Below are 144,179 nucleotides of genomic sequence, written 5' to 3'. Positions count from 1 at the left end.
GTTCAGTGGGGCAGGACAGCCGGGCTCCACTCCCAGCTCCTGAATTCACTGGTTGTGTGTTCCTACGCCAGCTCCTTAACCCCATGTGCCTCTGTTTCCTCTTCTATAAGGTCAGACCAGCGACAGCAGCACCCAAAATGGTTGGAAGGAGCGCAAGAAAACATTCATTAAATCCCTTACCACTACAGCCAGAACCCCCAAAGCAGCGAGAGAATTCAGTTGTCGTTTCCGTGCTGTACCTTTTTCAGATACACTGTGTGGTCTGTTGTGCATCAGACAGTTTCTAACACATTGCTTTGGGTTTACGCTGCTGAGGAGAAACGCCTGCAATGCATACACTAGGATCGAGACGGGGTCTCCGGTACCAAACCTGAACATGGGCTTCACTCTACATCAGTCAAAACCCCCAGAACTCCCACACAACTGAGAACTGCGTTCCTGCTCGACCAGGGCGGGTGTCAGAAGAGGAAACGGAGAGTTGCTCCGGTCCGCACGTGCTTCTCCCTACCCAGCTCCCTCTGCTTCAGTTTCTCCCCCCACTGAGTTTCCACCTCCTGATTTCTGACCTCGCTTCTAAAGGTTGCTTGCAGGATGTTGATCTTTAATGTGGCACAAGCCTTGGCCACCTCTGTCCTCATCTACGAGATGGGTCCAGCAAGGCTTGCTCTGCGGGACCCCTGTGAGATGGTGAAAAGCGTGCATAAACACCTTTCACGCAGTAAGCTGTCCTGAAGCCTCAGGCTCTTCCCCACTAGCTAAATTAGGACGGCTCCTTTCTGTGCCCCCTCCCTCTCTGCCTCAGGCATGCTATTTTATCCCCCCCACACACACACACACCCTTTTCCTGTTTAGTTTGTTTTTTTTTTTTCTCTCCTCTCCACAGAGACTGCCTTCAGGCATATGGCCAGTCCACTATGCCCTGCCCTGAGCGACTTCTGCAGCATCGGAAAAGATTACCGCCACCTGCGCACCGCTGCCAGCAGCAACAGTAGCTGCCAGCCTCTGTGTGGCACTTCATAATCATAACTAGCTTCACACAGCATTATTTTTAATCCTGATCATAACTCTATGGATATATCCTTTCTCATTTCCTGAGTAACTGAGCCAAGGAGGAACATGTGCTCAGGGGCCCAGTGAGCACGTACTTTGTCAGTGTTATGCAACTACCGTTAGCTCCGTCTCAGCTAATAATGCAGGGTGAACCGGGCCTGGTGGCTCACAGCCAGCACTCAGGAGGATGTGGTGGGAGCAGCCACCAGCAAGCCAGCTTGGGCTACCACAGTGAGACCCTAGGCTCAGAAAAGCAAACAAACATTGGTGGACTAGTGAGATGGCCTGGTCAAAACGTGCTTGCTGCTCAGGCGTGGGGATGTGATAGGGATTCCCGGAACCCACCTAAACAGCTGCATTGGCAGGAAGGGCAGGACACTGACAGAAGTACCCCTGGGGCTCACAGACAGCCGAACCTAGCCCAATAATGAGTTCCAGGTTCAGTGAGAGACCTGCCTCAGAAACTAAGGTGTAAGAAATGGGAAAAGGTATTCACTATCAAACTCTGGCCTCCACGTGTGAGCCCCATACGAACACGTGTGTATACCAAGAAGAAAAATTGTAATCATCTGTATACAAATAAAAAATACAGTGTAGGATGACACATGACTCTTTTCAAACTTGATGTGAGAGATTTGAGAAGGGTTTCCTCGTAACTCAATGCTTAATTTTTACTGTTGGTTAAAATAACCAACAGTAAAATGTGCTCGCTGCCCCGCCTTAGGAAACTCTCCTGATTTACACCGATCTGGCCATGTTAAACACTTTCTCAAAGGACATTTTAAAGGTAGCTATTGTTGGAGGAACTCAGAGATCCTGCTTCCATCTGTGGAAAGCCTGCTAGGTTTCCCTTCCTTGGGGGTACGCCTGAGGCCACCTACCATCCTCAGGAATGATGATCATGTAGCCCACACTTTCATAGTGAAATCTTGGGCTGCCCTCTCCGTTTAGCCTGTAGTGAGAGGTGAGAGCACCCTGGCTACATTATAATGAGGCAGGCGAGCATAGGGAATAGCTTAGCAGCCTGGGACTCCTCTTGGCTTGGGCAGTAATCCCAGTGATGCCCTTAGCAGCTTGAGAGTCATACCCTCTCATACTTAGACATTGCACTACTCACACTGAACGATGGACCTAGCAACTTGGGCCCAAGTGGATTTTCTTTATAACTCAATCTAGAACTAAACTCCTCAAGCCTCGAGTGAATAGCTTCCAAGGGTGAATAGCATGACTCGGTAACATGACTGAAGACCTTGCCTCCTACACTGCCTATCCTCACAATGCTACCACACAAGGTACCTTCCTTCCAACACATGGACCGTTGGGGATAACCCTCAGACCACAGCGCCTTTCACAGGAATGGAAGTTAGGGACGCAAGTAGATTTTGTGCATGCTAACCGCTTTGTCCCATGGAAGAGGAAAGAGGGAATGAGAACTGCCAAAAGCAAATGAGATCCTACCATTGGACATTGGTAAGGCATTGCTGAGCATCTGCCTTCCCTGAGGACGGTGCCATTGAGAAGGGCTCCCCCCAGAACTGGACAGCAACAGCATTCTCACGACATTTCCTTGCAGGTGTCAATTAAACCCAGGTGGGTATCTTGGTGTAGTAACAGCTAAATGGTGCTTTTTTTTTTTTTTTTTTTTTTTTTGGTTTTTTGAGACAAGGTTTCTCTCTGGCTTTGAAGCCTGTCCTGGAACTAGCTCTTGTAGACCAGGCTGGTCTCGAACTCACAGAGATCCGCCTGCCTCTGCCTCCGGAGTGCTGGGAGTTGTAGACCAGGCTGATCTTGAACTCACAGAGATCCGCCTGCCTCTGCCTCCAGAGTGCTGGGAGTAAAGGCGTGTACCACTACTGCCTGGCATAAATGATACTTTTTAATCACCTCAAAGATTTATGGCCAGCCAGCATCATTTCTTGCGTTACAAGCCCATGAAAAGCAGCCAATCAGGGTGTGTACTCGCTGTCACAGGCTCTCTAATGTTTCGCTGTCACAGCTATCCTTAGAGGAACTGCTTAAATTGCATAAAACCCTAAAATTATACCTTCCCTAGTTTCACTTTTCTGAGCAGTCCCCAGTGGGAAACTTTGAATATAACTTATTGCTGAAATTGTCCAAATATTTATATGACAAACATTTATCAACTACTAAATTCAACTGTTTTTTTAAATCCTTTTCCCAAATACAAGGTAGTTTGAGCATTACAAATGATGATAGAAAATTATGCTGTTTGTATAGCAAAAAAAGACTTCTGGTGCCATAGTTTTAAAATATATTGAAACAGATTGAGAAAAAAATACACAGAGGGGAAGGAAGTAATTCAACCTTTGGTTAGAAGGGAGTAGCTGAGGGAGGGGGTCGGAAGAGGTAGTGAGATCCTGAAGGAAAGCAAATACCATTTTCATTACTGTTTAATAAGTGTGATTTGTCAGAGATACCGAAGCCCTCCATAAGCTATTGGATCTGACAAAATTCCTGCCTGGAAAAATAAATCAGAGAGCTGGGGGTGCTAACGGGGAGTGATGACTAAGCCACATGAGTGTATCAGAAACCAGCATCTCTGTTTCCCCTTCCCCACAGCAGGAACCCTGCACATTCCTGAGGCCAGGAATACCCTCATCCCCATCAGAACAACCAGTTCACCACCAATGGTCTAGAAACACTTAAAAATTGAACAGATTTGTTAATGAATTGATATATGTTATATACACAATGCATGACTATATGTTATGTAATCAGAAAGAACGCTGAAATAACTCAAGAGAAGAAATACTGAAGCAGTCCTAAATGCCACTTAGATGAGCATTGTCAGTCTTGCTGGTCAGCAAGGGGGGGGGGGCTGGCGGCAGACTCCACCTCCAGCACGTAAGAAGTAAGAGCACCCACACAAAGTTAGTCTGACAGTTCTTTCTGGTTCCTTCTTCTCAAGCTCTGTGGTTTTCATTTGCTTCAGAGATATCTCAAACCAGTGTCAGGTAGACCAGAAGGACCGAGGCTGCTTTACCCAGTCTTGAGCACCTGCTCCCTCCTCACAGTGTCAGGCCCAGAGCAGGCTACTGGGAGACATTTAAAGAGCAGTGGCCAGATGCTTGCACTGCTACAGGTCAGGCAAAGGCATAAAATGGTTGAGAATCAACCGGCGAACTTGGGTCTTTGGACTGTACTGTTCATTCAGTGGAAGAGAGGAGCCATTTCCCCCTCAAGCAACAAAGACTCGGGAAAGCCAGACTGACAGAGACATGTGCTGTCAAGTCCATTCACTGGTGATTTTACAGGGACAGCTTTTCCTAAGGAACCCTTTGAGGTGTTTGGTTCTCTGGAGGTGAGAAAAGATGAGTCAATCCTCCTCGCACCAATCATGGAAGAGAAATACAAGTGTGTCACTTTTCTTTTTTATTTAAGTTAGAAACAAGCTTATTTCATATACCAATCCCAGCTCCCTCTCCCTCCCCTTCTCCCCCGCCCTCCCCAACAGGTCCCGCAGTCCCCCACCAAATCTCTACTCCAATCCCCAGGGAGGATGAGGCCCTCCATGGTGGACCTCCAATGATTGTCATTTTATCTAGGGCAGGGCCTAGTCCCTCCCCCAAGAGTCCAGGCTGAGAGAGCATCCCATATTGAGGCATGGGCACTCAAAGTCTATTTGTACACCAGGGATAAATACTACACAAGGCCCCATAGATTACCTAGGCCTCCTCACTGACACCCACCTTCAGGGGGTCTGGGTCAGTCCCATGCTTTCCACACAGCCATCAGTCTGGGATCCAAGAGCTCCCCCTTGTTAGGTCAACTGTTTCTGTGGGTCAAACCAGCCCAGACCTAACTCCTTTCTCATCAGTTCTCAAGTGTGTCACTTTTCAGAAGTCACACTTAAAGGAATCTTCTTACCTTCGTAGTTTACCTAAGATAAGGGTCCTGGTTGTATAGGAAACTCCTCAGATCTTTGGAAGTATTCCTTGATTAATAACAACTCAGACGTAAGCCATTAAGAAGGCAGTGTCTCATTGTGTGGCAGTTCAAAGCCTGAACTGAGAAGTCGAGTAACTTGTTTTAAACTAGACAACGTGAGTAAAAACTCCATACTTTCACTATGATGCGCACAGCAGTTTAATCTCCATGACAGGAGGTTGGAAATTCCTGGGTTTTTTTTAATCAATATTCAAACTCTCCAGCAAAATGCATGCTTTTGGTGTAAGACCCTTATTTTCAAGTAGAAATTTCTCCAAAAAGTACTTTTATTTAAAAAAAAAAAGACTTTTCAGATAGATGCCTACACTGATGTTTTAGGAAATTATACAAAGCTGCACAAATACTCGATCTGTGTGGATGTCAGGGATACCAGCCTTGGTGGAAGGCCATTCCTAGAGCACCTTGGGGTGACATTCAGGGACCAGTTTTAGCCCTCACCCTGGTAAAGCTTCAAGTCTCTAAACTGAGTCTACTTTTCTCTGTACTGAACAGGGAATAAAATGTTTGACATAGACAAGCATTAAACATTTGGTATTACAGTTGGAGTAGATGTCATCCTCGGGTTTTTATCAAGAAGTAGCAGTTAAATGAATGTTCTAGTTTCATTTCTGCTGCTATGATAAGACACTTTGACAAAAAGCAACTTAGGGAAGAAAGGGGTTTTGCTTCAGCTCGAAATTTCAGGTTATAATCCATCACTGTGGGGGGGGGAGGTCAAGGCAGGAACTTCAAACAGCTGGCCACGTCACGTTCACCACCAAGAGCAGAGGGAAATGCATGCACACTTGCCTGTGTTCACCTTGAACTTTCCCGTCAGACAGTTCGGGAGACCCCGTCTAGGGAATGGTGCCTTGCACAGTGGGCTGGGCATCCCCACATCAATAAACTTAAATAAAGTAATTCCCCACAGGCACACCCACAAGCCAGCCCAATGCAGACAATCCCCCACTGAGATTTTCTTCTCGTGTAACTCTTAGGCTGAGTCAAATTGACAGCTAAAGTCAACTGTCTTAGTCACTGTTCTATTGCTGTAAAGACATACCACGACACTTACAGCAGAAACGCGTTCAATTGGTAGCTGCTTACAGTTTTGGAGGTTTGGTCCATTATCATCATGGTGGCAGGGGGCCGGGGGAGATACTGGGTGTGGCTTGGGTTTTTTGAAATCTCAAAGTCCACTCCCAGGGGTTCCCTTGGATGGGTTATTGAGACCCCAGACCCTTCCTCTTCCTCTTTCATTTGCCTCCTGGCCATGAGTGAGACGGTCTTGTTCTGCCACTTGCTCCTCACTGTCATATAGCCCTGTAGCAGCAGCCCCAAAGCTCTGAAGCTCTGAGCCAGTGCAAACCTTGTTGCTTGCCAGGGCTGATTGTCTTAGGGTCATCCCGTGACGGGAACTGGTGAACACACCGTTGTCTTCAGTGGCATGTCTTTTCTGAATCTAATCCTCCTGGATCCCTCTTACAGACTTCTGTGGTTGCACTGAGTCTGCTCACACAATCCACAATCTTAAAACTTTTCATGATGCCTGCAAACTCTCTTTTCTATGCAATATAACACAGGTGCCAGTGATTAGAATATGGGTGTCTCCGGGAGCTGTTACCCAGTCAGACTACAGCAGTCCATGCTCACCAAGTGATGATTGTGGCAGCAACCAGTTAGAACCGAATATGTGCTAAGCCCGAGCTGGGAAATTCACGAAACGTACTGAGTGAAACCCTGGTGCCAGCATTTTGAGGATGGCAATGTCCCCATTAATGGACGAGAGGACTCTTGGTGTCTTCGTAAAGGATCAGCCTCAATCTGAGTCCTGCTCTAACTGCATCCTTCCCTGTGACCACCATGCCTGGTTCCACATGGAGAAGAGCATGGAAACCATCGGGTGCAATATGCAGATGCCCAGCGTTAAATTCCTTCCCGCATAGACCTGTCAATGGCAAACACAGGTCTGGACCCTAGCCTCTAAGTTCCCCTCTGCATTTCCCAGGGGAAGCGGGACACTCATCCAGTGCATGTCCAATGCTCAGTGAGTCATGCCACCCTCATTTGCTCCCTGCCTCTGCCTTTGGGTGATCAGAGTGAAGATCTCATAATGGACATTTTAAAAATATTTCTGGCAATAATGATCAGGCTTATTGTCTCATTTCTTTTCCTTTTAAAGCTCCAGGGTAGTCTGCAGTCATGTTTAAATAATTACACTGTAACTTTTCTCCCCAGGAAGAATTTCCCTAGTGATTTCAAGATACAGAATAAAAAGCTTTAAAACTAAAATCAGTCTGGATTTTCCCCCTCATTTTTTTCAGGCAGGGTGTCACGGAGTCCAGGCTGACCTCAAACTTCTGACCCCTCTACTTCCACTTCCCAAGTACTGGGGTTATAGTCACACGCCAGGCAGCACACGTGGTTATGGAGTGCTGTGGATCAGCACAGGGCTCTGTGAATGCTAGGCAGGTAGTCCACCTGGTGAGTTACATCCCCAGGCCCCATGGGGAAAACCGACTCTTAAATGTGATTGCTTTTATAAAAATGAGAAGGTTGGCACATGCAATTGAAAGACCCCTACCCAGGGCCCCCTAGGAAAAGAAAAACAAGGCCAGGCTGTTGCCTAATGAAAAAACCCAGACCAGGTGCCTCGCCCAGCTGGCGCTTCAAATAGGATGCCAAACAGGATGTCTATGGTCACCAGAGCAGTCATGGGACCCGGATAATAATTGCTGAAGCGTGCCGAGGTCGTTCATGAGGTAATACCAGGAAACCTAGTCCGTGAGAACTACCCCTGCCCCCAAGATGAGCCAATGAAATGCCTGTTGCTATGCTGATACTTATGTAACCATTAAAACTCTATAAATATTGTGCTCCCTGCAAGCCCGGTATGCTCTGCCCCTGAGTTGCAGTAGCATCCGCAGGCGCCTGTGTACTCAATAAATCACCTCTTGCATTTGCATCCAGTGGTCTGGCCCCAGTTCTTGGGCAGAGGATTCGGTTCAGTGCCCGGCGCTTTGATGCCGAGGTCTTTCAAAATGAACTTACATAATAATGAATAGCTCTGTGAACATGTTAGGGAATAAAGATGTTCTAGAACAAACAGCACCCATTTGTCAAGAAAAAAAATGGAAGGTGATAAAGAAATAGTCTTTGGTTGTCATATAAATAAACTTCTGAAAAGATGTTAGAGTCAACAAAAGATGCTGAGCAGTAGCTTGGCATGCTACAGTGGGCAATACTTTTTTCGGGATAGCCTGCATACACAGTATATGTCATTCTGCCTTGGCCACCTTCCACAGTTTACTCCAGCTCATTCTCTTTTGTCCCTCTTCCTTTATGGTGGAACGTGACAACCAGGGATGTGTTTCCAAGAGAACAAGGAGAGGTGTATAGGAGGGAAGGGGGAAATCGCGTGATTATATTATTGTCTCACAAAATAAAAGAAATATTTTTATTTCCGAGGCTCAAACCTCAAAAGTTTGAGGTTTCAAACTTTATTTCAAAAGTTCTGTGACTAAGATTGACATTTTGTTCTCTACTTCCCATTCATATTTAAAGGTTAAGGAAGAAATATAATGAAGTGTTTCATCTAGATGACTTCAGAAACCAGTACAGGTCAATAACCAGTAGAAGGCCTCCGTTCACGGAATTAAAGGCTATTTGGGAGGGTTACTGTGTAATGTGTAAGCTAGAATAGAGTACCAGAAGAGCAAACAGAGGGGAAGGACCACCTAGAGCCTTGTTCGCAAATGTTAGGACATCAGTGCCGCAACCTTACACCCCATGGCTCCTTGCACATGTGGTGTGAGGGTGCATGTGAGGAGCAGCTGAGTGTGTGTATTGGTCTACTTGTCTGTGTCGAAAGGAAGCAAGTTCAGCACATTGTCAGAGGCTCAGACAGCCCTTCAGTTAAAATATATCCTGGGGCGGGGAAATGCTTGGAGGACTAAGTACTTACTATACCTGAATAAGGACCTGAGTTCCAAACCCCAGCACTCACAGAAAACCTGGTGTCGTGGGGGAAAAGGAGCAGAGACAGGCAGATTCTAGAGAACCACTGGCAGGTCCACGGAGCCAAGGCAGCAAGCTCAAGATTCAGTGAAAACCGTCCAAAACACAATTGAGGAAGATATGTGATGTCAACTTCTGGCCCCTACATGTCCATGCAAGGGTAAGTGTGTATGCGCTCTAACACACACCTGCTTGCACACACATACACACATGTGCACACACACACACACGCATCCTGCACAAATGCATCGGTATGGTACAGGCTCAACAATCTAGTGCCCTTTTCAATGCCCACCTAGCCATGTCCTTCAGTGTCCCTGCAGTTACACCCCAGGACCTAGCTAACACAGGTGCGTGAGTGTGTGGCATCTCCATGGTGTGAGCCTTCTCTGCAGATAGCTGTCAACCACTCAATTCCAGATGTGCACTCACTCACTGCTGCTGGGATTTGGAAGTGAGACCTGAACTAACAATTTCTAGGGAGCTCCGGGTCTTATACCCTCACATAAAAGCCAAGATGTGAGCTGCTCTCTGGCTTCCCCTTTAAAAATGTTGGTGAAGGGCGATATTGTGGCTCTGGGGTGGAGCACTGACTTGGTACACATGAGGTCCTGGGTTCAATCCCAATATTGCAAAAAAATGGATGGGGACTTATTAGTCACTTTTTTTGTTGCTGTGATAAAGTATCATGACAGACAGCAGCTCATCGAAAGGCGAGTTTATTTTGGCTTATGGCTCCAGAAGTCGAGTCCATAATTGTGTGGGAGGGAAGGCAGCTGGTGGCTGGAACAGGGAGTTGATAGATCACGTCTTCCATGAAAAACATGAAGCAGAAAGAACAAATTGGAAATGGGGAAAGGCTACAGACTCCCAAGGCCCATCCTCATCAAGGCTCCACATCCTACAGGTACCACAACCTTCCCGGACAACCCTGCCAACTGGGGACCAAGGGAGTCATTTCTCATTCAGACCTCCTTGGAGGTATTGATGGATTGGATGAATAGGCTTCTTCCAGCCAGAACTGCACTCAATATTGGGCAGGAACTTCTGGGTAGTTTTTTCTAGGGCTCTTGAGAATCTCAGAAGGTTCTTATTAAAATGAACACCAAGTGACAAACTTAACGGCCTCCAGAGGTACGTCATGCCAAAGAATACTATGTTAAAAATGCTGATTAAATAAGAATAAACTCCTCATAAATCATTTATGGCAAAGAATAATTTTGAATTGCTCAGAAAAGAAATATGAAAGCCATGATAAATTACAGCTCTTGCTGAACTAAGCCTCGTGTTTCCAGTACCAAAGAAACAGATAAATTAATGTCCTTAATTAGCAGCTGATGAGGCAAAGTTGTGCGTAGCTTTAGAAGAATCCTCTAATGTCTGTGGTGTTTCCAAGATGGTTGACTAAAATAAGCCTTCCCTTTCATGGATTTTTTAAAACTTTTTTTCTAGACTTCCTTGCAAACTGTCAAACCCAATAGATGGTGCAGGATGGGGCGATGGCCCCTGTCAGGGAGCTGTTACCTGACAGGGCCTCTCCTAACTGTAAACGATGATTGCATCTGTCAAGCAGGCTGTCAGAGCCACATAGCAAAGTCTAGCAAATTGGATGCTTGGGTACCCAGCATGCACTTCCCTCGTACTAGACAGATGCATTGTTCCTGTCAGCGGATAACAGAACCAAACACAACAGAGTCCATCTCCTGCAGCGTGCACATGTGCCGTCCATGCCGTGTAGACGCTGGAACTGCAGTATCTGGGTTTGCTGTTTGTCTCCTCTAACTGTCAAAACCTGGAAAGGTTTAATCACCCTGGTGTGGAAGCCTCAGCGTTTCTATGGTGATGTCAAGAAGGCAATTGGCAAAGATGGGCCAGAAGAGGCCAAGGCTGTTCATGCAACAGAGCTTGTTACGGGCAATGGTTGGGCAGAAGCAAACCAATTTCATGACTTCTCTTGATGTCTGTGGTCAGTGTCAAGCTGTAGCTTGTGGAAGAGAATGGAGGGGAAGGGAGCCGGGGGAAGGGCTCAGAACAGGGCCGGCTGCAAGTTCAGAGTGGGCAGATGGGTTTTAGGGCCTCCCAAATCTTGTACTGAAAAATCAAGACCCTGGGAGAGATGGGCAGGAGGGGGTGGAGGAGCGCCTTGACTGATCTCCCTTTGAGACACAGTTTTCAAGCATGGGCGAGACAGACAGGCAATCCGCCAAGACTCCGAGCATCACGCATTTTCCCAGATATTCCAGTTATCTGTCATTCCGTTTGCTTTAGAGTTATAGTGTTTAGAAATTATGAACTTCAAAAAGTTCCTCCTCTGTGGGCTACTCAGCGCTCAGGGCCCCTTCAGGCACAAAGTGTTACTGGATACAACAGTCTCCTTCTTTGTCCACTTCTGTTGGATCCAACACATAGCAAAGATGCCCCTCCCTCTCTCTCTCCCATTTACCATTTCTAATGAATGAAGGGGATGGTAATGAGGGACAAGGCTACTAAGAGAACCCTGTCTACAACAGAGCCTGGTTGATACCGGGCAGGCACCTGAGGAACCAGGGTCTGGGTGTGCCATGGGAGGAGCTGCCCAAGTGCCAATCACATGCAGGATATATTCAAACAGAGCCAGGTCAGAGATTAAGCAGGGAGGGAGCAGGGTCTGTCAACATTCAACACTGAGAATACTAGAGGCAACACCAGGGATATTCATCTGTCAGCATATTTGTAGTAAACATCTAATACAGGGTAAGGAGAGAGCCCAGGGGTGGCACGCTTGTATAGAATACACAAGGCCCAGGGTCAGTCATCAGTAGTTTGACTGAGAGGCACCTATAGTGTGCCTGGCCCTCTATTTGAGTGGGGGCTACCTCTAAAGCATGCGTCACCAGAGGACCTTGCATTCAATGAGGAAGAGAGCGGTGGTTAAGCCCTACTGTCAGGAGCATCTTCCCTAGGCCAGCAGGGGAGACGACTTCCTGGAAATAAGGCCATGAACTTGACTTGGAGACAGATGGGCAAAGAGTACAAGAGAAGCAGAGGCTGGGGGTTATTCCCTGGTAGTCAATGAGCAAGAGAGGCCCGCTGTGAGCTAAAGACAAGATCCTTCATGTTCCATACGGCAGGTTAACATTCATCTGGGTACCGACGAATATTAGTTAGGAATGCAGGCAGAGGAGGAAAATGATTGTGTTGGGCGCCATGGTGAAATACCTAACAAGAAGCAAATGAAGGGAGGATGGGGGAATCTTGCTTGCGGCTTACAGTTCAAAGGGAGACAGTCCATCATGGCTGGGTGTATGGCATGTTGGCACTGATGGACCACATTGCATCTGTAGTTGGGAGAGAAATGGAGGTGTTGATACTCGCCTCGCTGTCTCCTTTTCCCCTTTTTATTTGAACAGAAACTCCAGCTCAAGGAATGGCGCCATCCACATACAGGATAGGTCTTCCCGCCTCAGTTACCCACATCGAAAGGAAAGAAAAGAAAAGATGCCCCTTGTAAATATGACCAGAGATCTGTCTCAAGGGTAATTCTAGAGATTATAAAAACCCACTAAGATGAACCTTTGCCATGATCTGTATCACGGCCTTGGGGAGAAAGGATGAGTTTGGGAGGAAACGTAGCTCAAGGTATCACATGATGCTGCTTGTATAAGGCAGGCAAGTGAAATCGGCGTTGTGGACTAGGGAAGTGACGTTGGAGCTGGAGGGAGAAGCCGACAAGAGCCCCCCACCCCAAGTGAAATCGGCATTGTGGACTAGGGAAGTGACGTTGGAGCTGGAGGGAGAAGCCGACAAGAGCCCCTCCCACCCCAAGTGAAATCGGCATTGTGGACTAGGGAAGTGACGTTGGAGCTGGAGGGAGAAGCCAACAAGAGCCCCCCCCCAAGTGAAATCGGCATTGTGGACTAGGGAAGTGACGTTGGAGCTGGAGGGAGAAGCCGACAAGAGCCCCCCCCCAGGAAGCCAGCCTGACCTGTCATGGGGGCTGACTACATCAGAGACTGCAGAGAGGTCAGGACAGAGAAAGGGGGTATTTAAAGAGGATGTGGGCACTCCATATCACAATATCCCCCAGATCTACTGTCCACAGGGTGCCGGGTCCATGAGGTTTAGAGAGCGACTCTAGTTCTGGGCAGGACGGTAGATGTGTGTTATCGCATGGGGCTTGCTTTCAAGCCGTCCCGTTCAAGCTCCATCAGCAGATGACAATGACAGGTGCCTCAGTTCATGCTTGGGCCCAGCCTCCTCCTGCCATTAATTCCATCTTTTAACTGATACTTTAGTCAATTCCTCCCTCTCCCTCCCTCCCTCTTTCTCTCCTCTCTCTCTCCTCTCTCTCTCTCTCTCTCTCTCTCTCTCTCTCTCTCTCTCTCTCTCTGGCTATGTGTTAATGCCCCCAGTCCCCACATGACTCATCAAATAATACACTCCTCATTTAAAAATTTTATAATGTGAATGCCAGTGAGCTTCAGACAGATTCTGGCATGATGGAACTTGAGCAACCATTGCTCAGGTCAAATGGAGACATCCATGCACTAGACAGTGGAGAAGACCCTAATTTGGGGTCGAGGGCATGTTTGTGTTTTCTTGCAAGAAAAGAATAAAGCTTTGGCAGCTGTCAGACCATTTGGTGAGATGCATGGAGCAGAGAAAAACTGGACCTGAGACCATGGGAGCCTACCTAAGCCAGTTTGAGTGAGATCTCCTAAATCAGTGTTCCTAACCCTTGATGTCATCGAATCTAGAGCCCAAGAAAGAAAGAAAAGTCGGTTCGAGATTTCCAGTTTCTCAACAGACCTGCTGCATCAACCTTCCGGACCCATGAGTTTTCATCGTGAAGCCAACAGAGAAAAAAGGACCCATTTAAAGCATTTGGACATTGGTATGGACTATGAGTGGCAAAAGCCTCTTTTCAGTATTTGAACAGGACATGGTCACTTGAAATATCAGACTTGATGGTTCCTGTTTCTGGAATCACAAGTAGGCCAGTGTATTTTTCTAAAGAAATGCAACTTGTCCTAATGCGACAACTATTGTTCATATTTTTCATAATGCTACATGTGTAACATCAATGATTGTGCCCAATGTATCTGTGCAAGTGCACTTTCTAAATGCTTTCCTGAGCAGATCTTGAAACAATTGTAAACTTTATCAAATTGTAAATGTAAATCACATGCATGTTACCCTTGTAACAGATGAAGGCTGGTAGAATGTTATGGCCCAGATCTGGTGATGGGTATGGTGATGGAGAGGCGCTATGTCAATGGGGGTCCTGGAAATGGTGGCAGTGGCAGTAAGCATTCTGGCTTTATGCCGAGCTCAAACGTGCCTTGTTCCAGAGGCAAGAGATCCGTAACCAAGTATTGCTTAGCTTAGCCCATGGCAATCCCGATAGCCATGAAGGTTGGTTACAGATGATTTAAGGTTGGGGTGTCTCCGACAACGGGCAACCTGTGGGGAAGACCCCTCCCACCTAAGACAGGGGTTCAAGGTCCCCCAAAGACGGGAAAGGGAGGGTGACCCTACTTGACCTAAGCCAGGAGTGCCTCATTTGAAAATAAAAAGGGGTGAATTGTGGGAACACCAGACCTTGAGCAGAGACCCACTTCCCCTTCTGCCTGGGAGTAGGCAGCTGTAAGACAATGTTTAGTAAAAACATGTTTACTAAAAACGATACAATAAGTTCCTGGGAAAGGCCTTCCCACAGAAACCGCCCTGACCTTGACCTTGTCCAAAGACTAACCGCACCTTCAAAAACCCACACACATCCACCTCTGGTGTCAGAGCAGAACCAGCCAGGGGAGAGGAGAGAGCAGAAGCTTCTCTGGTGGGAGCTTTTCTTAGGAGGTTTTCTTGAACCTTTTTGGAGCATGTTTAAAGTTTTCTTTATATCGTTGAACGAGTCTCTGTGTTGTCAATCCCCGACACCCTCCGCACGTTCTCGAACACAGGCTGCACAGCAGACGTGACAATGTGTATGTAAGGAATGTAAAAAACATTGTCAAACTGTTAAAAATGGGTTTCTTTCCTCAGCCCTAGTCCAGCAATAAATGGAGCAAATAATGGTAAAAAGTCATGAAAGAATGCTCTCACACATAACCACCTGAATCTGCACAATGACCATAGCAGCCTTAGACAAAGACGTCTGCCCAGCAACTGTTCAAATCCAGACTCTTGGCACTCTTGTTATTAATCACTCTGTCCCAAGACAGCTATTTCAGAGTATCTGCTGGAACCCTTCTAGTGTCCATCTTTAAAGTCTCCATGCCCCTCAACTTGGTTAAATGTGCCCATGGCATACCATGACACACGTGCCCGTCACAGCTCTCTGCTATTCACTTTCAATGCCCTGGTCCTCCCAGACAGAGTCCCTCCGATGTCTTTTATGTGGAACACATATATATCACTCTAGCTTTCTACTAACTGACCTGCTGTTCCTGCAACTCCACCCTGGAAGGATCCTGGACTGCAGACATCTGTCTGACACTGATTCAGTGTTCTGGGTGTACACTCAGCAAAGAGACTGCCAGATCTTGAGACAGTCATAGCTTCAGTTTCTTTTTTTTTTCTTTTCTTTTTTTTTTTTTTTTTTTTTGTTTTTTTTTGTTTTACGAGACAGGGTTTCTCTGTATTGTTTTGGAGGCTGTCGGTCCAGCCTGGCCATGAACTCACAGAGATCCGCCTGCCTCTGCCTCCCGAGTGCTGGGATTAAACGCATGTGCCACCACCACCCAGCATAGCTTCAGTTTCTTATGAGCCTCTCTACTTATTTCCATAGCTTACCAATTTACAACCCCGTAACCAAACACGTGCAAAGATTTTGTTTTCACTCTCTGCCCAACCTTCGTGATTACAGAGTTTAAGATGCTGGCTTTAAAAGGTTAGTGGCATTACCTAGAAGTCCTTACCAGGAGAAGGTAATAAGGGGGCTAGAGAGCTGACTCTGCAGTTAAGAGCACCGGCTGCTCTTCCAGAGGACCCAGGTTCAGTCCCCAGCACCCACATGGCAGCTCACAATTGTCTGGAACTCTAAGTCGAGGGGATCTGATACTTCTGTACTCTGCAAGCACCTGGACTCATGTGCACATATATACTCACACATGCGTGTGTGGGTGCACACACACACACACCAAATTTAAAATAAAAACTAATCTTTAAAATTTTAAAACTAAAGGAGATAACTATTTAAAACTAAAAACGATAACTATATGAGATGACGTGATGGATACACTAGTAACTTGGTCTCAGTATCATTGTGATAACATGTATAAAGAGCAAACACGATGATGCAAGCCTTAAATGGACATGACTCCATAGTCCAGCTACAGCTCAGTAAAGCTGGGGAGAGGAAAGCATGTCAGTTAAGGTCCACAGAGAGCCTGCACCCCTGCTGCCTCCCTGGAGAGTCATTCCTGCCTCCCTGCTCGTTAAATTGTTGCCAACATGGGATCTGAGAACTCCGTCCTTTCTAGTTTTATGTTAGAAGCTAGAAAATGTCCAATTTTCACAGTATTAACCAAAAAGAGCTAGCGAAGGACCACAGCTAAGGCGTCACACAGCTTGGCGAGATGACAAGAGCTTCAGGAAAAGCAAGCTCCTCCTGGCCTTTTGTTCCTTCGTAGGCCAACCCCACTCTAAAGCACTGACTCACTTAACAAATATTGTGCAAACTCCTCGGAGCGCTCTGGGCCGTGTCAGACCCAGCTGCGGACAAGAAGTTACCTGTCTTCATAGTGTGTGCATTCTTGAAGGGAAAACAATAAATAAACAAGCTCGGACTCTAGCGAGTGCTGCAGGGAGGAGGGAGGAGGAGCAGACCTTCGAATGGTGCGGACAGAGGCCTGCCGCTGGATGGAACCAGCTACAGGTACGACCCCGGGGAGAAGCAGAAGTGAGGTGTGGCCAAAGCCTGTGTGTGTTGAGCAGCAGTGCCTGGGAAAGCCGTGACCACGTGGGCAAACACCATTTCACTCCTCTGAGCTGTGCCCCTGCAGGAGGATTGCTGGGTAGACAGCATTGTAGTTACGAGCTCTTTTACGAACCATCGTGCTGTTCTCTGTAACGGCTCGCCAATAATCTACAATCCCAACGGTGTTCAGCATCTTCTACCCTGCCCAGCGCTTCAGCACTGGCTTCATGACATCAGCCATCCTGATGGATGTCGCTTGAAGGATTTCGATGCACACAAATGAAGATGTAGCAACACGACCTGATCGACCCTTGGGAGCTGGGTGTTCGGAGAAGTGGACATCAGACAATAGCTCTTTGAGTCGAGTCCACATAAGCTACAATGTCTATTAGGGTGGCTACGATCAAAACCCCAAACAGCTTCTGGAAAGACATGGGGGAAGGTCACTCTGTACACCGCTGGTGGGAAGGTGGATGGAGCTCTAACAGGTCTGTCATAAAAACCCGGAGTCAGATATAAAGGAAATTACTGGGAGATCAGAGAGAAGGAGGAGCAAGCCGCAGCCACACCTTACCTCCTTAGCGTCTCAGCAGACAAGAGAGAGAGTTCCTGTTTCTGCCCACTTATAGCCTCTCTCCGCCCAGCCATCTCGCTTCCTGTCTGTCTATCCAGACCTCTATGGTCAGCTAGCGGCAAGCTCCATCCTCTGACCCTCAGACAGGCTTTATTTGCACTCACAGGTGGGTCGGTGAGTGAAGCCACTGTGGAAAACACAAGGAAGTGCCTGGGACTTACAGACTGCCATTGCTCCGATGATGTCACTCCTTAAGCCCAAAGGGAAGGAGAGCAGTGGGTCCGAAAGCTATACACATACACATGTTCTCTATAGCACCGTCCACTGGCCTTCGAGGCTGGGGTTCAGGGGCCAAGACGCGGAAGCGTCCTGTGTCCATTAACGTGAGAAGGAATAAAGAAAGTATCCTGGGTATATACAATGGAATGTTGTCCAGCCACTTAGAAGAGCAGGATAGTGTCACTAGTGGTAACACTGGTAAGCCCATAGGACATACTGTGTTAAAAGAGCAACATGGCAGACACTGATAGCACTATATGAGAGGAAGGAAACAGAATGCTGACCCTCAGACCACAGACTGAATCCTCTGACTCCACAAAAACTGTAAGTCACAAGAAACTGAGGAAGGTCTTTGCCAGAAGAACTCTTAGAAAGAAATGACGCTATGACATTTCTTCCTTCCTTTAGGGCCTCCTGTCCCCTTCCATGTCCTGCCTGGGCAGGCAGGATCCCAACAACCAATCCTATAACCTGGAGGGTTGAGACAGAAATGCAGACACCATGTTCCTGACTGCACATGGCAGCTCCTGAAAAGAGGAGTCAAGTCTCAGTTTCCCTCATAGGCAAGGGCTGAGGGAGGAGGTGGAGCTTGGGGGTTGTGGCAGGCGGGAATCCTGTCAGCTGAGCAGACGCATGAAAACCACACCTCCCGGGTCTGTGACTGTGCCATGCATGGCTGCCGTACCACTCACTACCTTCCGAGTCATGATTGTGCATACTAGCTGCTTCAACACAGGAACCCGTATTCTTACAGCCCTAGAAGGTACACAGCTTTACTGGAAAAAAATAATAATGATAATAATTAAAGCTTGACACAGAGGTCCATGTCTATCAAGAGGCTGAGATGGGAGGATCACTGAGCCCAGGAGTTCAAGGCAAGCCTGGTCAACCTAAGACACCCCCACCATCTCAAAGAATAAGCAATTAATTAAGAATAAAACTCCAAAGTGTAGTTCAGTGGTAAAGTATGTACTTAGGCTGTGTCAGCTCCTGGGTTCAATACACAGCACTGAAAGTATAGTCACTAATTAATCAGTTAATCCTTCAAAAGATTTTAATTAGCAGTACCAGTCTTTGTTAATCAAATAATGTATTTTCCACTGGTTGAGAAAGCTGCAGGTTTGAAGTCACCGTCTCTAAGCAGGCGGGGAGGCCCCTGAGATGCAGGGCTGAGTGTTTCTCTGTTAGCTCCAGGGCTGTTTTCTCGGCAGACAGAGCCTTCCTTCCCCCTCACATTCAGCGTGAGCAGAGCTTTGTGCTGATGTCAAAAGCATGTCAGGGCAGTCTTTGCTCTGTCTGGAAACATCTCCCTTGGTTCGATTTGCTCACAACTAGGGACGACAGAGAAGACAGAAGCATGGCAGTGTCTGGAGTGCCCTGGATCAATCAAGCATAATTCGAATGGACTCCAGAGAACTGCCCTGTGTGGATCTCAGACCTGAGAGCTCTATACCAGGCTTCCTCTTTTTGCCCACCAACCAACTCCCAAATCATGAGAGACTTAGTAATAGTTGAGAATCTTTGGCCTAGCTTAGGCTCATTTCTGGCTAGCTTGTTTTTTGTTTGTTTTGAGTGTTTTTTCAATTTAAATTAACTGTTTCTCTTTATGTACCTTTTGCCTTGGGCCATTTTACCTTCTGTCCCTCTGTCTATCTTACTTTCACTGCTTCTCATGTCTGGTGGGTCATCAGCTGCCCGAGCCTAGATTTCTCCCCCCATTTATTCTCTCTGCCTGCCAGCCCCGCCTATCCCTCTCCTGCCTAGCTGTTGGCCCTTCAGCTTTTTATTAAACCAATCAGGTGCTTAGTCAGGCAAGGTGAAACAGCAACATATCTTTACATAAATAAATGCAGCACAAACAAATGTAACACAGCTTTACACAGTTAAAGTAATATTCCACAGCAGAGCTCAGAATCTCTTACTACATGAATCATTTTCTATTTGAGTTTCAGAGGGGCTGAGGGACCAGTCCAAAGTCTGTGAGAAGTTACAGGGTGAATCAGAGGATGAAATGTTATAGTTTGATTCCTAACCAGTCACTCTCATGAACAATAATACAACAATTATCAGCTACCATATTTTCCAGACATCTACCCATTAACTGAGATGACACCCAGAGAGATTATCAAATTAACACATACTTTTTTTAATGTGTGTTACTTGTGTATGCGTGTATGTGTTTGCATGTGCCTGTGTGTCTGTCTGTGGGTATATACAGGTAAGTATCATGCCTATGGGGGCCAGAAGTAGGCATTTGAATCCCAGGAGCTGGAGAAACAGCCCTTATGAGCTACCTGATGCTGGTGAGGGGAGCTGAACTCAGATCCTCTGCAAGAGCAGAATCAGCAACTGCTGAGTCATCTCTCCAGTTCAGAATCAGCAACTGCTGAGTCATCTCTTCAGCCCAGAATCGGTAACTGCTGAGTCATCTCTTCAGTCCAGAATCCATAACTGTTGAGTCATCTCTCCAGTCCAGAATCCATAACTGTTGAGTCATCTCTCCAGTCCAAAATCAACAACTGCTGAGTCATGTCTCCAGTCCAGAATCAACAACTGCTGAGTCATCTCTCCAGTCCAGAATCAACAACTGCTGAGTCATCTCTCCAGTCCAGAATCAACAACTGCTGAGTCATCTCTCCAGTCCAGAATCCACAACTGCTGAGTCATGTCTCCAGTCCAGAATCAGCAACTGCTGAGTCATCTCTCCAGTCCAGAATCAGCAACTGCTGAGTCATCTATCCAGTCCAGAATCAACAACTGCTGAGTCATCTCTCCAGTCCAGAATCAACAACTACTGAGTCATCTCTCTAGTCCAGAATTAGTAACTGCTGAGTCATCTCTCCAGTCCAGAATCCATAACTGCTGAGTCATCTCTCCAGTCCAGAATCCATAACTGCTGAGTCATCTCTCTAGTCCAGAATTGGTAACTGCTGAGTCATCTCTCCAGTCCAGAATCAACAACTGCTGAGTCATCTCTCCTGACCAGAATCCATAACTGCTGAGTCATCTCTCCAGTCTGTACTAAGTTTTGTTGTGAGTCTCAGAATGTTCTGTGTAGAAGGGAGGTTACAGTGAGCAATGTCCTCATAAATGGAGAGTGTGTGGGGAGACAATAAACAAGGCCACATCTTAGCAGGTTGGCAACTTCTGAAGCTTCCATGTCCTTCTGGAACTTGAGCCCCACACTGTTTGGAAAGAGCATCTTTGCAGATGATTATAACCAAGTTACGAGCCCTCATGCTGTGTGAGGGTGAGCGTTCAACCCAACGCTGCTAAGTGTCATCAGAATGAAAGCATCTGGAGAGAAAGAGACAGAGAAACGAGGGGAAAATGCTGTGACAGTGGAGGCAGACTGGAGTGACAGAGCCTGAAATGAGAGAGAGCTTCAGGCTGCTGTAGCCACTGGAAGGCAGGGGTGCAGCTGGGTGGATGCTGTCTCAGAGCCTGCAGAAGAAACCGACCCTGTGGGAACCTTCAGTTTTATCTTCTGGCTTCCTGAACTGTGAGGGCTGATTTCAGTCTCCCCAATTTATGGTACATTTTTATGGCAGCATGATGAAATGAAATAGCACCGTTTATGGGCGGTGGTAAGTGCTAAGGAGAAAGACTGGGTGGAGAAGGCTGCCATGGTGGGTTAGGGAGGAAAACACTCCATGGCAACAAAGCCGGAAGGCCAAAGACTGAAGGAAGGGCTGCGGAGACAGCGCAGTGGGGAAGCTGCTTGTTATACAAGCATGGAGACCTGAGTTCAAATGCCCAGAACCCACATAAAATCTGGATACATATCATAGGCATCACTAATTCCAGGGCTCTCTGGAGGGAGAGACAGCAGCATCTCCAGCAGCATCAGCCAGCCCAGAACTCGAAGTTGGAAAAACAGCAGAGGGATTCTGCCTCGAGTGAGGCAGAAGGCAAGAGCCAATGCCCAAAGTTGTCTTCCGACTCCTAAACACACACACATAGCGTGTGCATACCTGCAATCATGCATGCGAACGTGCACTCCTGAACTCATGCATGCAAATAGCACACCTGCACTCATGCATGCAAAGTGCACACATATCCTACAGTGGGGAATAAATAAGGTACAATGGTATAGGATACCACCCCCTAGAAAAAGAGTTCCAGGCATAAGAAAAAGCCTTGCCATGACTCTAAGTTGGGGGCCTCATATTCAGGTCTATCAAGGAAGCTGGCGTGGTTAGAGTGGAAGTGCATAGAAGAAAATGGACGAGCCCCAAGAGGTCATGGGAAACCAACTCATGGAGTAATGTGACATGTGCCATCACTCTCAGAAAGGAAGGAGGAAGGCTCTTGGAGAGTTGGAGCAGAGGAGTGAAGCACATGAGTGACAGGTTCTAGCTACATTTTAATCGGGTCTCCAGTTATTGAGAATGGTCTGACAAGGGCAGGGCAGAAGCAGGGTACCAGGTGGTGCCTCCGAGCACCGCAGCTGCTCAAGGGTCTTGACGGTCAGACTGACTCGGGTGGTTTTGTAGACACAGACACTGAAGCTGTGGGTCAGATGCGGAGCATGAATGGAAAGGGGAAGCAAGTGTGGCTCCTAGGCGCTTCGCCAGAGGACTTGGAAGGACAGACTGTACCGAGATGGTGCGCAGAGGCCCATCGGGAATCCTTTGGGCTGGGAACCATTCACCTACCATTCATGTGGATACCTAAGTGAGGCCATTTATTCACTAAGTCGTGGGGCACTGTGAGGGTCAACCTTGACTGTTGATTTGATGCGTTTATAATCACCACTGAAACAAATCTCAGGGTGTGCCCCTGTGAGGGATTGTCTAGATTGGGGTAATTGAGGTGGGGGTATCTGTTCTAAATTGAGTGGTGCCATACTCGTGGGCTGGGATCTGAGACTCCATGAAAAGCAGAAAGACAGTTCCAGAACGAGCCTCCATTGATTTGCTTCCTGACTGCAGATACAGTGTGACTGGCCACCTCCTGCTCCTTCGGCCATGCTTTCCCCACCAGCATGGACTGCGTCCCCTTAAACTGTAAGCCAAACCTCAAGTCGCTCTTGTTGAGTACTGTGTTGCGCCAATGAGAAAACCAGCTAACACAGACACAAGATGGAGTTGGCAGGTATCCCAGAAGAAGATCCTCATTTAGAACTTACAGGAATACAGATGGCAGTCCATTTCCACTCATTCACAACATCCCTGCACGGTGACTCTGAGCTCCCTGGAGAAGGGATAGGCAGTCTGACAATGCAGTGAGGTGACCCCTACCTGTGACATGTCTACACTCTTCCCACGGGAAGAATAACAGAGTCAGCTTGTGTCAGCTCCGTGTTTGCAACTGGATTTGTTACTTATAAGCTTTCTGGGAAAAAAATGTGTTGGGTAGTAAATAATGTTCAAACACAAAAAGCAGGAAAGTATTTTAAAAGGTAGAATGTGCCTGTTATGATCTTCATAATCTGCAGAAATATGAAAATAGCATATATGATATCAGCCTCTGTGGGAAGCTTCCAAACGATATATTCTTTCTAAAACTTTTTTTATATTTCCTTTTTATGTGCATTTTTCGTCACACGTGAGTGAGGAGGTCAGAGGACAACTTGTAAGAGTCATTCTTCTTCCATGTGGTTCCAGGACTTGAACTCAAGTTGTCAGGCTTGACAGCAAGCCCCTCTAGTCAGTAAGCTCCAGGACTTGAACTCAAGTCGTCAGGCTTGACAGCAAGCCCCTCTAGTCAGTAAGCCATCTCACAGGCCCTAAATCTCATTTTCATCATTACCTCCCTCTTAGAAAACTCCGAAGTGCATGGTGTCGAATCACTAAATGAAAAGGTTTGTGCTGACTGATGAATTGGACTGGAGGCTGGGTGGCCTGGGTGTCTAAGGGAAGTTGTGTCCCTCCTCCACAGTGGCAAGCAGAGACCTACAGCCTTCTGTCTGCAGGTGAGGGGTGAGTCAGAACGGTGAGAATCCCACGCTCTTTGTAACCGTCAGTCTCGGTTGGTCCTTAGCAAAGCGCGTTGATGTTAGAACCAGGCAGGCATGTGCGCTGCCGTTGGCCCTTTGAAACCCACACACTTTTGGGTTTTCGGTCTTGTCTCTGGGGCATTCTCTTTGGACTTGGTACGTGAAGAGGGGTGACAGAACCCGGGCATCAAGCCTGACCCTGCCCTTCTCCAGTCTCATCGTCCCGTCTTGCATGCCATACGACTCTGTGACACGACACGGCATCTTTGCTCAGGAGGGTCCCGGTGTTCAGCCTTTCCAGAACTAAGTCAGAAATACACGGCTGGCATGATTTCGGTTCTAACCTTTGATGGTTTCCGGGGCAAGTGAGGAAATGAAGACAGCAGACGGAAAGAATCTCTCCACAGCTGCGTGCTGAGGGGGTCCAGCTGATGACGTGCTCACAAGCCCTGGGACGAGATCTGCCTCGAGCAACTTTTCCTGAGGAGACGGGAATGGAGGTGTGCCTGCCCAAGATAGGGCAGCAGTGGCAGATCAAAGGGACAATACCACCCAAGTCTGACTCGGTGCACCAATGTGTCCATCGGGGTTTCCTACAGGAACATGGGTGACGGGTTCCTTGTGGCTTTATACAAGAGCATGGACGGCTCTGGGACTACACCACAAAAAAAAATGCCCACCCCAGGTGAGGGATAGGCTCCTAAAAGCTGCACCCAGGGAACCAACGAGCTGGCTGAAACCCTCACACACAGGGCCTCCTCCTCACCAGCAGCTATTCAGGGCTCACCCCAGGGGCCATGGCTTGCAGTCTTGTAACTTTCTTGTGTTTCAGGAGCCTCCTCCTTCCTCCACTAGGGCATGTTTCAGTCTAGGGAAAACTGCTGTCTAACTGCAGCCCCAAGAGGCTTCCGTCTCCCAGAGTCAGAGTCGGAGGCTCATTGAATACTTTAAATATTTCAAGAATAGCTTGCATGCATTCAAGCTGTACATAAAAGATGCATGAATTTCCTCAGGAAAAAACGGTGTCGCTGAGGAAACAGAAGCACAAAGCCATACACGTATCGGCAGAAAAAGGCCACTGACTGAGTAGATACAAGGAAGGCAGAACACAGACAAGACACAGACATTCTGAGGAAAGTGTATCTGTCACAGTCAAGGCTAGTAGTGGTAGGGTAGGCTGGCGGCCCCTGTCCACATGTGCATAGTCTAATTCCAAGAATATGAGGATGGGTCACCTTTGGGGCAATGGCAACTTTTGGGGGGTGTTTTTGAGAAGAACAGAATTCTGATCTCATAGAACAAGGGTGCTGGAGAAGTTGCTCAGTGGTTAGCAGCTCTGCAGAAGACCCAAGTTCTATTCCCAGCACCCACGACAGGCAGCTCACAACCACCCGTGATTCCAGTTCCAGGGGACCCAGAGCCCTCTCCTGGCCTCAGCACACTCGTCCGTGTGCACATACATGTAGAAACACATGTATAATTAAACATAAATATTTTTGAAAGGCAGAAGAAAGAGTCCATCGGGGAGGTGGGAAGAAAAGTCGGGAGACTTTCGGAACGTGCGATTCACTTTAAGCTGTTATTACTGGTATTGAAGATGGAAGAAGATGCCATTAGCCAAGGAATATAAAACAACCCTGGCAGTCTGGAATAGCCCTCGATGACAGCTATCAAGAAAATGACCCTTCTGTCTTAAAATTGCAAAGAACCAACATTTCCAAGATCCTGAATGATCCTGGAAACAAAATTGCCTTCAGGCCTCCTGGAAAGAACACAGCCCTACTGGCATCTACCTCTCAGCCCAGTAAACCCCATGCAAGGCTTTTGACCCACAAAACTGTGTGATAGCAGACTCATATCATTGAATTTGAACTAATGCATTATAACAGAGTAGAAACCATCTACGTGGGCACGGTTCCCAAGGTTTGCCTGGGGAACCTCGGTTAACACACCCATTGCTTTACCATACTTACCTCTGCAGCCCACTGAGGACACAATGAAGCCTGGCCATCTTTAGCCACGCCCCTCTGGAAAGCCCATAAATGGTGATCACAACCCATTTCCAAAGGCTTCCTCCCTGTAGGTCTTCATGAACCAAACAGTGCCGCTCTACTGTCTTGAATAAATACCAGCAAACAAGGGAAAGACCTGACCTCATCCAGCCAAAACAACTCAACAAACACCTAGGAAGTGACCCAGGAGCCACACTCCATGGCAGTGGACAAAGCAATTGGATCCTCTGTTTGACACCAAGGGTCAACAGATGCATGGCTGCCGGGAGAAAGAGACATGCAGAGTAAAAGGCTTTTAAAAAACAAAAGCCACTGAGAAGCTACCAGAAAACGTGCGTCCCGCCCACGAGTTAAGATAAACTCTGATGTTTTTAAAGGGGGGGAGAGAGAGGTGGAGCACAGGCAGATGGGCCATGATCAGAGCACCCGCCATTGTAATACAGAGGGGACAACTCTTCCCCCGTGCTGGGGGGAGGACAGGAGCTTGTTGCGCACCGAGCACGCCCTGCTGGGCGGGGCAAACGGCTAGGCTCCACAAAGCCTTCTGGGAAGTTCCCCATTGCTTAGCTCCCATTCCCCGTATCCCCATAGCAAGCTTTTCCTTCCCTGCCTGAGGTGATGTCTCTTTCATATCTGAGGAGCTGAAGCAGCTCACAGGTCCCCAGCACCCTGCCCAGGGTGGCTGACCAGCGGTGCTGAATTAAAGATGTTTGGTATCTTTTGCCCTGAGGAGGGCTGGGCTCCTGTGGGGTTCACTGCTTCTAGTCCGTTAGGTTATTTATTGGTGGCGCACGCCTTTAATCCCAGCACTCGGGAGGCAGAGGCAGGCGGATCACTGTGAGTTCGAGACCAGCCTGGTCTACAGAGCGAGTTCCAGGACAGCCTCCAAAAGCCACAGGGAAACCCTGTCTCGAAAAACCAAAAAAAAAAAAAAAAGAAGTCATCTGTGATTCCCCAGAAACCACTCTGCTAACCAGTCACTACCAATGTCACTCACACAGAAAACATTAGATTTAGGGAAGAGGAAAGAGAAAGTTCCTTAATCCGATCAGACGTATCCATCAACTAACATGAGTCATAACTATATTCTGGAACTACTTTCAATCATTTCATGGTGTCAGTCCTTTGTCGTTTTCTAAATTATAAATGTCAGGACTAGAAAGATGGCTCAGTGGTTAAGAGCAATAGCTATTCTTGCAGAGGACCCGTGTTCTAATCCCAGCACTGACATCACATACAACTGTCCTTAACTCCACATCTAGGGATCCAACATCTGGTTTTCTCCGGTACTGCATACATGTGGTGCATAGATACACATACAGGCAAAACACCCACACACATAAAATCAAAATAAATCAGTCTTTGTAAAGACTAAACTATCAATTTAGGTAGATAGAACTTTATATTTATATATAGCTATTTTCATAATAGGTATGCTTTGGTCCGCTGCTTTGAGAATTTATGGCAAAATGATGTTTCTGAAAAGAATGATCAGATCCATGGTAACTTGATCAAAGACCATCTTGCTTCCCTTCATCCATGAAATTCTATCTACCTTGGTGACCATTCAAGACAGAACCTGCTGTGGAATGATTTAATAGTAAGAATAACCTCCTACTCCAAGTAAACACCTGGAAACACCATCCTCAGACAAAAAGGATGGAGGGGTTCATAAAGACAGGAGGATGATAAAAACAGCTCTGTTGAACAGTCACGTCCCAACAACTGTGCATGCCTGACAGTCGACCCCCACAAAAACAACCCTGAAAGACAGAAGCTGACTGTGCCACTCCGTACATAGGGAGCTAGAGCTCAGAGGGATTGGAACTCTTAGTGGTTCTCAACCTGATGCTGCGGGCGACCACGTCACACAGTTCCTCATGGCATGGTGACCCCAACCATAAAATTATTTTGTTGCTATTTCATAGCTATACTCTTGCCACTGTTAAGAATAGCAACGTAAATACCTGCTTTGCAGGATAACTGATATGCATCCCCTGTGAAAGGGTGATTCAGGCCCTAAGGGGGTCATGACCCTAGGCTGAGAGCCGCTGACGTAGCCAGAAGTTACTTCTACAGGTCTTCATGCCCGCCCTTACTTTTCATTTTTTCTTTCAAGTGTGAAACCAAGCTGGCCTGAATATCTCAGTGAGCAGGATCCCAGAGCCTTCTCTAATCTGCCTAATTTAATAAGCAATCTAGGACGTCAGTAGCTTAGGCCATAGCTCCAAGGAGAAAGTGTTTGCTTTAGGACCTGGTGCCACCTGTTGGTCGATCCATGAAACTGGTGACATTTCTTATGTCATTCCCAACCACTGCCACCCTCCCCCCATCAGTGAGGAGTCTATACAAGAATTCTTTTTAAAAACAGAAGCCACATCAAGAGCTTTCCCTTTATCCCATTTCCTGTCCCTGGCCTGTTGGTGCCAATAAAAATGACCGAATTCCAAGGTCAGTCTCAGGTCTTAGGCCACTGTAGTGGGGAGGGGTTCCCTGAGCTTGAGTTTATCACCCAGAATGCCCAGTGTGTTATGATGCCTGCATGAGTTGCTAGGGACCATACGGGAGTGCTCAAACTCCAGAGTAAATGCGCCAAATCCCTTCCAGTCTTCCTGCCTGTATACAAACATGATTTCTTCCTACATGTGTTGCTGTGTGAAAACAATACTGGAAAGTTCTGTAATGATGGCTAAGAGAAATAGCAGCAGACCAGTTCAGACATCCTGCTCTTCACCCATGAAGTGGGTTTTAAATAAAATATTTCTGGGATGCGATTTCCATATCTTAAGGTAGAGGGCTACCTGAGGCGATGTGCTCAGAGCACTTGGGTGGCCATCTGAGCCGTGACAGCTATGGGCACCAAGACAGTTGGTGCTTATGAGAAACTTCAAATCACAAAGCGGATTTGGAGGGCCGGCCTTTCCACTCCCTGGAGCCTCACGGAAGGACAGCTGGAAAGGTGTGCACGGCACACGGATGCCCTGGATGTTTATTAAATCAGGCTGGGTGCCTCGTTAAACAAGCTCAGCCCATCAAACAAGCAACAGGGCACTCGAGGAGTATTTCTTTCACCTGACCTTGGTGTAGCCCGAGAAACAGCCTCACTGTCTTCTGCTTACCTGCTCACCCCTCTCCATTTTAAATATAGATGAAGAATAAAAGACACAAAGTCTCCCCAAGAAGCTCATCCATTTTTCATGTATGTATGTGTGTGTGTGTGTGTGTGTGTGTGGCATTCACGCACCTTCACTGGCTCGTTTGAGTTTTATTTATGACTCCCCACCATCTGCAAGTGAGGTTCCAACTAGAAGGAAATATTGATATACACCGAGCATCATACATAATTTAGTGCTGAGGGAGGAAGGACGTGTTTGCATGCATCAGGATACCCCTCACAAGGACATAGATCTGAGCAGGGGTTGGAGACCAAACAACTTCCTTCTCAAGAGACTGACAGCCACACGTTGTAAACGAGAGAAGATTTAACTTGTGACTATTCCCATTCTGTAACCTAAAGAACCAAAGATGGCTGCCCTAAGCCCCTGAACCAAGGCACGCGGCTGAAACCTTTTCACACTAACATGGCAGTACTGTGTGGTCAGCAGTTACGGAAACGCCCATCAAGGGAATAGGCCGCTGTATGCTAGCCACAGGATAAGCTTAGCAATGTTCGGGCAATGACCTCTGGCCTCCGAAGAGTCGGCATTAGGGACATCCATGGGCACACGGTCTGAGGCACTTTCCCTCTGATCCTTTCATGTTTACCTCGGTACTTGAATGTTACCTGAGAATCTGACAGCTGTCCTAGTTCTTGTCGGCCTGACACAAACCTAGACACACCTTGGAAGAGGAGATCTCAGCTGAGGAACTTCCTCCGTCAGACTGGCTGCTGTACCCTTTTCTTGGTTGGTAATGGGTATAGGGAGCTCAGGCCCCTGTGGGTGGCGCCATCTCTATGCAGGTGGTCCTGGGCTGTTTAAGAAAAGCAGTCTGCCCACTCCTTCCTGGTCTCTGCTTCAGCTCCTGTCTCAAGTGCCTGCCCTGGTGAAGCTGCGAAGGAGGGGTGAGGCTGAACTCAGTCAGAAAGAGCCCCATCCACCTGGGTGGGTAGGAGGGGTGTAGTTGAGTAGGAGGGGTGAAGCTAGGCTCAGATGGACCTCCATCCACCCAGGCCCTGAGTGGGCAGGATGGTCCACTCTGGATACTATGGACAAGGACTAAACTCACCTCCACCTTTAGCTGTTGAGATTTCAAGGGCATTTTTTTTTTACTGTACTGTAAGACTGTTCAGACAGACACAAAACTAAGTACCCAAAGGGGTCAGTGGAGGAAGAAAGGGAGAAAGAAAAAGAGGGAGGAAGAGAGAAGGGGAAGGAAGAGGCTGGGATTCAGCAGAACCCACAGCTTTTATACAGGTAGCATTAAAAACACGTTTTGTAAACTATCCAGCTGGTCAAGAGACAAGCCAGCAGCATGATGCGCCACCACCCAGAAGACTAGAGAGAGCTGCAGGCGTGGAGTCGCTAATCGCTGATGCTGTGGAATCAAGTATGTGGAAAGCCTGAGGGATCTGAACTCCCCCAAAGCCCTGCACCTCCCCTGCTTCAGAAACTAAGAAGACAAGAGAGAAGGCAAAAGTGGGAGTTGTGTCACGCAGTCATATTGCAAACCACACCACGTTCACACAGTAACAGGCGACATTCCCATTCCGTCTCCAGCACATTGTTCACAGCTGCTAAAGATGGTCTCTCCTCTTCCACTTTTGCTCATTTGTTTGTTCTGTTTTGAGACGGATCTCCTGTAGCCCAGGCTGGCCTTAAACTAAAATGCCCCAAGGTGATTGCCACTGTCCCAAGCAGACTCTGCCCCAAGGTCAGGGGCGTGAGAAGTGACAGCATCGGCGGGACTGGGAATCGGTTCTCCTGCAGATGTTCACTGGTTCCCCAGGCAGAGGGCATCAGTCAAAGCCAGGCAAAAGAAACTGTGTTTTGTTCTTTAAAAGTAAAAAATGGTAGGATTTGTTTGTGTCTAACTTTTTAAATCAGTTGTTGTATCATTAACTTAAGGAATGTATAAGGTCTGTCATATACCTTTACTATTTTGAGAGAAAATGGCACTTTACAAATGATGCTTCTACTCAGACAAGAGTGACAGATCCCTCAATTCAAATTTACAACTGAGTTAGAAAACCCAAAGATGTTTTGAAAATCAAGTTCTTACTTAAATGAGATATACTACTGTCTATACTAAAGAAGTTCATCTGGTCTCAGAAAAAAAAAGAAAATGGAAAGGGGGAAAATAGATACTTTAATGAGATGAATGAAAGAAATATGGAGGAAGGGAGAGAGAGAGAAGAGATGGGGGAGAGGAGAGGAGAGGAGACGGGAGGGGAGGGGGAGGGAAACTGAAAAGGAGAGAGAAAAGGGAAACAGAGAAAGAGAGAGAGGGAGAGTTGGAAGAACCAAAGTCATGGAAAGCCAAAGGGAATCTTTGAGACCAGCAACTACCAATGGACTTTAAGCCAAAATCTCAGTACTATTATTTGGGTCTTCACTTTTATTTAGAACATAAAACACTGAGTCAAAATATCTCAGATCAGGCACTGCCTGCACTATACCTGCAATCCAAGAGGTTGAGGCGTTGAGGCAAAGGAATTGCCACGAGTTCACAGCCAGCTTGACTTATATAATGCCTCCAAGTAAATAAATAACAGAGAAAGAAGTGTAGTGTGCACGGCACCCTGGGTTTGATCCCCAACACTAATGTCACTTACCTGAAGTGGAGGAGGAGAAGATCGAAAGTTCAAAGCCATCCTCGGCCACATCATCAACTAAAGACACAGCTACTTGAAGTCCCGTCTCAAAACAATAATAATAAATCCAATCAAATATAATACCTTTTCAAGGAAAACCTTCCTTAGTCTGGAAAAATTATTTTAGCAGAATCCATTGGAGTCCTACACAGCTTGGCAATGCTTTCAAATGGTCATTGTCTTGTATCTCTGCAGTCACCATTCCATCAGTAGACCTAGGTTGGATAGTTATGTGTGGGATTCATTTAGAATTATCAACCTTGCCCTAGAGGATGCTAAAAGATGAAACTAAAACCCTTCATGTTGTATCCCCAACATATGTGCTACAGGCAGACAAACACATGCACAAGTTCATGTGTGTATATACATCCCAGTTATCTCTGCCAGTCATAAAACCAGACCTGGATTCACACACACACACACACACACACACACACACACCAACAAAAAAGATCAAACCCAAGAATAAAGAATTACAGAATTTTGCTTCTTTATGTTGGCAAAACTAGAGAATGTAAGGATGCATTTTGAGGTGTTCAGCCAAAAAGAAAGAAAGGAAGGAGGGAGGGAGGGAGGGAGGGAAGGAGGGAGAGAGGGAGGGAGGGAGGGAGGGATGGAGACAGCAAGCAACCTTAGATTAGATCCACATTGATCATAGCAGGCATGCTTCACAAGTATTCTGTACTGCTGTCCTTCTCAAATAGTGGGGCATAGGTCTTCACAGAAATCTCAGCTCAATGGTGGTTCACACTAAGCAGAAACGAAATGTCAGAAATTCTAAGGCATGGTGCCCACAGCCAACCTGCTATCTACAATTCCTCAATTGAAGCTCCCTGCTCAGCTAATTCTAAGTTGTGGCAAGTTGACATTTAAAACTAACCATCAGGGATGGAGAGATGGTTCAGTAGTTAGGAGGGCTTCCTGCTCTTGTAGAGGATGTGGGTTCTGTCCCCAGAACCTACATAATGGCCCACAATTGCCTGTAGCTCCAGTTTCAGAGGATCCAATTCATTTCTGGGCTCCTGTGCATGTGGTGAGTGAGAGAATGCACTCGTGTATGTACACACACACACACACACACACACACACACACGGTGCACATGTACTCACTCAGACTCACACACACGCAAAGAAATAAAACCATGAACCCTCAGGAACTGATGGCCCCCTCCCCTGACTCACCTGCTCGCAAAGATGACATAGACGAAAGAGTCAACTTAGAAGTCTCCTCCATTCTCTTTCCCAAAACAGGACATTCAAAACTGGACTGGGGGTGTAAACTAAGAAGTTGACACTGTTAATGTCCCCATCAGGTATAAAAGATGCAGGATGGAAACCGTCTCCCTCTCCCTTGGGCTCTTCCACACTGACCCGTGTAAAAGCTATCCATCTCCTAGAAGCAGAGGGTCAAACTTGAGACACTACACCATGTGCTGATAATTAAAATCACTTGCTCAGAAGAAGTTCGTATTACAGAATCAAAGCTGTTTGATTCTGGCACCTGGAACACACCTGGCTCTCCATTTGACAACTATCTCTGTCATATCAGGATAAATAATGCCGAAGTTAATTTCTATCATCTGGGGCCAGACAGCGGTACACCTTAGCGTCCCTGCCCCAAAGTTAGAGAAGTAGGTCACCTCTGTGCTCCACATCACAGCTGAGTATGCACGGGACATGTGACTACCCTACCATCCTGCTGGTCACTGCTTTGATGACATCATCTCCTCGCAGCCCGACCTGAGGAGCAGGACATGAGGGAAAGCTCCTTCAGGTGCCTCGGAGATGAACCTGTATGCCAGAGAGCTGGGGGAAGTCCTCTGGGAATAAGGGCCGATCGCTCAGTCAGAGAGGCAGATCTACTGGTTTCAGCTGTGCGGGATATATTCCCAGATACAACATAAAGAAATAGCGCACCACACACTCGGGGTTTCTTGGAATAGAAGAGGTGATTTGGGGCAATGCTCTGACGTACTCATCAAACGACACCAGCAGTCTTAGGTGAGGCCAGCAGTGAGCTAATGCTCTCTGGCCGGAGAGACAGTGGAGGCAGAAGCTCTGTGTCTGTTTCTGGCCCAGAGGGCCTCAGATAAACCAGAATGTCACATGGGAGCTGGAAGAAGCGCTTCCAGGAGAACATAAGGACCCCCTTGGCTCCAAAGGCTACACTCAATGGTCCGCTAAGACCCATCTCTAGTGCCAGCGCCTTGGAGCCCCTCCTTCCTTTGCGGACTTCTGAGTACTTCATGTTTCTTGCCTTGGCCACCATGCTGGGCACAGTAACTGCACATGGATGTGTCTGCCTTCTTGTTTTAGAATACAAGAAATCTTGATGTGTTTTTTGTGGGTCTTGGAACATCTGCTAGGTACCCTCAAAATGCTATCGTAGCAGATGCTATGTTTCTTGGATGAAGAAAAAACAACCCAAGCCCGCTGTGGCCAAGGTGTTTGCTATTAGAGAGGCCTTTTGACCGATGTAATAATGTATTTCACCAGGCACAGCCTGGAAGCCATGAAGCAGACACATGCCCCGTTCCATCTGGGGCAACGAGGACTGTGACCTCCCCCGGGAGAGTGTGAACTGTGTGGAGCTCCTCTCCGCTGCCCTCCCCTCAATGACAGCAGTGCTCTAGGCCATTCCAATCTCCCCCTCTTCCTTTCAGCTCATTTTTATGACATCTGCCTTGCACTGGTACATTTTGTCTGCTAGCTATCACTTTGTGTTTCCTAGAAGAGACACGAACCAGTCGTTACAAAGAACCATTACATGTTTTCATGGAATCCGTAATGAAGATTCTGATTACTTTTTTTTTCTTATTTGTGACTTGTCACATTACAGCGTTTTATTTAGACAAGAAAGCCCGATTGCATCTTTAATTATGTGTTTCCGAGGGGGTAAACTTTCAAAATAATTAAATTTCTATAAGTTCAATTTTTTTCCATGAAGCTTGTAGAATTGGGATCAGTATTAATGACTGACTGGCTTAATTAGCTGCATTGCCAGCTCCCAGGTTCTCTACATTTCCCTCCCATCAATAATAGTACTCAGAAGTCTTCATTATGCCCATGCCCCTGCTTCTTAAAATTTGTAGTGAGGGCTGGGGAGGTGGCTCCATTCACCCAGTGCCTGCTGGACAAGCATGAAGAACCGGGTATAGATTCCCAGATCCACATTAAAAGGCAGGCATGGTGTGTGCCCATAGCCCCAGCCTTGCGGGGTAGAGGGAGCTAGGTGGATCCCTGAAGGTCACTGTGCAGCTGACCTAGTCAAGTCCATTTGCTTCAGGATCAGCGAGAAATCCTGGCTCAACGGGGCTTCTACACACACATGCACACAATATACCACATGCTAATATCACATCACACGTGACACCATACATGCACAGATCTACACACATGCATACCATGCAACACACACTACACACATATATTCCACAATACCACCACACACACATAACTCCACGTACATATACAACTACACACACACCACGTACATATACAGCACTATCATACACACATGCTACACACAACACAATAAATATATACCTGACTCCACACATATCCCAGCACCCATACACACAACACTACACACATAAACAGCTCTGCACATGCACACATCTCCACAACACAAACACACACAACATTAAGGTACTATTGTGCTCGTGTGTGCGCGCGCGAACACACACACACACACACACACACACACGACACCACATGGAAAGAAATAGCTTAATAGCTTAGCAGCGAATATATAGAAAATACCCTTTCCATCAAGCCGCTGCTGCCTGGCCTAACTCTGACGATGTGTCAGCAAGATGTGTCTCATCTGTGTCTCAGAACAGCCAACCATCCCTTGGCAGTTCCGTCTGCATGCTGAGGGGTTGTTTTAATCCATGGCGGTTCACTATGAGGGATAAAGTCCTTTAACACCCTTCAGGCTCCAGTGGATACATTGCTGCAACATACCTGTAGAACAGAGATGTCAACCCTCAAGCCTACAGGCACGTTTCAAAGAAATGAGTGGGGAAATTACATGCCACCCACCCAGCCAACTAGGCTACGTTTAAATTTTCTCTTAAGAAAAAAAAACTGTCTGGAAAGAGATCAGACCCATCCCTGAGAAAATAAAAAAAACACAAATTGTTTACAATGTTTTTTTTTTTTTTTAGTAGAAACAGCCTAAGTATCCGGCAGTGAAGGACCACAACACAGAACAAACAGTTCTTAGTACTGAAAAACATCACCGTGTATTACCGGTTAAAGGAAATCGGATCACCCAGAGCCCTTGAGATGGGCTGTTCGAGGAGTCACCTGACCACACCGGTACCAACTTAAGTGCCAGCCATTTCCTCACTTTAGCCCTTCCAGGGGGTGCATGTCCTCCTTCAACCAAAGGAGAACAAGTTCAGTTTGTGGGTGTCCCCGAGAGAGGCCACCCTCTCTACATTGGTCTCGAACGGTTGGTGCAAAGGCCAGCTCTACCTCCACGCCCACCAATCCCAGGCGATTCACCCTAAGACCCTCACGTTGGATCTGGGCCTGTTCTTGTTCCCACTTTGTGCCTCAGAGGGACGCTTTGACCCTAGCTTCATGGGCACATCCTTGTCCTCAGACCAGAGAGTTTCTGTCGGGGCAGGGCTTTGCTGCCTGGCCGGAAATAGCCATTTGGCCTGCTGTCTGCAGCAGAAGACGCTGTAGCTGATGCAATCCCCATAAGGAAAACCAAGGTAAACAGAGGCCTCCTCTCAGTTCTTTTTTTTTTTTTTTTTTTTTTTTTGGTTTTTACGAGACAGGGTTTCTCTGTATTGTTTTGGAGGCTGTCGCTCCAGCCCGGCCTCGAACTCACAGAGATCCACCTGCCTCTGCCTCCCGAGTGCTGGGACTAAAGGCGTGCGCCACCAAAGCCCGGCCTCCTCTCAGTTCTTAAGATATACTTTGAGCCAAGCATGCTTGCATGCCTGCAATCCCAGCACCGAGGATCCTGAGGCAGAGGAGTTATGAGTTTAAGACTTTTTTGGAATATACAATGAGATTGTTTCAAAAGTTCAAAATATGGGACTTCAAAGACAGCTCAGGGGTTAAGCGCACTTTGTGGCTCCTGAGGAGGACCCAGTTTTGGGTCCCGCACCCATGGCAGCTCACAGCCACCTGTAACTCCCGATTCCAGGGCACCTGATGCTTTCTTCTGGCCTCTGCAGGTGCCTGCGCACACACAATGTGTATACATACCTACAAGCAAAGGCTCAGACACATAAAATGCAAATAAGAAATAAGGGCTGGAGAGGTGGCTTAGCAGTTAAGAGCATTGGCTGCTCTTCCAGAGGTCCTGAGTTCAATTCCCAGCAACCACATGGTGGATCACAACCATCTGTGATGAGATTTGGTGCCCCCTTCTGGTCTGCAGTCAGACCAGAACACTGCATACATAATAAATAAATAAATCTTTAAAGAAAAATTAAAATATATAATCATATTTAAGGATAATGATGTAAGTGAAAGAAATATCATCTTAATTCACTTCCATTCTTTTTTATATAAAATAGTAGACAAAATCATCGGCTTCCTGTAGTTCTCTTTTGTCTTAATAATAAAAGTTTGGAGCCAGCTATCAGTGGGTTAAAGCTGAAGACCAGAGAAGCAGAGCAGCCAACCACTAGAGAGTTCTCACCTCAACCAATGCTCAGACCAAAGGGGCGATTCTGTCCTCAGACTGCATCCTCAGACTGCAATGAGCCCCTGTCTCCTCCTGCTTTCCAGTCCTCTCTCCATCCTGTCATATCCCTTCCTGTCTCCTCTTCCTTAGTGCTGGGATTAAAGACATGTGACTCCCGAGTACCAGGATTGAAGGTGTGAGCCACCACCTATTGACTCTGTTTCTCTTTTAGACTGGATCAGCTTTGTGTAGCCCAGGGTGGCCTTGAACCAACAGAGATCTGTCTGCCTCTTTCTCCCAAGTGCTGGGATTGAAGGTGTGTGCCACCACTGCCTGGCCTCTCTGGCTACCTCTGCACTCTGATCTTCAGGCAAGCTTTATTCATTAGATCATAAACAAAATATCACCACAGCTCTCAAAGAGTTCAAGTCCAGTCTAGGAGGATAGTGAGCTCTAAGCCAGCCTCTGAAACATAGTGAGACCTTGCCTCAACAAACAAATAAATAAATAGTAGAAAAAGAGCTAAACAATGACTTGTTATGTACCTGGTTTAAGAGTGTGTGAAGCTTTTCTTGATCCTTAAAGGATTTGTCATTTCAACTTTTTCTTTCTCATCCCATTTGTTTATTACCTTCATCCTCAATTTTTTATATATTTCATTATCTTTTCAGTAGGTAAGTGTTACAGAATATTAGTTTAAGGTATGCTACATTGGTATGCTACATTTATGCTGTGGAACATTTGTTTATTGATGCAAAGAAGTGTTGCGTTCTTTCATGTCTCATTTGTTTAACTCTGTGTAGCTGGGTTACTTTGCCTGCCTAAAACACCTGGTTGTGAAAGACCTGAAGTAATCAGGCTGAATACCCCGTGACGTCCCAAGCTCAATAACCAGACAGTTGGATGCAAACTGCAAGAGGTTTATTGTTCACACAGGCATCTGCGGGTGTTTCAGCAGCCTTAGCTAGCTGAGCGCGCTGGGCTTTAGGACAGTTTTCTTTTTATATACATAATCTTGGCAAGCAAAGCAATAGGAGTATTGTAAGAAATGGAGCCACTGCAGGTGCAGATCTGGGCAAGCAATAGGGTATTGTAAAAACGCAGGCATAACTTAGCCTTCCTGGAGAAACCACAAGGTCAAAATTAAGCTTATCTTAACAGCCTGCCGTTTTCCTACGTCAGCACTCTGGACCAGATGTTCTTTTCAATCTGACCTTGTTCCCTGCCTAGGGGACCTTGGGGAATTTTCCACTGAGGCAACCTTCTGAGTCTCAAGGGGGGTGTATTGAGGTCTTTCAGTTGGTCTCATAAGGAGCTGGATGGCCAATAGCTGGGCAGGAGAAAGGATGGGTGGGGCTAGCAGGCAGAGAGAATGAATACATAGGAGGAGGAATCTGGGAAGAGTAGGTGGAGGAGGAGTGAAGGGAGGGGGAGAAGACTAGGGCCAGCCACCCAGCTTCACAGCAAGCCACAGAGCAACAAGGAAGGAAAGGTATACAGAAAGACAAAAGCCCAGAGGCAAAACATAGACAGGGTAATTTAAGCTGAGAAAAGCTGGCTAGTAACAGCCACGCTAAAGAAAGAATAACATTCCCAGTGGTTTATTTGGGAGCTGGGTGGCAGCCCCCTGGCAAGGAGTAAAGAGTGTAGAAAGACCAGCTACCGTAGAAGACAACCACTGACATCACAAATCAGGAAGAAAAAGGAGGGGCCTGGAGTCCTGCAGTCACTTTGGGTGCGTGCACCCAGTAGCCTGGGGACCAACACTTTAGCACGCTGGCCTCCAGGGCATTTGAGAGGCACAGTCTAGCACTAGCCTGAACACAGGTTAGCAGAAAAAAAGAAACCAAGAAGGTTGGTTTGGTTATAGCAAGCCTCTCAAGAGTGGAGATTTTAACCAAATGTCTCTACAGTGACAAATACACATGGATGTTTGTTAACCCAAGCTTTTTCTCAGGATCACTTTCTCCTTTGTTCAGACCCCAAATCTTTTAATTTCTTAATCACCAGACAATGTCAATAATTAAGCCAGAATACATATGTGTGCCCGTTTGGATTCAGACAGGCTAATAATACAGTTATCTGATGGGCTCTAGCCAGGCCAAACCTGAACAGCAAAAGAGAATTACTCTTTATGTGGTCATCAAGGGCTGTATTAAATCTATTTCAAGATATTAGGACATTTCCTGGTAGAAAGAGAACATTTGCTTTCTCATTATCTCTCATTCTCAGTCAAGAGTTTCAGGAGATAACTAATAATTTCCAGAGAAATATTCAGGGCTCTGTGATCCAGAAAACAGAGATTTTTATATATGTTTGTCTCCATCTGACTTGTGTCTCTGGGTGCTGACTTAAGCCTACCTACCTAGTATGGGGGGATCTTCACTGGCAGGGCTTTTTTTTTTAACTCACCAGAATAGAATGTATATGTGATGTAAGAAAATGAAAATACGAATGTTTAAAATTAGAAATCAGGCTATGCAAATGAGCAATACAACCTAGGAGAGTCTTTTGTTTCTAAACAAGGGGAAACCACTCCATGAAACAGCTCAGAGAGCACAGGCTTGGCATGGAGGGAGCTTAGAATTCCTTTTTAAATGTTTTTGCTGTATTCGTTTGTTTACTTTGTGGGCTGTGTGCATGCTATAGCATATGCAGGCACGTGTGTGTGTGTATGTGTGTGTATGTGTGTGTGTGTGTGTGTGTTCCTCCTTGGTTTCTGCTTCAAGTTCCTAGCTTCTCTTAGCATCAGGATAGGACACGGAAGCAGACAAACCCCAAAAGCTTCCCAGCCAGCCAGCCTGGTGGACATAACAGCACCCAGGAGACACTGTCTCCACAGTGTCAAAAATGAGCACCACAACCAAAGTTGTCTTCTGACTGCCACATGTACACAATGACATGAAATGAATGTGACCACACACTCACATACATGAACATGCACACACAGGAGGGGGGCTGAACTATAGGAAAAACTCTTAAGAGAGCAGGCCATCCCATCGTCTCAGATAAACATGGGGAGAGTTCAGCTGGAGCATGTGAGCATAACCCAGATGGCTTCTAAAGTCATCAGCTAAATCACCCCAAAAGCCTCATCATAGTAATAGTGCCTGTTTACTTAGGGTAGCAATAACCGGTAGGCAGTCTTTTAGTATGTCAACAAATATTCACAGCCATAACACAGTGAAGAGCCAAGCCATTCCTCAGATTCACCAAAAACCTGAGACTGGTAACTGGCCTTCGAATTGAAACATAATGTAATCACTAATGAATAGGAGTTTTGTCATTTCCTCTCTCCTACAAGGCATCAAAAAGAAAAGCTTCCGGCTATGTGGAAGGATAATCCATTCTAATGTATTTACACCTACTTCCCCTACAATGTTCTTCTAGCCTCAAACTCCTGTGCATAGAACAGAAATAAGTTTTCTGTCTCTCTCCAGTAGACCAATTAAAACATGCACACTTGTGGGAGACGGTGGTTTGAGCCTTGGGGGTTAAAGAGACAAGGTGAAAACAAAACAATTTGTCTCCCTTTGCTTATTTATTATGTTAGCCTCTGGCTGGTGAATCACTCATTATTTCAGTGACTGTCACATTCACCAAGTGCAGCCACCAGGAATACCTTCCTAAAACGTTTGCCATAAATCTGTCTGAAGCTCCTCTTCTAGAGAACGCATGCTTGTCTAGAATGAATTATTTATGCTGTGCTTTAGCACAAAACTACAGACCAACCATCCCAGACTATCACCAACACTTGCACTCAATTCCACAGAATGGATGGGGAAAAATCATAATTTGTTTGTGGCACTAATTTTCCCATTGCTGAGATAAAACATCCGGTGAAGAGCAACTAAAGAAGGCTCACGGTTTGTGAGGATAGCCCACGGCAGCAAGGAGGCCTGACAGAAAGAGAGTGAGGCGGCCTGCACGCTGCAGCACAGGCTGGAACCGGAAAGACGGAGACGCACGTAGAGGCTCTTCTCGTTTCCTCCACACGGAGTGCTTCCCGCAGAGTGAATCTTCTAAGTTACATCTCTCTGGAAACACCCTTCCTGGCACATTAGAGTGACTCGTTCATTAGGAAACAATGGGTGCAAGATGTCACAGTTTCCTTTCCTGTTGCTGTGATGAAATGCGCTGACAGGACAAGGGACAGAGGGTTTATTTCAGTTCGTAGTTCCAGATTACAATCCCATCACTGCGGGGAAGTCGTAGCAGCAGGAACTTCAGGAAGCTGCTGGCATCACATCCATAGTCAGGCACACAGAGCAATGAGTGAATGCATGCTTGTACTTAGCTCACTTTTTTCACTCCTAAACTGTTCACCATCCCCTTCCTAGGGAATGGTGCCGCCCACTACGGGCATGCCTTCCTACCTTAACCATCGAAATCAAGACAATCCCCCAGAGACATGCCCAGAGGCCAGCCTGATCTAGACAGTCCTACACTGAGACTCCCTTCCGAGGTAACTCTAGATTGTGTCACACTGACGATAAGAACCAGCTATAACACAAGAGTCTTAAGGCAGAAAGCTACATAGGTATTCAGAAGTCTTCCAAGAACATAACCAAGTATCTTCTGTTAGTTCTGTGACTTCTCAAGAGGAATGATGCTTTCCTTATCTGACAATGAAGCTTCAGATTGCGAACCCCCCAGTAATAATGAATTTGTATTTGCCACATAGTTCAACCACACCATTTATCCTGGCCATCTTTATTCTTTGCTTTGCATGCCTGTGACCGCACACCTTACAGTAGCATGACCGTTCACAATTTCAAAGAGTTCAGTCCATGGTCACCTGGCCCCACAGGCTTCAGCAACCTTGACAATGACAGCATGTGGTGAAGGTTCGTCATCTCACAGTAGAAAGGAATCACAAACACAAACAGGAAGTGGCCAGGGACAAGATAGCCACAAGCACCTGACCCCAGTGACTTGCTTCTCGAGGTATGCTCCATCTCTGTAGGCTTCCAGTGTCCCCCAAACTAGGCCCTCAGTACATGAGCCTGCGGGGAACACTTCATATTCAAACATGCATTATCCTAAGTGCTAACTGTTTCTACAGTCCTGTGGGGTGGTGGTGTTTCATTTTAAAATGAGGGAATTGGGTTGAGGCAGGTAATTCCCTTGGTCTATGTTGTGATGTTGGTACTTGCCCAGGAAACTCTGACTGTGATTCATGCTGACTGGAAGAATGCTAGTTTGATGGAATGCCAAACTGTTGGATGCTTAGAGTCTCACTTATAAACACAGCAAAGGGGCACATAATTAATTGCTCTGAAATTTATTCTTCTCTTGCATAATAGTGGAGAGCTTCAGGCCTCCAATTATTCCTGCTCTGAAACTGTGTGATGCAAAACCAATGTATGGAAAAGAAATGTCTTACACACACATGAACATAACTGTTAATATAAATAAAACATACATTCTACAACAACTCAAGCAATGGATGTCAGAGGAACTCCCAGGGATGAGACAAGCTTCTTGAAACTGGAGATGGAAAGCCAAGAGACTCCAGACTGACTCCAGCAATCCCCTTAGTGCCTCTGTTGGCTTTGGTCAGAGAACGGCTTCTGCACTGGGTGACCGTTCCCTCAGACACATGTGACTCATCTAAGGGCTGAGAATGAAGCAGGTGAGTGCTCAGACCTAAGTGGGACATCTTTTATTTTCTATATTTCCCCTCCAAGTCTCATGGGATCTCATACAGAGAGAATGGAAGCCCCAGAGGAAGGGGTGGAATGTCTTAGAACTGTCTTCCGGATATAAGATTGCACACTTGAGCCCACAGAGCTGTAACTCCTGCACGAGACTGGACCCATCAACCTCCATCACAGAGTGGGGAGAGCCCACCCCTCCGTGAAGACCTAGAGAGCCAATGGCTGCAGGGGTGGGGGTATTTCCCTCAGTGGTATAGCCACTAGTAAGCTACCTGAAAATGACCCCTCACCCATACTCCAGTAAGCAACTCTAGCTAAATCCATTGGTCCATTTTTTTAAATGCCGTAGACTGATTTCCTTTCCCTCCCTTCTCACCTACACGGACAACTGTTCCCATAAATCATGTCCCAAACAGTGAGTTTTCAACCTACACTACCCTCCGTCTAACACTTGCCTAGTACTCCACTTGGTTCGAATTGTCAACAACCAGCTTCGACCTGCTGAACCACAGGGATGTCACTGCTGAAACGATCCCAGCACTAGAGGAGACCACTAGTCTGTGTATATTTTTCTACTTGACACGTGACAGTCGAGGAAATAAGAAGTGATGTAAGCATTCAAAATCTAATAGCAGAAAGCCATTGACTTTATTCTGTACCCAGAAATGTCTCCCGAGAGCCCCGGGGGAAATGGATCACAGTGTAAGTAAACTTGTTTATGAGGAGTGACCGGACATAGACAAGTAAGCCTGGAAAAAGGAGCTGTTTGCCAAAATGTCACCTAGAGACAGTGTAGGACGAGACCCAGAGCTGGGACTGTACTTTCAAGCATCCATATCTATGAAAACCAGGAAGGACAGGCACCATAATCCATCCCAAGAACCTGTTGCTGGGGAAAACTGAGGTTCCCTTTTGGGGTTCTGAGTCTCATTAGTGAAAGAACTTTAAAACAGACTCAGAAAGAACCCCAAAGACAATGTTATTAGACTTTTGAGAGAAAAACAACAGAGCAAAGAAGCTGCAAACCTTGGCAGCTGCCCAAAGAAGGGACATTGAGAAGAGGAAGACAGGAGACAGGCATCTGGCCATGGAAGTCAACGAGCAACTGTATGATGGGTCGGGGGACGAGAGAGAGAGAGAGAGAGAGAGAGAGAGAGAGAGAGAGAGAGAGAGAGAGAGAGAGACAGAGACAGAGACAGAGACAGAGAGACAGAGAGACAGAGACAGAGAGAGACACAAAGAGAGACACAGAGAGAGACAGAAAGAGACACAGAGACAGAGACAGAGAGACAGAAAGACAGAGAGAGAGAAAGAGAGAGACAGAGAGACAGAGAGAGAGAGAGAGACACAGAGAGAGACAGAAAGAGACACAGAGAGACAGGGAGACAGAGACACAGAGACAGAGAGACAGAAAGACAGAAAGACAGAGAGAGAGAGAGAGAGAGAGAGAGAGAGAGAGAGAGAGAGAGAGAGAGAGAGAGAGAGAGAGAGAGAGAATGCAAGTCTGGGAAAGCATGCTTAAACTTTGGGCCAGTGTCAGAAAGAAATGGATGGATATAAAGAGAAAGGGAAAGTTAGACTCTTTCAGTTAGAGCTCAGAAAGGTAGGCAGGCTCCACAGAGTTGCCTCAAGAAGGCCCTGCAGGGGCTGGACTACTCAAGTGGCTCCTGGGAAGAAAAGCAAATTCCCTCATTAAGGGTGTAATTTGCAACCATGTCTCCTTAGAGTGTCATCAGGTCAATTGGATTTCCTGGGGGCAGAGGGGCTCCTGGCCCCAGGATTGACAAGCCCAGGGGGTTACCTCTGAAAGGGAAGAGACAGCAGTTATCTAATGTTTTGAGTAGCTTAGAATGTCACATCCCCATCCAAGACCAGAGATAGAACTTAGATTCTATGATTTCAGTCAGGAAGAAACAGCTTTCCCTTGATAGACCTCAACAAAGCCCAAAACATCCACCTTTTCATATGGCAATTTTACTGCAGAGAGGGACTTCTCTTTGTAGTGTTACCAAGGAAACAGGAGGTGGAGGTCCTAAATCAGCCTTTCTGGTGGAGTCCATCCTCCATGACCTCTGAGATTATCATTCACTATCACATCTGCAGCCAATACTTCCATGCCCCCCACCACAAGAAAGATGCATCAGGGAAAGGCATGTATTTTCAGTGTTTGTAAAAGTCCTGGCTGTTAAAAAGATTTTTATTCCAAAGAGTAAATCTCCTGCAACTCTAGAAGAGCTACTCAGTGGTCTTTCTAACTAACAAGTGTCAAATATTTCCCCTACTGGTCATTTCTACTTCCTGTGTGGGTTATGTGGGCTACATATTTTTCAGGGTCTTTACAATTCATATCCCCCATCATCTGAACATACTCTGGTAATAATTATCTTGGTCAGTGAGATGGCAGAGACAGAGTTAGCGGCCTTCCTACCTCTACAAAAGCATAGCAATTAGTCAGCTGCTCACGCGGGCAAATTAGAGACAGGAGGGTTCTGGAAGTCAATTTAGAAACTAGGGCAGGGTTCATAGTGTCCCACTCCTCCCTGAAGATCTGTACGTAGCTAATGGCTACTAGGGAGAAGGAAGAGACATTCTCTTCAGTGATGTGGTCAGTCGGTAAGGTCCGTGCTCCTGTAAGCAACCCTAACGAAATTCAGTGGGTCACCAAAAATAAAGGGGCAATGAGGTGTGAATATCATAAAAATACATTATACACATGCACAGCATTGTCATTGGAAGTCATCATCATGTATAATTAATATATGCTAATTATTTTTTCTAAAAGTAAGAATTGGGAAATAATCACACAGAAAGGATGGCTGGAAGCTTGGTGTGTGGCTGAAACATTAGAGCCAGGCAGGAGCTACTAGAAACAAATAATCTTGGTCCCACCCGAAGGAACACACAAAGTGAAAGTCACTCGGCAAGGCGATTCTTTCCGTAAAAGGGGTGTGTCACAACCCAAGCCAGGCTAGCATGCACACCGGACCAAAGTGGCTTCTGTCTTTTATCCCTGATGTAGGTTGTGACTGTGTCTCATCCCATGGAAGGGAGGCTGGCTTCAAGGCCTGACATGATGATCGTTGTCTTTTAAAACCTTAGCCTAAATAAAGGAACGAAGTCCAAAGTTTATAGATCAATACAGAAATCAGCTTGCAATATTGGAAAATACGAGGATGTGAAGCAAAATAGTCAGAAATCAGAGAAGTTTGCAGGACCTACGGAAGCTCAGCGAAGCAAAACACTGTCCCAGGGCAGCACAGCTATCAATCACCTGAGCCAGGACCCGGCCCACAGGGTCATGGGACTTGTTCTCATATCCTGACATTAAAGACTTGTTCTCTTACCCTCACATTAAATACAGTTTCCAAATTTTACCTGGTAGAGAAAATGAAAGTGTGTGCAGAACAATTAGCTATTTTTGGTAAAATACCATTCTCTTCATGAAACATCTCAACAGGGTCTTCCTGGCTTTGAATCCTTCCTGTGAGGCCCTCCTCCAGGTTCCCGCTGGCCAAGCACACCCCTAGGTCGCCACTCATATTTATTACTGTGACTACTTGGACCACAGCAGGTCTCTTTCCTCCTGGCTCCCGAGGTATTTCTACCTGATTGTCAATGACAACGTTCTAGAACATCCTGTCTGTCCCGGTTTTCACTTAGCCCACATGAAAAAGATCTCCTTTCTCTAAGTCTTTTCAGCACTCCCGACTGACGTCTTAATTATAAACTTACCTATACCATCTCCTAATTTGTATGTCACGCTGACTTAAAGTATTTTACTAAGATTGACATACATGGGACTCGTGTCATCTTTCTTCTGTGTTATTTGTGCCCCCTGGGCACAGATTGCCTTTACTATTCTTCCTCTTCTTCTCCGGACGTTCCCAGGGGTGAGCAGCAGCAGCAGCTGACAAGGGGCCATCTCCCATGTCCTCCCCTGGGAAAAGATTAGAATGGGACATGAAACCAGGAAGGGTCTGTAAATTTCCAAGTCTTTTAACCTTTCACGATGATCTCCCTGGCTGTGAAAGCAGAGAACACATACAGCTATGGTAATGAAATCTTTTTTCCCCCTCTGCTCTTTCTGTTTCCATCTGAAAAACAGAGATGTGAATTACGGGTTCTAAAATCAGAACCATTTCAACCCTCCGCTTCGGAAAAATCAGCATCTTAAAATGCAATGTTTACTTGAGAGTCCTTCCCGGGTGTCATCCAAGGTTTTAAATCCAGAAGAGTCACAAGTCTGTCATTATGTTTAATTCAGAGCTATTCAGAGGTCAGCTGAAGCAGAATGGATACTGATGACTATGTAGATCGTGTCCTTGTGACTTATGCTGCTCCCCGCGGGAGCAGTCTCTTAGTCAGCCTGCAATGGGGTAATTTGATAGGTGGGGAATTAGAATTTAAAACATTTGATCAGGAAAATGTTAACTGGAGTGTTCATTGTGAGTATTCTTTTTTTACTTATTTGCATATGGGAGGGGCTCGTGTATGTATGATACAGGTGTCCACCGAGTCCAGGGGACATCATCAGAAATCCTACAGCTGGAGATACAGGTGACTGTGAGCCACCTGGCATGGGTACTCTGTAAGATCAGTGCATGCTCTTAACCATGGAGCAATCTTTTCAGCCCCATTGTGGATACGCTTGAAAAATGGTGTGTGAGGCACCTGTTTTCTCTTCTAGTAACCTGTGCGCATGTGCAGAGTGAGATGACGTGAGAAGGCGGGGTCACGATGCTAACAGGCTCTTCCCTAAAACAAGTCCACTTAAGACTGATGTTCAACATTATCTTAGTGTGCCCCAATTCTCCTTTTCGTTCCCAGGAGCTCACTCAGAGAAGGTAGAGCCTTTCAGAGGCGGGGTGGTCTCTGAGTCATCGGTGACATGTCCTCAACGGCTCCAAGGGGCCTCTGCCTCTTCTCTCTCAAAACAGCAAGGGCAACCTATCACACACTAAAAACTATGAGCCAAACATAAACCTTTTGTCTTTATTAATCAGCTGTCTTGGGCATTTGTTATAATGAAAGAAAGTTGATATAATAACCAAAAGGCAGAAAGAACCCAATATTCAAGGACAGATGGATGGATATACCATCTGGAATGTCATGTGAAGGAATAATATCAAAAAAAAGCAATAGTCTTGCTATGTGCTAAAGGGTAGACAAATCTGCAATACATTATGTTAAGAAGCAAGAGAGTCAATGGAGTATGTGTTTCACTCACCCATTTGCCTGAAATATCTAAAGTAGGTAAATCAACAGACAAAAATACAGAGTGGCTGTGTATTAGTCAGGGTTCTCTAGAGTAACGGAGCTTATAGAATCAATCTTTCAATATAAATAGAAAGGGTATCGGGCGTTGGTGGCGCATGCTTTAATCCTAGTACTCGGGAGGCAGAGGCAGGTGGTTCTCTGTGAGTTCGAGGCCAGCCTAGTCTACAGCGTGAGTTCCAGGACAACATCCAAAACAATACAGAGAAACCCTGCCTTGAAAAATCCAAAAAAAAAAAATAGAAAGGGCATTTATTAGAACGATTTGCAGGCTATGGGTCAGGCAATCCAACAATGGCTACCTATGAACAGAAGGCCCAGGAATCCAGTAGTTCTGCGGCCCACAAGACTGGATGTCTCAGCTGGTCTCTAGCATACCCTGGAATCCCAAAGAAGTATGTGCTCATGCCACTGCAGGAATGGACTTGCTAGTGAGAGCAAGAGCAAGCAGGCAGAGAGCAAAAGCGTCCTTCTTGCATGTCCTTACCTAGGCTTCCCACAGAGGGCATGATGGTTGGTCTCCCCACCTCAAAGATCCAGATTAGAAGTGAATCTTCCCCCTTCCAATTAAGCAAAAATCCCTCACGGGTGTACCCTCCATTTGGGGGCCTTTACTTAATTGCAGGTGTAGTCAAGTTGACCGCTGAGCGGAGCTATCACAGGCGGAGCTATCACAGGCAGCGCTATCACAGGCGGAGCTATCACAGGCGGCTCAGGAGCTTTTAGCACCTAGCAGTTCTGTGTGTGTTTAAGAATGCTCTGCAGCTGCGCGGCGACTGGCTGACAATGTTGTGCTTGCTAACTGCCCACTTTCAAATAGTCAACACCGCATTGTGCGAACCTCATCCGAGGAATTACTCAAAACCCTTATTAGCGAAACAGTGGATGCCGTTTGCAACCAAGTTTTAGGTGTAAATTAACAATTAACCGAGTCTAATCAAGCCTTGTCGTAGCCCACACACACAAATTTGTTTTCTCTAGGAAGCTTGATGGGAGGACTTTCCAAGACTGGACTCACTGTAAATTGCAGCCATCGGTGCTGAATTAGTAACACAGAAAGAATTCCTAACGTGTTGGTGATTGACACAAAAAGCACACACTGACGGGAGAATGGGGGTGAGGTGGCTACCAAGCTACATTTGGCAGATAAGCCTTGGGGCGCCCTTAGGAGTGGGGCGTTTCCCATCGTTTAAGCTCTGAAGACAGGCATTATCGGGACTTACGTGACGAATTAGAGCTGTCTAGAAAAATACATCTAAATGTGCCTGGACCTGGTTATCTTTTTGATGCCAACAGCTCATGAAGTCAGCTTTCCCAACTCATAATTATATCCCAACTGTGTAGACGTATCTAAATCAGGTGCCGGAAAAGCTGGGACAGGTGATGGTCTAGAGCTTGCTTTTCACTGAGGGAAAAATCAAAATGAAATGGAAACACCACATTTCTTGGTTTCTCTGTGGCTTTAGAGGCTGTCCTGGAATTCACTCTGTAGACCAGGCTGGCCTCGAACTCACAGAGATCTGCCTGCCTCTGCCTCCCGAGTGCTGGGATTAAAGGCGTGCGCCACCAACGCCCGGCATTTCTTGGTTTTTATGTTTTGTTTTGTTTTCCCCCTCTGAGGACATTTCATTGGCCTTTTGTATAAAGTTTATTTTCAATCCTACCTTTTCCCTGCACTTTTAAGAAGAAGAAGAAAAAAAATCAACTAGCTTTGTGAAGGTTAACCCTGGTAGTCAGCGACTCTAAAACCACCTTGGAAACAAAGCTGTCACGACGTGTCTGTCAGTGGTTTCTAGGCTGGGTTAATCTAGGTGAGAAGATGCACAAAAGCATGGGCTGCATCCTGCCAGGGGTGGGGTCCCAGACCGAACAACAAGGAGGAAGTGAGCTGGACACTGGCATCCACAGCCCCTGCTTCCTCACTGTAGCTGTTATGAGACCAAGCCCCGAGCTCCAGCGATCATGCATTCCCTGCCACTAAGGGCTGTGCTTGGACTGTAAAGCTAAATAAGCCATCCTTCCTTCCTCCCTTCCTTTCCTAAAATGCTTTGTGTTGTGGTGCACTCTCCTAGGGGCCCAGCAGTGGTCCTCTTCATCAGAACAGCTGTGAAGACTTGCAAGAGACCTTCCCTTCAGGATCTGGCTCCTTAACTGTTGACATTCCCTCCTAGGAGAACGGGGTGGGGAGAGTTGTACCCTCAGCTGACTGCAGTCATCTGTATGTTATTCCGCCTGAAGTTCATGCAGCCTCACGGTTTTGGGAGGTGCTCGAGTGTAGAGCCTAGGCAAGATTGACTGAAGGGAGGGCTCCATCCATCCAACTCTGAGGATACCATCTCCGTGCTGGGTGAGGTTTTCTGGTGAGGCCACTTAGGGGTAACTCATACTCCTATAAGTAACACCTCACCAGTGCTGTGTAAGTAACTCTAATAAATGCACTGATCCTGAAACCGGGGCTCTGACGTAACCACTGTTTTTGTTTTGCCATCAGGACCTCTTAGGGCCCTCTAAAGTAGAGGAGTGTCTATACGACTTCTCCCAGCATTTCTGCTACGGATACCGTCACAGCAACACTAAAAGTAACTAACGCAGACCTGTTCCTCTTGCTTTGCAGCAGGGGGAGATTTGATGCAGGGGAAGCCCCTGGAAGCCAGGAGAGCTTAGTTGTGCCCCTTACAAACTTGCCTCTGAGAGAATAGCAGGTGAGCTCTAGGGACTGTCCTTGCCCAAAAGGGGCAGAGTTCTGGAAAAGCAGAGAAAGGAAGACAACGAGACGGGCAGGAGAAGATGGAGATTCGGGAAACGAGGGGAGCTAGTGAGGAAGACACGAGGAAGGGCCTGGGAAGAATCTGGCCATGTAGAAGATGCATGGAGGCAGGAATTCCAAACCTGCCCCCCCACCCCACCCCCTACCCCCGGTCCTTCCTGCACTGTTACATTCTTCGTCTCCTCGTTTCTCTCTTCAGAGGCAGTTTCCAAAGGGGCTTCCTGGGATGTTATCTCCCCTGGGGTGCATGGAAATCATTGACAGGACAGAGAGGAAGAGACTAGTGAGGTGGACATTTTACCCATAGCTGGACATAATGGTACCCTCGTTGCTTGAGGACAAGGACAGAAGAAAACCTATTTGTTTTCTAACTGATCCTTCCTGTGTTAAAGTACCACATGGATCACTGATGTCAGAAACACTGCAAGGCACAAAGAGAAAATTAAAAACACACTGAACACTCCCCTCCAGAGACAACACAGTACTTTATTCCTTCCAGTCTTTTTTTTCTGTTCCCTGGACCTGTGGTCTCAGGCACCAGCACAACGTCGTCCCCTGGTTTTCAGTTCTCATTGCATCAGGAGCATTTTTCCTTATCATTTAGTATTTTCTGAGAATATCCACTTCTATTGTGTAAGTGTACATTAATAAAACGTTATCAGTGGACTGTGAAGAAATGATTCTAGTGGGCAAAGACCTGAATCCCAATCACCAGATCCCACGTAAGACTAGGTAGCCTACATCTGTAATCCCAGCACTGGCGGGTATGGGAGGCAGAGAATCCAGGATTCCCAGGAGCTCACAAGTCAGCTAGCTTGTTACATACAATGGTGAACAAAAGAGACCCTGCCTAAAAAACAATGGAAGGCAAGGACCAACACCCAAAGCTGTCCTCTGGCCTCCATCGTGTGTGTTGGTACAAATGCCCCTGCACTAACACACACACACACACACACACACACACACACACACAAACCCCAACCCTTAACCCCACTCTAAGCACTCCCTCAAAATAGAGCCACAGTTGATAAACAGAGCCACAGTTGATAAAGAAAAAGTTGATGTCAACAGTAACATTTGCTTTAAGAGTTAAGTAATGCATCTGTGTCTTAGTTTTACAAATAGAAATTAAAGGTATGCCTGGCTCATGAGAAAACAAGTGAGAGGCCTGGGAAGATGGGCCAAGATGAAGAAGGGTTTGCAGAACAAGCATGAGGACCTGGGTCCATGCCAGGTGTGGTTGATTACACACATCTGTAACCCTAGCGCGGAGGTATGGACCCCAGGGCTCACTGCCTGGCAGCTCTAGCCAACTGGTGAGCTCTGGGTTCAGAGAGAGACCCTGCATCAAAGGTGGAGAGCAGCCATGAGGAACACTCGAAAGAATGACCAGGAAAATAAAAATCTCAGCAGAAAGAAAATGCTTCGTTTTTAACCAAATGCTTACACCAAAGCAACTGAATGCTTCAGACCATCTTCCTTGCCAGAATTTGTGCTGCAGAGATCTTGTGACAGTCTGAGTTCAATCACTTCATCTCTGTGGTGATAAGTGTCCTGCTGTGTCCACACAGAGGTGTCCATGACCTTGGAGGACCAAGAGCCAAGGGCAAGGTACCCTTTCCTGCTATTTTTAGATCCTTCGGTTTCTAAAGGCCCAAGCACACAGGGTTCCATTGGGAGTTAGAGCAAGAAGAGAAGAAGCAAAGGGAAGCTAATACCTTCCCTGGAAAGTTAGTTTGGGGACAATTGCAACCACTGTTTTTTCCTTGAACATGGTCTGTCCTGACCTGGGTAGGGTACAGCAAGCTCAGGGTATCCTGACAATAGAAACGGCCATTCAATGGGACCAGCTGGCATTCTGGAAGTTTTTTTGACAACGAAGTGAAGTTGGTCCACATGGTCTTGACAAAAAGATCAGTCTGAGAAGGAAACTCTGGGGAAGATCTCTTGCAAGCACCGTGGGTGACAATTCAGCTAGCCTGTTGGTGGCAGCCATCATTAGGGCCACTGCTCACTCTTTTCAAGTCTTCAGCACTCCTTGGAACAGCTGTTGACTTCTGTGACAGAGAGCCTATACAGCCAGAGACATTACCTGTGCAAAGGGCCACAGCGAAGCAGTCCCTGGTGTGTGAGCCTTGAAAGGCCAATGGCATTGCTTACAAATGCACCCCAGCCCTGCAGAGCCCTGTCAGTACACTCTGGCTTAGCAAAATACAACAGCTTTGTAAGATACCTACTCCAAAACCTCGTAAGGCCGAAGTCATTCCTTTTCCTTGTTCTGCCGGGTAATCACCAATGACGTTTGTCTACGGCAGAGAAAGGACTCAAGAGTTGGCAAACTCCAGACTCTGGCTATGGGCTTTGGTTTTTAGCTTCTAAGACACTCAGGAAATATTCACCGTAAAAGCTTGTATTACAACTTCAGTAACTTTCCCAAGATGTTTAAAGAGTACAATTCAGAATGGCAGCCGTGTTCCATTAATGACATCATTACCAACAGATAGTATAAGGGACTTTTTTTAATGGTAGAAAGTATAACAAAGCTCAATGAAAATGTTAAAGTCACTAAAGTGACTTGAGGGCATTTAAGATATTTCTATACTCATTTTACCTCCTTGCAAAGTGATTTTTTGTTTGTTTGCTTGTTTAATATGGGGAATTGAACCTAGAAATTATCCCCTTACATATAAGGAGCCTCAAAACCCCCATAAGAAGTGGCTCAGCATTAGAGACAGTCTGATCTGCCATAAGGACCTGAGCCCCAGCACCAGAGCTCAAGGAAAAGACTGTATGTGATGGTCAGAGTGTGAGGGCAGCGCTGGAGAGGACAGCAATGATCTCTAGGACTTGCTGGTCAACCAGCCCACAAAAATTGTGAATTTTAAGCCAATCAGAGACCCTGTATCAACAAACAAGGTAGACTAATCTTTAGGTCAATCAGAGAACCTGTATCAACAAAGTAGACAAGTTAGACTGTTAACTGAGAAAAGGTATCCGAGGTTGACCTCTGGTCTACACACACACACACACACACACACACACACAGTGAGGAGGGAGTTCAATGCAGTGATAAACCATGATTTCGATTAAGTAGATACCAAAGAACAATCCTCACTTCCAAGTGGTTGCCACAGATGTCTTTCTCCCTGAACAAGCATACACGGACTCCCTGGAACGTGAGCTGGATGGGAGATAAGCTAGACCCTGTAATGCAGGCAACCGGTGCTCTGAGCCCAACATGCAAAGGTGAGAATGACTCAAAACTGTTTTAATAAAGAACGTGTCTTCCTTCACTACAGTTTTAAAGCTGGAGAGGAGAGGAGAGGACATCACTCATTGATAAAGTAACAATTCTTGCACTGGGGTGGCAAACAAACCAGCAGCTGACAGTGACATCTCTTGAATGTGTTCTCTGCCATGGCATAAGCAATGCAATAGTAATGGGACTACTTAGTCCCCTCTCTCCCCCCAATGCCTCAAACCCTTTCACACTTGGGGACTAGACACTAAGTGTTCAGACTCTATCCAATACAACACATAGACCAATGTATTAGCTGTTGAAAGAGCTTTACGTGCTGGAGAGATGCTCTCTGATGGAGAGCACGAGGGACTGCTTTTTGAGAACCTGGGATCAGTTCCCAGCACCCACATGGTGGCTTACAACTTTCTGTAACTCCAGTCCCGGGGGATTCAATGCCCTCTCCTGGCCTCTGCAGGTACCAAGCATGTTTTTGGTACATGCAGGCAAAACACCCATACACATGAGATCTGAAATCGCTAAATAATCACCTTAGAGGCCACAGCAACCTGTGACAGAGTTACCCTGCTGCACATTGCTTGCATCGCAATCAATCAGTCCACTGACAATTTTTGCTTTTTGTGTGTTTTTTGGTTAAAGAAACTGAATGGTCTAGTTTGTACTACCTTTCTTCATTACTACCTTTTTCTTCAAAGGCTGATTTACTGAGTTACTTTGAATAACTTAAACTTACTTTGTTTGCATTGGTGTCCCAGGCAGGCTTATGTCTGCCAAAGCACGCCTCCCATGGAAAGGGCTGCTTTCATCAACACTCTGGAACAGCGGTGTCCCCTAGGCTCTCACAGCACAGCCTTCCTGAGGACTCCAGGATCCTCAGTGAGACCACTCTGCTCCTGTGATTACTGGTTTGGATTCTTTAGCCATTGATAAAGGAACTATTTGTCACCTCTCTAGCATGCGTGGGGCACAGAAGGACGGGCGTGTAACTCTGTTTTCTTGAAGACTGTCCCAGGGTGGAGCCTCTTCAAAAGCCTAGGGTCCAACTTTGAAGTTGCCGCTACTTCAAAAGCTTTACCCTGAAGTGTGTTACAGAGAGAAACACACACCGAGACAGCCTGAGTACTGAGATTTACTTCCTGCAGTGAAAAACAGAAGCAAAATAATAAAGGAGGTGGGGTCAATCTAAAAGAAAATTGGAAAAGATAGAAATGCCAAGTAAGCCCCACAATTAAACGTTTTGCAGAAGTTTGAGTGTGTTTTCCCTCCATTGGTGTCTTCTATCAGAACCAGGAGGTGCGAGTCCGCCATCTCAAACAAGACCGCATTGTCAGCAGTTTGAGTTATCATTTTCAGTCTCAGTAGAATTTAAAGTATCGCTAACAAGATTCCCATGCAAAGTCAAAGGAGAGTGACAGTGGAACTCCGTCTTGTCATCCAGCAATAACCCAAAGTGCTCATTTATGAAACAGAGAGCAGCAGACAGTGAGTCAAAGGGGACACATGCCATTTGTCATTTTTTATTTAGACAACTGATTTCAGCCGTGGCAGCTCCTTAAGCACGGGCCATTTCACCCGTCCCCAGATGTGTCTCTCATGTGCTTAGTCACTGCTACCCAGGGTAGGTGGCCCAAAATACTCACTAATAAACGAAGGCCTGATGAACCAGGCAAACTAACGGGCAGATGGAGGCGTGACCTCAGCAGGCAACACGGTGGTTTACCGTAAATGGACCACTAGCAGAAGAAAACCTTTACGTGACCTCAGCAGGCAACACGGTGGTTTACCGTAAATGGACCACTAGCACCCAGAGCAGAAGAAAACCTTCAAAACTTTTGAGATCACCACTCCTCCGAGTATGCCCCTGGATTAGCGGCTGCTGCATCACTGTCACTGGAGTTCAACCAACAGCTCCTCAGAGCCCAGCCAGGTGCATTGGATCATAGCAGGCCCTTCAGTGAGCCAGCACCCCTACCCTGTGAGCTCTGGCATGGGAGGCACACACAGAACAAAGATGCAGACCCAGATACAAACGCTACTGCTGTGCACGGAAGTCCTCCGCCAGCCCAATCTGCAGCCTGGAAACTGACTCCAGGGTGGGTGACTGAGAGAGAAGTTTGGGGAAACTGAGCCCACAGCAGAGACTGACGAAGAAGGGCAGGTCTGAGGAGCAGCGGTAGCATTCTAAAGAAAATGGAGGAGCTCATCCAACATTGGGAATCCTGTCAAAAGAAGCCGGTTGAGGACCAAATAAAAGTGCTTCCAGCAGAGACAGCAGCGAGGGGCTGAGGATTCAGCGCGGTGGGAGAGTACTTATGCAGCATACACATGGAGTCCTCAGTTAAGAAACCCACAGAAACAGCTGACCCGACCTCGTGAGAGCACTGGGACCCTGGTCATAAAGCTGGGGAACCAGCATTGGACTGAACCAAACTCACTGAATGTGGGTGTCAGCTAGGAGGCCTGGGCAGTCTCTGGGACCTCTAACAGTGGAGCCAGTGTTTATCCCTAGTGCACAAATGGATTTCAGGAGCCCAATCCCTATATTATTGCAGCCCAGATACACGGGAGAGGGCCTAGGCCCTCCCCCAAAAGATGTGACAGACTTTGATGATCCCCTATGGAAGGCTTCACTATCCTCGGGGAGTGGGTGGGGGTGGGTTGGAGGGCCGTTGGGGGGCATGGGAGGATGGGAGGATGGGAGAGCGAGGGAATAGGGGAATTGATTAATAAAATAAGATTGTTTCTAAAATAAAAATTTTTTAAAAAGAAAATGAAAAAAAAAAAAGGGAGTCCCCAGTTATGGAGACAGAACAACTTCCTGAGAGAGATCACTCAACTGTAGGGCAAACAGGGACAACCAATAGGGGAGGGGGTGAGCAGTCGGTGGTCCAAACAACATCCAATCAGCTTCTTAGAAGCCAACAGAGTAACAAGAATAACTCCCAGTCAGTTCCTTGGACTTGAGCTGAGGACACTGGCTCTGAAGCCCCCCTTGTGAAGAGGGAGGGAGGAGAGGATCGGGAAGAAAACAGACTGTGCCCGAGAGCAACGGGGAAACTGAGCTCTGTCAAGGGCAGACATGAGCCAGGCTCAGTGAGTGAGCGCCAAATAAGCTACCGCTTGAATTTTACACAAGAAAACTGAAGCTCAGAGAACAGGTGGGCTTCACAAGAATTCCACACGACCAATGAAGGCTGTGGACAGTTCAGTCTTACGAGAGACCACAGACGTGCAAACGGAGACTGAACGAGATCCCCTTTCAAGATAAAAATGTAGGTATCTCGCATGCGCAGTGTCTGTAGCAGATGCGGGTTCTAGCGGTTCTGCAAGCAGACACCGTCCCTTGGGTCAAATGCTGGCGTTATTTTATAAAGCTGAAGATATGCGCACGCCTTTCAAGCCGGAAGTTCCACCCTTAGACGCTCATCCCACCAAAGAAAAACTCGTAAAGGTGGAGATGCCTACAGCCTCCCTTTTCATAACAAGAAACCGGAAACAACAGAATTGTACATCGACTGAGGACTGGTTAAATAAACTTGGCCGTACTGACGTAATGCAGTAGCATACTTCAGTGGTCATGGAGGAATTAGAGCCACAATTCAGCAATGTGGCTTTTTTGTTGTTGTAACATTCTGAGGGGAATAAGCAAGTCCCAGGAGACTGTAAATGTACGGCATCTCCGCACTTAAAGTCCACAGACAAACAGAGCTGAATAAAATGTTGAAAGAAATGACAGTACAAACTCTGAAAAATACAGGTAAATCAAGGAAATGAAAAGCATAAAATTCAGGATAAAGGTCACAGAGAGAGATGATCCCAAGATGTCAGCTACATCAGTAGTACGGGAGAGATTGCTGCAGAGCATGTGCTCAGCACACGCAAAACCTTGGAGTCACTGGTTTAATTACCAGCAACATGAATACACACGTGCAGGTGCACACACACACACATATACACACACATGCACACACACATACACAGACATAAACACACATGCATGCACACATACACATATGCACACACATTCACACATATACTCACATGCACACACTCACACATATACTCACATGCACACATACACATATGCATGCACACACACACACACACACAGGCTAAGATTCACCTGGCTCATCTCTGTTCCTAGAATTAGAACGCAATTGAAACCAAAAGTATGTGAATTCTAAGATAAACCAAAACCATTTCCATAAATTTTCTTTCAATTTTAAGCCCCAGCTAAAACTTACACTTACGATTTACTGTATTTTGTTTAAAGTGCCGTTTCTTTAAGCAATCTCTTTGAGAACCAGTCACTTTAAAATGACACAGTGTCTGTTCATGTTAGAAAGTCCTCCCTGTTGATGGGCTGGGATCTGCCATGTTGTTGTCCCTGCTGTTCCAGTCACCCCCAGGAAACTTCTTGCTTCTGTAGTTCAACCTGCTGCATTAGGAGCCCCACCCCGAGTCAAACAGCAAATGGCCACCCACTCCAATATTTGAAATTCTTAACTTCATCATATATGTTTGCTCCAGGCCTCCTAGGCTAGTCTAGAACTGCACCTCAATGTCTTATGATGCCAGAGCTCTAGGGGTCCCTTTCCATCCCAGCTCAGCTCTGGGAAAGAATAGATCCATATTTGGGAGGAGCACTTACCACAGTTTCCAAGTAACGTGTTTCTGACTAACTACTCCTGACATGAGGGGCCTTCCACTTTAATCCCTTTCCTTATCCCCCACCCATCCTGTTAGTCCCCTTTGTTTACCTAGACATTTTTGTTTGTCATGTCATACATACATACATACAGACAGACATACATGATTATATGTATCTAAAAATCTAGAAACCACAAATGAGAAGCTCAGTTGGCTTAATATGGTTTTCTCTAGTTGATGGGAGATGTCCTTCAGTATATATGTTTCTCTTATTGGTTGATGAATAAAACACGGATTGGTCAACAGCCAGGCAAGAAGTATAGGTTGGGTTACCAGACCAGGAGAATGCTGGGTAGAGAGGTGGGTAGAGAGGTAGGAGGGAGAATCCTCGAAGGGATGACATGTAGCCAAGGAGTAACAGGTCCGGACCCTACTCTGGTAAGATAAGACCACGTGGAAATACTTAGATTAATAGAAATGGGTTAATCTTTAAGAGAGAGCTAGCCAATAAGAAGCCTGAGCCATCGGCCAAACAGTTTCATAATTAATACAGTGTCCATGTGTCTGTTTGGGGCAAAGTGGCTGTGGGGACCAGGAGGGATAGACACCCCATCCTCATCTAGTTGCTCCACTTTTCTGCAAAGAGCAGAACTTCATAGTCCTCTATGGCTGAAAAGAAAAGCTCCATTGTGTATCATGCTGCGTTTCCCTCACACACCCCTCTGCTTCTGGACACCAGATCGGTTCCACGACACAGCTCTTGCTAACACGGATGCAACAAACGCTGGTGGGCAAAAGTCTCTTGTGTTGCTTTGACGTGCAGGCAACAGGGACAATTCTATTTAGGAAAAAGGAATGAAGATCCGGTGAACACACATGGAGGTTGGGGTGTAGCAAAGAAGGCTATCGAGATTCAGACGTGCTAGTGACACAGCGTTAGTGTCCGGGCATCTGCACTGGGCTGCCCTTGGGGTTCTGACAAGACACGCCCTCAGCTGCTGCCACTAAGAGTACCACCTGTGCACACTTACTATGCTCCCTCTTAAAAGGGCCCTGCCCACCTCCCATCTCTCTCTCTCTCTCTCGTCTCTCTCCGTCTCTCTCCCTCTCTCTCTCTCTCTCCCTCCCTCTCTCTCTCCCTCCCTCTCTCTCTCTCTCTCTCTCTCTCTCTCTCTCTCTCTCTCCATCTCCATCTCCATCTGTCTATTCCTCCCTCCCCATTTTCCTCTCTCCTGCTGCTCCTGTCCCCTGACATCGGTCTACACACACACACACACCCTTTCTTTCATTTTTTATTATCCTTTTCCCTTAATTAAAAAAACCCTCCACTTGAACTCTGTCTTGTGGTGTCTTTCTCTCTTATGCTGCTTTCTTACATTTCAGCACACAGGGCTCAGTATTCTCTCTCTCTCTCTCTTTCTCTGTCTCTCTCTCTCCCTCCCTCCCTCCCTCTCCTCCCCTCCCTCTCTTCCTCCCTCCCTGTGTGTGTGTGTGTGTGTGTGTGTGTGTGTGTGTGTTACCCCATGTATACCTATATAGAGGCCAGCGATCAACTCTAGATATTGCACTCCAGAGACCAATTCAGCCTGTGAGCAGTCCTCTCCCTCCCTGGCACTAAGATCACAGGTGCATGCTGCCATGCCTGGGTTTTATGGGTGCTGGGGATCCAAACTCAGGTACTCATGCTTGTATAGAGAGCACTTTACCCACCGTGACAGTTAACCTCAATTGTTAACTCGGTGAGCTCTATAATCACCTGGAAGATGACCTGTGGGCATGCCTGCGAGAGACTTTATTAATAAGGTCAACTGAGGCAGGAAGAAACATGGGTAGTGCCATTTCCTGAGGTGGAATTCACGGACCTAGTAAGAAGGAGGCAGGCTGCTGGGCATAACTGTCATCGTTGCTCTGCTTCCTGACTGTGGAAGCCAAGTGACCGGATGTCTCAATCTCCTGCTGCGGTGCCTTCCCCACCACGATGGACTGCAACCTCAACTGCAGTCAAGTAGACCCTTTCTCCCTGAAGTGGCTTTGGTCAGGGCGTTTTGTCACAGAAAAGGAAGCTAGGACAGCCACTGAGCTACCTCCTGCTCCCCCCGCCCCCCAGCATTCTCTATTTGAAGGGAGAAATAACAGGGATATGTTAGAAGCATTAAAAACAATAAGCATGCCGGGTGGTGGAGGCGCACGCCTTTAATCCCAGCACTCGGGAGGCAGAGGCAGGTGGATCTCTGTGAGTTCGAGACCAAGCCTGGTCTACCGAGCGAGTTCCAGGACAGGCTCCAAAACAATACAGAGAAACCCTGTCTTGAAAAAAAAAACCAAAAACAAAAAAACCTAAGCATTGTCATCTGTGCTATTTCACGAGCCAGTCAGATAAATGAAAATGAACAGCGTACACTGACAGTCCAGGAAGAGACTGCAGCCCCACTGTGTGCCTGAAATGACGTAACAGCTATGACTAGCACACCTGCTCTCTGGTAGATGGTAGGTAGGCCCAGGGAAGAGACAGGACCCCAAACATCACTGAGCTTGCAAGGCTGAGAGAAGCAGGGTCAGCAAATATACTCAGAATGTGCAGATGGATATTTGGTCTTATTTTGACCACACAGATGAGGTCACTAAGAAATAAAACCAGAAATCTGACCTTGGGGAAATGTGCTCATAACCAATTTGATTTTATCTAAAATTACCACAATGTATTCCAATCTTGGTAGTGATTGCTTCCTCAAGATTTTCTACTAATGTTTGTGTGATCTGAGTTCGGACATTTTCTGGTTACTAAACCAGAAGCAAAAGACATTTCTGAAATGGATAGCGCATGGTTGTAAAGTGACTCAATTGTGGAGGAATCAGGTGGACTCCATGTTTCAAGGAAGATTTATCATAAGGTCTTTTTCTAGAAGTGTTGTATTGGCACAGTAACCGCACCGACTTAAGGGGTATGGCGTGATAATGGCATACCTACGTGCCTTGTGAGACCACACTCTCGGGGATCAGCTCATTGGGTTGTATGATAAGACAAAGGGTGATTAGCATTTCTGTCTGCTTGGGCAGCCGTCACCTCCTTTTGCTCACTGGGACGTTAGAATATGTTCCTCCTGTGGGGCTCCACTTGAGACCTTTGATATTTGTGGGGGGAGGGTGTGCGAGGGCTCATGTGGGCGAGTTGCAGGGGTGTGTGCGTGTGTCTGTGGAAACAGAAGTCAACCTCGTGTACCATCTGCCTCAGCCCATCTTGGTATTTTGAGACCGGGGCTCTCACTTTTACCTGGGCCTCTTTGAACAAGCTAGGCTGACTGGCCAAGGAGTCCAGGGATGGCCCTGTGTCAGGGAGACGATGGCTGTGATGAGACACCATGACCACAGAAACCTGGAGAGCAAAGGGTTTATGTGGCTTATACTTCCACAGCAGTGTTCATCACTGAAGGGAGTCAGGACAGGAACCCAAGCAGGGCGGGAACCTGGAGGCGGGAGCTGATGCAGAGGCCGTGGAGGGTGCTGCTTACTGGCTTGCTCCTCATGGCTTGTTCAACCTGCTTTCTTATAGAACCCAGGACCACCAGCCCAGGGATGGCCCCACCCACAATGGGCTCAGCTATCCCCCTCGATCATGGATTTTAAAAATGCCCTACAGGCTTGCCCACAGCCCCAACCTACGGAGGTTTTTTCTTAATTGAGGTGCCTTCCTCTCTGATGACTTTAACTTATGTGTCAGGTTGACATAAAACTCCCCAGCACACTCCTGTCTGCCTCCCCAGCCCTGGGCTTATGGTGTGCACCACATCCAGCTTTTTACATGGTTACTGAGAGATCAAAGTCAGGCCCCCAAGGTTATGCAGCAAGAACTCTACAGACTGAGCCGCAGTCCCATCCCTTACTCTGGTTTTTGAGACATAGTCTCACTTTGTAACTAGGCTGACTTCAACGTTCTGATGATGGTCCAGCCTCAACACTGGAACCACAGGTGTGTGCCAACACTCAGTGACATTCTTATTCACAGAGAAATTCAGGATGCTGACACCTGCTTTTACATATTTTTTTCCTTTTGCATGATGGGTATGCAGTAGTGAAATGTGTACAAGGTATGCAAGCTAAATCATAATCTACACACTGGAAGTACAATAAATGCAAAAATAATCTTAGATTCTTCATAAGGTCTCAATTAGTGTACAGCTGCTGTCTGGGGTGTTTCTTCAAGTTGGCCCTGAATGGCAGTCAGTGGGTAGCATACAGTCTTAAGGAGAACACAATAAAATCGTTTAAGATCGGTTCTTTTCCATAAGAGGCTTTGTAGAAGGAAGAGTGTACCTCCAATACCTGAGCTCAGTTCCCCAAGCCTCTGGAGCTGCTCTCGGATCTGACAGTTTCTCTCCCACCTGACTGGATCTGTTCCACGCTGATTTTCAACATTTATCCTCCTCCTGCTCTCTGGCTTAGCTCCAGATGTTATACGGTAGCAAGGCAGATACAATTGCAGCCGCTGTTCCCAGGATGGAGGGGCGCATTTCCTTGGGATTCATGACTATTAGTTAATTTTTTTATTTCATTTACCACATGCAATGGTAGTTCTTCAGATGTCCCCTACAAAGAGATTCCCTTGAAAATAATTCCCCCAAAATGTGTATCTGTGTGTCTTTTGTTCACCCTCTTCAAACAGACAAATACTGCGTCCTCTAAAGGCGATGAATGACTGCTTATTGTGAGCAGTAGTGTTCCACTTTGGGAGCATTCAAAGGTCTGTGATCTACTTCTTAGTATTGCCCTGAAAAGCGCACGCATGCACACACACAAACCAGCTAAACGGAAGCTGCCCAGTTTTTAAAATTGACATTGGCAAAACTTAGACGCGCCCCTTCCGGAAACAATGGCATTTCCCAGGGAAAACTTCCCCCGGGGCAATAAGTAGGTTCAATGCACAGACCTGATAACAAGAAAAAAAATAGAATCTTTCCTGAAATTGTCCTGCAAATAAATATAACGGGCCCTGGACCAGGCTCAGAAGGGACTTAAGACGCCTTCACCCCATGACAGCTCTGTCACTGTGCAGTCTGTACCAAGCCACGGCCACCACAGAGACGCAGATGTCTCTAAGCTGTTCCAGTTCAGCACAGGCAGGGGTGACTGAAGGGGGGGGTCTTAAGTGGCAGCATTTCCAGAGGGCCAGGGTGTGTTACAGGTCCAGGCTCTCCTGCCTCCACGCACCTGGGAACACGTCTTCACACACAGATGCAAGCGGGCAGCCTTGAAGGTTTGATACATGGCCTGTCCTCCACCACACACAAGTCACTCTTTTGTTTCCTAGGTCATGTGACTCAACATGCTATGTAGGTCTTCTCTTCCCAACTCATCTCTGCTCTCCTACCACAATGACAGCAGGGTAAGAATTTGCCATTTAAGAACATCAAAGGGCAGGCAGGCAGGGTGGTGCATGCCTGCAGTCCCTTGGGAGATAGAGACAGGGTTCGAGGTCATTCTCAGATACATACTGAGTTTGTGCGTGGTCTACATGAGTCCCTGTCTCAAAAGCAGACAAATAAGTAAATAAAAACAGCAGACGACTAGGTGTCATCTACTTCAGCAGTCTGCAGAGACTGAGCCATAGGAAACGGTCCACACTTGACCTAGAGGGTAGTAATTTACAGCTCTGACTCAGATGCTGCATTCAAGTAAATACTGCCTTCTCGTCACTTATTATTATTATTATTATTATTATTATTATTATTATCTTGTGCATTACATAAGGACAAGGCGGGTGTGCCTGGGTGCACACGTGGAGGTCAGAGGACAGCTTTGTGGAATCAGTTCTCTTCATCCACATTTGTTTACACGGGTCTTGGGACTCGAACCCGGGCCTCCAGGCCTGCCCACCGAGCATCTTCGCCCTCTGAGCCATCTTACCAGCCCCAGACATTGTCTTCTTTGGCGGGACAGTGTCCTGAAGTCTGAGGGATGTTTGCGTCCAGTTGTTCGCTGTTGGGGGGGGTGTCACCACCTTCTCAGGACTCAGTAACCAGACACATATCCCTTCTTTGTTCGCTGTTGGGGGGGGGTGTCACCACCTTCTCAGGACTCAGTAACCAGACACATATCCCTTCTTTGTTCGCTGTTGGGGGGTGTCACCACCTTTTCAGGACTCAGTAACCAGACACATATCCTTTCTTTCACCCAGACCTTCACTGCAACCTGAAGGCAAATGACGAGGATTTCAAACTCTGTGCCTCGTGCAGAAAGTTTCCCAGCCGACTGTAGTCCATCCGCTTTCCCTTGTGAGATTCACTGCCCAGCAAACAGCTACTGTCCCTGAAGACAGTTAGAGGAGGAGAGGATAAATCAAGCTCATTCTGGTGACAGTTTATAGTTCAGGGATATTTTATTACAAACAAGGCTGGGAAGAGGCTTAAAGATTTAGAGTCCACACATCTGCTTTCCCTGGAGAAGCCTGAGCAGCAAGTGCGGGCACACTTGTGAAACCAACGGCCGGATTGTCTTTCAGAAAAACTTCCCAGAACTTCCAAAGTCATGTTTGGCCTCTCAAGCACAGCATTATGGGATTACCATGCCCAATAGCACATTCTTCTAAAACACTTTCCTGAAGAAACCACAGAGGCTGTGACTTCCCAAGATCGTCGTGTTGCAAAGTTGACACTACATCTGAAGTATATGAAAGGCTGAAGACCCCCCCGGGGGGGGGGGGACTGGAAATATAAATTACACAAAGAGCAAAGTCCCAGCAGGGGATATTTCTCTATGAGGAGATCCGCAACTTGACACGTCTAGCAATTTCAACATGGCTCTGTGTTGTCCTAAAATGATCACGTGAACCTCACAGGGCATTTCTCTCTCACCCAGATTACCAGAACTCTACACCTGGGAGGGAGGCTGTGGCCACCGGATTCCAGAGGTTTGGTTTCATGTTTGCCTTTTGCAGCTGGCACCAAGTGGTTTCAGAATTAATTGTTTTCTACATTCTTAGTTTAAAAATAACCTCTAGTGTCTCGTTGGCGTTTCTCATAAACTGATTTATGTAAAGCTTCTGTTCAGCAAAAGAAAATGAAGAGGCAACCCACAGAGTGGGGGAGAATCCTGGCCAGATACTCATCCAACAGAGGGTTAGTGTCCAGAACATACAAAGAACTCTAAAACCTAAACATTAACAAAACAAACACCGTACTTCAAACATGGCTGTGGAACAGAACAGAAAATTCTCAAAAGTAGAAACACTTTCTGCTTTTCTTTGCAACCAAAGACATCTCAGTACAGTGGAGTTTCCCAGAACTGTGTATACACAGAAAACTACAGATCGGTTGATGTCCTTCTTTCTGGCTTTGCGTTTGGGGTCTTGAGATTTGTAGGGCTGTCACCATTTCATCATCTTGCTTCAAACTGAATTTACTGATCCCAGCTTCCATACTGCCTATCAGCCAGCCATGATTCTGTTTCATTTTGTGTTTTGTTTTTTAAAAGAAAATATGTTAAGAAAATGAAGGGACAAACTGCAGAGAAGAGGAAGGCTTGTATAGGCCACATCTCTAATGAAGGGTGATTAGCATACATGTATTAAGAGATAAATAAATAAATAAAAATCCAAAGCCAAACGGGACAAAAGAGTGAGCTACATCAAAAGTATACAGGTAAAGCCAGCTTGGTGGCACATGCTTTTAATCCCAGCACTTGAGGCAGAGGCCGGCCGATCTCTGGGAATGCCAAGCAAGTCAGGTACACATGGTGAGTTCTAGGACAGTAGTAAGACCCTGTCTTAAGACTAAGACAAAATAAATGCATGTACAAGAAATAAACATGTAAAAAATTAACCTTGATATCTACTAAAGAATTGTAAAGTAAAGGTACAATTGAATATCAGTTCACAGAATTGTTAAAATGAAAAAAACAGTAACATCCAATGTTGGTGAGGCTGCAGAGAGAGAGGGTCAGCCACTCACAGTTTTTGGACATCTCAAACACCTAGGTCATTCCAGAGCCAAACATACAACTACCTATCATTTAACATGGAACGCTGGGCTTTCATTCCAGCAAGATTAAAAACTTGTGCCTACCCAAAATTCAGCAGACTGGTGCTTTTAATAGATCCATTCAAAACAGACCCCAAATAGGGCAACCAGATGTCCTTCAAGGGATGGATGGTCAATCAGACTGTGGTGTGTCCACACTGTAGAGTTACAATTCAAAGGAACCACCTATCAAAACAACAAAACAACGCCCCTCAGGACAATGTGGAAGACAAAACGCTTTCCCAGAAGGTTTGGTGCTGCTCGATTCCACACCCTCATCAACACTGAGAGAACAAATGTGTAGCTGCAAGAACTCAAGGGAGAGAGGTCAAAAGGAGAATGGCTGAGTTTAGAAGGGGATACCAAAGGTTCCCATGGTAACAGACATTTCTAAGCCTCCCGTCTCACACTGCAGGGTCCCCACTGGATGGTACCGTGGAGTTCTACAAGATAGAGGAACGTGCAGAGCTCTCTCTCTGAATTGTCTGGCGAATGTAAATGAATCTACATCTCAAGATAATTAAGAAGAAAAAGGATCCAGGGAAGCCTGCTTTTCTAGACTAGTTCAACCAGCTTTTTCCTTTGTAATTTCTGCTCATGCATCCGCTTGGCAAGATTCCTCGCACCTCAAGGTGACAAAAAGACCCCTAGATATAAGGCTTCAATAGTTCTATACATAACATGTGGACTCTTTCCCCATAAGGGTGTTTTAAAATTGAACAAGCTGTTGGGTGTCTCACTCCAGATCATTCCTAAGTCCAAAGGTCTCCTGCTAAAACAGATGTGTTCTTCCACAGCTCATGCCTGGATTCTCTAAGAGACATGGGGTGGGGGGAGATGTGCCCTAACACCCGGGTTCTCTAAGAGATAGGGAAGGTGGTGGTCCTCTAATGCCTGGGTTCTCTGACAGGAATGGTGGTGCCATAGTCATAATCTCCTTTAAAGGCTGCACACATCATAGACCACATTACTTTTATCCCTGTTTTTTTTTAATTTGTTTGTTTTGAAATAGGGACTACATGACCCAAGTTGGCTTCAAACTTTATACACAGCGGAAGCTGACCTTGAACTTCTGATCCTCGTGCCTGCATCTCCTGTGTTCTCAGACCCCTTGGTGCATCTTAAAATGGGAATTGCTAATAAAATCCTTTGTGCTCCTGGCACGAGTCTTTTCTAAATTGAGGCATGAGAGCTTAACAAGGAGGTTAGCCACCAATGCTAGCATTAGGCCAGGACATCCAAGCTCTAAGCCAAATTTCTGTCACTCGGTTATCCTTCTGTGGAGTCAGGCTAGGCAGTGGGTGGGCAGGCACAACTCCAAACAGCACCAAAGACAGGGTGCCCACACTGGGGCACAGCACTCCAGACCAGCCAAGGTGTGCTAGTTGACAAAGGGAAAGCCCCCAAAGAACAAGGACCTGTAACAGGAGGAGGAAAGCACCCAAGGGAAGGGAGGAAGACTTTCAAGCTTCCGTAGCAAGGAAGGCCCGTTGGCCCACACATGTAATCCCTAAGAGGTTAAGGCAGGAGGCGTGAGTTAAAGGCCAGGCTAGGCTACACACAATGCGACTTTGTCTCTAAGGAAGCAAACACAGCAAGAAAGAGGCAGAGGAGAGTGATGCGGCCGGACCTTGCTCCCATACAGCGTGCGCGCAGCCTCACAGGGTTGAGTCACCTACAGAAACACTCTGTCCTCCTGGCAGTGGATGGCCATTGACAGGGAACCACGACTGGGCGATGGGCACTGAGAGACATCAGGGCACTCGGCTCTAACTGGGATGTCTTCAGGGAACCCTGATGGGGGATGTCCTTCTGTCTCTTATTGGTTGATGAGTAAAATGCTGATTGGCCAGTAGCCAAGCAGGAAGATGGACAGGGCTACAAGAGGAGGGAGTCAGGAGAGAGGGGAAGCTGCCTTGTAGAGGTGGGGAAGACAGGGCCCGCCAGGCATTCTCCAATAAGGCCCTGTAGAAATACATAGTTTAGTAGTTATGGGTTAATAATTAAGTCAGACCTAGTCAGTAAGAAGCCTGAGCCATCAACCAAACATGTTATACTTAACATAAGTCTCTGTGTGTTTATTTGGGGCAAGGTGGCTAAGGGACCAGGCGGGACAGAAACTCCCCTCAAGGCTCAGGAATCTGAGTGAAGAGGAGGCTGGAAGGCTGTAAGAGAGGGGTGCTGGCTGACACCAAGGACAGTGCCTTCCAGACACGCAGAATCCGTGCACACGTGAGCTCAGAGAGAGTGTGGCAGCACTCATAAGACCTGCACCGGATCAAGTCACACAGGGTCCCAGCACTGAGAGAGGACAGTGGACACAGGGTCTCACCCTAGCCAAGAAGCCATCTGCAGCTTGTACCCACCCAGCAAAGGGAAAAACCAGCTTTCTCTGATGGAGTACCACTGATGCCCAGGAGTTATTCTGAATCGAGACGCAATCTTGCAGTAGGATGTCCTCATCAATCCTATCCCCTTCCCCTATTTAGGCAAAGGGGCACACGATTCCATTGGAGACAGGAGCTTGTGTAAATGCAAATCCAGCATGCTCACAAAGCTTACCAGAGAACCCAGAGGAAATATGAATTTCCAATGTAATATAAACATTTTTTCCAGGCAACCAGACACCGAGAACTTCACATTAATGGTCTGCAGATTCAAAAGTAAGAGATTCATTTGTGTGAGGAGAGAGCTATTCTGGTAGTGGAGTTGGGTTGAAATAATATGAGCCCTATGGTTTACATCATGCATTCAGTACCACGCTCAGTGTGGTTTTGTGGGTGGGGCTTCACGTGCCGATTCATCCTTACATTGTCAGAATCCAAGCACTCTCCATATTTGCAGTCTGACTTACATCGTGTCCTAGAAATCCCTCGTCGTAAATATGACTTGAGAGAAGCAAGGAACAGAGACAGTTTAAATTAATGTTATACTAAAAAATAATCATGTCTGCAGCTCACTAAAGTGAGCTCACCATTGCAAATCAAAATATTAAAGTTCCTCTTCTTTGATCTGATATCAAAGGTCGTGGGATCTTCACATCACATGGTCGAGGTCATGACATTGTCACTGGAGGGGGGTCTGTTAACTTAGTCCCACTGACTGTCGTATTTTAGTTACAAGGTAACTGAACCTTAGAGAAATTTGATGACTTTCAATATTACAAAGTTTTTAAGTGAAAGGAAGAAAGATTGTACTCTGATCTGTCCACCTCCAAAGCGTGTGCTTAAATCACAAAGTCAGAGTGACATTCTGCATACTCCCCTCCCCAGATTCGTATATCGTAAGACTTAGGGTGCATCTCACAGCTCCAGGATTTAGGGGGCATCTTCCAGCTCCAGGATACTAAGGTTGGCTTTGTGTTTCCCAAAACACTACCCAGGTGAGATTTCCATGGACTGCATGAGTGTTCACCTACACGCATGTATCATATGTGTGCTTGGTACCCATGGTGGCCAAGAGAAGGCATTGGATCCCCTAGCACTGGAGTTACAGATGGTTGTGGGCATCTGTGTGGATGCTGGGAAATCAAGCCTGGGTCCTCTGCAGGAGCAACAAGTGCCCTTGACCACTGAGCCATCCCTCCAGGCCTGGCTCACTTCTCTCTTGATTGCTTCTTTTTCTCTATAGTGTGATGATTTAACTCTGTGTTGTTTTTTTTATTTCACCAGGACTGTATGAGAAATAGGCTGCTCGGTGGTGCTGCGTAGACACGCATACAGAACCTAGGTGTGTGTATAGGATGCCGTACAGATTTGTAGAGTGTTGCTTTGTGATGGTTGCACAGATAAAAAAATTGCCATTTCCCAGCATTACACAGCAGGTGACTGCGTGCCATAACGAACTGTAATGATGTAGGAAGAAAAGGGAGCTGAGGGGTCATCACAAGAATCAAAGATCGTGAGCGGAGATCTGAAGTGGGCTAGCCAGACGCAGAAGGCTCTGAGCTGGGCAGGAGGCGGCTGTGGGACAGTGGAGACTGGGAGTGCAGGGGCTAGGCACCCAGAGGACACCAGCTCTCCTTTGCAATGCTCTAAAGTCGAACGGGGGAGGTGCCAAACTGTGATCCATTCCGTCTGTCTGGATCCCCCAGACTTGCAAAGGCAGAAGCTAGAACTCCATGTCACCTCCCATGCCACCGTCAACGTGGAGAGGCACAGTTGGCCTGGATGGCTAAGAATGTGACTCTTTCTGGAGAGGCTGGAACTAGGCGCTCTGTCACCCTGCTGGCCTGACTCACCCACAGATGGGAAGAAAACTGTTTACCCCACACGCCCTGGAACCTAGTGTGGGACTCTGGAGTCTGCTCCATGAGTCAGCATCCGACGTGGGTACAACATCAGAAGCTGTAGGGGCTGCACCATGGTTCGGCGGTGCTAAGAAGCAGCCTTCTGAGAAGCTGGGCAGCTGGACCACATTTCCACGCAGGCAAGGATGCAGGAGATGATCCCATGGGCCTTGGGGGACTTGGGGAAGCCTGGTTGGAGCCATCTTCAAAGGTGCCTCACTCAAGAGTTACACCAGAGAGTCTAAGGCCAGATACAGAGTGTATGTCATTTAGTGGCCAGTGTGTCCCACATCACAGGGCTGGGGATGTCTAGAATCACACAAGATGCATCTTGAAGGAAAGACCAAGGTCTGCGCTTGCCAGGGGGCTCATGAACACAAAGGACAGATGGGGAGAGCACCAGACTCCGAATAGTGTCTGTCTGTCCGTCAGTCCTTCCTCCCTCCCTCCCTTCCTCTCTCCCTCCCTCCTCTCTTTACTCCCTCCTTCCATCCTCCCGCTTTCTCCTCTCTTCCCTCCTTCCCTCCCTTCCCTCTCCTCTTCCCCTCCAGCCCACCTCAGCATCCAAAGGGTAAAGGAGACAGCGATGCCACTGGGGACCCACTGTATTCTGTTCCTGGGGAGCGTGGGTACCATGTCAGTGGGTGAGCACTGTCAATAGGCTCCCTGTGTATCTGTCACCTGCCTGCTTCTGGTAGCTATGTGAGTTTGAACCTCTGGGCAGCCTTCAGACACCTCCCATCCCCACACCGTTGACATTGTCATCTTGCTCCACACGGAACACTGGCTTCGATGACAGTATCCTTGTGTGAACTTTAGGACAGGGCTTTTGTTCTTTGCTCCTTTCTCATAGGAGACCCTAACAACTCACACACTCAAGTCCCAGCCCCCTCTGAATGGCTGGCTGTCAGTTCATGTGACAACTCCCCAAAAATTACCCCTCTGTCCCCTCTGTGTGGGCTTTCCTCAACCCCACTGTTGCTGTTTATCACGGGGTTTGAATATTCAATTCTGGTGTGCTCTTTGATTAAGTAATCAACATAGGCCCACTGAAGAAGAAGAGGAAGATTTCATTACAGAGAAGACTTCCATGTTTAAAAAAAGGTTCCCGTCGGGTTTCTAACGAGGCTCAAACCCCAGAAGAAAATGGGAACATCGTTTTGCATCCAATTTTCTTGTTGTTTCTGCCTAAGCTAGCAAAGTGACTGAAGTGTCAGGAGCCGCATCTCCACAGGGGGCTTCCGTGGTCCTCGGGGGCTGGCTGTGCTCCAGAGTAATTAGCAATTGGTCCTGGAGACCGTTTAAAGGAAATAAAAAGTCATAAAAACCTCTCACCATCCAATATGGTTTATATTAGAATAAACTGATTACTCAAAACCTAGCACAGTCAAGAGGGCAGCATTAGGAGCAACAGGTGTTGGCCCAAATCCTGGTCAGCTGTTTGTCACTAGCAACTGTCTCATAAGTTCCAAGAAACATCTTCACTCCTGCAGCCATGTTTGGGGAGAAAAGAAAGAGAAGCCCCACCCGCAGAGGGGAGCAAGGGACACCGCAGAGCCCAGGCATGCGGGTTTGTTTGTGTCTTTCTTTTTGAACTTTGGAAAGCAGATCTGTGGGCAAAGAGAACTCCAATGTTATATAGGAAGTCCTTATTTCCATCTCCGAAACTCTCAAAGATCTTGTAACCTACTGACATATTCCTAAGAATGAAAAAAATCGCATAAGGATTTTTCACGGAATGAGTTTAAAAAAAAAAAAGAGTTAGTCTGAGTATTAATAAAGAAAATGAGCCAGGCCGCAGTGGTGCACGCCTTTAATCCCAGCACTCAGGAGACAGAGGCAGTCGGATCTCTGTGAGTTCGAGGCCAGGCTGGACTGACAACCTCCAAAACAATACAGAGAAACCCCGTCTCGTAAAACCAAAAAAAAAAAAAAAGGAAAGAAAGAAAATGTCCATCTTTCCGGGGACCCCGAATCAGTTCTCACACAGCAGAGTGTTGAGACACAAACACACACACACACACACACACACACACACGTACTTACACGCATACACACACATGCACTCACACACTTACACACATACACTCACACATACACACTTACACACGCACTCACATACTTACACACATACACGCACGCACACACACTTACACACATATGCGCGCACACACACACACCACTCTGGCTTCCTGTTAGCCATGTGACTTCACTTTCCCACCAGCCTTCTCGCCATTATGGGACAATCTGACATGCCGTCTTCACCAGGACTGAGCCAATGCTGGTGTTGTGTCTTTCTACTTCCCAAACCACTAGCTACACAAACCTCTTTTCTTTATAAAGTTTGCAAATGGGGTACACACAGGAATGAGGGTGCAGGTGTGCATGCATGTGTGGGTGGGGGATGCATGTGCATGCAGTATGTGCATTTCATTTCTACAACTTCTCTTTTAAAAATGGCATTTGCTTATCAGCCAGCATGGAGCACCCAAATCTCAGGGCCTAACACTGTGATCCAGTAGAAGAAACCCGGGTTCCTTGGAGAAGTAGCTGATTCTGGGGCAAGGACAAAAATTATACAAAACCATCCTGCTGCAACGTGTGGCCAGGAGGTAAAGAACAACTCAATAAAGCATCATACATGCAACACCTACACGCATGCAACACACATGCATGCATATATGTGTGTATACATGCATACACATATATACACACATAAATTCACACACATACAACACATCACATACACACATACACACTACACACGTATACACTCGACACACACACATATGTACATATAATGCATAAGCACATATATACATACATGTACAAGCACACTAACAAAGATTGTTGAAGGAACACAGCAGACCACTCCAAGATCTCCCAACGTCCAGAGCTTAAGTGATTTAAAAATAAAATGGACACCAGATTAGAACCCAAAGTATAAAACGAACATCCACGAGTCCACACAGATGCACACAAGGGATTGGAGAAATGGGCATCTCATGCAAAAGAAACCCAAGGAATTCTAGACGTTCAGCCTTCAGAGGGCACGAAGGAAACCCCGGCTCCTCTGGAGCAGGCTGCACATGGGGCCTTCCATACAGCACACTGCGGAGAGGGTGAAGCGGCGATGGACACGCCCACCCAGCAGGGTCTAAGTTTGGTCATCACATCAGCACCAGTCAAAACCACGACAGCTACACACACCCTCGGCACAACATGACGGAAATGTCTTCGCCTCTGCAATCTTCTTCACCCAAGGTGGTGACTCCAGTTTACCCTTGAGAAATAACACCCAACAAATTTCAACAGAAGGCCGTCCTACAAAATACTTCCCGGTATGTGTCAAAGCTACACGAAGTCTCAGCAACTGTCCTGGCTGAGAGCAGCCTGAGGGGCTGCAATAACAGATGTAACACACAGTAATCTGAAAGGAGGGTGTGAGGGAAAATTAAAGGACATCTTGGGCTCGGCTGTGGGTTTCAGCCAACAGGAGGGCATCAGGCCGGGCTTGCGGTGCACACCTGGAATCCCTGTGCTCAGAAGGCAGGAGTGGGAGACTAATGAAGTTCAAGGTGAAGCTGATCTACACAGCAAGCTCCAAACTTGCTGTGACTACTGAGCGAGGCCTGTCTCAATGAGGGGCGAGGACACACCAAAGGTAGCTCAAGCTTAGCCAGTGCACCCTGCTGGCAATGAACAAAGACGCTGGGGAGACATCACTGGGGGGTGGGGGGTAAAGCAGGAGTTCACAACAAGCCTGGACTGTGTAGCAAGACCAGCTCTCAAAAGGCACCTGCCCTCTCAAAAAGCACCTGGCTGGTGATGTTTCCTGAGCCTTGTGGGAGGGGGTTGGACATGAACGTCCCATCTATGCCCAACTATGCACAATCACTTAGTGTCAGCACTTTGAACAGTTATGAGTCTCTTCATTAACCACTAACCACACACACACACACACACACACACACACACACACCACATCTGTGACAAAGGCTAAGAGCAGTCTATGGGTATAAGCTTATTTAGAAGGCACTTTGACAAAATGACCATTTAGCAAAACAACATTCATAGGCCCTCCTCTTGGGTCTATGAGATCCTTGGATGTGGTTTTTTGACCCTGTTTATGAATTCCCTTCTGTGCAGCAGTCCTCAAATCCAAACCAAGAGAATGGTTAGTTACCCCCATAAACACTCTTGCCCATACTACACTGGTGAGAACATTTTGCCTGGCATGCAGGGTCCAGTGCTAGGTAAGACTAACGCTACCCTTCCCCTACAGTGTGAGCATAACACATCCTAGCATCACGAATGCTAGCCAGCAGGGAAGAGCGTTCCTTGGCCAGCTCTAGGTTAATTTCTCTATGCTGATAAATACATTGTGTGGTGTCTTCAGCAATGGGGTTTTATCACCTAGGTAGTGGGGGCAACTGTCCTAGTTTACTGCTCTGTTGCTGTGATAGAACCCTGACCAGACAGAGATGAGAAGGAAGGCCTGCTTCCTGCTTCCTGCTTCCTGCAATAGATCGTGGTGCATCAGGGGGAAGCCAAGGCTGGAACTGAAGGCAGGCGCTTGCAGCAGAGACCGACCGAGCCAAGAAACTCTGCTTGATGGCCGCTGCTCCTGGCTCGCTCAGCTACCTTTCTTATGCAGCCCCCACAGTGCAAGCCTGCATCAATTAGTAATCGGTAAAATGACCCACAGTCAACGTGGAGAGGCACCCACAGTGTGTGGGTCAATCTGATGGAGGCGATTCTTCACCTGAGTTCCCTCTTGCCAGGTTGGTCGTGCTGAGGACCAGGAGCAGGTAACACAGCAATCAAGAGCAATGACAAAAGCCTGTGTTGTTTTGGATGCCTCAGAGGCCTTGCTGACCAACAATAGCTCACAAGAGAGGTGAGCTATGTCCCTGCAATTTTCATTTAATAACCCATGTCTTTAAGAACGGCATTGTTCACCTGTGCAGGGCATGTCTGTTGAAGCTCCTTTTTCGTTAACCTACAAACTAATGTGCTTTTACAAAAGCTTCTTCCTACATCCTTAGACCTGGCCGACCCATCTTCTATCTCTCCGTTCTCCCTGTCCTCCCTCCAATTCACATACCCACTACTAGAAATTCATGGAAGTCATTAGGCTTTGCATCTCCAAGACTAAACCTATTCCTTTCTTCAGAATCGTAAGGAGTTTTCCAGCTAAAAGAACTCCAATCCTCCCCACAGTTAATCTTCCCTGTAATATGCACAAGCATATTAACACACCTTAGCAGGAAGTCTGTCTCTCACCAATGTGGTGAGCGGTTCTGAGGAAGTCAGCCCAAAGACTTCCAATTCTTCATCTACAGAACATGGGCTAAAAAGCCACTTCCCGGGACCATCATTCAGAAGAAGGCTCCAGCTCAAGTGTCACGTGAAGGATATTCCACTCTCTTCTTTCCCTGACTCAGTCATACTTCTATGTCCTATTAAATGTATGGATGAGATCATGGTTACTGTCCTTAATGAAAACAATTAGAGAAGTTGCCCCAAAACGGGTAGGTGCAACTAGAGGAGGGTCCTTGACTTCAGAACAGGGAACTTCAGGCCAAGGCATCTGTCCCCCGAATGCACCCGGGCTCCTGCTGAGCAACAGTTGGGATGAATATTTAAATCAGTCTCTGCTCCAGTGAGGGCCAGTCCAGTTCAAGCAGGGGTGAGGGAGTCTGAGGCTCTGCAGTTTCCTAGGGCTGAGGATGTTCAGTGTCCTCTGCAGTTCCCTCCTGTGGTTTGGAAGCATCAGAAGGGAGGGGCTCATTTGCATCTTCAGTCCTGAGCAAGCCTGTCCTGTCACATTTGGCAGAAATATAAAAAAAATAATAATTCAAATAGTATTCATGAATCCTTTCACTTGTTTGTTTGGCTCTTGGAGTCAAAGTCTTTCTGTGTAGCTCAGGATGGTCTCAAAGTCACAATCCTGCTGCCTCAGCCTCTAGTGGCTAGGATTCTCAGTATGCACCGCTGTGTCCACCTTAGGATATCTGTCTCCTCACCACCCACCAGGTCAGACAGGTTACACGATGTTCATCAATCTGGGTCCAATCAAGATGCAGAGGCACTGCTCTGCAGCTTCTCGGGGGACCAGCAATAGAAGTCACGGGGGATGATCAACAGCTTGGAAGACCAGGAATTGAGGCAGCAGGGTTCAGATTCCGAGCCCAAAGAATGGGATCTGAGTTGTATCTCTGTCACAGGGAGTTTCCAGTAGAGAACAAAGACACACATCATCGTTTCTCCCTTAGGAGTTAATCCAAATGGGCTTGTCAGTCACCTGCATGAGAAAACACACTCCCAGAAACTGTAAAGAAACGTAAATCCTACCTAACACGCAGTTCAGAGCGGCCGCCTCTCCTGTGTGGGTACTCTTCACTTATCTTCTACACTGTGCTCTGTGTGTCTGAATTCTTTCGAGAAAGATCACCAGAGATGGGCCACAGGGAGATGTCCCCCAGGCAGTGCTAGTTAATTAGTCTGTGGGTGTGACGTAAAGAATTACCAAATAACTCCTGAAGGACAGGACCCAGGGGCGAGAAGACAGAATTCATACAGGCTGCAGCTATGACAAGTGGCATTGCTTTTAAGGCCAAATGAACAAAGAGGTGGAGGCTGTTGAGAGCCCAGAGGGAGGGCCCCTTGTGCCCTGTCCTCTAGCAGAGAAGAGCAATGAACGTGAAGATCAGTTAGGTAACAAATCACCTGACCTCAGATGCTGTCGTCACCGGCGTCAGCATCCAGGACCGGAGGGACCGCTAGGACCCAATCCTTTCTATCATCCCGTGTCCCGAGAACTCCCAGCCGCCGAAACAGCCAGGGCCACATGTATCTTCCACAAAGCTTGTGACTGCGAGCCGGGGTAAAAGGCTTTGTAGTGATTGTTTTATAGCAAAGAAATGCTGAAAATAAAAGTCAGCTTTATCATTAAATAGGTTATGCTGGGGGTGGCGGCGCACACCTGTAATCCCAGCAGCACTCCAGAGGCTGAGGCAGGAGGACTGTCAGAAGTTCAAGGTCAGTCTGAGCTACTGGTTCATATTGTCAGCTTGATTAGATTGAGAGCGAGTTTCACCTCTGGGTGTGTCAGTGTGCTTCCAGAGATGTTCAAGTGAGGAGGGAAGACCCACCCTGCCTGAGGTCCTAGACTCAACAGAGAGAGAACGTGAGCTGAACACCAGTCATCCTCTCTGACTGTGGATGCAGTGTGACCAGCCGCCTGTTGGGTCCCAGCCCCCACGGGGTCTCTGTGAGTTGTTTGTCAGCCAATAACCACAGGTGCATCCTGTTTTCTAGGACAGCTTACAACCCTGGCCTTGCCCCACTGGCATCAACTTCCAATTATGAAAAAACAAACTATTACACCTGGAGTTTCTTCACTGTGCTGTAAGTCTGTATATAAGACAGCTCCCTCCTTGCAATAAACACACACACACACACACACACACACACACATTCTCTGAGCACAAACGGCTGGATGTCTCGTCTTTCATTTAAATCTCCAGGCTTTTACACTGTACATCAGACTTGCTCGTGGCGCAGGCACCACAGCTGCCTAGGCTGCGGTCACTATGTCCTCTCCCCCAGGATGCACTGGACCCTCTGACTATGAAACAAATACACCCTTTCTCCACGCAGCAAGCCACTTCCTGACAGGTATTGTGTCACATCAGTAAACCAAGTAACTAGTGAGCAATGCGGTGAGTCCCAGCTGGCCTGAGCCTCCACACAGACCTTCCAGATGAGACCCTGTCTCCAAAAAGAGGCAGGCAGGTTAACCTGTTTGCCAGGGATTGCGTTTATCTTTTAAGAGTCACTTGGAACACCTGATCCTCGCAGACAATGTGAACTCAGGTGACACCCTGTCACACTCTGCGCACACAGGAACCCTTCTTCCTGTGCCTGCGGAGTCACACGAAGCCTTATTAAGAAAGGAAAGATGGAGCAGACGGGGGCTCCTGGCTGCAGGGTTCTGTGACTCCGTCCCTGTCCTCGACAATCCGATTCATGGAGGAGGCTGAGAACTGGCTATACTGGGTGACGCTCGGTAGCATTAATTTGGATAACAAGAACAGCCTGCAGATTCTAGAACGCTGAGTTGCCACATGGGTCTTCCCCGTGAGCCATTCACCTGCCTGTCAGATGCAGCGACCTTGTAAGACTCACTCCTTTTCTGGACGTGTCAAGTCCTGGAAGGGAGCTCCTCCCACCAACAGTGGCCACAGCCCACGTTAGTTCATCTGGGTCAAACTCTCGCCTTCTCCGGTCGCTGTAGTCCAAGTAAGAATCAGGAATGGATGCTTACAGGCTGAGTCCTGTTCCTGAACTGGGACTGTGAAAGACACAGGACTGTCACCAATCACAGAAGTCCTTCCCCAGAGCCCCAGCTTCTTTCTATTCCAACGGAAATGAAGAAATAGAAAGCACTAAAGGAAGAGGTATTAAGACAGCGTTTTAATCGAGCCTGGGCCTGAGGAAAATGGAGTAGAAGATGGTCCATCTTCAAGGTCCCCGGTGTTGACAGGGAAGATCTCAGAGGTGTTCCTTGATGGTGGATGTAAGGTTCCCCACCCATTCTGGACCCAACAGAGTTCCTGTCTCTAGACCTACTCCTTTCACAGATGCAGAGTGACGCCTTTTGTATCTTCCCTTTGGAAGTCATCAGCTCCGAGGCTGGTACACCTGTTAAACATTCATTTCCTAAGTATTAAAAAGCTATCATGACTGTCCGATAGCTAAGAGGAAAGGTGACCCAAACACAGAAGAGTTGTCATGGAGCCATAGTGGGACATCCACGCTCCCCCCCCCCTTTCCAATGGCCCAGGGACCGTCTCAGAGGAGGCGGTAGAAAGATTGTAAGAGCCAAAGTCAGGCACTCACAAGCTCACAACACTGTGGTTGCCTGCACCAGACCTGCACCAGATCAAGCCAGTCAGTGTTCTAGTGTGGAGGGGAAAGGGGCTCACAGACCCCACCCCTAACTGGGGGGCTATGGACGCCAGGTGACTGCAGGGGGCCGGGAAGCAGTGTCAGTTTTCTTCAAAGGTGTGAACCCTGGTAGGCTGACCACATTCCAGCAAACAGAAGTGCACAAATTAGAGTCAGTGGGTTGTTTGAAAAAGAGAGAGGGAGATACAGGGGGTGGCGCATGGAGATGGGGGAAACCTGGGAGAAGTTATGGGAAGTAGTTGGGGGTAAATAAGATAAAATGCATTGCATGAAATTTTCAAAAAATTAATAAAAAATTTTGTTTTAAGAGCATGAGAGTCTCTTTAGAATTGGTAATATCGCCTCTCCTCCTGGGTCTCAGCATAAGAATATGACATCTTCAAAAGTCTTCACTTCCAGATGAGGAGGCAGGGGATAGACATAAACAAACACTTGTTGCCTTGTGATCCAAGTGACTACCCTTGGGGTCACCACTGGGTCATCGTGAGAAGAGGTGGCAACCCTGGAGGCGGTTCAACAGACTGCAGAGGACATAGGGCTAACCCCGGACACAAGAGAACAGGCAAAGCAAGGTAAGGAAGGAACCCCAGGAAGACTGAGAATCCTTGGGAGAGGGGAGGAGGGATGGGTGGGTTTGGAGACAAACCACTTAATTATGTCGGAGTGAATGCTACGAGGTTTAGTGAAGTAAAATATGTTGAAACACATTTGACCCTGGAGTCATCTCCAAAAAATCCAAAAGATAATTATGTTGTCGTTTCCCACTCTGGGGAAAAAAATCTATATACAGACATAGAACAATTACATAGTTCAATGTTTTTAATCATTCAGCCATGGGGTTGATCGATACTTGCTGAAGCTTTTTGCATGCTGCGCACTCTTTTCCAGGAAATACCAAATCTAAAAAGAACTTTCGGGTATGCTCCACAACAGTGTGGGTAATAAAACAAGCAATAAAATAATGTAACAAGCAAAAAAAAAAGTAACACATGATGAACAGGAAATAAGGAACATGAGTAGTGATGATTACTGTCCTGTGGCCAGGAATCCAGGTAGCATGTCAGCAACTTAAATCTTAAGCTGGGTATGGTGGCACATATCTGGGATCCCAGTACTTAGAATTGGGAAGCAGGAAGACTGTGGTGAACTTGAGACCAGTTGCAGGCTATGTAGGGGTTCCAAATCAGTCTGGGCTAGAGAAAAGAATGTTCTCCTAAGACCTTTAAAAACAAAACCTACCACTATGCATTCAATCAAGTATCAGTTCTGTGCCGGAAAGTACGGAGAGAGAGGAAGAAGAGGAAGAATGGTTGGGTTTGATTAGAGGAAGAGCAGCATCCAAGACGTGGAGAGCCAATGGGTGCAGGAAGGCCCTCTACAGGGGAAAAAGGCAGAAGGTGGGGGGGGGTAGCTGATGATGGACAAGGTATGAAACAGACTGAGGCAAGAATGCTTCCCCAGCTCCTGACGTGCTTAAGGCAGAGTGGACGAAAGAAACAGTAGCAAACTGGACCAGTGAGCTGTGGTAGAGCTGTTTCCTACGCTTCCCAAGCTTTCCCTGATGAACACTCATTACCTGTGTGACTTTTTAAAATGTATAATGGTATGTGAAAAAACAACATATATAATGAAAGGTTAAGCTGGTATTTGAGGCACAACTATGTTGAGATCATAGGTGAACCATTTTTTTTGTATTTGCCCCAAATGGAGTATGGATAATTCTGTACTTAGGAGGAGCTTGGTGTTTTGTTAGGTTTGCTTTTCTTGGTCGAGAGTCAAAGCCATACTCGGGATCAACAACAAATAAGTCAGCCTGGTCAGGAACAGATGAGTCACGTGTCCAGCCCAGGGGAAAGGAAAATAAAAGAAAGACAGATGGAGGCCAACGGAGAAGAAGCAGGGTCCAAATGTCGCATTCAGTCATCCTTGGCAGCTGAGACCCCTCCCTGCTGACACAGGAGCCAGAATGGAGGAGAAGCAGGGTCCAAATGTCGCATTCAGTCATCCTTGGCAGCCGAGACCCCTCCCTGCTGACACAGGAGCCAGCTCCAGAGAGTTCTTACCCATCACACCAAGGGACTGCACTAAATGGAGTGTCTCAGAGAAGGGAAAGTGGGGCTCACAGAAAATGACCAGAGTCCAACTTCCTATGCCATCTTCCTCCCTCTGCCTGGCTTCACTTCAGGTAAGTGTTTGACCTCCCTGAAATTAGGAGAGGATCTCATGAACACCTGTGATTTTAAGTTCCATATAGAAACCGCTAAGACTTTGGACCAGTAAGGATTATTTTTTGTTTGTTTGTTCGTCTTGTTTTTCTTAGTGACCATCACTTAAGTCTTCTTGACCCATTACCAACTTCAGTCAAGCTCATTATTATTGTAGAATATTAGTTTAAGATGTGTTGCATTCATTTATGCTGTGGAATATTTATTTAGTGATGCAAAGATGTTGCGTTTGTGTAACTCAGCTGTGTTACTTTTGCCTGTCTAAAACACCTGACTGATCTAATAAAGAGCTGAAGGCCCAATAGCTAGGCAGGAGAGAAATAGGCGGGGCTGGTGGACAGAGAGAATAAATAGGAGGAGAAATCCAGGGAAGCGAGTAGGGAGACAAGGAGGAGAGGGGGATTCCAGGGGTCAGCCACACAGTCAGCCACAGAGTAAGAAGGAAAGAAAGATATATAGCATAAAGAAAGATAAAAAAGCCCAGAGGCAAAACATAGTTGAAGAGAAACAGGATAATTAAAGTTAGACAAGCTGGCTAGAAACAAGCTAAAGTAAGGCTTGGTATTCACAAGTAAGAATAAGTCTCCTTGTATTTATTTGGGAGCTAAGTGGTGGGCCCCAAAAGATTAAAAAATATTACACATTATCAATTAACAACAAATATTTTAAAACACCCTGTTTTGAGGCTGAAGAGATGACTCAGCAGTTAAGCCCACTGGTTGTGCTTCCAGGGGACCTGGGTTCGATTCCCAGCACCCACACCATAGTTCACAACTGTCTGTAAATCCAGGGGATCTGACATCTTTTGGCCTCTCCAGGCACGGCACACATGGGGTGCACAGACATATAGACAGGAAAAATTACCATACACACAGAATAAAATAAATAAATCTTTAAAAACTCCCTGGCTCGGTTATTTTTATGTTCCTGGAGGGCTAGGAACCAGTTGAAGTGGAAAGTGGAAAAACACATTTTTTTTGAGGCCGTGTCTCAAATCTGTCCTGGCCAGCGTGTGACTTGCTATGCAGGTCAGGCTGGCCTTAAACTTGTGGCCATCCTCTGGCGTCTGCCTCCTAAGCCAGAGGTACAGTGATGACCCGCACGCCTGCTTGAAGTGAACAGCTTTATATGAAGCGGGGAGACTAAAGGCACTGCAAATGTGCATTCTCCTCAGGATTGAAAATGGCAACAGCGGAGAAGAGGATAACAGGGAAGCCCACAAACAGCTGTTCTCCCGGGACTGTGCGGCAAATGCCTTCCATCTGCAGCCAGGTCAAGAGCAACTACACAAGAAGGGTGGACTCCCAATGGCTCTACTACGAATAAAAATAATGCTGAAAGCCAGGGTGGACTTGTAATCAGTACTTTTTTTGTATTACTATTAAGCTGACTTTTAAAATGCAGTAGTTTGGGCCAACAAAATGGCTCGGAGAGCACCAGGCTTTGCTACCACGCCTGACAACCCGTGTTCAACTCCTGAGGCCCACATGGTGTCCTCTGGCCTCCACACACAGTGAGTGCAAGGTAAGAAACTACTCCTCCAGTGGCCAGGGCGGTCAGTCACTCGCCTGTCTTTGTTCCTTGATCTTTCCTGGGTCTCTACCTCTTCTCCGTTACATTTGCCTCTGAAACTCAGCTTTTCTGTCAGCCGGCTAACAGTCTCAGAAAACACAGTGGCAGCGCTCCCCCACTGCTATCTGAAGATGCTACGAAGGACTTCTTTGGACAGACTCTTTCCTCATTCTGGTTCTTATAGATTGCCAATGTAAAGGGAAGAAATCTAAGAGGCCTTAAAATTCCGATAGGTTATATCCGATAGGTTCAGATTATGTGTAAGGGTTTAGCTCTGAATTGTCACCCAATGAAGAAAGAGTTCGTTGCCAGCTGGTTGCTTTGGAGGAACCGACTGGATGTGAGGGGTCTGGCTCCATTGACAGGCTAGCCTAATGAAATCTTTGGAAATCCCTGGGCTGCTGTGACAGACAGGAAGAGGCAGAACCCAGCAGAAGAGAGTGTGGTCCTTGGGGTGTGCCAATGAGGCATTGCTCTACCTCTTTTCTCTTCTGGCCAGCGTTCATGAAGTAAGCAGCCTCGTCTGCCACACAGCCCTGCTGCCATGATGCTGCAGCTCACCTCAAACCGAGAGCAATGGCACCAGGAAACAACGGATTGAAGCTTCTGAGACCACAAGCCAAAACACAAGTTTATTTCCTCAGTGTTTTGTCACAATAATAAAGTCACAGACAAACTGTAAGGTGACACATTGCCATGTCTGAGAGATGTAAACAAGAAGCCTCAAAATACGGAGGTTAAGTTGGTGTGGGCTTGGACTTTGGAGAAAGCCTGTGGACAGAACCCAATAGGTTCTGTGATCTCTCTAGCAGTGTTCCTGCCATCGGCCACCAACCTAACAATGCTCCCCTACTGACTTCAGCCAGTTCTGTCCCTGGTCTTCAAGGCAGGGCAGTGGGGGGCCATTTGCGTACAACTCAAGACCTAGCTCCTTTGGCATGGTCCAGATGTGTCCCTCCTTCACTGACGTGAGCCATCATTTCCAGAGGTGGGAAATAGGGCAAGTGATTGTTCCTATTGGCTACCCACATGCTCTGTTTGAAAGGGTGCCTGGAATCTAGCTTTGAGGAGATAGCATGTGGTACTGAGGAAACTATTTTCCTTCAGGATCTTAATCTGTCAGATTCAAAGCGATAAAGACAACATAGATGATAAACCATATGTGTATAAGGGAAAACACAATGGGCTGAGTGATAAGTTGCATAAAAAGATTTAAATTAAGAGGCACTGGAAAATTATGTACTTAAATTTTTTAATTACATTTATTTGAGAGGTGCATATGCAGATACACATAGAGGTCACATGACAATTTTTGAGAGTCAGTTCGATCTTTCTACCCTGTAGCCCCAGGGACCAAACTGAGGTCTAGCCTGGCTCCATGTACCCGAACTGAGGTCTAGCCTGGCTCCATGTACCCTTATGTGCTGAGCCATTTTGCCAGCACAGTATTACATATTACTTCGTGGACTCTTCAGTCTCTTCAGTGTAACTGAGTTCACACATGGGCTAAAATACCCACCCAGGTAGGCAGAACTGCTTTTCATGGCAGGCCTGGGAAAGGAATGTTCCTGGGCTTCAAAACCCTGCAAAGGACTGTGGGTTTTCAAAGTGCTCCCTTACCCTAGAGGGGTAAAGTGGAAGAAACTGCAGAGAGAGTAAGTGCAGACTAACAAAATCTCTGACGACAGTCTTTGTCACTTTATCAGCAAATCTGGGAGTGAAGGAGAAGAATTTGCTCTTGGAAAATGCTTTGAAAAATAGTTTTAGGGTATAATCTGGGGGAATAAAAGGAGCTCCAGCTCTTAAGTATAGTTCCATGGGATCTTCTGTCTGCAAGAGCCCCACACAAATGTGCATACACACACACACACACACGAGAGAGAGAGAGAGAGAGAGACAGAGAGAGACAGAGACACACACAGAGAGAGAGAGAGAGAGAGAGAGAGAGAGAGAGAGAGAGAGAGAGAGAGAGAGAGAGAGAGAGAGAGAATTTTAAAGTAGTTTTAACATTTTTGACATGCTGACAAATCCAAGATTTTTCCAGCAGTCTATTATGGAGGACCCAGGCTCCTTCTCCATGTTTCTGGAAACACCTCATTTGCAGGTCCCAGTTGGTTATTGTGGGATAGTCATTATAACTAGCCACTGCAAGAGAAGGATCACCATAACTGGCTTATGCTAATTATCCTGGGGTGGTGGGATAGTACATACTCCCTGAGCAAAGAGATGCCAAGCATCTGAACAAAAGCTGACTGCTCTGACGAAGAGAACGGAAGTGACAGTCTGATGGGTAACTCTCTCTGCCACCACAACAAAGCCTGTTCTCTCTGGGGGTAATCTTTAAAACTGGCTGAATTTGGCTCAGATAATCTCTTCACTGACTCCACACCACGCTCCACTTGGGAAATCAGTGCGAAACTCTTCCAAGCCCGCATGTTCTCTTCTTAAGTGAGTTTATGACCAACTCAAAGGAGAAAACCATCTCGTTTCATTTTATGTGCTGGAAGAAGATTTAAGATGCAAATTTGGGCTTCTGGTCTTCAAAACAACAGACTGATAGATGCAATCTGTAGCAAATCTTCTCAATAAGACCTTGCTTTGGATTCTGGAAATATTAGTCCCACTACAAAGACAGGTTAAATACAAGTTCAAACACATCTGGTATTTCAATATGGACTAAGTCTGTGTCAGCATCACACACTGAACATCCAACTGTTTCAAAAGGACATGGGCTACACTCACCTCACCCATCAGAACAATGACATTTCTCTCCTTCTCTGTGTGTCCCAGGCAATTGACTGCCAGGGTACTCACCGAGCATACACCAGCTATACATGATCGGTCAAGCACAGGAGGGAAGGGGAAGGGCATGACCTCCTGCTGGCTTCACTCTCAAAAAGATGATCCCTAAAACAACAAGCAGAGGTACCTAAGACAAATGCAGCCCTGTGTGGACTGTCCAAGGACTTCAAGATCTAGCAGGAAGCAGTGGGAACACAGCCAGGGCCTCTGCTAGATGACTCAGTTGCCATTTCAAGTCAAGAGATTCACATCAAAAGCTCCAGGCTTTGCTAGGAAGCCTGTGACTGGGGATACCTATCCATTCTCCCACCAGAGAAAAACCAATGAGGAGGTCTGGGATTCCCCATTCCCAGTACACTGGTATTTTTTCTGGGAATCAAGATGTCACATTTTCAACTGTATCAATTGGGTAAATCCCTAACAGAAACCCTGCAGGTCTAAAATGCGATTGTGAAAAGAACTTGCCAGGCAAGCAAGAAGGTTATTAAACATCTGCAGGCCTTTACTCTCTATTGAGGTGGTCTATGCAAATAATGAAAAGCTCTGGGCTAGATATAATGACTTAGGACTATATCCCAGAACTCAGGGAACTGGAGCAAGAGAATGCCAGGAGTCTGATCCTACCCAGGCCATTCTAGATTTCAAATAACCACAACAGTAAAAGAAAAATAATGGCTGAGGGTGTAGTTCTATGTACAGTGCTTACCTGGGTGCGGAGGTTCAATCTCAAGTATAGTCAGAATGTTAAAATCAAAGGAAAGGGAAGGTGGTCTGGGTTGTGGAGACAAGATTCAATTCTCTGGCTTGTTTTAAAAGCAAACGATTTGCCTAACAAACAGAACCCAGGTCACAGGGGATGAATGAAATAAAGCATTTGAAATAGCATGGACCAGGTTTGGCAAATATGATTTTACACATTAGCCTTTGGGTCACCTATTAGAGACCCTGAGGCAGAAGAATAAACACAATAGCCCTATTCGCCTGCCAGGCTAGCGGGGACTCTGTGGGCTGGAAGTCAACTCACAAGGGAACAAAACATCCAAGGCTTGAGGTATCTCTCTGTGGTTTCCTAAAACACCAACAGAATAAGCCACGTCTATGTACACACACACACGAGAGAGAGAGAGAGAGAGAGAGAGAGAGAGAGAGAGAGAGAGAGAGAGAGAGAGAGAGAACAGCAGTTTTACACCAGTAGAGTAACCATGTCCATGTGTATGTAAAGACACACCAGCACCACACCAACAAAGCAAGCCATTTCCAGGTGCATGCAGACACGTTAGTATCACACTAACAGAAGCCACCTCCATGAACAGCCACAGCCACACCAGCAGTAGAGGGCTGCTTTTGGCTACAATGTCAGAGTCCACATTAAGGACATCACTCCCTTCTGGGAGCAGCTGCTGAGCTGGCAAGGTGGCAGACGTGAGTCTGCATCCCATTTGTCTATCTTGAGACCATTATGCTACTCCTGTGAGCTGGCAGAAAAAGGGAAGAGAAGTGTGGGGCACACTGGGGAAGGTTGCAGAAAGCAGAGCGAGGCTCGGGCAACCTCATTCTCTGAGTCTGTTTCTCACGACACCATGAATGGAGGTTCGCATAGCTGCACAAATCGAATTGCCATTTTGACATTTTATGAGCTAAATTTGCTTTTCACTTCAATTTAGGGAAAATCTGCAATGTTGTTTCTATAAGGAAATCTATTCTGAGTTCTAAACAACCAATTTAAATTTGAACTTCAAGAGCACAACTAATTTGTAAGTAAAATTGCAGTAATTGTTTTTTGGGGGGTGTATTTTTAATGAGCCAAAGAAAAACATGAAAAAAAAGTGTATGGCTCATTTGCATGACCATCAATTGAATGCTATACACAAATTTGTGGGGATTAAACTTCTTTACAAAGTCCAGGTTTAGTGGTATACAGACTGGTTTCCAGTTGTATTTTGGAGAACAGAACTTGATCTAAAACTATTATATTGAAGGAAAATATGTTTCTCTAACAATTCTAGCTTTAGTGTTTTTAAATGTTAGGGAGTTCTGTTAGTATTCATGCATCTGTACTGGCCGGTCCTTGGGGTTCTGAAAGGACACACCCTCAGCTGCTGTCACTAAGAGCACCACCTGTGCACATTCACTAAGTTTCCTTTTAAAGGGGCCCTGCCCACCTCCCATCCTCCTCTCTTTCTCTCCCTCTCTCTCCCCCTCTTTTTCTCTCCCCTGCTGCTCCTGTCTCCAGAGGCCAGTCTCCCTTTCCCTTTCCCCTTTTATGATCCTTTTCCCTAATTAAAAAACAAAAAACAAAAGCTCTGCTTGAACCCTGATGCATGTGCATGGTGTCTTTCACTGGTGAATCGCCTTTCTTAAATTACAACAATGGGGAAATGACTCAGTGGGCAAGCATGAGGACCTGAGTTCAAATCCCTGGCACCCATCTAAAAAGCTGGGTTTAATAGCACACCAGTAACCACAGTATATTGGGGGCAGAGACAAGAGAATCACTGGTGCTTGCTCTTCAGCAGCCTAGCTATGTTCAGTGAGACACCCCATCTCAAGGAACTAAGGTGCAAAGCTGGACATCAGACATCCTCCTCTGGTTGCCGCACTTACATTTGCATACATCACATGAGAATAACCCACATTCTGCGAGGTTGATGGGAAATGCCTTCAATGTCAAATATGGTCCAGGTCTACAGAGTCAAGTTCTCACAGTGCCTGCTATTTCGTCTCAGCTACAAAAAGGAGCCCAAAGCATGGACCTCACATGGAAGACTTGACTACACATGAGAAGATTTGAGATGTACTTTCACTTCTTACAAAGGGCTGAGTCACAGCTCAGGGGAGTCATGGTCTTAGACGGGCAGTCGTGTGGTGGAACGGGACATGACCTTTATGTGTCTGGAACCGCCTGACCTGTTCTAGTCCTCTGCCCCTTACTCCAAAGGGAAGATGACAACTAGCACCTGCCAACTCCAGGTTGTCAGTGTCTTCCTCTTCGGTACAGCACCCACCCCAACCCTCCAACTACAAGAGCACTATGAACAACATGGAGCTGTGAACCTGAGACGGGGGGGGGGACAGTCACTTTGACTCCCACTTAATTACTTTTATGGCATATTGCATTTGAGTGGTTTTCAAAGAACCCGGAAATTCTACAATAACCCTAAAGTAGTTAGAAGTCATTTGCAGACTCAATCTTGTAGACTCAAAGGAGTACCTGAATTTGCCAGGTTAATACACCTGGGAACTTAACAGCACTGACAAGACAGAATAACTTGGAATCAAGTGAGAAAACTCAAATGCATCTTGAAGGTGAACATACATGGGGGTTGGGGTGGAAATCAGGCTACACATAAAAATGCTACTCCCTCACTGAAGATGCTGTCCCACAGGAGCACTGACAACGGCCATGAACACAGCCACATCAGTTCCCATTCAAGGAAAATTCTTTCCATCATGCCATACTGTGCAGATGACAACTCAATTTCCAGATCTCTGAACTTGATTCATTTCCCCATATAAGTCAGCTGGAGCTCTATTTGTAACTCAGACACTTTATGAGACAATTGGAACCAACAAGCTTATTTTTCATCACTTACATAACTGGAACTCATGACACATGTTCCAACTTTCAACTATTCTGATTATAAAACTAAAGTGTTAGCCATTTTTAGGATCCAACTTCCATATTCACAGGAAAATGATTGCTATCCCTTTAAATGGTGGGCTAATTTTCAGGCTAGGTGGTCCAAAGACATGGAGCCATATAAACCAGGGCCACTTAGCTGTTCTATGGGACCTAAGCACGGCTTTTAAAACTGTGGGTGGCAACTTACATAACTTAATTGGGGTTAGGGGTCACAACACTACAGCACAGATTCAGCACTACTACATGATGTGAATGGCAGTGTTGTTTTTTACTTTTTACACTGTACACTAAGGTTTGCAAACAACAGAGACTTAGTGTTTTCCTATGGTCATTCTTTAGCATGTATCAAACAGGTATTATCTTTGGATTGATTTTAAATCTATACTACTTGGGTATGTGCATGCATGTTTGGGTGCACATGCCACAGCAAGCACATGGAGATGAGAGTGAAGCTTATCCTCTTCAGGTAATCAGGTTTGGGCCCACTGAAGCATCTCGCCAACTCCAAAATGTTTTGTTTTTAAAAATGCTGCTTAACTCAAGTTTTACACACACACACACACTCACACACACAATTATTAATGGATTTTGGCTTCAGATTGGGACAGAACTTATATTTCTGAAATGTCTCTGGAAACACTTGTACCATCTTGTATTACACGTTTATGTGAAGCAGGGTTTCGCACTGGTGATTATAAAATGGGAGCGCCAGTCAACTCAGGGCAACATTGAATGCTCTTACATCCTGCATTCTCAGATGCTCAGCTGAGATTTCATCCTTTATGTAAAGTAAAGAAACCCATTAATTTCTTTGGGAAGCAAACCGGCTTCTTTGAGGAAAATGGTGAAATCATACGTACACCAAAAGGCGTTTGGCTTTGCTTTGCTGGCAGCACAATGCTTGACACTGACTCATATTGCCAGCCTAAAATAAACTTACATTTTATCAGTAGACATCTGACTGATATACTAGTTTATATACCAAGTACAGTCTCATGAAAAAGGGATCTCAAATATCAGTTTTAAGTATTAACCTACCAGGCATGGTGGCATCTGCATCTAACCCAGTACTTCAGAAACACAGGTGGATGGATGAGTTCCAGGTTAGTCAGGCTACACAGTGAGACAGTAGTTACAATCTCACCCATACACAGCATGCTGGGGAAAGTGCCCATGCACTACTAGTGTTTGACAAAGAAAGCCTTTTGCTTTCTATTCAGACATCCCTCTAAGAACCATCGTCAACATGCCAACATGCTCCTCACTTGCAGCAACTAACCATTCTTTACCCTCACCTTGACATTCAACCAAAGGATACATTCATTGCTTCTGGTAAAGGAAATATTCCACATCACAAAGGAGCTATGGGGGACCTACAAAAAGAGGACCCTGCTTTCCAGCAACAGCCTGTGTCAGATCTGTCACAGGTGACATTTCATAAAGAGATGGACACCATTCAGCTTAATGCTAGTGGTTATCTTCTAATAATGGAACTGCTGTGGAACAGTCTTTGTACACTGTAAATATGAATTGCTCTCATTGTCAATAAAAAGCTGATTGGCCAATGGTTAGGCAGAGAATGCTGGGAAGAGGGCAGAGTCATAGGTGTTGACAAGAGACACAGAGGGAGCAAGACATGCTGGTGGACAGGTAAAGCACAAGCCACTGCCACAGCACACAGATTAATGAGTTAATTTAAGTTGTGAGTGCTAGTTAGTAATAAGTATGGGCCAACAGCCAGGCATTTACAATTAAGTCTGTGTGTCAGCTTTTTGGAAACTGGTACGCAGGAAAGAAGTTTGTCTTTTGCTGGAGACATTTTTAAAATCAAAACCGACCATGAAGACTTGGATGTCAATCTGAACTGAAAGCCAAGAATTAAGTTAAATTGAATTATCTACTATTTAAATCCTGAAAACCTTTTTAGGGCACAGGGGCTTAGTCAAGGTTTTATGTGATATGGTTTAAATGCTCCATCTTTTCAACTGACAGATGGAAATATTCCATCTCTGTACCTTTACTGATGTGACTTAATGAACACAAGGTTTCAAACAGCTGGATACATCCACTTGCATACCATCTGTATGACCAATATTCCAAAGCATGTCTCACATTCAGTAAGCATACTGGTATCATGTATTCAAAGATGTGTACCAATGGTTCAAACATCTCACCATGATGTGGTGCCACTAGTTACAACACTTTTATATTTAGGAAATAATTTTTACAAAAAAGATTTTTGTGAGAACATATTTTAATATATCGCCAGACACAGCAATGTATATCAAAGAACTATGATGACTTTAACAAGAAAAACACAGTGAACATAAACATGATCTATACCACCTCTAAGATGTCTGTAACAATCAGACTAAATAGAAATACACATTCCAACGCCCCCCACACATTATGAACACATTATATGAGTAGAAGGTTATGAAACACAAAGAATGAACACACCACTCACACAGGTTCTTATTTTACTCAGCTCAAACTCTTAGATCAACTATTTCCCACCTAACACTTTACACAAGAAGTTCCTAAATCAAATCATTGCAGGGTTTTTACATGTAAAATTCACACAAACAAATCACCATGTGCTTTCCATTTCATTGCAGCAAACTCCCAAGCTCTACCCGCTACCATTTACACCCGCAGTTAAGAGCAAGGAATTGTTAACAGGTGCTTCCAAACGTGTCCCATCTTACATATGGGAGACCTGAAGACCCCACGGAGAGCATAAGGATTCAATTATAAAGTGCTCTTGGCTCAAGACAAGTCCTCATAGGCAGACTGATTTGGCTAATGCCACCTTCCGGAACCCTGACATCTCACTGGACACGACAGTTTTCGTTGATTGGTGGGTCAGGCCCAGTAGTTGGGCTGGAAGCAGGGTGGCCCTGCTTAACCCTCAGGCCCTCCCTGGGGCTCTCCGCAGAGTCTCTCCCAGGAACATTACTGGCTGTGAGAGACTTCTCTAGGCATTCTGGTACGGCAGTGTGTGAATCCACAGAGCTCTGCTGAACAACCTTGACCTGCAACATACATAATGTATTAGTTGAAAAATCACACATTTTTCTCAGTGGTTGTCACTGTTTTGTTTTATAGGGGACTGAAGACATTATACACCCTAGGTCCCCAGTGAGCTACATTCCCATCCCTATTTTCACTTTGGATTTGAAATAGAGGTTCACTAGTTGCCCAGGCTAGCCCTAGACTCATTCTGTAGGCCAAAGAGACCTTGAACGTGTGATCCTCCTGCCTCAGGCTCCCTGGCTGGTAGACTTAGAGTTCTATACCTGGTCACATTTCCACTCCCAAGAGATGAAACTGATCACCTGGGTCAGCTCTTCTGTAGGAGGGACTAAAATCTTAGTATCTTCCTCTGTGAAAGCAGGAGCCACCTGAACAGAATTAAAATATCAGCTGCACCCTCTAACAAGTCCCAAGCTTCTCTGACACCACTGAAGATCAAAGCCTCGATCCCAAGCAACTGTGGCATGTCAGAATAAAAGGCGAACTGTCTGAAAGCAAAGACTGCATCTTATTTACCTTTACTCATTCTTTTTTTTTTTTTTTTTGGATTTTTTTGAGACAGGGTTTCTGTGTATTGATCTGGAGCCTGTCCTGGAACTCTCTATAGACCAGGCTGGCCTCTAACTCACATAGATCCGCCTGCCTCTGCCCCCTGAGTGCTGGGATTAAAGGCGTGAGCCATCAGCCCCTGGCACTTACACTCATTATTAATGTGCCTAATCACATAGCAAATGCCCAACAAACTCCTAACTAAAAATCAAAGCCTGCCTTGATGGTCCTGAATCCCTGCTGAATTCACAGTAAGTGCAACACAAATACATACAACTGACTTCAGAGGGAAAAACTATTTACAACATGGCAAACACCTACATAACTGAAGTGTCAATCACACTCTCTTGTTTTTGTTTCTTTGTTTGTTTTTGGTTTTGGGAGACAGGGATTCTTCGTGTAGACCTTCTTGACCTGGAAGGTATTCTGTAGACTAGGCTGGAGAACACAATGAGATCCAACTGCCCCTGACTCCCAAGCACAGGGATTAAAGGTGTGTACTACCACCACACCACTCTCAATCATTCTGTTAATAGTGTTGTTTCCATACTTGATTTGCAAGACAGGTATCTAATAATGAAGTCCAGGAAGAATAAATCCCCCATGATATTGTGTCTTTTGGATGAAAGAGATTATACCAGAAAACAAAACTAAGAAATGGTAAGATGTTGATGTAGTTGCTAAGTCAAAATTTATGATACATAGAATACTTAGGAAATATAAGGTATGAGAATAAGAAGGTCTGAGGGGAAGGCTATGTATAAAGTGCTTGCCTTAAAAATGTGAGGACCTATGTACAATCCCCAGAACCCACATAAAAAGGCTGGGCATGAGGCATGACAGTGCTCTGGGGACTGCTGGCTCAACAGCTAATTGGACTTGATGAGCTCTAGACCAGTGAAAGACCCTATCCCAAAATACTGTGGAAGACAAGGGAGTTCATAAACAAGAAGTTAAAAGCAAGAATGGAAGATTCGTATACAAGATCTACAGAAGGAGGCAGAGCAGCAAGGTGAGACTTGAGATCAGTCGAGCCCAGGAGTTCAAGACTAGCCTGCACAACAGTGAGATGCAGCTAAAAACAACAGAACAGCCTAACGGGCCTAGTTAGGCCTGCCAACTTAGATACTCAGGAGGCTACGGAAAAGGATAACAATGTTCAAGGACTGCTTGAACTTGGTTCAGAGTAAATTCAGGCCAGTCAGGCAACTTAGCATGACACTGTCTTAAAACTTAAGAAAGGCCGGGTGGTGGTGGCGCACGCCTTTAATCCCAGCACTCGGGAGGCAGAGGCAGGCGGATCTCTGTGAGTTCGAGGCCAGGCTGGACCGACAGCCTCCAAAACAACACAGAGAAACCCTGTCTTGTAAAAACAAAAACAAAAACAAACAAACAAACAAAAAAACTTAAGAAAGAAGGCTGGAGATGGAGCTCAATGGTAGAGAATGTGTTTAGATGCACCAAGCCCTATGTCCAATTCTACCCAGTACTGCACCTCACCCTCCAAAAAGGAAAAGAAAATTAATAAAAATTTTAAAAGAACAACTGTTCTGCAAGTACAGATAGGTCTTCAGTGCAGTGTCCCAAAAATATATGACAGACACTCCCTAAGCAAGATTTCCAGGTACAGTTTTGAAACAGGAAAAGAGAATGGAAGATTAAGAGAATATAAAAAATAAAATTTAATTAAAAAATGGAAGATTGCTTTTCTATTTGTAGTCTCTCTACAGGAAGCATGTGACTTTAAAAGGCAATTAGAAGGCCGGACTGGACCGACAGCCTCCAAAACAATACAGAGAAACCCTGTCTCATAAAACCAAAAAAAAAAAAAAAAAAAAAAAAAGGCAATTAGATAATTTTGCATTGTGAAAAACACAGTAAGTAAGAAAGCCTGCTTCTGCCTCAGATCACATTCACAGGAGACTAAAAAACCAGCATTCAAGGACCAGGAGTTGATAGAAAATTGTCATGTGTCAAAAGTTGAAGGGAAGAAGTCTTATTGGTACTACCATTTTTTTTTTCTTTTTAAGAGAAGCAATGAGAGCAACCAAGACAAGGGTTTCCCTTGAATCTATCAGTCACAGGGACATTAAGTTGTTTAAGTTCATCAGTGAAAGAGAAAAGGAGGGAGAATGATGGATCACACAGAAATAAGGAACTGAGTCAGCAAAACCTAATAAAGTGACTGCAGTATATTCCTTGGCTTTTCTGACATGGAACTAAGTCAGAATGTAAAGTGTACACAGTCTCCTTCTGAATGGTCTACAAACACACAAGGCTCTGAATCTAACAGGCATGCCACTACCCATCTTACCAGTGATGTCTGCAGCCAGAGTGGGGAAAGAACAGAGATGTGGAAGAAATAAATCCTACTAGCAGGAGTGGGTGGGGGTTGGGTAGTAATACAATGTCCTCAAAGAGCTGTGAACTCACCCCTATGCTCAAGGCATCACTACCATCCATGTGAGTCTTGCAATTTATAGAGGCCAACCCCCTAGGCAGCACCAGTCAGGGAATCAAGTCTATAAACGGTAGCTCTTTTGTCTCCAGCAGACTAGGATTTCCTGGGCTTCCTCATCTCAGTGACATAGGCACCCAATGCATCTTACCCATTTTTCCCTAGCCTGAACTCATCAGATAGTAACAAATGGCATAAGGAGCTTCCTTGAACTCAGCCTTCACCTTAGGGGAGAATTTACAGTCTTGAGTGTCAAAGCACCTGTTTTCGTAACAAAATCTTGTTCTGTGTTTTCTAAACTAAATGATGAAACATGCTTGTACAGAGCATCTCAGAAAATGCTGACTTAAAGTGAAAATGACTAGGCTATGTTTTTAAAATATGAATCTAATCCAAGTCTCCTAGACCTTCTTTTCAAGAGGACCCCCTGCCATTCTTCAAGTGCACAAAACTGCTTTGTAATACATAACTGCTGGTGCCAACTAGACTGCATGTAGCTAATGCAGAGAACACAAATCTGCAGGAAACCATGGTTACTGCTCTGTACCAGCAGGCTCCACAGCAGTGTGGAGTGCAGGCCCCCTAGTGTGCAAAACTCTTTCTCCTAGGTAATAAATCTGAACACCACATGCAAACTGCTTTTACCATCAATTCCTTATGAAGGAAAAGAAAGAGAAAAAGAAAATACCCTGTGGTGACTTCATAGAACAGTTTCCTATCTTTATAAAAGCCTTATTACTAAAGACACTTCAAGATAATACAGCTCCATTCATTCCTCAAACATTTGTTACATGTCAGACTTTTTATTAGTCATGATGACATAGGCAAACTAGTTACATACTGCAAACCAGAAAACAGATAATTGGGCAAGCAGTACCCAGGGAGTCAGTTCCTTTTGACAGTGGAGTTCAGATCCTAGCTTAGTGCCTCGTTTCCTGTCGTAAGGATCCTGACATACAGACCATCTGTATTACATACACCACAGAGAGAAAGGAATGGGACTTTTTTTAACTGAGGGGTGAAAGGTGCTCCCTATCTCCCATGGCCAACAGCTCTAGTCAAAGCTTCCCAGCTTCACTCCTTCAGGGAACTTGTTACTGTACAGAGCTTTCATCATCTATGAGGGAAGTCAAGACTCACTCCTCTACAATACTGTATTCCAGTATTGTTGGCAGGGCCAACAGGTGACTTCAAGTGAGAGGGAAACAGAGATAACGGAGGGGGTTAGGAGAAAACTGCACAGGATAATTTACTACTTCTACCATGAAGAGTGGACCACTCCATTCCACTGTATGGAAATTTTAAGATCCTTCCTCACTGTTATAAGCTATGAGAAAACATATGACAAGGTTTAATTATATATACCAATTCCACATCAATCAAAACAAACCAAATTGTAATGTGTTGCTGTTCTGATACAACTAATCACCAATTTTTCTGGATTCTATGCTAACAACCCTAACACACACGAGCCACTTACTACACTTGTTAAAAACAATTTTTTTTTGCTAGTTGAAGATTATCCGATTGCCTACTTAAACTCTGACAAGTGAACAAAGTAACATCACAAAATTTTAAAACTTACTGAAGTTACTTTAGAAATTTCCAAGAATAATCCCATGGCTCCCAGTTGGAGAAATACAAACAAGTTGCAAAACAGAGGTGTGAACCTGGGGAGATTTGAATCTTTCAGAAAGGTCATCTTCATTCTTTTATCATACCAGTGTAAGAGATCAACAAATAAACCTGAGTTAAGAAATATAATGGTTGTAACTTCGTGTGTACAAAGCAGAGAGAGAGCTATGGTGCACACCTGTAATGCCAGCACTCCGGAGGTAGAGGCAGAAAGACCAGGAGTTCAAGGCCATTCTTGGCTACACAATGAGTTCAAGGCAAGCCTGGGATTTTAAAAGTTAGGTAAAACACATGAAAAATGGTGCTGCTAGTATGAATTACAGTATTAGAAATAAAAATCAGCTGAGCAAATATTCTCCACCTTTTGCTCAATGTAAAGAATAAAGGCCACAGAGAATCAGAAGCCTTGACAGGAGAGGGGAGATAACAGATTGTAAAATCTCAACAGTGACCAAAACCTATGTCCCAAAGGAAAACCACCTCTTTAAACCGTTTAAGCCATGATTGAAACTCTCTTACAAATGTACTTAGTGTCCCGTAACACCACCACTTCCCAGAAGCTATTTACAAGCAGCCCTTTGGGTAGAGGAGGAGATTAGGCCTCAGGAAACTGATGTGTATCCTTGGACTTGGTCACTCCGGCCTCTGAGTGAGAAACTACAGCAGCCAACTTGGGTCATCTAACAGATTTCCAGGATGGCAGGCGGGAAATGACATTCACAGACTACCTTTTGTGATCTGCTGCCATCAGCTGTTGGTTTTGAGAACTCTGCAATGTTTTCTTTGCCCGGTGATGTGGAGGATCCCACTAACTTCTGTGCAGCAAGGTGGGGGCTGGTTCTGATTGCCATGGTTGTTCTCCGCAGGATATATGGACTTGTTTTTCCTGTAGGAATGTCAGCAAACCCTAAGGGCAAAAAAACTGCTTGTCAGAAATGACATTCGTTAGGGACTTTCTGTTTTAGCTGTGCCTGCAATGGAGTTCAGGTGCTTGTGTATGTACAAAGTTTCAATAAAATAAAAATAACTACAAAATCTACCTTCTCCTCAGCCACAGAGAACAATGTATTAAGCTACATAATTGCCTTTGTGATCATCAAACGAATTGGAAAATTAACAGGTTACCCCTTATTAGAAAGATAAAAGATTTAAGACACCACACTGAGGAAAAAGGATCAGGGAGAATCACATTTAAAAAAGTTTTGCTTCTTCTACATGGTTGCATTATCTTGCATTTTCTAAGATAGGCAGGACATTTAATACAGTTGAAAAGGCCAGCTCTTGTCTGAAAAGGGAAAATGTAAACAGTGACTTTAGGACTTGTAAGAGTATCTTTGTATTTGTCCATAGTGTCTCCTTCCAGCAAAGGAAATGACCTGACTGGTGACAAGAAGAGAAGGCTAGCCACAAAGACACTATTACAGCAGCATTCAGATCTAACTACAGGCAATGTTCTTAATCCCTTACAAATAAGTCATCTACTAGAGTGACCAGCCAGCTAACTACTTTGGAACCATGGCTACCAGACCATAACTCCTCCAATCAGTTTTGACTTCAAGGAGTAGGGTAAAAGATCCAACCTGCTACAGATTATTTTTTAATAGAACTATATGACTGAAGCTGGGATATCCTAGCACAAAGAGGCTAAGACAGGAATCCTTCAAGATTAAGAATGGCCAGGGATACTCAGTAAGATTCTGTCTCAAAATATTAAAAAGAATTAAAAATCAAGACTGACTTACTAGGGGGAAAAGTGTGTTTATGTCGTAGAGACTGCAACAATATCAAATAGGTATGAAAATTCTAAACTCTTATTTCCAGGAGGTCAATGTTAACTAGATCCTTTGTCCAGTTCATGTGGCTCAAGAAAGGGAAAGGTGAATTAAAAAGAAACAAAGAATTTCTAACAATTTCAATGGACTAATCTCTCCAGGCAGCTAAGCCTAATATATAATTGAAAAACCACAAAAGTAAAGGTTTCTATCTTTCCACATGCTGACTTTATGTGAAATCTCGAATTTTCACATTTTAATGCTAGGAATTGAATAAAGGGCCACAAGCAAGTTAAGCACATGGTCTATACCCTTAGCCCTGTAATTCTGTGTGTAAACTATGCGTACCTTTTTTTACGACTTCTGGGAGTCCCTCTGGCTCAAACTCAGTCTCTTCCTTGTCCTCAGTAGGGTACATGCTACTATTGATGGTTTTCCTGCTTTTTTTAGAAAATGTCTCTGGTGTACAAGGTGTTGTCCCACCACCATTCTCCCAAATTACGCTGGACCTTTGCCTCTTGCCTGAAGTTTTATTTTGGCCAGATGCTGACTTCTCACTGACAGAAGTGGTTGGAGATGGTTCTGGAACCGAAGAATTCAGCAAAGGAGAACTATGGAGATGCTGTTTGGATTGTTGTGAACTCAGACGAGCAACTTGTACTTCTAGCATCTCTTTGGCTTTCTCTAACTCCTCATGGCTTATAAGCAGGGAACAGTACTTATCCAAGTACTTATCTGCTTCCTTGATTTTTTCTTCAAGAGTCTCTTTCAGCACTTTGTTTTCAGTCACTAATTTAACTGCATTATCACCCACAACAGAATCTGTAGAAAATAAAGAGATACATCATATACAACTTGCTGCTGCTCCCAGATATTATTATAAACAGCTCCCAGCAGGTAATTTTTAAGCCTTTTAAGTTCTTTGAACTTTTCCAGAAGTTAAGGACAATCATCTGTTCATGTCTGAAGAATATGAAGCACAATCTAGTAGATAAGTTTAAATAAAACACATCAAAACTTAAACTCCCTTATAGAATTAGTTACAAGAAATCAAGCAAATTAACTTTTCATATCCCCCTTCCCATCCATTCTTTCTGCCACAAATGAGTAAGCAATATAATTCAGTAATGATCACAAAGTCTATCTTATGTGGTTTGGGGACAGGTGTCCAAAGGCTATGAAAACATTTTGAGAGAACACAAAGATGGCTAGGTACAAATATAGAAGAACCACATGAAAGCAGAGGCCTCAGTCAGATTCTAGATTCCAAAGCCTACTCCAGTTACATTCTCAATGGGAAAGACCACTGAACTGCCCTGCCACACTCTATCTAGAAGCCTCCCACACACACCAGCCACAGGCTATCCATGGAAAAGCAGAATATATGGGTGGATAAAAGTGGCAAGTTAATGACCAATAAGCAGAACAAAAGGAAAAAAACAGCTACTCAAACAGTACCAAAATGGCAAACTCTTTATGGATAACCATTAGCAAAAGGTACCATTCAGGTTTTCCCCCATGGAAATAATTCTATTTCTGAATGTAGGCTTCATTCTGAATCCTATAGTTACCACACAAGGTTAAGCCCACAATTCAGAAATTAGAAAATACTACAAAGAAACTATTAAACCACTTTTTAAACATGAGCACCAAATGGAGATTGAGGTGAATTTTGCACATGCACACAGACTGCTGACCCCCAGAATGTCTATGGTGACCAGTATGCCCCAGCTAGCACCCACCAGCTTTCTGCTTCTGTGCAGCTTCAAGTTGGGAGATCTCTTTCTCCAACATACTCTTTTCTTTCTCCAGTTGTTTACAAGATTTGAGCAACAACTTTATTTTCCCCTGAGCACGCTGAAATTCCTTCTCAAGCTGATTCACATACTTACGATGCTCTACCTACAAAAAACATGTAATTTCATTTAAAAACTTGAATTTCATTTTACAAGTATATAGAAAAACAACTAAAACATATTAAAGCAGCATATAGTAGAGTTATGTTTAAAATACACCATCTCAAGATTCATAAAACAGTCCCCTCTCTTTTCAGTTCCCTAAAATCTTCCTGATAGCCAATGTGGGTTTGGGAATTTTTTCAGCATTACATGACATGTGTTAGATGGAGAAAATCACTACAAATCTGAGTATTATATAAGCTTAGGTTCTAAAATCTGAAACAAAGTTTGATACAAATTAGTAGAGCATAAAAAAATCTGCCATGAGGAATCTTACTTTGAGGCTCTTTAGTTCTTCTACCGGAACTTTTAATTCTTCAGTTAGCCTATTTTTCTCTTTATTGAATTCTTCTTTCAGGCTTGTTGTTTTCTGTACCATTATATGCAGTTCCCTCTGTAACTGTGCTTCTTTCCCAATCATTGTGTTAACCTGAAATTTAATATTCATTAGCAACTGTTCTGGGTGGTCTGTTCTTACTGAATTACCACCGTTAAACACACAGTTTCTTTAAGAAAACAGAACCTGGCTGATGCCCCCTACTAACACACTCACCTGGTTTTCTCAAAACCTACTAATGAGTTTCCATTTTCTCCTCTGCAAAAACTTAAGATAGCAGTAAGAAAAAAAAAAAAGGCAGTTAATATTTCTAAGTCTTGAGACCCTTTATAAAGGTGTTAATTTGAAATAGCATCAAAGAATGTTTTGAGGGAGTGCCTTAGTTTTTTACATTTAGTGTCTTAGATTTTTATCTGCTCTTAGCTATCTACTAATCCTTCCATGCTACTCCAATTCAATAGAAACATGCCAAGAATTAAAGCTATAAATAAACAAATCTTAGAGAATATAGTTGTGATAGACTTCATTTTCTGGACATTTCTTTTTAGTTATCTGTTGAATAAAAAATTTAATTCTTAGGAATTCCTTTCTTGATCAGGCTGATTTTTCTTAACCCACACCCTGAAAGCCATGAGTGTTCCAATGGTCCTAATTACATCAGTATCTTTAGACATTCTCTCTCCTTAAAGGTTCAAAGGCAGAGGCTGCCTTCAGATACTAATTCATTATCTGAAACACTCTTGCCACATTGGTTCTCAGCTAGATAGGGGGATGCTTCCATCCCAGTGAACCCAAACTACAGATATTAAGAACCCTGAACAGTATATATCCAACCCAAGATTCCCCTATGTGAGGAGGTCACATCAGAAACCTAATCCAATTTTTAAAAAATAGTCCTTTATAAGCACATCAAAGCAGTCACTGCTGAGTGAACTGACACAATATTCCTGTAGTCAAGACCCTATAATATAAGCACAGTCAGGGAACCATCTCGAAGTCCCTCCCTCCTGACCATACTTCCACAGGGAATAAGTCATGGCACTTACTCTTTGCACAAGTGATACTTTCTCCATCTTCATCAATCCAAGCTCACTTTCTAAACTCTTGTGAGAATTCTGCAGTGCTTCAAAGGTGCGCTGCATGGCACTGTTTTTGGATTGCAGCACTTGGATCTTCTGCTCCAGCTCCACAGTCAGATTTCCCAGTTCTACTTTCTGTTTCTGCCAGAGTTGCTGCTCTCCTTCCAACTTGGACAGTTTACACACAAGCTGCTCTTGATCTTTAAGCTGATCTGCCAGTGTCCTGACCTCTTCCTCCTTCTTCTCTAGTTTCTGTTTGCCATCTTTTATTTCTTGAGTGAGGACATTTACAGAAGACTGCAAAATAATATATTTATTCTTGGTCTCACTAAGGTCCTGCAGTAGCTGGGCCTTGTCAACTTCAAGAGTTTGTACTTGACCACTCAGGGTCTGTTCTTTGGTCTTATAGGCCTCTAGGTCATTGCACAAGGAAATCTTTGTCTCATTTAGCTCTCGTAATTCAGTTTGAAGCTTCTCCATTGTTATTTTGGATTCCTCTTTCATCTGTACCTTTTCTTGTTCTTTTTCTTTTAGTAAGTTTTCAATAGAAGAATTTATTGTTTCTAATTCAGATACTCGCTTTTGCTCCTGTTTTAATTCTTTCGTAAGATTCTCATTTTCTGACCTTGTATTAGTAAGTTCTAACTCCAAATCTTGGATGTTTTGGACCATTCCTTGTATCTCTGATTTTAAAGTCTGTATCTCTGCTTTGGAACTCTCAGCTTTGAGAGTCACATGGTCTTTGTTTGCCTCTGACAGCTGCAATTCTTGTTTAAGGTTCTCAACTCTGTCCTTAAGCATATCTGCATAATGCTTACTTTCCTCCAGTTGTCCGAGAAGGTAATGCTGCTCTTTTTCACCAGCATCTATGCGAGCTTTCAGCTTCTGAATGCTACTTTTCAAGGGATGCACTTCTTCCCTTGCCTGGTCTAGACTCTGTTCTTGGGTCTTCAAGGTTTCCTGGTCATTGCACACAGCTGCTATTTCTTCACTGAGCTCTTGTAACAGTGTTTGAAGCACCAGCACTGCAGATTTAGAGTCTTCTTCCATTTGTACTATTGCCTGCTCCTTTTCTTCCAACAGACTTCTAAAGGAAGAACACAATTCATCCAGTTCTGACACTCGACTCTGCTTCTCTTGTAGTTGCCTGGTCAGATTTTCTCTTTCAGACCTAACCGTGACAAGGTCTAACTCAAAAATGCTCAGGGTTTTGGCCATATCATCCATTTGTGCCTTGAGGGTCTCCACCTCTGCTTTAGCATTCTCAGCATCAAGAATCACCAGCTCATGGTTTTCTTCTGACATTTCCAATTCCCTCTCCAGATTCTCCACTTTATCCTTCAATGAGTCATTTTCACGTTGGCTTTCCTTTAGTTTCTCCTCGGTACTGAAGTGCTTCTTTTCATCTGCCTTGATGCGCACACTCAGTTTCTCAATGCCTCTTCTCAGTTGATGCACCTCCTCCTGAGTTGAGCTCAGTCGCACTGCAAACTCGCCTTTCTCCATGAGTGCCACTTCCAAGGCCTTGGAGACGTTCTGCCTTTCACATTCTATCGCAGTCAGCTTGGCCTGGAAGTTTTGAGACTCCTTGATCAGTGATTCTTTCTCTATATTCAGTTGTCCAATTTGGATTTCTAGTTCACCTACTGCCAAAGATAATCCCTTCGAGTCATTCTGCAAATTCTGCAGCTGCCCTTGGAGATGGGCTTTGTCCTTTGTTAGTTCATTCACAGTAAAGGACAAAGTCTGAAGGAGCTCTGCTTTGTCCTTGACCTCAGCCTCTATCACCTCAATGTGATGGAGGCTTTCACTTTGGTGAGACTCCAGCTCTTCTATTTGCTCTTTCATCTTTTTAGACATCTGGTCCAGTGCTTTTCTTTCTTCTGACACAGTATCTAATTCTCCAGAAAGCCTGTTTCTCTCACTTATGACTACAAATAGTTCTTCTTTAAGGTCAAGAATATCCTTTTGCTTACTTTCAGTGTCTCTTTCTAAGTGCAGCTTCTCTGCTTGAACCACTTTTAAGTCAGCTTCCACAGAGAAGATGATATGCTCAAGATTAGCTTTCTCAGACTGGATCCTGGTCAGCTCCTTTTTCACATCAAGAAACTTTTCCTTCCAATTGTCTTCTATGTTGGCTGCATTGTCTTTAATAGCTTCACTTAACTTATTTGTTCCCGATTCTACGTCAAAAACAAGGTCTTCTCTACTTTCTAGTTCCTGGTTACAAGGAAGGGATTCCAATTTTTCATCTAAGTCAGATTTTTCCTTCTTGAGGTCCTTGACTATTTTTTCCAGTTGCATGCACGTTTCAATCTTGATCTTTAGTTGTACTTCCTGTAAACTGAGTTTTGAACCTGAATCTTTTATTTCATTTAGCAAACTTTCAACTTTTTTGTCCCAGTTGTCTACTACAGGAGGTAATCTTAAATTTTCATCTGATGTGTCTTTCTGCAAATGGAGATTATGGCTAGAACCCTGATCTTCCAGAATATCCATGGGTACCAACACATTAGGACTAGAAAACAATTCAGAAATGCATTCCGAATAGTCCTGGGTTGTATCCTCTGCTGGTGCCTCACAATTGGTCTGTGGGGACTGCTCTTCACACCCCTCTCCTGTGAGCCTGGCTGTCTCAGTCTCAGTGATTAAAGTTTCTAGACAAAGGTCTTGTTGAACATGTTTATCACAAGTCTGATCAGTGTCCTGATTTGGTGTTTTCTCTGTAGTCTCTGAAATAGACACTTCTGATTCTTTTATATCATAACTATCATTTTGGTCCCGAACAGCCTGTAAACATAATGTAAACCAAGAAAGCATTTTATTTTTCAGAAGAACCAAAATGGAATCAGTGGTTTAACTATTACTTTACAGAAACTGCCTATATGGGTGCTGCTATGCATATCCCTCCAAACAGCGTAACTCTCAACACTTCATTCCATCCTGCTCTCTGTCCAGATAGCCATCACAAACATTCAGTGGGTTCTACCCATGTATAAAGCACTGGGTAAGATATTTACCATAAGGATGAACCCTCCCTCCAGGATATTTATTTCAATTATATCTAACATGAAAATTGCATCTTTCTTTTCACAGCTTGCAATGTTTCATGCAGATTAAAGGAGCAGCATTTCTTTGTGATTACCAAATTACGAGACTGACAAACTTCAGGTAAAATGGTGAACATGGTCTTCAGTATTCATGTTCTTTACTAAGAAAAGTAATAAGGGTTTAATGAGCAGATTTTCAGTCCAAAGACCTCATCCTAGTTAGCACTTTCCTGGATAAGGCATGTTTTGTCTCAATTTCATCTACAAAATGGGGTGCTATGATTTTGACCATTTCAACCGCCACCTCATATGACTTATGACGACCTTCACCTCACAGAAGTAGAGTAAGACTCAAACTATACAGCATTAGTACTTAAGATGATCAACTAGAAAAGACAAATCACAAGGAACTAAGTATGAAATAATTTTCTCTAAATAAAGGATTCCATTGCAAACTGCTAGAAAATTAACATTTAAATAATATCTTATATCTCACTTAAGAACTGATGCTATAACATATAAAAGTCTGAAAGGCATAAGACTAAACCACCTTAATACATCACTCAAGTGTTCATAATATTTAATTGTGCCTTATTAATCAGTAAATGTTTATGTGGTGGTTTGAATAGGAATGGTCCCCATAGACTCATATGTTTGAATGCTTGGTCATTAGGGAGTAACACTGCTTGGCAGGGACTGGGTGTGGTCTTGTTGGAGGAAGTATGTCACTGGGGATGGACTTTGGGGTTTCAAATGTTCAAGACAGGCCCAGGAGCTCACTCTCTTCCTGCTGCCTGCCAATCTGGATGAAGAACTCTCAGCTACTTCTCCATGCTTACCACCATGCTGATAATAAACTAAACCTCTCAATTTTAAGTCAGCTCTAATTAAATGCTTTCCTCTGTAAGAGTTGCCATGATCACCGGGCAGTGGTGGTGCACGCCTTTAATCCCAGCACTGGGGAGGCAGAGGCAGGCGGATCTCTGAGTTCGAGGCCGGGCTGGTCCAACAGCCTCCAAAACAATACAGAGAAACCCTGTCTCGTAAACCCCCCCCAAAAAAAAGAGAGGTACCATGATCATGGAGCCTGTTCATAGCAATAGTGACCAAGACAGTATACATTCTAAGACTTCCAACTTTAGACTTTGAAAAACATCTTTAGTGATTTTCCATAAAAGAATATTTAAATCAAATCATGATGAACATTTATTCCTCAAATAAAGTTTCCCTTTTTTTTTTTCTTTTTTTTAGTGCTAGTTGGCTATGGGAAATTTTTGCTAAGTTTTTCATTTATTTCCTGGAACCTCAAGAATACTCCAATCTTAATTTCATATTTATTTCAATCCAGCAAGCATTTACAGTTTAACTAGGCATGCACATAGAGAAACCACATGTTTATCCCTGGTACTTACATTCTCCATGTCAGTGCCAAGCAAAGACCTCGAGCTTAAGTCCAGCTCTTGCAACTGAAGGCGTGCTACCTCAAGCTCAAGGGACAGATTCTTCGTCTGTTGTTTTGCTTCTGCCAACTTGGACTCCATTTCCAAAGTCACGCTTGTCAGTTTCTGCTGCCATTGCTCCTTTTCTGACAAATACTGCTTCCTCAGGCAGTCAAGCTCTTTCCTTTCAGAGCTTAATAACTGCTCAAGTTCTTGAATTTCTTTATTTTTCATAATCCTTTGACTCTTGATTTTCTCTTCTAGATTTTTCAGGGACTGCAAGTACACCTGACATAGGATTTCAAGTTCTTCAACAGTCCTTACAGAGGCAGCAGGAATTTCTTTCTCAGTTAGATTTTCCTCCTCTAGACTGCTATAGGACACGTCATCTACATTACAAGGGTTTGCTAAAGAATTCCCTTCTAAGCTTAGAAGAGATGTGTCTCCAGCTTGTTCTAAAACATCTTTGTACAAAGAAACTTCTCCAAAATTTGTCAGAGTAGGGCTGTTTGTCCCACAGAATGACAGTGACAAAGTATGTCCATCCTCAGCTTCAGGCTTCCTCTCTTTTACCAAGTCATCCTGCAAGTTTCTCAGATTCACTGACAAGACAGAGTTTTCAGCTTTTAATGTGTCAACATAGGAACACAGCTCTGACATCTTAGAGCTCACCTCACAGTGCTGATCATGTAAAATTTTGTGTTCACTTTGTAAACAGGAAAATTTCTCCTGTAACTCAGCAAAATGCACTCGAACTTCTTTGTCTGACAAGGTTATTTGTTCACAGAAATTGCTACTGTCCAAAGGAGTCGTGTTTTGTTTATCAAGCAATACATCTGACACATCTTTCATTAGCTCACTCTGAGGAAGAACACCTTCATGGTTTAGGATTTTCACTTCGTTCACTAGCTTATCAACCTCTGCTGCCATTTTACTAGTTGCTGTGATACACTCTGATCTTGAGTCATTCAGCTCAGACTGTAGTTGTAACTTTTCAACCTTCAATATTTCACACATTTTCCCTAGCTCAGTCAGTTCATTCAATGCTGTCTGTAGAGAACACTGCAAGTGCGCATTCTCATTTTGACTTGTTGACAACTCATGGAGCACTGATACATACTTTTCTTCTGCTTCTATTTCACAGTCTTGAAGGCCAATTCTTTCACGTGGCTGAGTATCCCGTGAACTCACAGTTCCTAGCTCTCCTCTAATTGTCTGTAATTCCTGATGCAGGGTTTTTTTCTCCTCCTCACTTTGGTCAAGCTTTACTTCCATAACTCTAATCAAAGCTTCTAGTTGTACCAACTGTGCTTTGTAATTGTCTGGAGAAATGTCTTTAGTGTCAATATCCATCTGATACTGGGAATTACACTTATTTGTCTCATCTTCTGTAGCTTTTACAGAGTTCTCAACTGATTCTACTTCAAGATGATAATGCTCATGTTTAATCTGAGTTAACTGCATTAGTTGCTCATTCTCATGTAAGTTAACTTCCTTTTCCTTCCTATTCTGCTCTTCCTTTAAAGTCAAGCTCTCTTGCCTCAAGCCATCAGTCTCACTCTTAGAATAGTTTTTGGTGTCTGTAATCTTAGATCTCGTAGTTTGTTGTTCTATCTCCAACTTCAGTATCAATTTCCTGTTTTGTTCTTCGCTGAAAGCTAATTTTGTTAAAATTTCTTGCTGTTCCTTTGCAAATGCTTCCTTTAACTGCTCCAGTTCATTTTTCCTATTCTCACAAGCAGCAGTGCATTCACTGAGCAAGCATTCTAACTTAGCATTGTTTTCTTGCGCTGTTTTGTAGTTACCCCTGAGATCTTCCAACACAGTTTCTGTTTCTTCACATCGTTGTAATAACAGATGTCTTTCTTGCTTATACTGATCAGACAACTCTGAAATGCTTCTCTCTTGTTCTGCTATACAGCTTGAAATCTCCTCATGTTTTTGGAGTAAATTCATTTTCTCCTGCCATAAGGCCTCATTAACTTCCTTGAGAGCCCCATTTGCTTGAGTTAGCTCTTCAATGTCTTTTTTGCTTAAAGAGATGATGTCACTCATTTCCTTCTTCTCTGAGCTCAAGGTTTCAGACAAAAGTTGTAGCTCCTTCAAAGTGTCTTCAAGAAGGCAGTTACTGTTCTTTAATTCTTGAATCTCTGTTTGTTCAGCTTCTAATTTTTGTTTCAAAAGTTGCAACTCTTTTTCCTTACTCTCAAGGGTTGCTAAAGTTTCAGCAACAATATTCTGATGAACTGCAGAGTCTTCCTGTAATTTACCAATTCGTTGGTTTGTTTCATTCACAAAATTCTGATGAATCTGTTCTGCTTTAATGAGGTTTTCTTCTATTTCTTTTTTGATTTGTAGCAACTCTTCACACTGCTTTTGCAGATCTGAGTTCATCTGGTTTTGAGACTCCAGGGAACTTTCAAGTGAAGTAACTCTATTTTGTAAGACAGATAGATTTTCTGAAGTTTGGTCCCCATCTACAAAGCAGTCACTCCTTTCTGAATACATGCTTCCTTGTTCCCCCATTAGATTTGCAAAGGAATCACTCACTGTAGGCTGCTTTTCAAAAGCCAAAGAACGTCTCTGATTATCCTCATTTGTCACTGGAGCACCTGTGGACTTGAGCAAACCCTTCAGTGTTTCATATTCTGTACGCAAGCCTTGGTACTGCTCCTCTTTGGTCACTACTTCACTTGACAGCAACTGAAGCTTACATTCCAAATCTCCGACTTGCCCAGTGAGCTCATTAGCTTTCAAGCACATATTTTCTATTTCCTTCTGATGCTTCTGATCTGAGAACTCAGCTTTCTGCTGCAGTTCCAAGTAGGCTTCTTTTTGTGTCTCGATCTCTACGATCTTGCTGTCTATCATACTATGAAGGTTTCTAATCTCCACATTAAGGTTTTCTCTTTCCATCTCCAGTGTTCTTACTCTTTCACTATAGTCATGATTTTGTATTTGTTGTGCCCTGAGACTGGCTTCTAAGTGGTTGATTTTACTCTGCAAGTTTTCTTTTTCTGATTCTACCTGATTTATAAGTTTTTCATTTTCACTTTTCCAACAAGAAAACTGAGTTTTCTCTTCTTTCAACTCTTCACACTCCTTCTTTTTTAACTCCAAAGCACTAAGCAAAGCTTCAAACTCCTTCTCTATTTTGTTTAACTTATCATTCAGTTGTTCAATGTGATGCTCCCTTTTCTTCAACAGGTCTTGTGAACAGTCTCTCTGCCCTTCCAGATCAGCTAAGGCAAGTTTTAATTTCTCTAAAGTTAGTGAGTTCTCTTGCTGATGTAGTTTTTCCTGGAGCTCTCTTAACATGATTTCCTGAGAGGTATTCTTAGCTAGTAAAACAAACAAATGAACACAAAGTTATCAGTGTTTATAACAAATACATATTTCATCAGAACCTTATACTCTAGCATCAGGGTGTAATTCAGTGGGAAAGAAGTTGCCTATCATGTCTATGGCTTCTAAAATTTTAAACTCTAAATTAAAAAAGAAAATAAAAGCAATGAAATTAATACTCTCAAGTTCTGTAAAACTTGGCACTAATGTTGGTGTCCTTGAAAATAGTTCACTTCATAACCTTATGACCTAAGTTTATATAAAGACAGAGAAAAAAATAGCCATTTTAGTATAGTTAATATATCTGATAATCTCTTGGATAGCTTAATAAAAATGAGTATAAAGAACAGAGAAGTTTATAAAGTATTTGGAATATTTTTATTTTTAAATGTATGTTATCCAGACAGTGGTGGCACACACCTTTAATCCCAGCACTCGGGAGGCAGGGACAGGCAGATCTCTGTGAGTTCGAGACCAGCCTGGTCTACAGAGAGAGTTCCAGGACAGCCTCCAAAGCCACAGAGAAACCTTGTCTCAAACCCTCCTCTCAAAAAAAAAAAAAAAAAAAGAAAAAATGTATGTTGTTCATGAGCAAGAATATCACCCATATTTCAATCCCTCCTTAGTAAGTGTATTGAGAAGAGTTGAGATTCATCTGTAAGCTCTTATCACTATCTTATTTTTGTCCTATTGACAATGGCAATATTTTCACCTAGCAGTAACAAAAAGACCTGGTGGAAAGAGGGAATAATTGAAAGCCTCTATGGCAAATAATATAGTATGTAATGAAATACAATATTAAATGAAAAACTTACATTTCTAATCCATTATTTTCAAACCTACCCAATGAGAGTTAAAGAATGTGGAACAGCACCCCAAAGGCATTATTAGTCTACTTTGCATTTGAGGGCCTCAAACAATGACACTTTTGATCAACCCTGGAAAATGACCCAGTCGTAATGAATTCTTATAGTTCTCCTTTGGAGAGCTAAAGACTGGTGTTCTACCAGCTGCCACAGGGAAAAGAAAGCAGTCTCAGGGATTCAGTTCTAGAGACATAAGGAACTGAGGCAGGAGTTCTGTTTGAGCAGCACCTGGAACCAAACCCAGTCTAAACAAACAAAAGGAGAATGAACATGAAACAAAACATAGAAGTGTCACACACATTCAGGTCAAGAGGTTATATAAATTCTTCATATGCAAATATCAATAAAATGTTACATGAAAAGATATGCTAAAAATAAATATGCAACAAATGATGGATTCATTTGCTGTATACAACATTAATTCTTTGGCTGTAAACCTAGGAAATAAGGTAATTTAGTCAAGTAAATTATCAAAATATAATGGCCATTAAGGGACTGGAACACATACATTTAATGTAGGGTTTACAGCACTCTAGGGTAAGTTCGCACTGCCAATATAGTATTGTGTAGCAATGGTTGTCCTTCTGGTTTTAAAGTAGTGAGAACCAGGCATTTTGGAACTCAATGTGCTCCAATTTTTAAAAGTTCAACTATCACGCTGGAAACTGGGCAGTAAAAAGAAAACTTTATCAACTGCAGGGACATTTTTGGGTGAATACAGAAAAGGACACAGGTTCTTCCACTGGGCTAATACCAATCTTTCCTAGTAGGAAGAAGACTTAATAGAATTCTAGAGTGAGATGGCTCAATGGGTAAAGATTCTTGGTGCCTAGCCTGATGACCTAAGAATTGAAACCTAAGAGTTATATGGTGAAAGGAAGAATTCTTTCATCAAACTGCCCTCTGATACATGCACAGACACACACCACAGCTCATGCACACATAGACACACAAAATAGATATGCAAAAAAAAAAAGGTACAGAACTCACCTCTCATGTCCTCTGCAAAATTCTGGCTCTGGCTTAAACATACTTTGACTTTACCAAGTTCGTCCTCCAGGTGGCAGACTTCTCTGGCCCTTTGCTCATACTGATTCCTAATGAGACTGTTTTCCTTCTTCATTTCCTAAAAATACATTTAGCTTGTTTTAATCTAAACAAATGTTTAAGCAAGTCACAACTTCTCCCTTAATAAAGGTCCTTCATAGTCATCAATGAACTTTCCCTCCCAGTCTAATAATTATGCTTTTAAAAAATCAACTTACATCATAAAAGCAGATCCCAAACATAAGAATTATCTTATACCTTCAGGAATGTTTCTTCAAACTTTCTGGTTGCTAAAGGGTTAGCTAAGAAAAAGCCTATTTTCTTAGTTTTGCAGTTCCTATCAAACCAGATTAGTCAAACTATCTTTGCAAAGAAGAGAATGTGATACTAAATCATAATGTTCCAAGATCAAATTTTTGTTTTTCACTGCAAAACCAGTTAAAAGTATACTATCTTAAAAGGGTACTTATAGATGAAATTTCCTTCAATAAATGTTTTCATCAAAAAATTTACAATGGCCATGTATGTATACTGGAATATATACTATGAAAAACACATATATAAACAAGAGTCTCTACCTTCAGCAGGATTACCCTCCATAGTGTAAGGTGTGGTCCTACTTACTCAATACACATCTACCAGAGCTAACTATTAGAAAGTTGCTAAGTAATCCATATGGTACCACAAGTTAGCACAGAATCATCCTGGATAGAGGAACCTGAACATTCACAGGTTCCTTGGATTAATAATTAAATATGCATCCACACAGGGATGGGTAGCAAACACAGATACATAAAAGTACAGTTTCATTCCACTATGTTGAGAAATCATGATGGAAACCATGCAAATGTAGACACCAAATGGAAACACTACTGTTACTCAACAAGCTAAGACTGATACAACATAGAGTAAAAACATTCTAGTCACACTGAAACTTGTTTCCTTTAATTTTTTAAATTATTATTATCTTTATTAGTGTGTGTACTTGTGTGCATACACTAAGGAGGCAGGACATGCTATGGCACATATGTGGGCAACAGAGGACAACTTAGGGTAGTCAGCTCTCTTTTTCTAGATGGAACTGAGGTCTTCAGGTTTGGCACGCTGAGCTAAGTAGATGTATTCACTGAGCCATCTCTCCAGCCCTTTTGTTTTGGATACAGAGTCTCATTCTGTAGACCAAGCAACCTTCATACTCAAAAGATCTGCCTGCTTCTGCCTGGGAACACTGGGAAGGCCCTTGAAATTTTTACTAAATTTTTACAGCTTGAATTTACCTCCACCTCTATTATATCCTTCCCTCAGGAACTGGCATATCACCACAAACTAAGAACTAAGTATCTCACATTTCGAAAATACCCTTCTGAGAAGTAAGAAGACATTTTTTGAATCTTAAAGGAACAATTAAGACCCATCCTTCAAAACCCTACTGCACAGTTAGAAAACAGATGGCCCTGGCGATGCTATGCTGGAAGGCTGCCTTCAATTATCAGTCTGGTTACTACCAGCAGATGGGTACCCATGTAACAAAGCCAAATTCAAGAAGAGTGAGAATCTGGCTACTAGAAAGTACTTGAAAACTTGCTGGCAGCTGCTGTGTTCATGTATATACATTCATTTCATCATTAAAATGAGACAGAGCCTGTTGTCAGTATTGCACTCCTGTCTACTGTGTTCTGATCCTGTCTTGCTTACACTAGGAAACTGGCTATTAAATTAAGGTATCAATGAGAACTAAAGAGCAGCTGCAATAGACCAAGACTGAAGGGTTAACCTGCATACAGGTTAGTACTCAAGCCTGCAAGGAAAATCATCAAGGTCAAACAATGTAACTGATTAAAATTAGCATTAATATACAGAAATATAATCACTTGTTTATTCTTCAGGCTGAGGATAATCACCCATCTAATGAGACTACAGATGTGAAAGATAGAAAACTTGAAGCATTTTGACAAGTATAATGGGGCATTGTTATTAGTATTTCTTCCCCAAATATAACAGTTGCAAGATTAGAGGTGACTTACTATTTTTACAATTTACAAATATTCTTAGTCAAAAAACAAACAAAATCAAATTAAATCATGGCCTTGATAAAGATGCTGGGAAGACAGTATATTATAAACTGAGAGCACCTCCACAGGGAAGGGGATTGGGGGGGTGGACAGAGTAGGTATCACAAAGGAGAGGAGTTGTTGTAATGTCTGCATGCCTGTTAGCCTCTCTGTGTCTTAGTCCATAACTGCAGACATTTGAGAAAACAGCAAGCTCAATGATTAGAGTGCCTTTCACCATTTTGGCATTAACTTTGTAAATATTTGTTCCTTAACGAAGGAATACTCAGCCAATCCTGGGACCCAGCAGGCTTATAATGCTATGGCTGAGACCAACCCAAGAATTTTAACAGGCCAGAATTTAGAAAATAAACATCTGAAAATGGATGCACAGGCTGCCATCCATCAGCAATTAGTTTTCCATGAGGCTACAGCCACTTAAGTCTTGATTGGGTAGCTCATTAGCAACAATGAGTTAAGCATACAAGGATATATTCTCCTAGGCATCTCTTGTGTCCTCACATGATTTGCAAAATTGGGCACTACTTTGGAAAAGCACAGCAATCTCCGTAAGCACAGCCAGCACTGAGCTTAGCAAGCAATCCCACCCAGAGCAGCTTTGCTTTAGGAGCAGCAGGGGAAGCATCATTTCCTAGGGCCAGACAAAACAAACTGCTGTTAGTGTGTGGCATTTCATGATCCCATCCATGAGCACAGCTTAATATGTCCCCTGCTGGGTGAGAGCTGTCTATCTGGGTATAGGATGGATGCAGCGGATATGCTTTCTCTCTTCTACACTGTCATTCTTGCCTGCCAGACCACATTCCTTAGACCTAATACGATACAGGTCCCTATGCCTAGAAAGGTCCCCAAGCAAGTGTTTCATCATCCTGCCTGTCAATGATGGCATTTTACCACCAAACCCCAGTGTGATTGAGGCTGGCACTTGAAGCAGGGTAAGCAGCTTATCTACGCCCCCCACCCACATCACTTTGATACTAAATGCTAACTTTACCCTTGATTGGGTCATTAAATCACATTTCCAGCGCTGATAATTTCTAATTTCAAGAAGTATATTAGTTTACTAAACACAGTCAAGGAAAATTTCAGTACAACAGTCACATCATTTCAGCATCCAAAACCTCTAAGCATGTTGAACTTGTTTGTGCTTACTTATTAGATACAGAGAGACACCAGATAACTAAACTGGCAATTTTTTAAAATATGAAAACTGTCAAACGCACTGTGTTTTGGTCATCACCCTTCTGTGCCTGACATGAGACCACAAATAATTCTAACATCAAAGGTCATTAACATTTATGAAACAAAAACAAGCAGGTGGACTTCCATGATTTGCTAGACACTTACATACTGGGCACCAGGCCAAATACTTTATATGCAATATTGGAGTTAATCATGAATACAGTCTTGAAAGGAAAGGATATTATTTGCATCTGTACACAGACTAGAAAGGTATCATCCCAAGGTAACAAGTAGATGGGTAACCCAATAGTGTACGTGAAGATTGCTCCCACTAGAGCCATTGCCACTGTAATCCCCAAGCTACATCAGCACTTTGACAAGTCACTTCTCTGGTCTTTGAACCACAGTTCAAAGTACAAGAGAAGCCCTTTCAACTCCTACTGTTATCCCCAGAAGACGACTTACAGGCAAACATGAACATAAATTAAGATGAATGGTAAATTCATACGTAGGCCCTGTCCTGAGCACTTTCCACACATGACTATCTTCATTTGAACATGGGTAGGCAGAACAACCTGGAATCAGAGATAGCACTACAGCCAAACTCCATGGAGATAATCAGTTTTCAGAAACATCTGTAAGACAATGTCCAGCCTATTAAAATGCCCTAGCAAGTCATATTAAAAGGTGTTTAGACTCTGAACCAGATGATAGTTCTAGAAAATGTTTCCACAGGCAGCCAGTCGAGTCGCAGGAGAGTTCCTGGCTAAAAGGGAAGCTCACAGAGGGAAGAGCTCCATGCCAGTCTGCCTGTGGAAATGTTAGCAGAAGCATCTGTTGGTTGGTCCCCACTGGCCAAAAGGCAAACATTTGTTTTGCTGCAATAAACACACACTGGAAATGTTTGCAGATGAACCCATCACAGGATCTGACTGAATGGCTTCCACTTGGGGAGCAGGAGTTGAACGCCCCACCCAAACTCCAGCAGTGCTCCTTCTTTGTTGCTGGCTGCTTTAGTAACTTCCTCTTTGCTATGACAGGTGTTCTCATTTACAGTGAAATGCCATGGGGGCAAACATATTTAGACTTTATCACCTAGATAAGGCACTGTTGTTATGAGCAAAACTGTTTTTCTTTCACCGTTAGCAGGCTAAAAGTGATGACAAAACAGTTCGATGATTGGGGGGGAAACCTTTTCGTCCTGTAGTATCCGAGAAGATACCTACTGATCTTCTGTTGTTCTCTGTTCATTTCTGGCTCTATTCAAATCATTGTTGTCCATTAGCTGTTCCCAAATGCTTCTTAATTAAGGCCTTTAAAACAAACCCCAGGCCACCAAGGAAGTTCAGAAGTCAAACTGACATGTGTAGGAATAAGACCCTCACAACACTCCCAAAGCCATGTCACTTCCTCATCCACTGAGTAGCAGAACAGGAATCTACAAGAAACACGGACCAGGCCGCACAGGGGATCCTAAGACCAATACTCACTTTAAAAGAGTAACACCATTCATGATTGCATGATTTTGTTTATTTATTTGTTTATTTTAGCAGTGACAAGAGAGTGAACTAAGGTCATTTCTAATTCTAAATTAACCTTTCAAAAAGGGATTTAGGTCCCCGCACTGAAGAAACAAGGCAGGCTCCAAACTAGCTTAGACTCATACAACAAAAAGCAAGTATGCATGCCAGCACAGGCCTGTAATCCCAGCACTTGAGAGGAAGGGCAGCGAGGTCAGGAACTTAAGGCCTAACTTAGCCACTTTGGTTTGGGCCACCATAGGCAACAGTGAGACTCTACCTCAAAAATAAATAAAAAGCTGGGCATTGGTGGCACACACCTTTAATCCCAGCACTGGGGAGGCAGAGGCAGGCAGATCTTGTGAGTTCGAGACCAGCCTGGTCTACAAGAACTAGTTCCAGGACAGCCTCCAAAGCCACAGAGAAACCCTACCTCAAAAAACAAAAAGACAAAAATAAATAAAAGAAATGACTAAACAAATGAAGAAGCAAAAGGGACCTATCAAGAGGTCTAAAATAATCTTTAAATCAGTGGTTCTCAATCTTCCTAATGCTGCAGTCCTTTAACACAGTTCTTCATGATGTGGTGACTCCCAACCATAAAAATATTTTGTTGCTACTTCATAACTGCAATTGTGCTACTGCTATTAATCAAAACATAACTAATATGCAAGGTATGTGATGAATAGGTCATTTGACTCTAAAGGGGTTACACAACCCCCTGGTTGAGAACCACTGCTTCGAAACTTGATTTTATAGGGGCTGGAGAGATGGCTCAGAGGTTTTAAGAGCAGTGGCTACTGCTCTTTCAGAGAACCCAGAGGATCACAACTGTCTGTAACTCCAGTTCTAGAAACATCGGATACCTTCTCTTTTCTTGCCTCTGTGGACACCAAGCATACATGTGGTGCACAGACATAAAAACATACAATACATATCCATACAGTAAAAATTTCTAATTTTGTTTATAGCTGGGCAGTGGTGGTGGCGCACATCTTTAATCCCAACACTCGGAAGGCAGAGGCTGGCGGATCTCTGTGAGCTCGAGGCCAGCATGGTCTACAGAGCGAGTTCTAGAACAGCCACAGCTCTTATGAAAAAACCAAAAAAAAAAAAAAAGCATGAGTAATCATTTCAAAGTAAAATGGGAAAACACGGACATAGTCTATATACATAAAAACACTTTTACATTAATGTCTTGAAAAGAAAAAATAGAAATATGTATGGTACTAATAAACCACTGACAAAGGATACAGAGCCCATTTTTTTTGGATCAGGGAAATGACTCATGACTCAGTGTGCAAAGGTACTTGCTGGCAAACCTGCTACTGTAAGTTTGACCCTAAGGACCCACATAAAGGTGGAAGAACAAACAAGTACTCTAACCTCCATGAGCATGACGTGACACACATGTCCATTTATGCGCGTGCACACACATCTTTTTTAAAGAAAGACATTGTTTTACTGTCAGACTGCCTCCTGTGTGGCTTTGTTCCTTGACCCTCCTGCTCACATACCTCGGTGCTTCTCCTCAGCTCATTCTCTGTGCTCTGACTCTCCTTAAGGGCTTGTTCTGTTTTGTTGTGCTTTTGCCTAAATTCTTCTAAACTCCTTTCTAATTGCTGCTTCACTAAGGTGACCTAAAACAGAGAAAAAAACAACAAAATTCAGTATTTATGTTCTCTGCAAATAATAACTATTGTTAGAGAATAACAAAAATAAGCCAGCTGGTAACTGTCCATGTTTCAACTATCGGGGGAAGAAACCACCTTGGAAAACCCTCATTGTCATATATCCCATGATGACCAGAATATCAGAGATTTCCACTTATATTCAGATCTGAAAACCTAACCCATTTCACCCCTTTTCTGAGAAAACTGAGCAATAAAGGTTGTTTTCCACTTTAAAAGGTAGCTAAGGACATTTAACAAGAGACACATACTTAGACTGACTCCCTTATCAAGAATACCAAACAGTTGGAATGGAGAGATGGCTCAGCCATTAAGGGCTAGGCTCACAACCAAAAGTACAAGACGAAAAAGTGGATCGCAAGGACACTGGAAAAAAAAAAACAGCAATTTCAGAGCCTGGGGAGAGCAAGAGGAAGGGAAGGACAGCTCTCAGTTTCTAGTTTGGTATGTTATTGCTCAGTACATATAGACAATTATGTTCTGAACAAATGCTGGAACAAATGACTTTGCAAATTTTCACCATAAAGAATGACAAATATTTAAGAAGACACACAATTAACCTGAAGTAATACATTTTTCAAAAAGCATGTATCAAGCATCACATTTTCTCTGCTTTTAACAATCAGTTAAAACAAAATCTAGGTCAACTTAAGTATAGAAGGAGCATATGTGAGAAAGTTCAGGGTCCTACCCTCTCCTGTTCCACCTGGAGGACACTGAGCGCATGCTTGGCTTGCTGTAACTCCTGCGTAAGTCTGGTTTTCATCTGAGTGTACTCTTGGTCCAGAGCTTGGAAAGATCGATGCTGTCGGGACAGCTCCTGAAAATCAAAACATCAGATCAAACAATCATTAACAAAGGAGATTCTAGAAGCAGGCACAAGCATCCTAACAGGCAATGCTATAAGAAAAATGAGAGCCAACAGGGAGCCATGCTAACCACCTATTGAATGCCAAATACAATCACCCTGAACATTGGTCCTGATAATCAAATCCAAGTCTCAGAGGGAAAGGTCAGAATCACCAGGTGACCAATTGAAAGCCAGCTAATTTCCACCTCGTCTCCTATCTTGGTTGTCTCAATTTTCAAGAATGAAGGGAAGGAAAGAATAGTCAAGCAGCAATCAACACAATTCAGCACAGAAACACACCAATGCTTGCCATTCAAGTATGAGTGCCAGAGTACGGAGCCAGAGCCCCGGAAAAGCCAGGCAGGTGTGCAGCCACCTTCACTGTCAGCACTCAGGAGGCAGAGAAGAGGATCCCCAGGGCAAGCTGGTTAGCAAGAGCAGTAGATCATCCAGCTCTGGTTTCAACTGAGAAACCCTGCCTCCAAAAATAAAGTGGAGAGCAGGGAAGACATCCTGCATCAGTGTCAAGCATCTTCACCCATGCCCATGTATGTGCCTCTGCACTCACATGTGCCCATACACATAATGACCACGTGATTAAAAATGCATAGAGCATAGGAACTGGACATGGTGATACACACACCCCTAACCCAAACTCAGGCAGTGGATATGAAAGGATCATGAGTTCAAGGAGCCTAGGCTAAATGAGCTCATGTTCAAAAGAAGGGGAAAAAACAAAAGAAAATGGGCTTAACTAATCAGTCATATATACTTTCAATGGTCTTCATTTGAAAGAACAGAAATAAGTGCTGCTAGCTGACTGACAACTAGGGGGATACATACACACACTGACAAAATACCTGCCAGCCCACCTTTGGGTCCCTGACCACCTCAAATACCTTATTAGGTAATTAACCAACTCACAGCCTGAAAAGACAACTGAGAAGCAAGGCAATCCTCCTCACCGTGGATCCAGAGTTCAAAAATGCTCCTTCTCCTACTCAACATCAAATCTCAACCCAAAAAGAAAACCAACCCCAAGAGCATCCTTGTTAATTACAAAGTGAATAATGGAAAGGTACAAAAATGCAGGTTTGAGGGAAAATGCAGGGGTTTTGTGTTCAAAAAGCATGCCTGCTCCATAATGTCCTCAGTCATAGTAAGTAGTCTTTCTTCCACATGGCACAGGTCTTTCTCAAGAAAGTCCTCTATGAACCCATTCACCTCACCTCCTGAAACTCCTTTTCCTTCTCCTTAATCTTCTGCTCCAGAGAACATTTGGCACTCTCTGCATTCTGTCGCTGACAACTCAACTCCTCCGTCAAATTCTTTAGCTTTTGTTCCAAGGCAGTACACTGATAAGAGATACAAATGTTCCATATAAAACAAGTTACGCAAAGAAAGAAGTCAAATTTTGTGTTTTAAGAAATTTTAGTCCAGGCCAGTATGATGATCCATACCTTGAAACCCAGCACTGAGGAGGCAGAAGCAGGCAGATCTGAGTTCAGGGTCAGTATGGTCTACTTTGTTAGTTCTAGACCAGCCAGAACTGCACAGTAAGGCACCATTTCAAAAAACAAAAACAAAACCAAAAAAAAAAAAAAGCAGTCCCTAAAGTCTATTTCATGTTTGCCATTGTTTTGATCTCTTTATTTCATTTAAAAAGTCAGGTTTAAAGCCAGGCAGTGGGGGCACACGCCTTTAATCCCAGCACTCAGGATGCAGAGGCAGGCGGATCTCTGTGAGTTCGAGGCCAACCTGGTCTACAGAGCAAGTTCCAGGACAGGCTCCAAAGTGAGAAACCCTGTCTGGAGAAAAGAAAAGAAAAGAAAAGAGGAGGGGAGGGGAGGGGAGGGGAGGGGAGGAGAGGGAGGGAGGGGAGGGAGGGGAGGGGAGGAGAGGAGAGGGGAGGGAGGAGAGGAGAGGAGAGAAGAGAAGAGAGGAGAGGAAGAGAAGAGAAGAGAGGAGAGGAAGAGAAGAGAAGAGAAGAAAAGAAAAGAAAAGAAAAGAGAAAAGAAAAGAAAAGGAAAGGAAAGGAAAGGAAAGGAAAGGAAAAAGGAAAGGAAAGGAAAAAGGAAAAAGGAAAGGAAAGGAAAGGAAAAAGGAAAGGAAAGGAAAGAAAAAGCCAGGCTTATATCATTATCTTAATCCTGAAGTCACTATAATCTATCAGTAAATATGAACAGACTACCACGGAAACAGCACAGGGATGTTAAGCATCAGTACATTTCTAAAATACTTGCCCTGGCCGGGCGTTGGTGGCGCACGCCTTTAATCCCAGCACTCGGGAGGCAGAGGCAGGCGGATCTCTGTGAGTTCGAGGCCAGCCTGGTCTACAAGAGCTAGTTCCAGGACAGCCTCCAAAGCCACAAAGAAACCCTGTCTCGAAAAAACCAAAAAAATAAATAAATAAATAAATAAAATAAAATACTTGCCCTGGGAAAGGGAGAGAGTGGTCTCAGAATGTAACAACATCACTTCATGGCAAGCATGAGGCCTGAGAGAGCCGAGCAGGTCAAAGCACTTGCCATACAAGGCTGACAGTCTGACTTCAATCCCAGAACTCTCACGAAGAGCTGAACGGGATGGTTTGCATCTGTCAGCCCAGGGATCCCATGGCAAGATGGAGATGGAGACATGAGAGGTGTCCAGAAACTCTTGGTTCAGACATGCTCAAAGTTGCCCTGACCTCCTTCACATACAACAGCAGTAAGTAAACAAGGTAGTGAGACTGACACAGTCATTTATGAGCTAGAGAATAACTAGAGCATTATCAAAGTATCTCCTCCTCATCAAAGTATCTTGTAAGCATAGTAGAGACAGAGATAGTTTTGAGTCAGGGTCTAAGTAAGTAGCCCTGGCTGGCCTGAAACTTACAACCTTGACCAAAGTGGCCTCAAACTCAGGATCTGCCATCCTCTACCTTTCTGGTGCTGGGTTAAAGGCAGGCACCACCATGCCCAGTCCATAATGAATTTTTGTTTAAAAAATGTTAGATATTAAACAACTTCTTTCCATAATACTCCCATTACACCATTACATTTCTGGACATTCACAGAATCCCAGAAAACTTACAGCTGTTTTTAAATTATGCTCTCAGAAGCAACAGAAGGAATATGCTGTTGCTTTCTTACATATATATACACACACACACATATATATATACACATATATATACACATACACAGACACACAGAGTTATCTGCTAATTTTAAAATATTAATTACATGAAAAATTAGGGTATTTTCCTAAGTTAAATTTAAACAAAATTGTTTTAGTCCTTCAAGTGGTGAGATTCACTGCAGATCTTGAAGCCATTCCTTTAGTTCAAATCCTTCAAATGGTTGACTCCCAAAAACAATACTTAAGAAGTAATAAAGTTTTGTGGGGGCTGGAGAGATGGCTCAGAAGTTAAGAGCACTGACCAGTCTTCCAGAGGTTGCAAATTAAATTCCCAGTACCTTCATAGCAGCTCACAATGGTCTGTAACTACAGTTCCAGGGGATCTTGACACCCTCACATAGACATACATGCAGACAAAACACAATGTATATAAAATAAGTATATCATTGAAAAAAAAGCTTTATATTAATAGGGAAGGGTTCTCCACTCTGAGAGATGCCTCAATTTAGTAAATTTCAATAATTTTTCTCTGAAATTCTTCCTGTACGTGTATGTGTATGCACATGGTGTGCACGTGTGTATGAAGGTACACATTTGCAAGAGGTGTCTTCCTCAATGGTTCTCCACCTAGGCAGAATGTCTCAATGACACTGACAATGTCACCAATTCGGCTAAATTGCCTAGCCAGCCAACACCAGAGATCCTCCTGTCTCTGCCCTGTGCATCCCACCCCACCCCACCCCCAGTGCTAATTACAACAGCATACAGCCATAGCCAGCTACTTTTCACTACCGTGAGGACATACATGATGGAGGAAGCACAGAACATGCACACAGGTCAAAGACAGCTTCTGGGAGTCAGTTTCCTCCTCCTACCATGGGCTCTAGGGATTAAACTCAGGTCGTCAGGTGTCTGCAGGAACTACCTGTTCCTGCTGAGTCAAGTCACAGATCCTATCTGCATATGTACTATGTACACATGTAATTTAAGCATGAGTGTTGAGGACAGACTGAACTCCAGTGCTTAGGCTGTCTGTTCAGCCATCCATAGTCTAATTTAGAATCTGAGAATACAGAAGAAAACTCTTTACAATATCTGCTGGAAGACAAAATGTTGATTATTAACTAACCAAAGATGAACAGTTCCAAACTGGTCAACGGTGACCAAATAGATGATTTTGGAAAAACTGTTAATAAGAGAGCCTGAGCTGTACACAGTGCACATACCTGTAGTCTCAGCATTCAGAAGGCTGAGACGGGAAAATCATCAGTTTGAAGTCAGTATGATCTACATGGAGAAACACTTGCTAAACAAAAATAAAATTAACTGCTTCACATGTGTGTGCTCTATATACAGATGAATGCCTAGCTTTTTATTTGGTCTAGGAATCCACTCAGGTCCGCAGCAAGCCCTTTACCAACTGATCCATTTCTCCAGTGCATCAAATTCACCCACTGCCTCAGACATTAAGATACCTTCACTGTTATAAGTATTGTCCAAGTTTTTAAATTCCCAAGGAATACTACTACAAGATTTCTAACAATAAATATAAATTTAACTAATAGTGAATGAGAACCTACTGTGCCCTCCACTGTTCTAGGCTATGTAAAAACAACTAAGACCGTCAGCCCTAAGCCTGGCATTTGGATGGCTGACAGTATCAAACAGCAAAAATAAAAACCAAGCACTAGTGTAAATGAACCCTCTGCGCCCTCTACTGGCACTCCTTCACAGTGCAGCATATTCCTAAGGGACCTTATAAAGAGGAGAGATTACAACAACCCCTGAAGGTATTTATACTCCATTCAAAAAAATTCTCAACACCACTGTGCTACCAATGATACAAAATCCATGTAAGTAACTGCCCACTAGATGTCATGTGTGCTCTATAAGACTCTAAAGCAATGTTTCTCAACCTTTAATGCCGAAACCCTTTAATGCAGTCTATATATTGTGATGACCCCCAGTCATAAAATTATTTTGTTGCTACTTCATTACTATAATTTTACTAGTTAAGAATTGTTAATGCCTGATATGAAGGACATGTGACCCTTGTGAAGGGGTCATTCATCACCCACGGATGGAGACCCACCAGTTAACAACCATTGCTCTAAAGTGCACAAAACTCAAGTTCCGCCAGGTGGTGGTGGCACACGCCTTTAATCCCAGAACTCAGAAGGCAGAGGCAAGCAGATCTCTGTGAGTTCGAGGCCAGCCCGGTCTACAGAGCAAGTTCCAGAGCAGCCTCCAAAACAATACAGAAAAACCCTGTCTCGAAAAACAAAAAAAACAAACAAAAAAATACTATAAATGGGGGAGAATATAAACAAGGGAGGCAAATGTATCATATTAAAGCTGGCAAAATGAATATACAATAGCCTATGAATTCTATAAAATATTTATGTAGTCCACTAAAAGGTAAGAAATGTAATAAAAAACAAAAACAGAAAGCAAAATAAAAGCTGCAGGCTTAAGTCATGGCAAATAATCACATTAAATATAAATGAGTTAATTCAGTAAACAGTAAACTTAAAAAATATGACCTAACTGTATTCAAAACACACTTCAAAGACAATACATGAAATAGGAATGAACAGAATGAAAATAGGAATACAGAAATTTAACCACTAAGATAAAAACATCAACCACTGTTAATTCCCTCAGTAGGAAACAAATAATTTTGTTAATTATTAAAGAAACTGAATTTAAAATATTAAAATTCCCACGAAAGAAATCTCTAGGCCTGGTTTATTTCACAAGGGAATTCTACTCAATCCATAAAGAAAGATATATCAATGGCATTTTCTTCCAGAAAACAGGATAGAATAGTTGCCAGTTCATATTGTGAATCCAAGATTACCCTGATAACAAGGATCATACGAAGATGGAAGAAAAAAATAAAACGCCAAACAATACCTCTCATGAAAATAAGACACCCCAATCCTTAACAAGTTATTGGCAAACAAAATTCCCATGTAAGTAAAAAGTTACATGTAAAAATCATGTGGGACTTTTTCCAAAGACATAGGCTCATTTGAGTATCTGAAAACCAATCAATATAATCTGCCACATTAGTGAGCTACTACCTCATACAGCTAACTGTGAACCTTCAATTACTTTAAACAAAATTTTAATTAGGGAAGAAAAAGTAACCTGCCCATGGAAAGCAAAGGTCCAGGTCTACTGCAGCAATTTTCATTATAGACTCCGAAATGATGTTTATTAAAGAAAACAAAATCCTCAGGGATACCTCAGACATGGGTTTTCAAGGTTCTCTTAATTCTAATAGCCAAATAGAAGAACCCTATGCCTAGAACATAAATGATACCAGGAGGGCCCTGAGGAAGATTCCAGAAGAGTAGATGGCAAGAAAACACATGGATTGGGGAAAGTGGGTATTTAAAACAGAATGACAGTATAAGCCAAACACTGGGCCCAAAGTGATTGGGGACAGAAAGCACCAAACACATCATGGTTGGCTTTGGAAGGTAATTCATTTTTCCATGTTACTACATAGTAGTGGGTTGCTTGTTTTATTTTTTTAAATATTACTTATTATACTATTTTCTGAATTTATTTTACTGCTGTTATATTCTGCCTCCACAGGGTAATAATTTTTGTTGTTCTACATATCCCCAGTACTAGAATAATGCTGAATGTGCAGCAGCACTCAATAAGTAACTTAGTGAATGACAGAGGATATTAGTGAGGACAAGTGACAGAAAAAACATAAAAATCTGAGGTAGGTTTGAGCTAAAGAAACACGCCCTCAATAGTGACCTCACTTAAGAAAAGTCTTTGGTAGCATGTATGCACTGAGTCCCGGGGCAGATCATCTAATGCCACCCTGTGTCCTGAACTATCCACAGCTGCAGCACTCCTCCTATTCCATGTGAGTGCTAGCATCAGTGTTGACTGTGACAGCTGGAAAGGCACTAGCAACACAGGTCCCAATACCTACCCCTCCGCAGACGGCATGAGCGCTCAAAGACCTTTACTCACAGCTACTTTATAAATGTAGGTATACGAGATGGTGATTTCTCAATCATTCATGTAAAGTCAAGTACCTTGCCTGCTGCCTGGTCACATTGTGCTGTGGTTCTCACTAGCTCATCCCTGGTTTTGTTCAAAACTTTCTCTTTTTCAGTTAATTCCACTTTTGTTTTCTCCAGCTGTAGTTGTAACTCTTGAAATTTATTCACTTGGCCTTTCATTTCCTTTTCTTGCCCTTGTAGGCGTAGTTCCAACTCATTCATCTTGCTTTTTAGGTCTGAAAGCACAAAAGAAAAAGAACACTCTAATTTATACTAAGACATACATAGATAAAATGTTCACGACTTATTTTACCTATTCTGAAATCTTGGGTGAGATAACTCTAATTTACATTAAATACAGAAACTATGTTAATTGAACTTCACTTCAACAGTCAGCATCTCCATCGACAAGCTTGAGAAATGCATTTTCCTACCTCTTCACAGAAGAGCAAAGGGAGGATGCTTTGTAATCAGCACCTTATGGTGGTATAGTGCCGGCCACAAGCAATGCCCTATGTAAAGTTATCGCTTGCCTTTAGATAGTGGACATTAATATTTGCTTTTTGCCCATATCAATACAAATCAGTGCCAGGCAGTGGGTTACTCACCTTCCTATAGTGTCTGGGAGCTTTGCCTCCACTGAAGATCAAGACAGTGTAAACCTCATATAGTGCCAAAATTAACAATGATATCCTTCCCTTTTCCTGCACATGCAGTGCTGGTTCCAATGGCACTGGCAGTGGGACAATTCTCACCAGCAAACAATGATAACGATTCTCAATATATCACAGCACTAGAAATTATCAGTCCACAGAACAGATTCCAAAACACCACCTGGTATGCTCGGCCGTCAGCTTCAGTGTGGTACAGCAGCCAAGGTTACAGGTTTGCTCCCATATGGACAGCCTGGCAGCACAGAGCAGAGCTCTTCTGCAGATACATGCCACACCTCTGGCCAAGGCTGCTCAGACCACAAGCTTGTTCTAAGGGCCTCAACAGAGCCAGCTAAGAAGCATAGGAGTGCAAACTTGTAACAACCAAGTCAAAGCCTCTCAGACTACTTTTAAAGGCTCACAGTGCCACATTTTCAATACAAATACAGATGCATTCCAAAACTCACTCTTTTGTCATTACAGAAATGGACGTGAGTCTGGGGAATAAACTATCAATGTGTCTAATAAAATATACAATGCATACCCCAGACTGAAGTGATCTAGAAAAACCACCATTTAAACTTAAGTTATGTCAAAATTACCCTGATTCTGGGCCTTGACCTGCTCCAAAAGCTGAGAACTACTGGGATCATCACAAAAGCTGCTGCTGCAGTCTCTTTTCCCTGTTTGCAGACTTGATCTGTTAGGAGTCACTTCTTCTCCCCAAAGATGAGAAGCAGAGACATCTCTCCTAAGTGGAGTTTTCAGAGAACTAGATGAAAGGCGACTCGGGGTCTTTTCCTGTTGCCAAGAAAACACTGATGAGGAAGCCTGATGTCTTGCAATGTCCCGGTGGTTCATGGTGGCTTGGGGAACAGGTTGGCTCATGTTCTGAAAAACAGAAACTCTTTAGAGTCCTCTTAAAAATATCTTAATTTCTTTATCTTTCCCTGTCTCCCCAGTGTTCTGCAAGCACACTACTGCTGACCTACATCCCCAAACCTGGAATTCTCAATATTCAGGGCCATGTCTTCTTTCCAGACACAACATGAAGCCACAATCCCAGGATGATGGTATTTGCACAGCAAACTAATATTGAATGCTAATCCAAGGTAGGATATCATAAATCCCAAGACCTAGCAGTACAAAGTCCTAACAGTCAGACTTCTCAGCATTGAAGAGTGAACAAGAATTACCATCTGAGGTACCGTCAATCCACAAAGGCTAAATCTTGGTACTACTTAACCATTATTCACCTCCATTTTAAATTCCAAAACTGGCTTTCCTTTCCCCAGAACCCTTTACACTAAGTTATCAACCTACAGAACTGTCACTGGTCTAGTTCATTATCTGGTAATGTGCTCCAGAAACATCATGTGGGTATTTTATAACCAACACTTGCATGTAGCCTATAGAAACAGAGCTGTGTTAAATTTTATAGCAAGCACTCTTCTGACTCCTGGAGAGGTTTAATGGTATAGAAATTTTCATTCCTTCTAGGGGCAGAACAGGTATCAAATGAAGCAGTACATATCTATAGGACAGGTTAGAGAAATTTCACTTTATCTTGGAAAGCAGTGCCTTTGGTACAATCCTGGTGACCTTAAAACAAGGTTGAAGGATGTGTAAAGAAATAGGTAGCTTTCGATCCTCAGTATTTAGTTACCTACTTATACATTCTACCTTAAGTTGTTTCAATTGTGACCTCTAACCAAATTTCTGTGTGGCAGTAATGTACACTGATACCCAACTAGGTTTTGTTTGGGGGCTTTTGTGGTTCTTGTTTTAGAAAATGAACCAATGTGCACAGCAATGGCAACGGAGTCTTCCAGATCAGGTTTTTGATGGTGGTCTCTAAAGTTGTACAGGGTTTGAAATCCTGAAATTTTCACCCATTTCTCTCTTACTGACCCATAATAAAATGGAGTTTATCCTTAAGGGTGTAACATACATGAAGTCCTAGATTCTATCCATAATACAACATAAGCCTAGTTTAGTGGCACACACCTGTGATCCTAATACTCTGCAAATAATGCAGGAGGTCCACATCTTCAAGGCAATCCTCTCAGCTACTTGATAAGTTTGAGGACAGTCTCAGACAGGAGACTGTCTCAAAACACAAAACAAACAAACCAAAAAACCTACTGACAACTACCTAAAAAAAAAAGGACACTGTATTTCCAACATTCTTCCCTGAAATGAGAATTTTATCAGTAATTACCCTTAAAACTCAGTTCTTGTAGTAAACGCATGTAGGGAAGTCAGCCAGCAAGTATCAGGACAAAAGAATAATTCCCAAGTCCTTCTCTCTCCAAATACGGTTCCTTATTTTGGCTTTAACAAGATAAAATGGATTTGGTGCACCCATGAACATTTAATACTTGGAGATAAAACTAACCTCACCCAGAATTTTTTTTTAAAGATTTTATTTATTTATTACATATACACCAGATTGAACTGTAGATGGTTGTCAGCCACCATGTGGTTGCTGGGAATTGAACTCAAGACCTCTGGAAGAGCAGTCAGTGCTCTTAACCTCTGAGCCATCTCTCCAGCCCTCACCCAGAGTTTTTAATTTTTGTTTTAGGACAAGTCTTAATCATGTAGGTCAGGAGGGCCTGGAACTCAAGATCCTTCTGCCTCAGTCTCCTGAGTACTGTGATCATAAGCATGTCCCACAATGCCCAGCTTTCTCCTATTTTAATTTTATTTGTGTACTAGGGAAGTGAGTACAGGAACATGCATATTGCAGCAGCTGCATGCTTGTCAAAGGATAACTTTCAGCAGTCAGTTTTCTCCTTCCCCCATGAGGTTCCACTGATCAAATTCAGTTTGTCAGGTTGGGACAGCAAGTGCTTTGACCTGTTGAACCATCTTGCTGACTCTATTTCAAAACAAAAATCATCACTACCAATGATGCCTGAAATTCTTCTCAATGTAAGATAAACACACCAGACCTAGATAAGGCAGGTTACTCTTCTTATGCTACAGCAAAGAGCTCCTACAGATGTATCTTCTCCTGCAGGGACCATACTGAACTTACTTTAGCATGCAAAGCTTTAATCTCTGCCTCTAATTTTTTCCGTTCTTCAACTTCTTTATTATATTTTTCTTTTAGATCTTCATATGTGGAACCTAAACATAGACAATCAAATAACATTTTATGTCAACTAATCATTTCATAAATGAATTAACAGATCAGCAATGACTGAGCTAAATAAATCTTAAAATAAGTATTGGATAGAAAGAAGACTGAAACAACATGTCAAAATACTAATCAAATTACTCAAATATGAAATTGAGGTTTCTTCCATATTCGGAAACTTTTAATACACACTACAGAAGGGTACTGCTCAACATAAATCAACAAACATGCAACTGGGGATGACATTTTTGAAACACCAAAATTAAAAGCTGGATTCAAACATGGATTAATCCATTGCTCTTGCAGAATTTAAAACTCAAAAGTTATTTATACCAAATAAAAATCTTTACCAATATAACACTGACTTGGTGTGAGTGGAGTTGTAAAAAGTTTTTGGGGTGTACTGCATGGATTCAGAGAAACATCCATAGACTGTGTGGCCTGTTGGCTTCTTTCAAGTTCAGATTTACACCTGTTAAAAAATAACCCAAGAGACCAACAAGACAGATTACAACAAAGGCTACAAAGCACCAATGCTATACATTCCCAGAGAACAAAAGAGCATATGAAAACTTTGCCTCTAAGAATCCTTTTATCCAATAGACATTTACTGAGCTTGGTTTTTAAGCCAGATATAAAATGTTATGAAGACCTATCACTATAAGCACTGTAGCAGCAAAGAGGTATAGAGGACTGGTGTACAGTTCATCTAAGCCAAAGACGACACAAGAGCTCAGACCTTCAGAAGCACAGCTGAGAGATGCTCTTAAAGCACAGATGAGAATAATGAAAGCAGAGACATTACTTATGACAACCATTTCAGAACAAGAGACTTCGGGTGAGCAGGCTGACTCAGCGGGTAAAGGCATTTGCTGCCAAGCCAGACAACCTAAGATTGATCCCCGAAACCCAAAAGTGAAAGGGGAGAATTGACTCCCAAAAGTTGTCCAATGACTTCCATGTGTGCATGAGCACACAAATAAATGTAATGAAAAATTTAGAGACTTGATATACAGACATTATATGGTATTTTAAAAAGAGATGAACAAATTAACATTACTCATCTAGAAAGGACTGTGATTTCTGGCAGCTTTAGTTTCCCTGAGTAGTTGGCAAAAGACGCCCTCTAGTGTTGGTCTTTCTGTATACTGGGACCTTAGCCCTGCCAGTTTTAATAAGGCTTATGTGAGCCTAGAAGTTCCTATTCCTCAGCCTTTGGTCAGGCCCTCAGCTGGCACTGGAGGCCACACAAACGTGACTCAGACAGTTACCGCTTAAGTTCCTGTTCCAGTTTTTCTATTTGTTTTTTGCATGAACTCAGTTGACCTTCTTGAAAATTCACTTTCGACTCCTTAACTTGAAGTTCATGAGAAACCTTCTGCTTTGCCTTGTCCAAATTTTCACATATTTCCATCAGTCTTTGATTTTCCCTTTTCAGGTCTGCACCCTCTGTTTTTCCATCTTCAACCTAACAGAGATTGGTGACAAGAAGACAGTTTTGTTATGTACTTACCAAGTATTGTGTATAAGTCCCACTCTACAAGTAACTTTTTGGGACATGGCAGTAACAACCCACCCCAGGGTAGGGGGTGATGCTTCATGAACAGAGACATTTTAAATGAGCAAACTTGAGCATATAGGAAGGTCTATAAAGTCATATACTACACTATTTTTTTAATGTTCTTTCAAGAATTTGAAAATAAAGGGCTGGAGTGGTGGTTCACAGACAGGAGCAACTTCCTGCTCTTAAAAAGACCGGGTTCAGTTCCCAGCACCCACATCACATGGGGCTTACAACTGTCTACAACTCCCATTCTATGGGATCCAATTCCCTTTTCTGAGCCCTCAGGCACTACAGAAATGTGGTGTACATATAATCAGGCACACACACACAGAGACACATACAAATTTAAAGAGAATTTTAAAACAAACCTTATAACTTTTCCTGAATAGTTCACTTTCAAGTTTCACCAAAGAAGTCAACTATTTTAAGAAATATAAAAAAAAATCCTTCCATAAGCAAAAATATATTAGAAGCTCTGACTGTACTACCACACAGTTGGCTAAGAGGTTTTTTGTTCTTGTTTTTAAAGAAGTATTGTATTTTCATTTACTACCATTAAAGAGATGATGTCGGAAACTCCAAAGTAAAAAACTCACTGTCAGAGAGTTCTCTCCATATAAAATGTAAAAACGCCATACCAGTCCAGATCGGAAGCCAGACACTTGGCCTTACTGCACCAGGCAAAAAAAAAAAAAAAAAAAAAAAAAAAAAAGCCATTTCCCAAACAATCTAAAGTGAAATTAAGCCCTAATGATCAGCAGGTGGGCAGCAATAAAGCCACAGATGAATAAAACCACAGGCAACTTCAAATGTCCGAGTGAGAGAAAATTACCACCTGGAGACAGGAGATCCCTTTTCTACAAGTGAACTAACCCAAAAGGTAGCACACTGCTTCAGAAAGTGATACCTTCTGCTTCTGCTTCTGCAGTGCAGCTTCCAGAGAGTCCAGCTGAAACTGCCTCTGCTGCTTTTCTTTCTTCAGCTTGTCCAGCTGTCCTTCAAGCTCTTGAATTTTCTGAAGGGCCCGAGTAGGGAGACCTTCCTTCCATTCTTCCAGTGCCCAGCTCATTTTGTTTTACTTTCCAAGCATTTGTAAAGTGAACTGAAAAGAATACAGTCAGAAAAGAAAACTCAGATTCTATTAGCATACTTATTTGTTATTTGTGTTGCAATTCAAAATGCAGCGCTCCAGAGAAAGGTGCCATGTGACAGAGCTTGGGTTTTTTTATTAGGGGAAAATAAATGGGGGGGGGGTCAGCCTCCGGGGGACAGGAGCAGCAGCAATGGAGAAGAGAGAGGCAGAGGGGGAGTAGGGGAGAAAAAGCAGCAGCTACCCCACACACTTCTGAGTCACCTTCTGAGCCACATCTGTGTATGTATGCTGAGACTGTAACTGTAAATACTTGGGAAAAAAATGCTTTTCAAAAGTTAAACAAGTATCCTGGCATGTTAACTACCGGCCTCAAAAACTGTTTTTGCTGCCAGCTTCACTGTTTTTCTCCCAGGTCTCAGAAGACAGCAGTAGGTGCACAACCAATCTCTCACAACAACTGCTGAAAGTAATTCGGCCTCTCAAGGAACAAAGCGCAGTACAGCAAAAGTCACACACTAACTCCTTAACAACTCAGCCGGCTGACAAAAATCACAAAGGTCACACACTAACTCCTTAACAACTCAGCCGGCTGACAAAATCACACAAAAGTCACACACTAACCCCTTAACAACTCAGCCGGCTGACAAAAATCACACAAAAGTCACACACTAACCCCTTAACAACTCAGCCGGCTGACAAAATCACACAAAAGTCACACACTAACCCCTTAACAACTCAGCCGGCTGACAAAATCGCCTGGAGATGCCACAGCCATAACTGGGGGGGAGGCAGACAGCTGGGTTTGAGACCAGCCTGGTCTACAGAGAAGTTTTAGGGCAGCCAGGGCTACACAGAGAAACCCCGTCTTGAAGAGAGGGGAAATACAGACAGACAGAACAGACATCAGTAAATGATGGTGCGGCCGAATTAAAGAGAGGGGAAGCGAAAGAATGAATAAATTGGTGAATGAATGAATAAGTAAATAAATAGATAAGTAAATGAATGAATGGGATGGGGCAGAGACGAGAAACGCGCTTCTCTAATTCAAAATCCTGCGAGCAGCCAGCCGCACAGCCTCGTGTGCAGCCACGGGACGGCAGGGCCGTCATGAGGCGTCGACAGAGCAAGGAAGCTGCCGCCGTCGGCTAAAGCGGATCCCGGGAGCAAACGAGGTAAAACCAGCAGACGGGGGAGGGGGGCGGTTCGGGCGGAGGGCGGGAACCCTTGAGGCGAGCGGTCTCCCTCAGCGGTTCTCTCAGAGGCTCGCACCCCGGTTAGGAAGCAGCGACGGGCGGACGGCTGTGGGGTTGCGTGCGTGTGTGTGTGTGGGGGGGGTGACGGAACCCCGAGGGTCTGTGAGGAATCTTCTCTCCCTCCCTCCCTCCCTCCCTCCCTCTCTCCTCCGTCAGCATCCCCTCCCGCCCCCCCCCACTCCCCGCCTGCAAGTGCCGCTCGCTCCCGGCTGCCGAGCACCCCCGGGGGCGACCCTAAGCCCAAGCGACGGCGAAACTTCTAGAAGCGGTGAGGGCAGGGGCGCGGCGGGCCCGGGAGGACGCTGCTCACCTGCGCCCCTCACAGATGCCGCTCCAGGGTCGGTCAGCTCAGCCCGGGGAGGAAGGGGAGGCAGGGTCCCCACCGCCGAGCTCCGCACGCGCCGCGCCTCGCCGCCCCGCGAGCCCGGCGTCCTTCAAACTGCCCGCGGCCGCCGCCCCTCTGCGCCCCCTCGCCCACTTCCGGTCCCGCCCCGCCCGCCTGCACGCCTATTGGCCACTGGGAGACGCCCCCAGCCAATCCGCTCCCGCGCGCCCGGCGGGCCGCCTCTGATTGGCCCTTTCGGACGGCTGTTTCAAAACAAGCCGGGGGAGGCCGGGGCAGCCGCGGCGCCTGCGCGGACGTCCGACGCGCTGGCGTTGCCTGGAGACGGGCGCCGCGTGCTCCGAGCGGCCGGCGGCGGCGGGTTTGAGCCGGGTTTGGGGCCCTGAGCCGTTGTTGGGCGAGCTGAGCAGCGCGATGAGGCCAGCGCTGCGGGGCTGCGGCCGCTCACGCGTTACCGGAACGGCCGGACCCCCGGCTCAGCGCTCTGAGGCGAGCATCGCTGTAGAAGTCCGCTGGGAAGTTAACTGGCGTGAGCGCCTGTAGTCGCAGCCCTGAGGATGGCGTTTGCCGGCCGGCCTGGGGTATAGACGTACATGGTCCCTGTCCAAAAGAAAATTTAAATTTAAATTAAATAACCGAACTGACGCACGGAGTAGCGACACACTCTGAAGCTGACTCTAGACGTGCGTGCAAAATCTCACTGCGCCGCTGAACTCCTCAGTCCTGTTTCCAAAAATGAAGATGAATCCTTAGCTGGGTGACAATGGAAGGGAAGATTTTTCCATCAGACTCAAATACTCACAAGACTCTTCAAAACAATGTACTCCAACCTTTTTATGAAGCCCAGGTTTGTGAGAGAGAGGAGAGATTCAGTGTGTGTGTGTGTGTGTGTGTGTGTGTGTGTGTGTGTGTGTGTGTGCGCGTGCAGTCTTGGGAAAGATAAAACTGCAGTCTGGGGACGGGGCTGGTCCTCCACGTTCCTTGAATTCTCAGGTAAAAGAAAGCAAGAGGCCTGGAGAGATGACTCAGAGGTTAAGAGCACTGGCTGCTCTTCCAGAGGTCCTGAGTTCAATTCCCAGCAACCACATGGTGGCTCACAACCATTTGTGATGAGATTTGATACTCTCTTCTGGCCTGCAGGGATACATGCAGACAGAACACTGTATACATAATAAATAAATATTTAAAAAGAAAAAAAAAGAAAACAAGAAAGAAGGAAAGCTGGCGTTGCTGCCATCTGCCTACTCTCTGTTAGTCCTGGGATTTGAACCAATGTGACCCCAACATTACTGTTCCACTGGTTCTCATGATAATCATTCTGTTATTCTCTACCTTAGAAAACAGAACAACAACAACAAAAACCACACAGGATTTTTAAAGTTTGCGTGCAAACTATGCATTAATTAGCAGATGACTGTCAGTTTACCACTGTTTAGCCAAGCCTTGCGCTATATTATTGTATAATAAGCAATTAAAATTCCATCATTTCCTTGTACCAGGAAGCTGTGCAATGTGGATTATTCTAGACGCTTGTGTAATATTTCTTGTCTTCGGTTGTTTGGGTATTTTGGGTGCTGAAAGTTTAAAGATGGGCCCCATCCAGCTAAACAATGTGTCCTTTGATAGTCCGCTTTTGACCCTTGCTTTTCTTATTGTCAAACCCCCCCACGCCCCCGTCTCAGTGATCCAGGCCTCCATCCGTGGACCATCCATCTCGAACCTTCCTTTCGGTGCCTGCTAGCCCCCCCCCCTCCGTCTTTTCTTTTCCTGCTTCAGCGGCAGCATTTGCCACCACAACTCCCCCCACGCCCTTTGCTCCCTCCCAGATGTGAACTGCGCCTTTCTTAGGGGCGCTGCCGTGCATGCCGAGGGAAAAAAGTCCCAAGAATCTGGGTGCTGCTGTGTGACTACTAACTCCACCACCGTATTACTCGGCCAAGCCTTGCTCCAGATTTTAGAATTTCTCCAACCTCCTCTAACAACCACCTCCATGCCCATCTCAGGAGCCAGACTCATCTCACAGTTCACAGGGAATGTAAGATGTCACACATCAAATTTCCTGTCACCCAAACAGCCATGGGAAACGCTTGTCACTCTGCCAGGTTCAGCGTGAGTGGTGTGACACACTTCTCTCAGGAGTTCCTCTTCTCAGTGATGCACTACAAGTGTTCTTAGCTACTTCACTATCCTAGGGTGACTACATATTTGCCTTGAAAAGTAAATATTCTTGGGATTGAGGGGTGACTCAGCAGTTAAGAACACTGGCTGCTCTTGCAGAGGACCTGGTTTCAGGAGCACCCACATGGTAACTCACAGCCATGTGTATCTCCTGTTTCAGGGAAGTCTGGTACCCTTCTCTGGCTCTACAGGCAGGGGTATGCACAGACACACATGCAGACAAAACATGCATGCACCTGTTCTCTCTGTTCCAATTTCCCCCACCGTGATCATGGCATCTCTGCTCATGTTCCATTTCTCTTTAGGACTCGTTAGGATAACTGTTCCACACCTTCTAACCAAAAGTGCTTTTACAGAGAGTCATCTCTCCCTCCCTGACTCATGGGGACAATATGGCTTATTTCAGCTGTGTCTTGGTTTTTAATCTCTACCTATTTGAGGACTTAAAACATTTCATGATGAACACATTTTCCCATATAATTATGAGATTCTCTCTTCCACTGTTGCCAACGCTGCAAGAGAGCCACCCTGGCTGAGTGATGGTGGTTCTTTTGGTTTGTTTATTTGGGTTTTATTTAGAACCAGTTGTTAGTATTGGGTATAATGTATTTTGCCATCTCATTTCCAACTTCTTTATTTGGGGGTGGGTAGTCAAGACAGGATTTCTCTGTGGTTTTGAAGGCTGTCCTGGAACTAGCTCTTGTAGAATTGTGTCCCACCACAGCCCGACTCATTTCCAACTTCTGTGTGTCTATATGTTTTAGTTGTTTCTCTTACAGCAACACATTTTATTGTGTTATAGCCCTCCTGTACATCAAGATCTTTTGTTGTCATAAATTTACATAAAATGCACGTGCAATGAATTTTGACAAGTATACAGCTCTATGAACACTTTTAAAGTCATAACTCTAGCGTTTTTTGACATGACAGGGTTCCATGTACCCAATCCCAGTTGTCCAGTCCCCAGCTCCTAGAGCCAACCACTGATTTGTTTGGTCAGTAAGTAACAATGTACAGTGCATCTCTGTTTTGTTTTGTAAGACTGGAATTGCACGGGTACTTATTGAAGTCTATTTTTCAGTATCTTATGCAGACATTATTTTCCAAAGTTTTAGGGGTTTTCTTAGGACTGTTTCTTTGCATAGATATAAAAATGGTTTATCCATTCATGATAAACTGTGTTGTTTCCAATTTAAAACCATTAAAAAAGTTCCTAGGACTTTTATGTTTAAGTCTTTGCCTCATGATAATAGCATAATCTACCTGGTAAAATTAGCTGAGAAATAATTTTTTGCTCATCTCTGAGTTTATGTAGAATTTCCATTATTTGTGCCTTAGTACTTAGGTCTGCAGCTTTCTCTGGGGCTGCTTTAAACTAGGAATTAAATTTATATTGGCAAAGACTTTCTTATTTTTCTAGTTTTAGTTTAGTCTGATAATTCGTTCCTTTAAAGTTTTCTAGGGGCTGGAGAGATGACTCAGGGGTTAAGAGCACTGCCTGTTCTTCCAAAGGTTCTGAGTTCAATTCCCAGCAACCACATGGTGCCTCACAACCATCTGTATTGAAGTCTGGTGCTCTCTTCTGGCCTGCAGGGATACATGCAGGCAGAATACTGTATACATAATAAATAAATCTTTAAAAAAATTTTTCAGGTCAGGCAGTGGTGGTGCACACCTTTATCCCAGCACTCGGGAGGCAGAGGCAGGGGAATCTCTGTGAGTTCGAGGCCAGGCTGGACTGACAGCCTCCAAAACAATACAGAGAAACCCTGTCTCGTAAAACCAAAAAAAACAAAAAAACAAAAAATTTTTCTATTTGTTTTTCTAGTTGGCTTGTTATCAAAACTATTAGTAAATAGCTTTTCAATGCTTTCTGTTGCCACCCTTTGAATGGTTTTAAAGAACATAGTTACAATTCTCTTGATCTCTGTCCTTGTTAGCTAGTCTCTCTTCAGTACAGCTTTAATTTTATTGATTGTTTAAAAGAACCATTTTGTATAGCCAAGTACAGTAGTGTGTGCCTGTAATCCTAGCATTTAGGAGTTGAGGCAGGGAAAATGAAGGCAACCTGAACTAAACAGAAAATTCAAGGCCATCCTGGGTATCGTAGGGAAGAGAAGAATTTCAAAATCCAGGGTGGGAGTTTAAGGGGATGACTTAGATACAGGCCTAGCAAGCCTGGGGACCTGCACTGGATCTCCAGAGCCCACATGAAAACGCATGGTGTTCTTGTTGGAGGAAGTGTGTCACTGGGGGTGGACTTTGAAGTTCCAAATGCTCAAACCAAGCCCAGTCTCTCTGTCTCTCTCTCTTGGTCTCTGTCTCTCTCTGTCTCTGTCTCTCTCTCTGCTCTTTCTCCTCTCTGTCTCTCTCTCTGTCTCTGTCTCTCTCTGTCTTTGTCTCTCTCTGTCTCTGTCTCCCTGCCTCCCTCCCTCTCTCCCTCCCTCCCTCCCTCCCTCCCTCTCCCTGCTGCCTGCAGATCCAGATGCAGAACTCTCCAGCATCACGTCTGCCTGTGAGCCGCCATGCTTCCCACTGTGATAGCACTGGACTAAACCTCTGAACCTGTAAGACAGCCCCAGTTAAATGGTTTCCTTTATGAGTTGCCATGGTCACGATGTCTCTTCACAGCGATAGAAACCCTAAGACAGTGTGCTTATCACTCCTGGCAAACTATTCCGTGTCCTTTCAGTCTCTCTCTTCCTTCTGACTGGAGAAATTCTCCCACAATTCCTTCTTTCTGATGCTGTTTCACTGGCTTAGCATCTCTCAGTTATGACTCGCATTTCCAGGTTCTTCCTGTGGATGGAGGTTTTCAATTGGACATCAAGGGTTGTAGATTCTATACTTTGTATTTTCTGGTGTTGCTTGAAAGGGCATCATATGTGAATTTATCAGACAGCTGAGTTACTGAGATCGGTTTGTAAGTCACTCTGCTTTAGGATGAAGAATCTGAGGCAGCCTTTTTCCTGTGGTCATTTAGGCTGTTTCTAAGTCATGTTCCTTCTGGAGCTCGTACTGAATGTATTCAGTGTTCTCTTTCCACTCTGGCCCCAAGTGAGCTTTGATGGGTTGACTGGTTGGTGTGATGGTTGGGGTCCTATCATTGCTATTTTGTTTTGTTGTCAACTTGACAAAAGCTAGGGTCACCTGGCAAGAGGAAACCTCAGTTGAGGAAGGGCCTCCACCAAACTGACCTGCTCATATTAATTAAATATTGATGGGCGGGCCAGACCACTAGGAACATGACCATCCTTTGGTAGGTGGTCCTGGGTGCTATAAAAAAGCAGGCAGAGCAAGACGGGAACACACCAGGAAATAACACTTCTCCACAGTCTCTGCTTCAGTTCCAGCCTCAAGTTCCTGCCCTGGCTTCCCTCTTTCTGCATTCTACCACGGCCTGCCTTGGTAGTGTGGAATACATACCCAGTCAACAGAGTTTCACATCGAACAAGTGGTTAAATCCGAACCAGCAGTGATCACTTATTACCTCTTCACACTTTCCATGGGCAACAAACGCTTCCTTTTTCTTTTTAAAGATTTTATGTATATGCATGATTAGGGTATGTGTGTGTGTGTGCATTTCTGTGTGTGCCTGTGTGAGTGGCCCTGTGTGTCTCTGTGTGTGTCTGCACCCCTGTGTGTGTGTCTGTGTGTGTGTGTGTGTGTGTATTCATGTGTCTTCCTTTATCATACGCCATCTTGTTTTTGAGACAGGTCTCTTTTACTGAGCCTGGGCACACTTATTGGCTAGACTGACTTGCCAGTGAGTGGGTTCCAGGATCCTCCTGTCTCCAACGCAGCTCTACCCTACTCCTATTTTTTTAATGGGTGCTGGGGATCCAGCTTGGGGTCTCACACATGAGCACTTTACCCACGGAACCGTCCCCGCAGTCCCCTTGTGTCTCCACTCTAAGGATCGCATGCAGCATGTTGGCTGATGAAATGTGACCACCTACAGATGGCTTGAGAAAACTCAAAACTGGTCCCAAGTGATCCAGGACAAGTATTTGTTGCTGCTGCCTCTAGTGGCCATCTGGTGTATCAAACAGTGGCGGTCTGCTAGTGAAGTGTCAGAAAAAGAAGGAACAGCCGCCAGCATGCCTGGAGGTGGCGTCAGTGTTAAATGTGAGAAACTAGGAACTTAGTGAATGCGGAATGCACGTGTGTAAGTGTAGACTGAGGATCTGCTTTAGTTCTGTCACACACGGGGTAAATCTAAAACTATTTACTTTTCAGTAATGTTTGTCAAAGTTTTTGCAGGGAGCAACCTTCTTAGGAGCAAAACACAAAAGTGAAAATGCACTGAAACATCAGGTGTGGGTTTCCATACTTAGTAAAGCAGAAGAGGGCATGCAGAACATGTAGCGTGAGCACCAGCGTCTCCATCCTCCACAAGGCTGGTGCTCACAAAAATCAAAAGGCACACTTGAGCCAAGGAAACTCTAGAGCTTGTTACTTGGTTGTTTTGGAGAGATGTGACATACGCAGCAGTGTCAGGAAGCAGAGAGAGGTGAATGTTGTCAATTAGTGCACTCTCCTTACTCAGTCCAGGACCCCAACTCGGTGAAATTATGTCGCCCACATTCAGAGTGGCATTCGGATTTCAATCATCCTAATCTGGAAAGCTCACAGAAACACTCTTAAGAAATGTTTAACATCTTTAGCCATCAGGGAAACGTAAATCAAAATGACTCTGAGATTCCGTCTTACACCTGTCAGAATGGCTAAGATCAAAACCACAAGAGACAGCTCATGCTGACGAGGGTATGAACAAGGAGAGCACTCCTCCACTGCTGGTGAGGGAGACTTGTACGGTCACTTTGGAAATCAATATGGTGGTTGCTCAGAAGATTGGGAATTGAGCTACCACAAGCTACAGCTATACCACTCCTATACCCAAAGACACTCTATCCCACCACAGGGACACTATTCTATTCCACAGCAGCTGTATTCCTCATAGCCAGAAACTGGAAGCAGCCTACATGTCCCTCAACCGAAGAATGGAAAAAGAAAATAGGATACATTTTTTACACAGTGGAGTACTACTCAGCTGTTAAAAAAATACATAATAAAATTTGCAGTCAAATGGAACTAGAAAAGATCACCCTAAATGAGGTAACCGAGACCCAGAAAGACAAGCATGGTATGCACTCACTTATAAGTGGATCTTAGCTATAAAGTAAAGGATATCATGCTACAATCCATGGGCCCAGACAGGCTACGTAACAAGGAGGGCTCAAAGGGGAAGACATGGATCCCCCAGGAAGGGAAAATAGAATAGATTTTGAGGGTGGACTGGAGGCAGGTGGGGATGGGAACAGGAGGGATCAGATGGGGGATAGGAGAAAGAGAAAGAGAAAAAAACCCTCACGGACATGCGCAGAGGTTTGTTTCCATGGTGATTCTTGATCCATCAAGAGTGCTGAAGGAGTGGTTCAGTGGGTAAGGGCACTCCTCACTGCCTGCTCTTCCGGAGGACGTTGGCTCAATTCCCAGCATCTATATGGTGACTCATAACCATCTGTAACTCAAGTCCCAGGGGGTCCAAGGATACCAGGCACACACACACACACACACACACACACACACACACACACACACACACACACACACGCGCATGCACGCGCGTGCGCATGCATGCACCCACACCGGGAAGACAAAACACCCACGCACGCACGCACGCACATGTGCGAGCAAAGACAAAACACCCATACACATTAAATACATAAATAAATGAAACTTAAAACAACAAAATCTGAAAAAAATAGATCCCATCAAGTTGATAATCCTGGTAAACCATTTCATAGACCCCCCACCCCCAGCAATTCCTCTGCCTGCCTTAAATTCTAGCTAGCCCTCTCTTCCCGACCCAGAAGACACTGGTCTAGTATCTTGTGATAATTCCCTTCCTTCCCTTTCCCCTGAGTGTGCCCCAAGTCCACCATTATCCTTTCAACCCTGAAATATGCCCTGCATGAACAGCTCTCCAGTGCCCCTAGGTAGCCCCCAGGAAGGCTGAGCAAAGAACATCACACGTGGCTCACACGTGGCTCAGTGGCGAGCACCTCAGTGCATTTTCTGTGATACCCAGAACGTTCAGTGCTGAACACCAAAGTGTATTGTCCATACCTCACTCATCAGGCTGTCCGCTCTTTATCTGGAAGCAGAAGTTTGTCCAAGAGACAAGGGAAGAGGAAGAGATGGAGAATAACTTTCATTTTTGCCTACTCAAGACTCAGTAGCCAAGGTGAAATACAAGCGAACCCCAAGAGGGGGACAGGAAGAATGAAAAAGCCCCGCTTTTCCTCTGCTGGGTGGTTTTGTCTGACCAGATCTGAGAGATGAAGGTGTAAAATTACTCCTTGTATTTTCTTCCAGGGAGGATTTCTGGGATGTTAGGACCAGAAAACGGTACGGTACATTTTTCATTTTTCAAAAACTGTTTTCAGACGCACAAGGGATTCCTTTGCATGGTCTCGTGGAAAACACCAAGTGTAACTGTATTCAGGGAGGGCGCAGCAATATACACCTGTAATCCTAGCACTCACGAGGCTGAGATGGGAGAATGAGATTACGAGGCGAGTCCCACA

The 144,179-nt window shown here is 44.7% G+C and overlaps 1 protein-coding gene and 1 long non-coding RNA gene across 3 annotated transcripts in view; one reads left to right on the top strand and one right to left on the bottom strand.

Annotated features, from left to right (window-relative positions):
- Nucleotides 1–7,800, top strand: part of LOC121137113 — a 10,874-nt gene extending 3,074 nt beyond the window's left edge. The window contains exons 3-4 of the long non-coding RNA XR_005874339.1: nucleotides 1–2,640; nucleotides 6,582–7,800. The exon at nucleotides 1–2,640 is cut by the window's left edge and continues 374 nt beyond it. This is a non-coding gene — a long non-coding RNA (uncharacterized LOC121137113). The remainder of the gene's footprint in view (nucleotides 2,641–6,581) is intronic.
- Nucleotides 7,801–92,550: 84,750 nt separating this feature from the next.
- On the bottom strand, nucleotides 92,551–135,489 carry Cenpf (centromere protein F). Of its 2 annotated transcripts, none has more exons than XM_040738252.1 (18): nucleotides 135,376–135,489; nucleotides 133,627–133,821; nucleotides 132,427–132,623; nucleotides 131,506–131,627; nucleotides 131,054–131,145; nucleotides 128,613–128,901; nucleotides 127,391–127,593; nucleotides 121,430–121,555; nucleotides 120,042–120,170; nucleotides 119,177–119,299; nucleotides 112,829–112,964; nucleotides 107,601–110,968; nucleotides 103,106–105,928; nucleotides 102,000–102,152; nucleotides 101,507–101,666; nucleotides 100,113–100,586; nucleotides 98,721–98,899; nucleotides 92,551–93,349 (listed from the first exon to the last, which is right to left on the bottom strand). In XM_040738252.1, exons 2-18 carry the CDS (start codon nucleotides 133,786–133,788, stop codon nucleotides 93,146–93,148), a joined length of 8,940 nt encoding a protein of 2,979 aa, XP_040594186.1. In that variant the 5' UTR covers nucleotides 133,789–133,821; nucleotides 135,376–135,489; the 3' UTR covers nucleotides 92,551–93,145. The 2 variants fall into 2 exon arrangements, with proteins under 2 accessions (XP_040594186.1, XP_040594187.1); XM_040738253.1 differs by having other exon boundaries at nucleotides 131,521–131,627.
- Nucleotides 135,490–144,179: the final 8,690 nt, after the last annotated feature.

The sequence above is a fragment of the Mesocricetus auratus genome, unplaced genomic scaffold, assembly GCF_017639785.1.
Source record: "Mesocricetus auratus isolate SY011 unplaced genomic scaffold, BCM_Maur_2.0 Super-Scaffold_100676, whole genome shotgun sequence".
Classification (NCBI taxonomy): domain Eukaryota; kingdom Metazoa; phylum Chordata; class Mammalia; order Rodentia; family Cricetidae; genus Mesocricetus; species Mesocricetus auratus.
This window is presented reverse-complemented; position numbering and strand designations above follow the sequence as displayed.

Coding starts and splice junctions, on each gene's coding strand:
- Cenpf (XM_040738252.1), bottom strand. CDS start 133,788: ATGAGCTGGGCACTGGAAGAATGGAAGGAAGGTCTCCCTACTCGGGCC. Junction 102,153..103,105: donor AAGTATCACTTGTGCAAAGA/GTAAGTGCCATG, acceptor ATTAAATTTCAG/GTTAACACAATGATTGGGAA. Junction 101,667..101,999: donor AAGAACTAAAGAGCCTCAAA/GTAAGATTCCTC, acceptor TGTTTTTTGTAG/GTAGAGCATCGTAAGTATGT.